The sequence below is a fragment of the Tympanuchus pallidicinctus genome, unplaced genomic scaffold (assembly GCF_026119805.1).
Source record: "Tympanuchus pallidicinctus isolate F22 unplaced genomic scaffold, pur_lepc_1.0 scaffold48, whole genome shotgun sequence".
Lineage (NCBI taxonomy): Eukaryota > Metazoa > Chordata > Aves > Galliformes > Phasianidae > Tympanuchus > Tympanuchus pallidicinctus.
The window spans coordinates 578,348-718,262 of NW_026294767.1; the positions used below are offsets into that span (position 1 = coordinate 578,348).

At 48.2% G+C, this 139,915-nt stretch overlaps 18 protein-coding genes and 1 long non-coding RNA gene across 26 annotated transcripts in view; 8 read left to right on the top strand and 11 right to left on the bottom strand.

Annotated features, from left to right (window-relative positions):
- Nucleotides 1-2,724: 2,724 nt before the first annotated feature.
- On the bottom strand, nt 2,725-75,833 carry LOC128090633 (feather keratin 4). Of its 7 annotated transcripts, XR_008210983.1 has the most exons (4): nt 75,637-75,833; nt 60,615-60,661; nt 57,451-57,575; nt 54,826-54,911 (listed from the first exon to the last, which is right to left on the bottom strand). XR_008210983.1 is itself a non-coding variant. In XM_052703063.1 (3 exons), exons 1-3 carry the CDS (start codon nt 75,646-75,648, stop codon nt 48,410-48,412), a joined length of 324 nt encoding a protein of 107 aa, XP_052559023.1. In that variant the 5' UTR covers nt 75,649-75,833; the 3' UTR covers nt 48,365-48,409. The 7 variants fall into 7 exon arrangements, 5 of the variants coding, with proteins under 5 accessions (XP_052559020.1, XP_052559022.1, XP_052559023.1 ...); XM_052703063.1 differs by lacking the exons at nt 54,826-54,911; nt 57,451-57,575; nt 60,615-60,661 and adding exons at nt 48,365-48,422; nt 51,810-52,108; XM_052703058.1 differs by lacking the exons at nt 57,451-57,575; nt 60,615-60,661 and adding an exon at nt 51,374-51,809 and having other exon boundaries at nt 54,610-54,911.
- LOC128090634 (feather keratin 2) lies at nt 9,232-54,696 on the bottom strand. The gene is made up of 2 exons (XM_052703064.1): nt 54,674-54,696; nt 9,232-9,580 (listed from the first exon to the last, which is right to left on the bottom strand). Exon 2 carries the CDS (start codon nt 9,557-9,559, stop codon nt 9,263-9,265), a length of 297 nt encoding a protein of 98 aa, XP_052559024.1. The 5' UTR covers nt 9,560-9,580; nt 54,674-54,696; the 3' UTR covers nt 9,232-9,262.
- Nucleotides 73,606-76,223, top strand: LOC128090635 (uncharacterized). The gene is made up of 2 exons (XR_008210984.1): nt 73,606-73,774; nt 75,339-76,223. It is a non-coding gene; the product is annotated as an uncharacterized LOC128090635 (long non-coding RNA).
- A 1,734-nt stretch (nt 76,224-77,957) lies between these two features.
- LOC128090618 (claw keratin) lies at nt 77,958-78,347 on the bottom strand. The gene has a single exon (XM_052703029.1). It carries the CDS (start codon nt 78,345-78,347, stop codon nt 77,958-77,960), a length of 390 nt encoding a protein of 129 aa, XP_052558989.1.
- Nucleotides 78,348-79,750: 1,403 nt separating this feature from the next.
- On the top strand, nt 79,751-84,702 carry LOC128090639 (claw keratin-like). The gene is made up of 2 exons (XM_052703068.1): nt 79,751-79,839; nt 84,274-84,702. The coding sequence occupies exon 2, from the start codon at nt 84,295-84,297 to the stop codon at nt 84,700-84,702; it is 408 nt and encodes a 135-aa protein (XP_052559028.1). The 5' UTR covers nt 79,751-79,839; nt 84,274-84,294.
- Nucleotides 79,958-80,347, top strand: LOC128090601 (claw keratin-like). The gene has a single exon (XM_052703000.1). It carries the CDS (start codon nt 79,958-79,960, stop codon nt 80,345-80,347), a length of 390 nt encoding a protein of 129 aa, XP_052558960.1.
- LOC128090643 (claw keratin-like) lies at nt 82,628-83,035 on the bottom strand. Its single transcript, XM_052703073.1, has one exon. The coding sequence runs from the start codon at nt 83,033-83,035 to the stop codon at nt 82,628-82,630; it is 408 nt and encodes a 135-aa protein (XP_052559033.1).
- Nucleotides 84,703-87,061: 2,359 nt separating the features above from the next.
- LOC128090642 (claw keratin-like) lies at nt 87,062-87,469 on the bottom strand. The gene has a single exon (XM_052703072.1). The coding sequence runs from the start codon at nt 87,467-87,469 to the stop codon at nt 87,062-87,064; it is 408 nt and encodes a 135-aa protein (XP_052559032.1).
- A 1,357-nt stretch (nt 87,470-88,826) lies between these two features.
- On the top strand, nt 88,827-93,829 carry LOC128090641 (claw keratin-like). The gene is made up of 2 exons (XM_052703071.1): nt 88,827-88,896; nt 93,401-93,829. The coding sequence occupies exon 2, from the start codon at nt 93,422-93,424 to the stop codon at nt 93,827-93,829; it is 408 nt and encodes a 135-aa protein (XP_052559031.1). The 5' UTR covers nt 88,827-88,896; nt 93,401-93,421.
- LOC128090645 (claw keratin-like) lies at nt 89,015-89,404 on the top strand. The gene has a single exon (XM_052703075.1). It carries the CDS (start codon nt 89,015-89,017, stop codon nt 89,402-89,404), a length of 390 nt encoding a protein of 129 aa, XP_052559035.1.
- On the bottom strand, nt 91,754-92,177 carry LOC128090640 (claw keratin-like). Its single transcript, XM_052703070.1, has one exon. It carries the CDS (start codon nt 92,159-92,161, stop codon nt 91,754-91,756), a length of 408 nt encoding a protein of 135 aa, XP_052559030.1. The 5' UTR covers nt 92,162-92,177.
- A 2,249-nt stretch (nt 93,830-96,078) lies between the features above and the next one.
- Nucleotides 96,079-96,468, bottom strand: LOC128090647 (claw keratin-like). Its single transcript, XM_052703078.1, has one exon. The coding sequence runs from the start codon at nt 96,466-96,468 to the stop codon at nt 96,079-96,081; it is 390 nt and encodes a 129-aa protein (XP_052559038.1).
- Nucleotides 96,469-98,761: 2,293 nt separating this feature from the next.
- On the top strand, nt 98,762-99,151 carry LOC128090646 (claw keratin-like). The gene has a single exon (XM_052703076.1). It carries the CDS (start codon nt 98,762-98,764, stop codon nt 99,149-99,151), a length of 390 nt encoding a protein of 129 aa, XP_052559036.1.
- A 2,136-nt stretch (nt 99,152-101,287) lies between these two features.
- LOC128090636 (claw keratin-like) lies at nt 101,288-101,973 on the bottom strand. Its single transcript, XM_052703065.1, has 2 exons — nt 101,906-101,973; nt 101,288-101,810 (listed from the first exon to the last, which is right to left on the bottom strand). The coding sequence occupies exon 2, from the start codon at nt 101,787-101,789 to the stop codon at nt 101,373-101,375; it is 417 nt and encodes a 138-aa protein (XP_052559025.1). The 5' UTR covers nt 101,790-101,810; nt 101,906-101,973; the 3' UTR covers nt 101,288-101,372.
- A 771-nt stretch (nt 101,974-102,744) lies between these two features.
- LOC128090644 (claw keratin-like) lies at nt 102,745-103,483 on the top strand. The gene is made up of 2 exons (XM_052703074.1): nt 102,745-102,827; nt 103,017-103,483. Exon 2 carries the CDS (start codon nt 103,038-103,040, stop codon nt 103,425-103,427), a length of 390 nt encoding a protein of 129 aa, XP_052559034.1. The 5' UTR covers nt 102,745-102,827; nt 103,017-103,037; the 3' UTR covers nt 103,428-103,483.
- A 1,496-nt stretch (nt 103,484-104,979) lies between these two features.
- On the bottom strand, nt 104,980-106,505 carry LOC128090638 (claw keratin-like). Of its 2 annotated transcripts, none has more exons than XM_052703067.1 (2): nt 106,386-106,505; nt 104,980-106,197 (listed from the first exon to the last, which is right to left on the bottom strand). In XM_052703067.1, exon 2 carries the CDS (start codon nt 106,174-106,176, stop codon nt 105,769-105,771), a length of 408 nt encoding a protein of 135 aa, XP_052559027.1. In that variant the 5' UTR covers nt 106,177-106,197; nt 106,386-106,505; the 3' UTR covers nt 104,980-105,768. The 2 variants fall into 2 exon arrangements, with proteins under 2 accessions (XP_052559027.1, XP_052559026.1); XM_052703066.1 differs by having other exon boundaries at nt 104,983-106,197; nt 106,290-106,499.
- Nucleotides 106,506-107,442: 937 nt separating this feature from the next.
- LOC128090619 (claw keratin-like) lies at nt 107,443-107,850 on the top strand. Its single transcript, XM_052703031.1, has one exon. The coding sequence runs from the start codon at nt 107,443-107,445 to the stop codon at nt 107,848-107,850; it is 408 nt and encodes a 135-aa protein (XP_052558991.1).
- Nucleotides 107,851-123,406: 15,556 nt separating this feature from the next.
- Nucleotides 123,407-123,989, bottom strand: LOC128090617 (probable peroxisomal membrane protein PEX13). Its single transcript, XM_052703028.1, has one exon. It carries the CDS (start codon nt 123,971-123,973, stop codon nt 123,653-123,655), a length of 321 nt encoding a protein of 106 aa, XP_052558988.1. The 5' UTR covers nt 123,974-123,989; the 3' UTR covers nt 123,407-123,652.
- A 6,709-nt stretch (nt 123,990-130,698) lies between these two features.
- LOC128090616 (feather keratin B-4-like) overlaps nt 130,699-139,915 on the bottom strand; it is a 10,375-nt gene continuing 1,158 nt past the window's right edge. Inside the window, exon 2 of the mRNA XM_052703027.1 lies at nt 130,699-131,594. Within this exon, the coding sequence (XP_052558987.1) occupies nt 131,255-131,594 (340 nt within the window). The 3' untranslated portion in view covers nt 130,699-131,254. The remainder of the gene's footprint in view (nt 131,595-139,915) is intronic.

The following is a 139,915-nucleotide window of genomic DNA, read 5'->3' on the forward strand; positions in this document are numbered from 1 at the left end:
TGGAAAAAAAAATTACCTGTTTGCCATCACATTTATTCCCCTTGCAGCAAACTTCACTGTAGCAGTGATTATACTCCAGACTGGTGCAAGTTCATTGCAAAATTGGAATACATATTTACAATTTTAGTGATTTTTTTGTTGTTTTTTGCTTTATTTACTTATTTGTTTGTTTATTTCTTTACTTATTTATTAGCTATAGTACTGTAGAGATATTCTGCACAGTTACTCCTTTATCCACTGCACAAGATGCAAGGTTTGAACCTCTCCTTGGAGAAGTTACTGAATATTTTGTGTGAGAACTCAGTGATACCTGAGAAATAGAATTCATTTGGTCTTATGTTACTGAAGAACCTAAAGAAGAAAGGGCTCAGAATCTTTTGCTATTTCCATTAACAATGTGCATATTCATGTAATTAAGTTATCAATTGCTCATGATGTACAATGAAGTTTGAACGCTCTCATGGTCCATTTAATAGGATATCTTTAAAACCTCCTATCCAAGATCATCTTTTGCCATCTCGGTTTATATAGTGTAGAAATTTGTAATTTAGTAGACTCTATGGAAACTATCTCTGAACTATTGAAGAGAAATCAACTTTTTTACAAATTTTAAACAGTTTTTCCTTTCCTATTTTAGTAACATTATCTAAAGTGACCCGCATACACACTTAAGTAGTTCCCTCTCTTCCCAGACCTAAATAATGATACCAATTCATAAATAAATATGTTGCACCCATGCTTTTGAAACACAAGTTCTCTGCAGCACCAGGTATTTATTGGCAACATGAATAATTAATTTTCCCATAAAGCATGCAACGACGTCCATAGATGTTGCTTTCAACACTTCTGTTCTTCTTCCTTTTATTAATACAAGAGCTTCAATTTAGTATACTAACTCATTTCAAAACCCAACACTAAGATCACAGCAGTATTTTCAAAAAGACTCCAGAATTGTCTTCTGGTGGTGAACTGACTCCAGACTGGTTTGGTTGGCTCTAAGAAATCATCCAAGAGGCTTGGAACCCGCCTTGGAATTATATGTATTTTTTAAAGAATGGTGAACAAATTAGATGGCAATTGTACTTAACTAGGTCAGACAGAACCACACACAAAGAGCTTTAATAAATGTCTTGGATTCAATCTTAGATTGTACTTCCAAGACACCTGCAAGGTAACAAATTGCTGAGGAACAGGAAAGAATGCTTCATTAGACTGAGCTTTGACTCATTTCATACTGACACTAATGGAAGTATCAGAAATAAAAAGAATCCATAAACTGTGAAGATGAAAGGGTTTTAAATGGGTAGAGTATGTTTCTCACGCAACGCCAAGACAAACCTAGACTGGAAAACTAAAAGCAGAATAATTTCATTATCAAGAAAAGACTCAATTTGAAAAAACATACATGAAAACTAATTGGTTCATGCAATTAAGGATGCCTCACTAGTCTCAAATAGGCTGAGAAGTTTATAAAATTCCATAATCATACTTAAAACATCCATTTCTCCAATCTTAACATGCAGAGGGGAGGTGGATTTCAAGCTGACATTCACACTCTTCAAGAGCTATCTAATGAAATGTTTAATAAAGGCTTTAACGTCTTGCATAAACACTCCTTAGGGCCATAGCATCCAAAGGTGGATTCATTCCAGGGGATATATTTATTTAAATATAACAACCAGTGTTAAAAATAACAACCAGTGTTAATAAACAGACTTAAAGAAATAAGACGAAGAGCTTCTCCAAGCTCCTTCATTCACAGAATCATACAATCATAAAATCACAAGAACTGGAAAAGACCTCCAAGATCATCTAGCCCAACCATCTACCTCCCACCAGTATTTCCCCACTAAACCATGTCCCTTAGTTCCACATCAAGACAGCACCACAAAACAGACCACTCAGGATACGCCACTGTAGGACACAGGCCTCTTGCCCAGGCTTCTCATTCTTCTAAAGCACATTTGTATATTTTTAATGCTACATGTCTATCACAGAAGACACCTCCATGCCACCAAGAACAAAAGCATTCCTGGATGTATATCAATATGATCAGTGATTCTTCACAAATCTGAGTGAATACCTAATTTCTTCAATCATACCAATTTTGTCAACAGGGTGACATAGATTCAAGTACACATCCTACTCAGTATGACTATTCCTAATCAGACAATTCCCTTACTCAGGTGAGAATTTATGGTTTGATTACTGCAGATTATTTTTTTCATGAAATGGTATATTTCACCATAAAGAAAGAGAAACAAGGACTGAAAAAAAAAGACAAACATAAAACAACTTAAGATGCAACATCAGTTTAATGAAAAAGTTATAAAGTACTCTACAATAAAAAGCAAAATATAAGTTTACATGAAGGAAGGAAACCATTTAAGCCATTCTAAATGAAGAACAGAAAGCAAGATTGATTTCCTACACATTAATTAAGAACCCTAAACTGATAATTTATAAGCAGAGCAAAAAATAAAACCAATCAGAAACCAAAATTTAAATGCATGAAAAAATGAACCACAAGAAAATTTTTGAAAATGAAATATCCATCATTATTCCAATCAGAACAGGATGGTAATTTATCTTCCATCTCTGCTTTGCAGGAGGGCATAAAGATGCTCAGCCCATCTGGAAACTTCGGCCAGCAGCACCGTCCTCAGTCCGGTGCCTGACTTTGGGCTTCCTCAGGGATAAGCTCATGGGAAATGAGTGTTGCCTTTAATAGGGCAGGCATCTCCTGCCAGAGAAGCGGCTGCCCAGGCCAGAGATGCCAAAGCCACCGGAGGAGATGGGCACGCCCTCCTCACTCAGGATGCTGCCAACAGCAGCAGATGCTGAAGATCCCACAGCGGTGTTCTGGGGGAAGGAGCTGAGGATGGGTCCGGGCAGGGTGACCACAACGGGAGAGGGCTGGATCACCACCCGCGAGTCCTGGCACTGGCGCACACAGGGCTCGTTGCAGCTGTTGGCCAGCGGGGTCGGGCCACAGGGACGGCACAGATCGTAGCAGGACATGGCTGTGGGATGGAGGTGGACCTGGAGAGGGGACAGCAAAACAGTGTGAGGAACAGCCTGATGGTCTGCTCACAAGGGAGGAGGCACAGACTGGGTGGCAGGGACATGTAGAGCTGGGAGAAATAGACTCTTAGCAGCCCAGATCCCCAGGAAACCCATCAGAGTCAGCCTGAAGCCTTATCCCACCTCCTCGGACATTGGCAAGCAGAACAGAGTTGCTGAGAGCCCCGTCAAAGAGTAACGCTCACACCAAAGCTTGCATAGAGGAAAAGGCACATTGGAAAACAGAAGAGCAAGAGGAGAAGCAGAGAATGAGGAGGGTGAGAAGAAAGCCACTGCAGCTCACCTTGTTCACCAGGGAGGAGAAGGCAAGAGAAGTGGATGAGGGAGCCTGGTGCTGGACTGGCTTTTATACCAATCTGGACCGCCCCAGGCCCAGAGGCAACCATGCATATGCAGCTGTAGTAGGGCAAGCTCATTTGGATGCAAAACAACACAATTATAGAAATTCATGCCTTATTCCTCCTCCCTACAAAGCTACTTCTCCGTTTTCATTTCCCAGTTAATGCAAGTCCATTTTGCCACACAAGCTCCTTTCAAGTGATAGAATTAGAGGCCTAAGCATTTCTGAGGAAGGAACTCAAAAGCACAGGGAGAAGATGAAGGCAAGGGGAGGGAGATGGCCAACGCTGTCAGCGGGTGACAGCCTCTCATTTCCCTGCAATTTGCTTTGATGCTTAGCCCCAGTGAGTGGGGCCTCATTTCCTTGCAAGCACAGCATTAAAGGTCAAACTTCCAACAAGGCTCATATGCAAAGACCAACACGGCCTTTGCTTCACCCATCTACGTGCTCAGGCTGCCTCAGCTGGAAGCAGTCCAAGGATGGATGCTCTGCTTTCTGGTTCTGGCCATTCTACAACATCATGCACTGCTCTCAGGAGAACTAAGCCTCACTTATTCCTCTCCCCTCTGTCAGCAGCTGAGAGAGGACTTGACACCAGGAAAGAGGTGTTTCACAAAAAAGGACATTGCACTCTCACAACTAAACATAAGTTGACCACTCCCCGTAAACTTCCATGCCTGCCACAATCAAACACAAAAATTGCCTGGTTCCTCACCACACCCATGTCCATGTTTTGCATCCTACTTTGCACATACATCCTGACACAACAGTGCACACCAACAAACAGACAACAACATTTCCAGGCTGTAAACACACTTGCCCAGAAACAATGGAGGTCTGGGGGTGCCAGCATGGGCAACCGGGGCAGCAGCAGGAGTCAGGGTTGTTCCAAACACATGTGACAAAGGTGGACATGAAGCTCTATGCAGTGTTGGCCTGAGGTGACAAGTGTCCTAAGGGAGTGTCTGCCCAACAGGCGACACCCAACATACTCACCTCAGGCTCCAGCCAGGCCACATCCCAGTGCACTGACAAAATGCCTCCGTAATTACGCTGGGACTCCACCAGCCACTGGTAAATCTCTCATCATGGAGACACAACCAAATGTCTCACTTAGGAAGATGAAGAGAATGGAAACCAGGAGACACAGCACCAGTGGAACTCATTACACAATGGCTGAGCAAGGCAGATGCAGAAATGCCCAACAGGTCCACCAAAGACCAGCTCAACAGTCAGGTTTGCAGTGCTACGGCAGCAGTGAGGCCAGGCCAGGGAGCCTGGGCATAGCTCAGGTTCCGATTTTCTGACTATGGGCCAACATGGGCCAACACTCCTGAGCAGTGCCAGAATAATACAGATACACCCAAGAGGGAGCTGGGAATGCATCGGGCAACTGTGCATCCAGTCCAAGGGGATCATTGCGAAGCATAAACCTCCCTATCCAAGAACAACAGAACCAGATTGATATCCCTGAGCTGGAGACAAGGCTGAGGGCTGATGGCAGAGATGAAATACAGGTCCTGGATCAATGGGTCTGAGTTGGAAACTCAAGGTGAGCATGAGGGCTCATGGGCCTTTGTCATCTCTCAGAACACTGATGTGCCTGTAGAAGACATCTCCCATGCATCTGGGACACAGGATGCCACCTTCATCTGCCACAGAAAAGGAAGGGAGGATTTCCTTTGTCCTCAAAGGAAGCTTTTGTTAATTTCTATTTCTATATAATTTTATTAATTCATATTTTTGAAAAATATGTCCTTGTTTCTGTCCGATCTTCCTGAAGTCTTTCTGGTGCCCTACAGCACATTGCCACCCATGACCATGAGGTGCACATGTTGCCTGCCATTCCAGATACCGTATTTTATGTACATTTTCCTCCTACTCTCTACTCACAGTGGCTTCACAATTGGTGAAAGGCATCGCAGGGCTTTCCACAGCCCATGGCACAGCTGGAGAGCTGCCATTCACTCTGCCTCCAACAGCACACGGAGGCACAACTGTCTCATGTAAGGTGGGCTAGAGCATATATGAAATAGAGCTCTGTACCTTATTTTCCCCTGAACTCCCTGTGGCAAGAGCAATCATCACATCTGCTGAAGTGAGACAAAGTAGCAAAGGCCACTCCACAGTCAAACCACCCCTATCCCTCTGTGATGCTGGTGGCGTAGCACATGTGCAGCAACAGGCCAGATGGCACAATGCCTGCAACCAGGAGAATTTGTCCTCCTTGTGTTCACACTGGTGAGCCAATGACTTGTGAAATACTTTTAATTCAGAGACGTTGATCAAGAGTCCTACTAAAACAGATTAAGTTCTGTGAGTAAAACTAAGATTCACAAACCAAGAGATCCCACTTCTCTTTTTTAAATGTCATTACGCATCTTAACAAGGAAGGAACAGAAAGAGATGGATATTACAATGCAACATAACATTTATTGAGTTTGAAGATAGAAACAGAGCATTGCATGGTAGAAGGAGTGTGTTTTAGGTTGCTATGAGGGCTGCACGAACTCTGACTGACCTTCAACACAATGGGATGCATGTCTTCCTCCCTCACATGGTGAGAGGGAGAAGAAGCAGGGCCATCTCAACTTGCCTCAGGATGAGCCCACGGCACAGGACAGCAGGAGACAACAGGGATGTGTGATAGTGACAAGCCAGTGGGAGAAGAAGACAGCTAGTGTCTGTGTTTCCAGACATTACAGGCTGGCAATCTCACATTCCTCTCTGCTTTGCAGAAGGTCACAGAGATGCTCAACCCATCTGGAAATTCTGGCCAGCAGCTTCATCTTCAGTCTGGCGCCTGACTTTGGGCTTCCTGGGCAATGGGCTCAAGCGATGCCCTCTTCATTCTTAGACCAGGCACCTCCTGCCAGAGAAGCGGCTGCCCAGGCCAGAGATGCCAAAGCCACCGGAGGAGATGGGCACGCCCTCCTCACTCAGGATGCTGCCAACAGCAGCGGAGGTGCTGGAGCCCACAGCGGTGTTCTGGGGGAAGGAGCTGAGGATGGGTCCGGGCAGGGTGACCACAACGGGAGAGGGCTGGATCACCACCCGCGAGTCCTGGCACTGGCGCACACAGGGCTCGTTGCAGCTGTTGGCCAGCGGGGTCGGGCCACAGGGACGGCACAGATCGTAGCAGGACATGGCTGTGGGATGGAGGTGGACCTGGAGAGGGGACAGTAAAACACACACAGCATGAGCAGCAGACTGATGGTCTTCTCACCTAGAGAAGAGGCACAGGCTGGTAAGCAGGGATAGGCATTGTATGGCCTGAGAGAGGCTTGGCAGACCCGATCCTCAAGAGCCTACACAGTGTCAGCCCCAGGTCTTATCCCACCTCCCCCTCACATTGGCATGCAGAAGAAAGAAGGTGGGAGCACTATCAAGGAGCAAGACTCATATCAAGGTCCACATATAGAGAAAGACTTGGTGGATGCCAGAAGAGAAAGAGAAAGTGAAAAGACCACCATGGCTGCTCACCTTGTTCACCAAAGAGGAGAAGACAAGAGAAGTGGATGAGGAAGCCTGGTGCTGGACTGGCTTTTATACTGTTCTAATCTGCCCCAGGCTTAGAGCAGCACCCTTTGCAAAAGTGTTGTGTTTACCAAAAGCTAATCTTGCATGCAAATCATCACAATTATTAAAACCAGTGTCTTGCTTATTTTCCTTGTGATGCTTCCTTTTATTTCCCTGATCTGCACATACTATTCAACTGTGCAGACTGCTTTCAAGTGCAAGCATTAGAGGCCAAATTTCCAGAGGTAAGAACACATCATCACAAGAATGATGCATCCAGTGATGAAGAGTGTCTCAGCACTCCAGGGGATGTCTACCATTTATACTCTCTGGGGCACTGCACTAACATTTGTCCTGATGATTGGGGTTCTTCTTCTCCTAAACCTGAAGCTTCAGGCTGGACATCCATAGGTAAGGAGAGGCCACATCAATCAACCTCCATAACAGTATGCTTACGCACATTCTTTTAAAAATCACCTTTCCAGTCAGGGCACTTGTGCTCTTGGATTTGGGAATATCTCTCAAAGTAATTATTGCTCTTGGCAGCAATGGGCCTGGCTCTGCTTTTGCAATCTTATTTCTTCATACCTCCATGCCTTAAGTAGCATTCTTCTAAGAATTGCAAATGTAGGCTATTGCCCTCCAATGACACCTTGCTGGACACCTCTGGTAAGCTAGGAGGAATCCCAACGACAAAAGCACACATGGGCAATTGATACCTGTCCCTCCATCTGCCCATGTCTTTGACACAAGTCGTGCTTTGGCCATTGAGACTGCCAGCCCAATGGGAACAACCAAACACTTGGTAGCATTTTCACTGATTAGACACGCCACCCTGTTCAGGAGCACTGAAAGTGCTCACAATGGCAGGTGGATGATCAACAGCACCAGAGGTTCCCCTGGTACCACTGGTGGCAGGAACAGAGTGGCAGGAGCAAAGCAGAGGCTGAGGAGGACGGGAGTGTGGGAAGGAGGACTGAGAGCAAAGTTGGTGGTGTACCACTCCCTCAGCCTCCCCAGCTTGAGGAGTGTATGGGGGACACAACTGAGCCTGGTTTGGGACCTCCCCAAGCTCAGTCTGCTCAGCAGCTGAATGGGAATTTTGGATGAGTCCTGCGGGGCTGCTCCAGACCCACTTGCCCTCAAGACGCAATGATGAGCTTTTAAGGACTTCACGATAACTTATGCATCAGACCACAGGATTGTTCCACCATCCTGGAAAGACCATCCTGCTCCCTTCCTGCACTCTGCAGTGGTTTCAGGAGATGTCACAGATGCTGCCTAGTTCCTCACTGCCAGAAGATAGCCTCTGCATTTCCAGCTTGCACTCATTACCATTATACACACCTAAGCTCCACACATACATGTGGTATCAAATCAAAGTAGGGCTTGTGTTTCAGCAGTGTTGGCCTCATTTTGACTTCTTTGGGACTCTCTCCAGTTTGAGGATTTGGAGAAGAGATGTACTGAAGAATGCTTTTGAAGCAGTCAGCATTGTAATACCTTCTGGCAATCCAGTGTCTTTCTTTATCATAGAATATTAGAATATCCTGAGTTGGAAAGGGTCCATAAAGATTGTTAAGTCCAACTCCTGTGTCCAGCTATCCAAATTATTCCATCGCATCAAATGAAAAACAATTTCTAACATCACCCATTGAACTCATTCCCATAAGAAGGGGGTCCTGGACCCTCATGTGTGAATATACTGGTCAATAACAGTCCTCTGTGGCTCTCTCAAATACCATCTCCCTTGAGAGTGCTCAAATCCCATGAGGAAGATGAAGGTAAATGCCAGGATGTTATACAACACTCAAACTCCAAGACAAAGCATTTTCCCCTGAATTGCTTTCCTATGAATACCAACTGGAAAGAAACCAGAGGAGACTGAGATTACAATGCAGCATAAATTTTATTGAGTTTAAAGACAGAAACAAAGCATAGTTTAAAGCTGCAATAAAGGCAGTTGATTAACAGATTGGCAATTTGCTGGCAAACTTCATAAAAACGAGATATACTCTCCTCACAAGGAGAGAGGGGAAAGATCAGGGCCATTGCAACTTGCTTCAGGGCACACCCATGGCACAGGACAGCAGGAGACAACAGGGATGTGTCATGATGAGAAAAAAGTGGGAGAAGAAGACTTCTGCTGGCCATGCTTCCAGACAGTATAAGCTGGCAACCTGGCATCCCTCTCTGCTTTGCATAAGGTCACAAAGATGCTCAGCCCATCTGGAAATTCTGGCCAGCAGCTCTGTTCTCAGTCCTGCGTCTGGCTGCGTTCCTCCTGAGCAATGCTTTCATGGGAATTCCACCTCATCCTTAGCAGGGCAGGTACCTCCTGCTAGAGAAGCGGCTGCCCAGGCCAGAGATGCCAAAGCCACCGGAGGAGATGGGAACTCCCTCCTGGCTCAGGATGCTGCCAACAGCAGCGGAGGTGCTGGAGCCCACAGCGGTGTTCTGGGGGAAGGAGCTGAGGATGGGTCCGGGCAGGGTGACCACAACGGGAGAGGGCTGGATCACCACCCGCGAGTCCTGGCACTGGCGCACACAGGGCTCGTTGCAGCTGTTGGCCAGCGGGGTCGGGCCACAGGGACGGCACAGATCGTAGCAGGACATGGCTGTGGGATGGAGGTGGACCTGGAGAGGGGACAGTAAAACACACACAGCATGAGCAGCAGACTGATGGTCTGCTCAGCTAGAGAAGAGGCACAGGCTGGTAACAGGGAGAGGCACAGCAGGGACATAGAAAGTCTTAGCAGCCAAGAGCCCCAGCAGAGTCAGCCCAGGACCTTCTCCCACCACCCCCCACATTGGCAAGCAGAGCAGAGCTGGTGGGAGTACCATTAAGGAGCAAGGCTCACACCAAAGTCTGCACAGACTCAGGCTCAGTGGTGGCAAAAAGAGGGAGAGGAGAAGTAGGGAAAGAGAAGAGGAAAGCAAAGGCTACTACAGCTCACCTTGTTCACCAAGGAGGAGAAGGCGAGAGAAGTAGATGAGGGAGCCTAGTGTTGGACTGGCTTTTATACTGGTCAGGACTACCCACAGAGGCATCCTTTATACGTACACTGTATGTATCAGCAAGCTCATCTTGTATGCAAAACACCACAATTAAAGAAAATAGTGTCTTTTTTTTCTGTTCCCTGCAACGCTCCCTTTTCATTTCCCTGTTTGTGACATGTCCCTTACACCACTAATTCTCCTTTCAAGTGGCAGAATTAGAGGCCAAAATATTTTTTGGAGACATGACACGTCAGCACAAGCAGGTGATGCAAGCCAGTGATGAGCAGTGGGTAACCTCAGGTGAGAAGAGCAGCCTCCTACCCTTTGGGCCTTCCTTCAACTCTCATCCTGGAGCAGGTTTCCTCCTAACCTTGAATCTTCACTTCCAAATGGGAGGTCCAGCATCATCAAGTGCTCTCCCTGATACTATGTTAAAACTTATATTTTAGAATGACTTAGTTTGGAAAGCACCTTTAAATATCATCTAGTCCAAACACCTGACATGACTTGAGACATATTCCTGTAGATCTGGTTATTCATAATCCAGCTAACTTACTTTGAATGTTTCCTATGCTGGGGCATCCACAACTTCTCTGCACAGTCTGTTCTAGTGTCTAATAAACCCACCTCACTCTACTCTCTTTCACATTAAAACTATTTTCCCTTGTCTTGTCACTGCTGTACCTGGTATATATTCTCTCTGTCCTTCTTATAAGCCACCTTTCTATTGAAAGGCTGCATGGAGCCTTTTCTTCAGGCACAACAACACCAACTCAATCAGCCCTTCTTCACAGGAGTACTACTCCAGACCTCTGATCATCTTTGTGGCCTTCTCTGGACCTGTTCTAGCAAATCCATATCGTCCTTGTACTGGGGACCCAGAGGTGAATGCAGTACACCAGGGAGGGCCTTATGAAAGCAGAGTAGATGAGGAGAATTACCTCCCTTGGCCTTCTTGCCACACTTCTTTTCATGCACCCCAGAATATGATTGGTTTCTGAGTAACAAGCACACAGTATCAGGTATGGTTATCCATCAACAATTATGCCCAGCCCCTCCTCTGGAAGGCTGACCTCAGCTGTCTAAATTCATTTCCCCACCTATACTGAAGCTGGGGTTTTCTCCAGCACAGAGGCAGGACCTTGCACTTGTCTATGTTCGACTTCATGAGGTTCACATAGCCCCAGTCTTCACATCTGTCTGAGTCTCTCCTAATGAAATCCTATCTACTAGAGTATCAAATACATCAGTCAGATTAGTGAATTCCATAAACTTAGTGTCACCCGTGAACACCAACCCACTCAGGCTTTCTTAAGCATTGCCTTTCCAGGCAGGGCACCTCTGCTCTTGGGTTTTAGACAGTCTCTGTCAGGTTAACTATTCCCCTAGGGAGGACTCAGATCTCAGTTCACACTGTTGTCCCAGCTGCCACCAGTTCTTTTGACTCCTTTGGGACCCTCTCCAATTCAGATTTAGCAGGTGTGCTTGAAGAATGGGCGAGAAGAAGAAAACATTTAGAATTCTAACATTCAAAAACAACTTCAACCAGCTGAGCTCTGGCAGGTCCAGAAATGCCTTCAAGCAATCCAATGTCTTGTCTTATTATCTGAAAGTTGAAAAATATTCAACTTTGCTCATTCCTGATATGTCACTTCAGGATGCTCATAAACACTAGTATAATACTATGCCAACACTATATACCCATCCAGCTACACGTCTCTCTTGTAATTATAAGAGTTTTTTGAGGAAATTCAGCACCTTAGCAGAGCAAGAAGACTCACACTAGGAGGATACTACACAAACCTCCATTCCAGTAAAAAACTTCTCACCCTGAACATATTAACTGAGTATTCAAACATGGAATGAATGTGAGGGAATAAACACGAGCAGACTGAGATTACAGTGCAGCATAAATTTTTATTGTGCTCAAAGAAGGAATGAGAACAGTGAAAAGTTTAAGGCTGCTACAAATACAGCTGACAAACACATTGGCCACAAGGAGGGAAACTACAGGAAGGTGGGATGCATGTCTTCCCCATCACAAGGCAAATGAAAGAGCAAACAGGGCCATCTCAACATCCTTCAGAATGAACTCATGGCACAGGAACAAAGGAGACAACAAGGACACCTGAACATGAAAAGAAAGCAGGAAAAAAAGAAATCATCTGCTGGCTATGTCCACAGGCAGCACAGGCTGACACCTTGACTTCCCTTTGCAGCAAAGCAGGAGGCTGCACAGCACAACCTGGCCAGCAGTTCTGTCCTCAGTCTGGCACCAAGTTTTGGGTTTCCTGAAGGATGTGATCATGCGATGACCTCTTAATCCTTAGAGCAGGCACCTCCTGCCAGAGAAGCGGCTGCCCAGGCCAGAGATGCCAAAGCCACCGGAGGAGATGGGCACGCCCTCCTCACTCAGGATGCTGCCAACAGCAGCGGAGGTGCTGGAGCCCACAGCGGTGTTCTGGGGGAAGGAGCTGAGGATGGGTCCGGGCAGGGTGACCACAACGGGAGAGGGCTGGATCACCACCCGCGAGTCCTGGCACTGGCGCACACAGGGCTCGTTGCAGCTGTTGGCCAGCGGGGTCGGGCCACAGGGACGGCACAGATCGTAGCAGGACATGGCTGTGGGATGGAGGTGGACCTGGAGAAGGGACAGCAAAAGAAGTCAGTGCAAGCAGCAGCCTGGTGGCCTGCACTCAAAGGAAGCAGGGAGTGTTAATGCGAGGTGAGAGAGTATCTTAGCAGCCCAGATCCCCAATAACTCCATCACAGTCAGCCCCAGTCCTTATCCCACTGGCATGCAGAACAGAGTTGGTGGGAGCCCCATCAAGGAGTAAGGCTCACACCAAGGCTTGCATAGAGGGAAAGGCAAATTGGAAAACAGATGTGAATGAGGAGTGGCAGAGAAGGAGGAGGGTGAGAAGAAAGCCACTGCAGCTCACCTTGTTCACCAGGGAGGAGAAGGCAAGAGAAGTGGATGAGGGAGCCTGGTGCTGGACTGGCTTTTATACCAATCTGGACCGCCCCAGGCCCAGAGGCAACCCATGTGTAAGTAGCTGTAGTGGGGCAAGCCCATTTGGATGCAAAACAATACAATTATAGAAATTGATGGATTAATTCTCTTCCCTACAAAGCTACTTCTCCATTCTCATTTCCCAGTTCATGACAAGTCCATTTTGCCACACAAGCTCCTTTCAAGCAACAGAATTAGAGGCCTAAGCATTTCTGAGGAAGGAACTCAAAAGCACAGGGAGAAGATGAAGGTGTGGGGATGGAGATGGACAACGGCGTCAGCGGGAGACAGCTTCTCATTCCCGTGCAGATGGCTTTGATGCTTTGCCCCAGTGTGTGGGGCCTCATTTCCTTGCAAGCACAGCAGTAAAGGTCAAGCTTCTTGCAGGGCTCATATGCAAAGACCAACACAGCCTTTGCTTCACCCATCTACGTGCTCAGGCTGCCTCAGCTGGAAGCAGTCCAAGGATGCATGCTCTGCTTTCTGGTTCTAGCTATTCTACGACATCATGCACTGCTCGCAGGACACCTAAGTCTCACTACTATTCCTTTCCCTTCTGTTTCCAGCTGGGGGATATCCACCAACACCAGAAAAGGCTTGTTTCACTGAAAAGGACATTGCTCGCTCATAATCAGACATTAGCTGATCATCATCACAAATTGTGATGTCCTCCGCAGTCAAACAAAAAGACTGGGCAAAAATTGCCTGGTTCCCCACCACCCCCATGTCCATGTTTTGTATCCTACTTTGCCCTTACATCCTGACACAACAGCACATACCAACAAACACACTACATTTCCAGGTTACACTGGAAGCACACTTGCCCAGCAGCATGTGTAATATGGGAGTGCCATCACGGGCAGCTGGGACAGCAGCAGGAGTCAGGGCTGTTCCAAACACATATGCCAAAGGAGGACATCAAACTCTATGCAGCGCTGGCCAGAGGCAGCAGGCACCCAAGGGGAATTGACAGCCCAACGGGTGACACCCAACATACACACCTCAGGCTCCAGCCAGGCCAGACCACATCCCAGTGCCCCAGTGACAAAATGCCTCCGCAATTATGCTGGGACTCCACCAGCCACTGGTAAATCTCTCATCATGGAGACACAACCAAATGTCTCACTTAGGAAGATGAAGAGAATGGAAACCAGGAGACACAGCACCAGTAGAACTCATTACACAATGGCTGAGCAAGGCAGATGCAGAAATGCCCAACAGGTCCACCAAAGACCAGCTCAACAATCAGGTTTGCAGTGCTATGGCAGCAGTGAGGCCAGGCCAGGGAGCCAGGGCACAGCTCAGGTTGCGATGCTGTGACAGTAACATGGGCCAACACTCCTGAGATGTGCCAGAATAATACAGATACACCCAAGAGGGAGCTGGGAATGCACCAGGCAACACTGCATCTAGTGCAAGGGGACAATTATCAAGCATAAACTGACCTGTCCGAGAACAGCAGAACCAGACTGATGTCCCTGAGCTGGAGACAAGGCTGAGGGCTGATGGCAGAGGTGTGATAGAGGCCCTGGGTGAATTGGCCTGAGTATGTGGGTATGGTGGGAGACCGCATGTGTGAGTGTGAGCAGCACCCATAGGCCTCTGGCAGACCTAGAGCACTGATGTGCCTGAAGAGAACATCTCCCATGACCCTGGAAATGGGACACCATCTTCATCTGCCACAGAAAAGGAAGGGAGGACTTCCTCTAGGTACAAATGTCATCACTTGTGGTAGTATAGGGCACAGTGCAACAAGCCAGCCATACACACGACACGTTACTTCTCTCTCTGATCCTCGTGATCTTCCAGATTGCTGCAAAAGACCCAAAATGTACAGTGCTCATAGCCACAATAATTTATATATTTATTTGTTTCTTCCTCATGATGCTATTGTCACACACTGACTCGCTAAACGTCCATGCTTGCAGCATGATGGATCAGCACACGTACAAGCAGTGTCTCTGCACTGGTCTTGTATTCCTCAATATTTCAGAAATAGAACAGTAGGCATAGAGGGAAGGTGTGGGAGCACAAATCCTGCAGCAGTGGGAGTGTCAGTGTGCTGGAAATAGCTGCCCAGACAGCTGCTGCTCTGCCCTTTGCTGAACATAGTCCAGACCCACCTGGATGCTTTCTGTGCTGACAGTTCCAGGGAACCTGCTTTAGCAGGGGTGTTGCAAGGACTAGAAGGCCCCCGGAGGTCCCTTAACGACCCCATTTTTTTCGTTTCTGTGATTCCACAAAATGATCTTTACACTCCAAGATATCCCATTTCCCACCAGTGATTGGGCATCCCAGCAAGGAAGGAACACCAAAAGACTGAGATTACAATGCAGCATAAAATTTATTGAGACAACAGAAGAAATCAAAGCAGTGCATGAGAGAAGTGATCTTGCCCATGCTTCTATGAAGGAAGCGAGGACTCAGACACCTCACCATCACGGTGGGATTCAGGAGGTTCTCCCTTAGAATACGAAAGAGAGAAGAAGCAGGGTCATCTCCACTTGCTTCAGGGCAAATCCAAGGCACAGGACAGCAGGAGACAATATGGACTCATGATGATGAGTAGAAAGTGGGAGAAGAAGAGGACATCAGGAGGCAGCATTTCCAGACTGTCAAGGTGGCATGCAGGATACACGCTCTGCTTTCCCGTAGAGTGCAAGGGTGCTCAGTCCATGTGGAAACACTGACTAGCAGCTCTGTCCTCTGTCCTGAGCCTGGCTTTGGGCTTCCTGGGCAAGGGGCTCAAGCGATGCCCTCTTCATTCTTAGACCAGGCACCTCCTGCCAGAGAAGCGGCTGCCCAGGCCAGAGATGCCAAAGCCACCGGAGGAGATGGGCACGCCCTCCTCACTCAGGATGCTGCCAACAGCAGCGGAGGTGCTGGAGCCCACAGCGGTGTTCTGGGGGAAGGAGCTGAGGATGGGTCCGGGCAGGGTGACCACAACGGGAGAGGGCTGGATCACCACCCGCGAGTCCTGGCACTGGCGCACACAGGGCTCGTTGCAGCTGTTGGCCAGCGGGGTCGGGCCACAGGGACGGCACAGATCGTAGCAGGACATGGCTGTGGGATGGAGGTGGACCTGGAGAGGGGACAGCAAAAGAAGTCAGTGCAAGCAGCAGCCTGGTGGCCTGCTCTCAAAAGAAGCAGGGACTGGTAATGGGAGGTGAGAGAGTATCTTAGCAGCCCCGATTCCCAAGAACCCCATCAGAGTCTGCACAAATCCTTCCTCCACGAGCCGGAATTCCTCCACCAGAACAGAGTTGGTGGGAGCCCCATCAAGGAGTAACGCTCACACCAAAGCTTGCATAGAGGAAAAGGCACATTGGAAAACAGAAGAGCAAGAGGCAAAGCAGAGAATGAGGAGGGTGAGAAGAAAGCCACTGCAGCTCACCTTGTTCACCAGGGAGGAGAAGGCAAGAGAAGTGGATGAGGGAGCCTGGTGCTGGACTGGCTTTTATACCAATCTGGACCGCCCCAGGCCCAGAGGCAACCCATGTGTAAGTAGCTGTAGTGGGGCAAGCCCATTTGGGTGCAAAACAATACAATTATCAAAATTGATGGATTAATTCTCTTCCCTACAAAGCTACTTCTCCGTTCTCATTTCCCAGTTCATGACAAGTCCATTTTGCCACACAAGCTCCTTTCAAGCAACAGAATTAGAGGGCTAAACATTTCTGAGGAAGGAACTCAAAAGCACAGGGAGAAGATGAAGGTGTGGGGATGGAAATGGACAACATTGTCAGCGGGAGACAGCTTCTCATTCCCGTGCAGATGGCTTTGATGCTTTGCCCCAGTGTGTGGGGCCTCATTTCCTTGCAAGCACAGCAGTAAAGGTCAAGCTTCTTGCAGGGCTCATATGCAAAGACCAACACGGCCTTTGCTTCACCCATCTACGTGCTCAGGCTGCCTCAGCTGGAAGCAGTCCAAGGATGCATGCTCTGCTTTCTGGTTCTAGCTATTCTACGACATCATGCACTGCTCGCAGGACACCTAAGTCTCACTACTATTCCTTTCCCTTCTGTTTCCAGCTGGGGGATATCCACCAACACCAGAAAAGGCTTGTTTCACTGAAAAGGACATTGCTCGCTCATAATCAGACATTAGCTGATCATCATCACAAATTGTGATGTCCTCTGCAGTCAAACAAAAAGACTGGGCAAAAATTGCCTGGTTCCCCACCACCCCCATGTCCATGTTTTGTATCCTACTTTGCCCTTACATCCTGACACAACAGCACATACCAACAAACACACTACATTTCCAGGTTACACTGGAAGCACACTTGCCCAGCAGCATGTGTAATATGGGAGTGCCATCACGGGCAGCTGGGACAGCAGCAGGAGTCAGGGCTGTTCCAAACACATATGCCAAAGGAGGACATCAAACTCTATGCAGCGCTGGCCAGAGGCAGCAGGCACCCAAGGGGAATTGACAGCCCAACGGGTGACACCCAACATACTCACCTCAGGCTCTGGCCAGACCACATCCCAGTGCTGACAAAATGCCTCCGCAATTATGCTGGGACTCCACCAGCCACTGGTAAATCTCTCATCATGGAGACACAACCAAATGTCTCACTTAGGAAGATGAAGAGAATGGAAACCAGGAGACACACCACCAGTAGAACTCATTACACAATGGCTGAGCAAGGCAGATGCAGAAATGCCCAACAGGTCCACCAAAGACCAGCTCAACAATCAGGTTTGCAGTGCTACGGCAGCATTGAGGCCACGCCAGGGAGTCTGGGCACAGCTCAGGTTGCGATGCTGTGACAGTAACATGGGCCAACACTCCTGAGATGTGCCAGAATAATACAGATACACTCTAAGGGCTCGCCGGGCAACGTACATCTAGTGCAAGGGGTCAATTATCAAGCATAAATGACCTGTCCGAGAACAGCAGAACCAGACTGATGTCCCTGAGCTGGAGACAAGGCTGAGGGCTGATGGCAGAGGTGTGATAGAGGCCCTGGGTGAATTGGCCTGAGTATGTGGGTATGGTGGGAGACCGCATGTGTGAGTGTGAGCAGCACCCATAGGCCTCTGGCAGACCTAGAGCACTGATGTGCCTGAAGAGAACATCTCCCATGACCCTGGAAATGGGACACCATCTTCATCTGCCACAGAAAAGGAAGGGAGGACTTCCTCTAGGTACAAATGTCATCACTTGTGGTAGTGTGGGGCACAATGCAACAAGCCAGCCATACACACGACATGTTACTTCTCTCTCTGATCCTCGTGATCTTCCAGATTGCTGCAAAAGACCCAAAATGTACAGTGCTCACAGCCACAACAACTTATATATTTATTTGTTTCTTCCTCATGATGCTATTGTCACACACTGACTCGCTAAACGTCCATGCTTGCAGCATGATGGATCAGCACACATACAAGCAGTGTCTCTGCACTGGTCTTGTATTCCTCAATATTTCAGAAATAGAACAGTAGGCATAGAGGGAAGGTGTGGGAGCAGAACTCCTGCAGCAGTGGGATTGTCAGTGTGCTGGAAATAGCTGCCCAGACAGCTGCTGCTCTGCCCTTTGCTGAACATAGTCCAGACCCACCTGGATGCTTTCTGTGCTGACAGTTCCAGGGAACCTGCTTTAGCAGGGGTGTTGCAAGGACTAGAAGGCCCCCTGAGGTCTCTTACATCCCCATTTTTTTCGTTTCTGTGATTCCACAAAATGATCTTTACACTCCAAGATATCCCATTTCCCACCAGTGATTGGGCATCCCAGCAAGGAAGGAACACCAAAAGACTGAGATTACAATGCAGCATAAAATTTATTGAGACAACAGAAGAAATCAAAGCAGTGCATGAGAGAAGTGATCTTGCCCATGCTTCTATGAAGGAAGCGAGGACTCAGACACCTCATCACCACGGTGGGATTCAGGAGGTTCTCCCTTAGAATACGAAAGAGAGAAGAAGCAGGGTCATCTCCACTTGCTTCAGGGCAAACCCAAGGCACAGGACAGCAGGAGACAATATGGACTCATGATGATGAGTGGAAAGTGGGAGAAGAAGAGGACATCAGGAGGCAGCATTTCCAGACTGTCAAGGTGGCATGCAGGATACACGCTCTGCTTTCCCGTAGAGTGCAAGGGTGCTCAGTCCATGTGGAAACACTGACTAGCAGCTCTGTCCTCTGTCCTGTGCCTGGCTTTGGGCTTCCTGGGCAATGGGCTCAAGCGATGCCCTCTTCATTCTTAGACCAGGCACCTCCTGCCAGAGAAGCGGCTGCCCAGGCCAGAGATGCCAAAGCCACCGGAGGAGATGGGCACGCCCTCCTCACTCAGGATGCTGCCAACAGCAGCGGAGGTGCTGGAGCCCACAGCGGTGTTCTGGGGGAAGGAGCTGAGGATGGGTCCGGGCAGGGTGACCACAACGGGAGAGGGCTGGATCACCACCCGGGAGTCCTGGCACTGGCGCACACAGGGCTCGTTGCAGCTGTTGGCCAGCGGGGTCGGGCCACAGGGACGGCACAGATCGTAGCAGGACATGGCTGTGGGATGGAGGTGGACCTGGAGAGGGGACAGCAAAAGAAGTCAGTGCAAGCAGCAGCCTGGTGGCCTGCTCTCAAAGGAAGCAGGGAGTGTTAATGCGAGGTGAGAGAGTATCTTAGCAGCCCAGATCCCCAATAACTCCATCACAGTCAGCCCCAGTCCTTATCCCACTGGCATGCAGAACAGAGTTGGTGGGAGCCCCATCAAGGAGTAAGGCTCACACCAAGGCTTGCATAGAGGGAAAGACACATTGGAAAACAGATGTGAATGAGGAGAGGCAGAGAAGGAGGAGGGTGAGAAGAAAGCCACTGCAGCTCACCTTGTTCACCAGGGAGGAGAAGGCAAGAGAAGTGGATGAGGGAGCCTGGTGCTGGACTGGCTTTTATACCAATCTGGACCGCCCCAGGCCCAGAGGCAACCCATGTGTAAGTAGCTGTAGTGGGGCAAGCCCATTTGGATGCAAAACAATACAATTATCAAAATTGATGGATTAATTCTCTTCCCTACAAAGCTACTTCTCCGTTCTCATTTCCCAGTTCATGACAAGTCCATTTTGCCACACAAGCTCCTTTCAAGCAACAGAATTAGAGGCCTAAACATTTCTGAGGAAGGAACTCAAAAGCACAGGGAGAAGATGAAGGTGTGGGGATGGAAATGGACAACGGCGTCAGCGGGAGACAGCTTCTCATTCCCGTGCAGCTGGCTTTGATGCTTTGCCCCAGTGTGTGGGGCCTCATTTCCTTGCAAGCACAGCAGTAAAGGTCAAGCTTCTTGCAGGGCTCATATGCAAAGACCAACACGGCCTTTGCTTCACCCATCTACGTGCTCAGGCTGCCTCAGCTGGAAGCAGTCCAAGGATGCATGCTCTGCTTTCTGGTTCTAGCTATTCTACGACATCATGCACTGCTCACAGGACACCTAAGTCTCACTACTATTCCTTTCCCTTCTGTTTCCAGCTGGGGGATATCCACCAACACCAGAAAAGGCTTGTTTCACTGAAAAGGACATTGCTCGCTCATAATCAGACATCAGCTGATCATCATCACAAATTGTGATGTCCTCCGCAGTCAAACAAAAAGACTGGGCAAAAATTGCCTGGTTCCCCACCACCCCCATGTCCATGTTTTGTATCCTACTTTGCACATACATCCTGACACAACAGCACATACCAACAAACACACAACATTTCCAGGTTACACTAGAAGCACACTTGCCCAGCAGCATGTGTAATATGGGAGTGCCATCACAGGCAGCTGGGACAGCAGCAGGAGTCAGGGCTGTTCCAAACACATATGCCAAAGGAGGACATCAAACTCTATGCAGCGCTGGCCAGAGGCAGCAGGCACCCAGGGGGAATTGACAGCCCAACGGGTGACACCCAACATACTCACCTCAGGCTCCGGCCAGGCCACATCCCAGTGCACTGACAAAATGCCTCCGCAATTATGCTGGGACTCCACCAGCCACTGGTAAATCTCTCATCATGGAGACACAACCAAATGTCTCACTTAGGAAGATGAAGAGAATGGAAACCAGGAGACACACCACCAGTGGAACTCATTACACAATGCCAGAGCAAGGTAGATACAGAAATGCCCAATAGGTCCACCAAAGACCAGCTCAACAGTCAGGTTTGCAGTGCTATGGCAGCAGTGAGGCCACGCCAGGGAGCCAGGGCACAGCTCAGGTTGCGATGCTGTGACAGTAACATGGGCCAACACTCCTGAGCAGTGCCAGAATAATACAGATACACCCAAGAGGGAGCTGGGAATGCACCAGGCAACTGTACATCTAGTGCAAGGGGACAATTATCAAGCATAAACTGACCTGTCCGAGAACAGCAGAACCAGACTGATGTCCCTGAGCTGGAGACAAGGCTGAGGGCTGATGGCAGAGGTGTGATACAGGCCCTGGGTGAATTGGCCTGAGTATGTGGGTATGGTGGGAGACCGCATGTGTGAGTGTGAGCAGCACCCATAGGCCTCTGGAAGACCTAGAGCACTGATGTGCCTGAAGAGAACATCTCCCATGACCCTGGAAATGGGACACCATCTTCATCTGCCACAGAAAAGGAAGGGAGGACTTCCTCTAGGTACAAATGTCATCACTTGTGGTAGTGTGGGGCACAGTGCAACAAGCCAGCCATACACACGACACGTTACTTCTCTCTCTGATCCTTGTGATCTTCCAGATTGCTGCAAAAGACCCAAAATGTACAGTGCTCACAGCCACAATAATTTATATATTTATTTGTTTCTTTCTCATGATGCTATTGTCATATACTGACCAGCTAAACGTTCATGCTTGCAGCATGATGGATCTGCACACATACAAGCAGTGTCTCTGCACTGGTCTTGTATTCCTCAATATTTCAGAAATAGAACAGTAGGCATAGAGGGAAGGTGTGGGAGCAGAACTCCTGCAGCAGTGGGAGTGTCAGTGTGCTGGAAATAGCTGCCCAGACAGCTGCTGCTCTGCCCTTTGCTGAACATAGTCCAGACCCACCTGGATGCTTTCTGTGCTGACAGTTCCAGGGAACCTGCTTTAGCAGGGGTGTTGCAAGGACTAGAAGGCCCCCGGAGGTCCCTTACGACCCCAATTTTTTCGTTTCTGTGATTCCACAAAATGATCTTTACACTCCAAGATATCCCATTTCCCACCAGTGATTGGGCATCCCAGCAAGGAAGGAACACCAAAAGACTGAGATTACAATGCAGCATAAAATTTATTGAGACAACAGAAGAAATCAAAGCAGTGCATGAGAGAAGTGATCTTGCCCATGCTTCTATGAAGGAAGCGAGGACTCAGACACCTCATCACCACGGTGGGATTCAGGAGGTTCTCCCTTAGAATATGAAAGAGAGAAGAAGCAGGGTCATCTCCACTTGCTTCAGGGCAAATCCAAGGCACAGGACAGCAGGAGACAATATGGACTCATGATGATGAGTAGAAAGTGGGAGAAGAAGAGGACATCAGGAGGCAGCATTTCCAGACTGTCAAGGTGGCATGCAGGATACACGCTCTGCTTTCCCGTAGAGTGCAAGGGTGCTCAGTCCATGTGGAAACACTGACTAGCAGCTCTGTCCTCTGTCCTGTGCCTGGCTTTGGGCTTCCTGGGCAATGGGCTCAAGCGATGCCCTCTTCATTCTTAGACCAGGCACCTCCTGCCAGAGAAGCGGCTGCCCAGGCCAGAGATGCCAAAGCCACCGGAGGAGATGGGCACGCCCTCCTCACTCAGGATGCTGCCAACAGCAGCGGAGGTGCTGGAGCCCACAGCGGTGTTCTGGGGGAAGGAGCTGAGGATGGGTCCGGGCAGGGTGACCACAACGGGAGAGGGCTGGATCACCACCCGCGAGTCCTGGCACTGGCGCACACAGGGCTCGTTGCAGCTGTTGGCCAGCGGGGTCGGGCCACAGGGACGGCACAGATCGTAGCAGGACATGGCTGTGGGATGGAGGTGGACCTGGAGAGGGGACAGAAAAACATAGGCAGCATCAGCAGCAGCCTGGTGGCATGTTTGCCATGAGATGAGGAACAGGCTGGGAAGCAGGCACAAGTAGTGCAGAGACATAGACAGGCTTGGCAGCCCACATCCCCAGGAGCCCCAGCACAGTCAGCCCAAGGCCTTTTCCCACCTCCCCTGGCACTGGAAAGCACAACCAGGTCGGTGAGAGCACTGTCAAAGAGCAAAGCCCATACCTAAGATTGCAAGGGTGCACCAAGTAAGCAGAGGCTAAGAGTAAGAGGTGAAGCAGAGAAAGGAGAGACTGGGGAGAAGGCCACTGCAGCTCACCTTGTTCACCAAGGAGGAGAAGGCAAGAGAAGTGGATGAAGCAGCCTGGTGCTGGACTGGCTTTTATACTGGCCTTGTCCGCCCCAGGCACAAAGCATGCTTTGGATGCAAATGTCTACAAATAGCTCATCTTGCATGCAAAACACTGACCATGACAGAAAATAGTGTCTTTTTCAACTTGTACTGATGCTACCATTTTGTTTCCCATTTCTAGTCGCACCCATCCTATCATTCACATTCCTTTCAAGTGACTGTATTGCTGTTCAAAATCTTGCCAGAGAAATGGACACGTAGGCACAACCTGGTGAGACAGCCTGTGATGATGAGTTTCTCACCACTCCAGGGGATGTCAGCCTGTGACTCTGGGGCCTTGCTTTAACACAGTCCTGATGACTGGGATTCTTCTCCTTGCAGTCAAACTGTAGGCTGCACTTCAGTGTCTCAAGGCCCGCATCATCACTCTAACTCTATGCTTGTGCACCTTCTTTGAAGGATCACCTTTCCAGTCAGGGCACTTGTGCTCTTGGATTTGGGAATATCTCTCAAAGTAATTATTGCTCTTGGCAGCAATGGGCCTGGCTCTGCTTTTGCAATCTAACTTCTCTCCTTCATACCTCCGTGCCTTAAGTAGCATTCTCCGAAGAATAGCAAATGTATTGCTATTGCCCTCCAATGACACCTTGCTGGACACCTCTGGTAAGCGAGGAGGAATTCCAAGGACAAAAGCACACATGGGCAATTGATATCTGTCCCTCCACCTGCCCATGTCTTTGACACAAGTCGTGCTTTGGCCATCCAGACTGCCAGCCCAATGGGAACAACCAAATACTTGGTGGCATTTTCACTGATTAGACGCGCCACCCTGTTCAGGAGCACTGAAAGTGCTCACAATGGCAGGTGGATGATCAACAGCACCAGAGGTTCCCCTGGTACCACTGGTGGCAGGAACAGAGTGGCAGGAGCAAAGCAGAGGCTGAGGAGGATGGGAGTGTGGGAAGGAGGACTGAGAGCAAAGTTGGTGGTGTACCACTCCCTCAGTCTCCCCAGCTTGAAGCCTGTGTGGAGGACACAACTGAGCCTGGTTTGGGACCTCCCCAAGCTCAATCTGCTCAGCAGCTGAATGGGAATTTTGAACGAGTTCTGCGGGGCTGCCCCAGACCCACTTGCCCTCAGGATGCAATGATGAGCTTGTAAGGACTTCACGATAACTATGCATTAGACCACAGAATTGCTCCACCATCCTGGAAAGACCATCCTGCTCCCTTCCTGCACTCTGCAGCGGTTTCAGGAGATGTCACAGATGTTGCCCAGTTCCTCACATGCCAGAAGATAGCCTCTGCATTTCCAGCTTGCACTCATCACCATTATACACACCCATGCTCAATACATGCATTCAGTTACAAATCAAAGGAGGGCTTGGGTTTCAGCAGTGTTGGCCTCACTTTGACATCTCTGGGATTCTTTCCACTTTCAGAGTTTGGAGATGTGCTTGGAGGAGGGACAGGCAGAAGAAGCAGAAGAATACTCTGAGTGGTAACATCCAGTCAGAGCTTTGCATCTTTGAGCACCAGCTCACAAAAAATACAATCCGACAGTTAAAATGTTTGCTTCATCAAATGAAATTAACAATCAAAACCTGAGCTCCTTATGTATATCTATCAATTTGAGAGAGCAAATGGGTACTCTGGCATACCTTCTCTAACTATATACTCATTCACCTGAACTCCAATAAGTATAATCTGCCTTGAGGGTAACCTACCTCACTGTGTGGAAAGGAGGTCTAATTAAGACAATCAGTACCCACTCTTTTCCAACCCAACACATCACGTCCACCCCTAGACAGAGGATCCAGTCATGCCAACGTGGAAGGAACACAAGGAGACTGAGATTACAATGCAGCATAAACTTTATTGAGTCTAAAGATAGAAACGAAGCAATGCATGATGGAATGGATCTGGTCCAGGCTGCTATGGGGGCAGCTGGCTCTCAGACACACTTCAATCTGAATGGGATGCTGGCCTTCCTCATTCATATGTCTAGAGGGAGAAGAAGCAGGGCCATCTCCACTTGCCTCAGAATGAACCCAAGGCACAGGAGAGCAGGACACAAGATGAACGTGTGATGTTGGAAAGAAAGCAGAAGAAGAAGACGTCTGCTGGTTGTATTCCCTAGCAGTAATAGCTGACAAGGTTGCTCAGTCCATGTGGAAACACTGACTAGCAGCTCTGTCCTCTGTCCTGTGCCTGGCTTTGGGCTTCCTGGGCAATGGGCTCAAGCGATGCCCTCTTCATTCTTAGACCAGGCACCTCCTGCCAGAGAAGCGGCTGCCCAGGCCAGAGATGCCAAAGCCACCGGAGGAGATGGGCACGCCCTCCTCACTCAGGATGCTGCCAACAGCAGCGGAGGTGCTGGAGCCCACAGCGGTGTTCTGGGGGAAGGAGCTGAGGATGGGTCCGGGCAGGGTGACCACAACGGGAGAGGGCTGGATCACCACCCGCGAGTCCTGGCACTGGCGCACACAGGGCTCGTTGCAGCTGTTGGCCAGCGGGGTCGGGCCACAGGGACGGCACAGATCGTAGCAGGACATGGCTGTGGGATGGAGGTGGACCTGGAGAGGGGACAGCAAAAGAAGTCAGTGCAAGCAGCAGCCTGGTGGCCTGCTCTCAAAGGGAGCAGGGACTGGTAATGCGAGGTGAGAGAGTATCTTAGCAGCCCCGATCCCCAAGAACCCCATCACAGTCAGCCCAAGGCTTGATCCCACTGGCATACAGAAGAACAGGATTGGTGGGAGCCCCATCAAGGATTAAGGCTCACACCAAGGCTTGCATAGAGAGAAAGGCACATTGGAAAACAGATGTGAAAGAGAGCAGAGAAGGAGGTGGATGAGGAGAAGGCCACTGCAGCTCACCTTGTTCACCGAGGAGGAGAAGGCAAGAGAAGTGGATGAGGGAGCCTGGTGCTGGACTGGCTTTTATACCAATCTGGACCGCCCCAGGCCCAGAGGCAACCCATGTGTAAGTAGCTGTAGTGGGGCAAGCCCATTTGTAAGCAAAACAACACAATTATAGAAATTGATGCCTTACTCCTCCTCCCTACAAAGCTACTTCTCCGTTCTCATTTCCCAGTTCATGACAAGTCCATTTTGCCGCACAAGCTTCTTTCAAGTGACAGAATTAGAGGCCCAAGCATTTCAGAGGAAGGACCTCAAAAGCACAGGGAGAAGATGAAGGTGTGGGGATGGAGATGGCCAAAGTCCTCTCAGCTGGTGGCAGCTTCTCATTTCTCTGCAAATTGCTTTAAAATTTTGATTTAACGTGTAGAGCCTCATTTCCTTGCAAGCACAGCATGAAAGGTCAAGCTTCTTGCAGGGCTCATATGCAAAGACCAACACGGCCTTTGCTTCACCCATCTACGTGCTCAGGCTGCCTCAGCTGGAAGCAGTCCAAGGATGCATGCTCTGCTTTCTGGTTCTAGCTGATCTACAACATCATGCACTGCTCTCAGGAGACCTGAGAGTTAGGGGAGTGCAGTTAGGTTGCACCTGGACTAATTGATCTTGAAGGTCTTTTCCAACCAGAGCACTTCCATGAATCGATGACTGTAAGCTTCACTGTTTTTCCTCTCTCCTCGGTCAGCAGCTAAGAGAGGCTCCCTGATATCACACTAGGAATGTTTCATTGTCAAGGACACTGCACTCTCTCAAACATATATTGGTCAACCACTCCTTGTAAACTGTGATGTCTGCCACAATCAAACAACAAGACTGGGCAAAAAATGAGAGTCTCACCACCACCCCGATGTTCGCGTGTTGAATTCTACTTTGCCCTTACATCCTGACAAAACAGTGTGCACCAACAAACAGACAACAACATTTCCAGAATGAAAGCATACTTCTCCAGAAACAATGGAAGTTCTGGGAGTGCCAGCAAGGGCAGCTGGGACAGCAGCAGCAGCCAGGACCTCCATGAGGACGTGCACCAAGCTCTATGCAGTGTTGGCCTGAGGCAGTAGGCGCCCAGGGGGAATGACTGCCCAACAGGGGACGCCCAATATACTCACCTCAGGCTCCTGCCAGGCCACATCCCAGTGCACTGACAAAATGCCTCCGCAATTATGCTGGGACTCCACCAGCCACTGGTAAATCTCTCATCAAGGAGACACAACCAAATGTCTCACTTAGGAAGATGAAGAGAATGGAAACCAGGAGACACACCACCAGTAGAACTCATTACACAATGCCTGAGCAAGGCAGATGCAGAAATGCCCAACAGGTCCACCAAAGACCAGCTCAACAATCAGGTTTGCAGTGCCATGGCAGCAGTGAGGCCAGGCCAGGGAGCCAGGGCACAGCTCAGGTTGCGATGCTGTGACAGTAACATGGGCCAACACTCCTGAGATGTGCCAGAATAATACAGATACACTCTAAGGGCTCACCTGGCAACTGTACATCTAGTGCAAGGGGACAACTATCAAGCATAAATGACCTGTTCGAGAACAGCAGAACCAGACTGATGTCCTTGACCTGGAGACAAGGCTGAGGGCTGATGGCAGAGGTCTGATAGAGGCCCTGGGTGAATTGGCCTGAGTATGTGGGTATGGTGGGAGACCGCATGTTTGAGTGTGAGCAGCACCCATAGGCCTCTGGCAGACCTAGAGCACTGATGTACCTGAAGAGAACATCTCCCATGACCCTGGAAATGGGACACCATCTTCATCTGCCACAGAAAAGGAAGGGAGGACTTCCTCTAGGTACAAATGTCATCACTTGTGGTAGTGTAGGGCACAGTGCAACAAGCCAGCCATACACAAGACACGATCTGATCCTCGTGATCTTCCAGATTGCTGCAAAAGACCCAAAATGTACAGTGCTCACAGCCACAACAACTTATATATTTATTTGTTTCTTGCTCATGATGCTATTGTCACACACTGACTTGCAAAACGTCCATGCTTGCAGCATGATGGATCTGCACACATACAAGCAGTGTCTCTGCACTGGTCTTGTATTCCTCAATATTTCAGAAATAGAACAGTAGGCATAGAGGAAAGGTGTGGGAGCACAAATCCTGCAGTAGTGGGAGTGTCAGTGTGCTGGAAATAGCTGCCCAGACAGCTGCTGCTCTGCCCTTTGCTGAACATAGTCCAGACCCACCTGGATGCTTTCTGTGCTGACAGTTCCAGGGAACCTGCTTTAGCAGGGGTGTTGCAAGGACTAGAAGGGCCCCGGAGGTCCCTTACGACCCCAATTTTTTCGTTTCTGTGATTCCACAAAATGATCTTTACACTCCAAGATATCCCATTTCCCACCAGTGATTGGGCATCCCAGCAAGGAAGGAACACCAAAAGACTGAGATTACAATGCAGCATAAAATTTATTGAGACAACAGAAGAAATCAAAGCAGTGCATGAGAGAAGTGATCTTGCCCATGCTTCTATGAAGGAAGCGAGGACTCAGACACCTCATCACCACGGTGGGATTCAGGAGGTTCTCCCTTAGAATACGAAAGAGAGAAGAAGCAGGGTCATCTCCACTTGCTTCAGGGCAAACCCAAGGCACAGGACAGCAGGAGACAATATGGACTCATGATGATGAGTAGAAAGTGGGAGAAGAAGAGGACATCAGGAGGCAGCATTTCCAGACTGTCAAGGTGGCATGCAGGATACACGCTCTGCTTTCCCGTAGAGTGCAAGGGTGCTCAGTCCATGTGGAAACACTGACTAGCAGCTCTGTCCTCTGTCCTGTGCCTGGCTTTGGACTTCCTGGGCAATGGGCTCAAGCGATGCCCTCTTCATTCTTAGACCAGGCACCTCCTGCCAGAGAAGCGGCTGCCCAGGCCAGAGATGCCAAAGCCACCGGAGGAGATGGGCACGCCCTCCTCACTCAGGATGCTGCCAACAGCAGCGGAGGTGCTGGAGCCCACAGCGGTGTTCTGGGGGAAGGAGCTGAGGATGGGTCCGGGCAGGGTGACCACAACGGGAGAGGGCTGGATCACCACCCGGGAGTCCTGGCACTGGCGCACACAGGGCTCGTTGCAGCTGTTGGCCAGCGGGGTCGGGCCACAGGGACGGCACAGATCGTAGCAGGACATGGCTGTGGGATGGAGGTGGACCTGGAGAGGGGACAGCAAAAGAAGTCACTGCAAGCAGCAGCCTGGTGGCCTGCTCTCAAAGGGAGCAGGGACTGGTAATGCGAGGTGAGAGAGTATCTTAGCAGCCCCAATCCCCAAGAACCCCATCACAGTCAGCCCAAGGCTTGATCCCACTGGCATACAGAAGAACAGGATTGGTGGGAGCCCCATCAAGGAGTAAGGCACACTCCAAGGCTTGCGTAGAGAGAAAGGCACATTGGAAAACAGAAGTGAAAGAGAGGCAGAGAAGGAGGTGAATGAGGAGAAGGCCACTGCAGCTCACCTTGTTCACCAGGGAGGAGAAGGCAAGAGAAGTGGATGAGGGAGCCTGGTGCTGGACTGGCTTTTATACCAATCTGGACCGCCCCAGGCCCAGAGGCAACCCATGTGTAAGTAGCTGTAGTAGGGCAAGCCCATTTGTAAGCAAAACAACACAATTATAGAAATTGATGCCTTACTCCTCCTCCCTACAAAGCTACTTCTCCGTTCTCATTTCCCAGTTCATGACAAGTCCATTTTGCCACACAAGCTTCTTTCAAGTGACAGAATTAGAGGCCCAAGCATTTCTGAGGAAGGACCTCAAAAGCACAGGGAGAAGATGAAGGTGTGGGGATGGAGATGGCCAAAGTCCTCCCAGCTGGTGGCAGCTTCTCATTTCTCTGCAAATTGCTTTAAAATTTTGATTTAACGTGTAGAGCCTCATTTCCTTGCAAGCACAGCATGAAAGGTCAAGCTTCTTGCAGGGCTCATATGCAAAGACCAACACGGCCTTTGCTTCACCCATCTACGTGCTCAGGCTGCCTCAGCTGGAAGCAGTCCAAGGATGGATGCTCTGCTTTCTGGCTCTAGCTGATCTACAACATCATGCACTGCTCTCAGGAGACCTGAGAGTTAGGGGAGTGCAGTTAGGTTGCACCTGGACTAATTGATCTTGAAGGTCTTTTCCAACCAGAGCACTTCCATGAATCGATGACTGTAAGCTTCACTGTTTTTCCTCTCTCCTCGGTCAGCAGCTAAGAGAGGCTCCCTGATACCGCAGTAGGAACTTTTCTCTGTCTAGGACACTGCACTCTCTCAAACATATATTGGTCAACCACTCCTTGTAAACTGTGATGTCTGCCACAATCAAACAACAAGACTGGGCAAAAAATGAGAATCTCACCACCACCCCAATGTCCGCGTGTTGAATTCTACTTTGCCCTTACATCCTGACAAAACAGTGTGCACCAACAAACAGACAACAACATTTCCGGGCTAGAAATACACTTGCCCAGAAACGATGGAAGTTCTGGGAGTGCCAGCAAGGGCAGCTGGGACAGCAGCAGCAGCCAGGGCCTCCATGAGGACGTGCACCAAGCTCTATGCAATGTTGGCCTGAGGCAGTAGGCGCCCAGGGGGAATTGACAGCCCAACAGGGGACGCCCAACATACACACCTCAGGCTCCTGCCAGACCACATCCCAGTGCACTGACAAAATGCCTCCGCAATTATGCTGGGACTCCACCAGCCACTGGTAAATCTCTCATCAAGGAGACACAACCAAATGTCTCACTTAGGAAGATGAAGAGAATGGAAACCAGGAGACACACCACCAGTAGGAGTCATTAAACAATACCTGAGCAAGGCAGATGCAGAAATGCCCAACAGGTCCACCAAAGACCAGCTCAACAATCAGGTATGCAGTGCTATGGCAGCAGTGAGGCCAGGCCAGGGAGCCAGGGCACAGCTCAGGTTGCGATGCTGTGACAGTAACATGGGCCAACACTCCTGAGATGTGCCAGAATAATACAGATACACTCTAAGGGCTCACCTGGCAACTGTACATCTAGTGCAAGGGGTCAATTATCAAGCATAAATGACCTGTTCGAGAACAGCAGAACCAGACCGATGTCCTTGAGCTGGAGACAAGGCTGAGGGCTGATGGCAGAGGTGTGATAGAGGCCCTGGGTGAATTGGCCTGAGTATGAGGGTATGGTGGGAGACCGCATGTGTGAGTGTGAGGAACACCGATAGGCCTCTGGCAGACCTAGAACACTGATGTGCCTGAAGAGAACATCTCCCATGACCCTGGAAATGGGACACCATCTTCATCTGCCACAGAAAAGGAAGGGAGGACTTCCTCTAGGTACAAATGTCATCACTTGTGGTAGTGTAGGGCACAGTGCAACAAGCCAGCCATACACACGACACGATCTGATCCTTGTGATCTTCCAGATTGCTGCAAAAGACCCAAAATGTACAGTGCTCACAGCCACAACAACTTATATATTTATTTGTTTCTTCCTCATGATGCTATTGTCACACACTGACTCGCTAAACGTCCATGCTTGCAGCATGATGGATCTGCACACATACAAGCAGCGTCTCTGCACTGGTCTTGTATTCCTCAATATTTCAGAAATAGAACAGTAGGCATAGAGGGAAGGTGTGGGAGCAGAACTCCTGCAGCAGTGGGAGTGTCAGTGTGCTGGAAATAGCTGCCCAGAAAGCTGCTGCTCTGCCCTTTGCTGAACATAGTCCAGGATCCACCTGGATGCTTACTGTGCTGACAGTTCCAGGGAACCTGCTTTAGCAGGGGTGTTGCAAGGACTAGAAGGCCCCCAGAGGTCCCTTACGACCCCAATTTTTTCGTTTCAGTGATTCCACAAAATGATCTCTACACTCCAAGATATCCCATTTCCCACCAGTGATTGGGCATCCCAGCAAGGAAGGAACACCAAAAGACTGAGATTACAATGCAGCATAAAATTTATTGAGACAACAGAAGAAATCAAAGCAGTGCATGAGAGAAGTGATCTTGCCCATGCTTCTATGAAGGAAGCGAGGACTCAGACACCTCATCACCACGGTGGGATTCAGGAGGTTCTCCCTTAGAATATGAAAGAGAGAAGAAGCAGGGTCATCTCCACTTGCTTCAGGGCAAACCCAAGGCACAGGACAGCAGGAGACAATATGGACTCATGATGATGAGTAGAAAGTGGGAGAAGAAGAGGACATCAGGAGGCAGCATTTCCAGACTGTCAAGGTGGCATGCAGGATACACGCTCTGCTTTCCCGTAGAGTGCAAGGGTGCTCAGTCCATGTGGAAACACTGACTAGCAGCTCTGTCCTCTGTCCTGTGCCTGGCTTTGGACTTCCTGGGCAATGGGCTCAAGCGATGCCCTCTTCATTCTTAGACCAGGCACCTCCTGCCAGAGAAGCGGCTGCCCAGGCCAGAGATGCCAAAGCCACCGGAGGAGATGGGCACGCCCTCCTCACTCAGGATGCTGCCAACAGCAGCGGAGGTGCTGGAGCCCACAGCGGTGTTCTGGGGGAAGGAGCTGAGGATGGGTCCGGGCAGGGTGACCACAACGGGAGAGGGCTGGATCACCACCCGGGAGTCCTGGCACTGGCGCACACAGGGCTCGTTGCAGCTGTTGGCCAGCGGGGTCGGGCCACAGGGACGGCACAGATCGTAGCAGGACATGGCTGTGGGATGGAGGTGGACCTGGAGAGGGGACAGAAAAACATAGGCAGCATCAGCAGCAGCCTGGTGGCATGTTTGCCATGAGATGAGGAACAGGCTGGGAAGCAGGCACAAGTAGTGCAGAGACATAGACAGGCTTGGCAGCCCACATCCCCAGGAGCCCCAGCACAGTCAGCCCAAGGCCTTTTCCCACCTCCCCTGGCACTGGAAAGCACAACCAGGTCGGTGAGAGCACTGCCAAAGAGCAAAGCCCATACCTAAGATTGCAAGGGTGCACCAAGAAAGCGGAGGCTAAGAGTAAGAGGTGAAGCAGAGAAAGGAGAGACTGGGGAGAAGGCCATAGCAGCTCACCTTGTTCACCAAGTGGAGAAGGCAAGAGAAGTGGATGAAGCAGCCTGGTGCTGGACTGGCTTTTATACTGGCCTTGTCCGCCCCAGGCACAAAGCATGCTTTGGATGCAAATGTCCACAAACAGCTCATCTTGCATGCAAAACACTGACCATGACAGAAAATAGTGTCTTTTTCAACTTGTACTGATGCTACCATTTTGTTTCCCATTTCTAGTCGCACCCATCCTATCATTCACATTCCTTTCAAGTGACTGTAGTGCTGTTCAAAATCTTGCCAGAGAAATGGACACGTAGGCACAACCTGGTGAGACAGCCTGTGATGATGAGTTTCTCACCACTCCAGGGGATGTCAGCCTGTGACTCTGGGGCCTTGCTTTAACACAGTCCTGATGACTGGGATTCTTCTCCTTGCAATCAAACTGTAGGCTGCACTTCAGTGTCTCAAGGCCCGCATCATCACTCTAACTCTATGCTTGTGCACCTTCTTTGAAGGATCTCCTTTCCAGTCAGGGCACTTGTGCTCTTGGATTTGGGAATATCTCTCAAAGTAATTATTGCTCTTGGCAGCAATGGGCCTGGCTCTGCTTTTGCAGTCTAACTTCTCTCCTTCATACCTCCGTGCCTTAAGTAGCATTCTCCGAAGAATAGCAAATGTATTGCTATTGCCCTCCAATGACACCTTGCTGGACACCTCTGGTAAGCGAGGAGGAATTCCAAGGACAAAAGCACACATGGGCAATTGATATCTGTCCCTCCACCTGCCCATGTCTTTGACACAAGTCGTGCTTTGGCCATCCAGACTGCCAGCCCAATGGGAACAACCAAATACTTGGTAGCATTTTCACTGATTAGACACGCCACCCTGTTCAGGAGCACTGAGAGTGCTCACAATGGCAGGTGGATGATCAACAGCACCAGAGGTTCCCCTGGTACCACTGGTGGCAGGAACAGAGTGGCAGGAGCAAAGCAGAGGCTGAGGAGGACGGGAGTGTGGGAAGGAGGACTGAGAGCAAAGTTGGTGGTGTACCACTCCCTCAGTCTCCCCAGCTTGAAGCCTGTGTGGAGGACACAACTGAGCCTGGTTTGGGACCTCCCCAAGCTCAATCTGCTCAGCAGCTGAATGGGAATTTTGGATGAGTCCTGCGGGGCTGCTCCAGACCCACTTGCCCTCAGAACACAATGATGAGCTTTTAAGGACTTCACGATAACTATGCATTAGACCACAGAATTGCTCCACCATCCTGGAAAGACCATCCTGCTCCCTTCCTGCACTCTGCAGCGGTTTCAGGAGATGTCACAGATGTTGCCCAGTTCCTCACATGCCAGAAGATAGCCTCCGCGTTTCCAGCTTGCACTCATTACCATTATACACACCCATGCTCAATACATGCATTCAGTTACAAATCAAAGTAGGGCTTGGGTTTCAGCAATGTTGGCCTCACTTTGACATCTCTTGGATTCTTTCCACTTTGAGAGTTTGGAGATGTGCTTGGAGGAGGGACAGGCAGAAGAAGCAGAAGAATACTCTGAGTGGTAACATCCAGTCAGAGCTTTGCATCTTTGAGCACCTGCTCACAAAAAATACAATCCGACAATTAAAATGTTTGCTTCATCAAATGAAATTAACAATCAAAACCTGAGCTCCTTATGTATATCTATCAATTTGAGAGAGCACCTGGGTACTCTGGCATACCTTCTCTAACTATATACTCATTCACCTGAACTCCAATAAGTATAATCTGCCTTGAGGGTAACCTACCACACTGTGTGGAAAGGAGGTCTAATTAAGACAATCAGTACCCACTCTTTTCCAACCCAACACATCATGTCCACCCCTAGACAGAGGATCCAGTCATGCCAACGTGGAAGGAACACAAGGAGACTGAGATTACAATGCAGCATAAAATTTATTGAGACAACAGAAGAAATCAAAGCAGTGCATGAGAGAAGTGATCTTGCCCATGCTTCTATGAAGGAAGCGAGGACTCAGACACCTCATCACCACGGTGGGATTCAGGAGGTTCTCCCTTAGAATACGAAAGAGAGAAGAAGCAGGGTCATCTCCACTTGCTTCAGGGCAAACCCAAGGCACAGGACAGCAGGAGACAATATGGACTCATGATGATGAGTAGAAAGTGGGAGAAGAAGAGGACATCAGGAGGCAGCATTTCCAGACTGTCAAGGTGGCATGCAGGATACACGCTCTGCTTTCCCGTAGAGTGCAAGGGTGCTCAGTCCATGTGGAAACACTGACTAGCAGCTCTGTCCTCTGTCCTGTGCCTGGCTTTGGACTTCCTGGGCAATGGGCTCAAGCGATGCCCTCTTCATTCTTAGACCAGGCACCTCCTGCCAGAGAAGCGGCTGCCCAGGCCAGAGATGCCAAAGCCACCGGAGGAGATGGGCACGCCCTCCTCACTCAGGATGCTGCCAACAGCAGCGGAGGTGCTGGAGCCCACAGCGGTGTTCTGGGGGAAGGAGCTGAGGATGGGTCCGGGCAGGGTGACCACAACGGGAGAGGGCTGGATCACCACCCGCGAGTCCTGGCACTGGCGCACACAGGGCTCGTTGCAGCTGTTGGCCAGCGGGGTCGGGCCACAGGGACGGCACAGATCGTAGCAGGACATGGCTGTGGGATGGAGGTGGACCTGGAGAGGGGACAGCAAAAGAAGTCACTGCAAGCAGCAGCCTGGTGGCCTGCTCTCAAAGGGAGCAGGGACTGGTAATGCGAGGTGAGAGAGTATCTTAGCAGCCCCGATCCCCAAGAACCCCATCACAGTCAGCCCAAGGCTTGATCCCACTGGCATACAGAAGAACAGGATTGGTGGGAGCCCCATCAAGGAGTAAGGCGCACTCCAAGGCTTGCGTAGAGAGAAAGGCACATTGGAAAACAGATGTGAAAGAGAGCAGAGAAGGAGGTGGATGAGGAGAAGGCCACTGCAGCTCACCTTGTTCACCGAGGAGGAGAAGGCAAGAGAAGTGGATGAGGGAGCCTGGTGCTGGACTGGCTTTTATACTAATCTGGACCGCCCCAGGCCCAGAGGCAACCCATGTGTAAGTAGCTGTAGTGGGGCAAGCCCATTTGTAAGCAAAACAACACAATTATAGAAATTGATGCCTTACTCCTCCTCCCTACAAAGCTACTTCTCCGTTTTCATTTCCCAGTTCATGACAAGTCCATTTTGCCGCACAAGCTTCTTTCAAGTGACAGAATTAGAGGCCCAAGCATTTCTGAGGAAGGACCTCAAAAGCACAGGGAGAAGATGAAGGTGTGGGGATGGAGATGGCCAAAGTCCTCTCAGCTGGTGGCAGCTTCTCATTTCTCTGCAAATTGCTTTAAAATTTTGATTTAACGTGTAGAGCCTCATTTCCTTGCAAGCACAGCATGAAAGGTCAAGCTTCTTGCAGGGCTCATATGCAAAGACCAACACGGCCTTTGCTTCACCCATCTACGTGCTCAGGCTGCCTCAGCTGGAAGCAGTCCAAGGATGGATGCTCTGCTTTCTGGTTCTAGCTGATCTACAACATCATGCACTGCTCTCAGGAGACCTGAGAGTTAGGGGAGTGCAGTTAGGTTGCACCTGGACTAATTGATCTTGAAGGTCTTTTCCAACCAGAGCACTTCCATGAATCGATGACTGTAAGCTTCACTGTTTTTCCTCTCTCCTCGGTCAGCAGCTAAGAGAGGCTCCCTGATACCGCAGTAGGAACTTTTCTCTGTCTAGGACACTGCACTCTCTCAAACATATATTGGTCAACCACTCCTTGTAAACTGTGATGTCTGCCACAATCAAACAACAAGACTGGGCAAAAAATGAGAGTCTCACCACCACCCCGATGTTCGCGTGTTGAATTCTACTTTGCCCTTACATCCTGACAAAACAGTGTGCACCAACAAACAGACAACAACATTTCCAGAATGAAAGCACACTTCTCCAGAAACAATGGAAGTTCTGGGAGTGCCAGCAAGGGCAGCTGGGACAGCAGCAGCAGCCAGGGCCTCCATGAGGACGTGCACCAAGCTCTATGCAGCACTGGCCTGAGGCAGTAGGCGCCCAGGGGGAATTGACAGCCCAACAGGGGACGCCCAACATACCCACCTCAGGCTCCTGCCAGACCACATCCCAGTGCACTGACAAAATGCCTCCGCAATTATGCTGGGACTCCACCAGCCACTGGTAAATCTCTCATCAAGGAGACACAACCAAATGTCTCACTTAGGAAGATGAAGAGAATGGAAACCAGGAGACACACCACCAGTAGAACTCATTACACAATGCCTGAGCAAGGCAGATGCAGAAATGCCCAACAGGTCCACCAAAGACCAGCTCAACAATCAGGTTTGCAGTGCTATGGCAGCAGTGAGGCCAGGCCAGGGAGCCAGGGCACAGCTCAGGTTGCGATGCTGTGACAGTAACATGGGCCAACACTCCCGAGATGTGCCAGAATAATACAGATACACTCTAAGGGCTCACCAGGCAACTGCACATCTAGTGCAAGGGGTCAATTACCAAGCATAAATGACCTGTCCGAGAACAGCAGAACCAGACTGATGTCCCTGAGCTGGAGACAAGGCTGAGGGCTGATGGCAGAGGTGTGATAGAGGCCCTGGGTGAATTGGCCTGAGTATGAGGGTATGGTGGGAGACCGCATGTGTGAGTGTGAGCAGCACCCATAGGCCTCTGGCAGACCTAGAGCACTGATGTGCCTGAAGAGAACATCTCCCATGACCCTGGAAATGGGACACCATCTTCATCTGCCACAGAAAAGGAAGGGAGGACTTCCTCTAGGTACAAATGTCATCACTTGTGGTAGTGTGGGGCACAGTGCAACAAGCCAGCCATACACACGACACGTTACTTCTCTCTCTGATCCTCGTGATCTTCCAGATTGCTGCAAAGGACCCAAAATGTACAGTGCTCACAGCCACAACAACTTATATATTTATTTGTTTCTTCCTCATGATGCTATTGTCACACACTGACTCGCTAAACGTCCATGCTTGCAGCATGATGGATCTGCACACATACAAGCAGTGTCTCTGCACTGGTCTTGTATTCCTCAATATTTCAGAAATAGAACAGTAGGCATAGAGGGAAGGTGTGGGAGCAGAACTCCTGCAGCAGTGGGAGTGTCAGTGTGCTGGAAATAGCTGCCCAGACAGCTGCTGCTCTGCCCTTTGCTGAACATAGTCCAGACCCACCTGGATGCTTTCTGTGCTGACAGTTCCAGGGAACCTGCTTTAGCAGGGGTGTTGCAAGGACTAGAAGGCCCCCGGAGGTCCCTTACGACCCCATTTTTTTCGTTTCTGTGATTCCACAAAATGATCTTTACACTCCAAGATATCCCATTTCCCACCAGTGATTGGGCATCCCAGCAAGGAAGGAACACCAAAAGACTGAGATTACAATGCAGCATAAAATTTATTGAGACAACAGAAGAAATCAAAGCAGTGCATGAGAGAAGTGATCTTGCCCATGCTTCTATGAAGGAAGCGAGGACTCAGACACCTCATCACCACGGTGGGATTCAGGAGGTTCTCCCTTAGAATACGAAAGAGAGAAGAAGCAGGGTCATCTCCACTTGCTTCAGGGCAAACCCAAGGCACAGGACAGCAGGAGACAATATGGACTCATGATGATGAGTGGAAAGTGGTAGAAGAAGAGGACATCAGGAGGCAGCATTTCCAGACTGTCAAGGTGGCATGCAGGATACACGCTCTGCTTTCCCGTAGAGTGCAAGGGTGCTCAGTCCATGTGGAAACACTGACTAGCAGCTCTGTCCTCTGTCCTGTGCCTGGCTTTGGGCTTCCTGGGCAATGGGCTCAAGCGATGCCCTCTTCATTCTTAGACCAGGCACCTCCTGCCAGAGAAGCGGCTGCCCAGGCCAGAGATGCCAAAGCCACCGGAGGAGATGGGCACGCCCTCCTCACTCAGGATGCTGCCAACAGCAGCGGAGGTGCTGGAGCCCACAGCGGTGTTCTGGGGGAAGGAGCTGAGGATGGGTCCGGGCAGGGTGACCACAACGGGAGAGGGCTGGATCACCACCCGGGAGTCCTGGCACTGGCGCACACAGGGCTCGTTGCAGCTGTTGGCCAGCGGGGTCGGGCCACAGGGACGGCACAGATCGTAGCAGGACATGGCTGTGGGATGGAGGTGGACCTGGAGAGGGGACAGAAAAACATAGGCAGCATCAGCAGCAGCCTGGTGGCATGTTTGCCATGAGATGAGGAACAGGCTGGGAAGCAGGCACAAGTAGTGCAGAGACATAGACAGGCTTGGCAGCCCACATCCCCAGGAGCCCCAGCACAGTCAGCCCAAGGCCTTTTCCCACCTCCCCTGGCACTGGAAAGCACAACCATATCGGTGGGAGCACTGTCAAAGAGCAAAGCCCATACCTAAGATTGCAAGGGCGCACCAAGAAAGCGGAGGCTAAGAGTAAGAGGTGAAGCAGAGAAAGGAGAGACTGGGGAGAAGGCCATAGCAGCTCACCTTGTTCACCAAGAGGAGAAGGCAAGACAAGTGGATGAAGCAGCCTGGTGCTGGACTGGCTTTTATACTGGCCTTGTCCGCCCCAGGCACAAAGCATGCTTTGGATGCAAATGTCTACAAATAGCTCATCTTGCATGCAAAACACTGACCATGACAGAAAATAGTGTCTTTTTCAACTTGTACTGATGCTACCATTTTGTTTCCCATTTCTAGTCGCACCCATCCTATCATTCACATTCCTTTCAAGTGACTGTAGTGCTGTTCAAAATCTTGCCAGAGAAATGGACACGTAGGCACAACCTGGTGAGACAGCCTGTGATGATGAGTTTCTCACCACTCCAGGGGATGTCAGCCTGTGACTCTGGGGCCTTGCTTTAACACAGTCCTGATGACTGGGATTCTTCTCCTTGCAATCAAACTGTAGGCTGCACTTCAGTGTCTCAAGGCCCGCATCATCACTCTAACTCTATGCTTGTGCACCTTCTTTGAAGGATCTCCTTTCCAGTCAGGGCACTTGTGCTCTTGGATTTGGGAATATCTCTCAAAGTAATTATTGCTCTTGGCAGCAATGGGCCTGGCTCTGCTTTTGCAGTCTAACTTCTCTCCTTCATACCTCCGTGCCTTAAGTAGCATTCTCCGAAGAATAGCAAATGTAGGCTACTGCCCTCCAATGACACCTTGCTGGACACCTCTGGTAAGCGAGGAGGAATCCCAACGACAAAAGCACACGTGGGCAATTGATACCTGTCCCTCCACCTGCCCATGTCTTTGACACAAGTCGTGCTTTGGCCATCCAGACTGCCAGCCCAATGGGAACAACCAAATACTTGGTAGCATTTTCACTGATTAGACGCGCCACCCTGTTCAGGAGCACTGAAAGTGCTCACAATGGCAGGTGGATGATCAACAGCACCAGAGGTTCCCCTGGTACCACTGGTGGCAGGAACAGAGTGGCAGGAGCAAAGCAGAGGCTGAGGAGGACGGGAGTGTGGGAAGGAGGACTGAGAGCAAAGTTGGTGGTGTACCACTCCCTCAGTCTCCCCAGCTTGAAGCCTGTGTGGAGGACACAACTGAGCCTGGTTTGGGACCTCCCCAAGCACAGTCTGCTCAGCAGCTGAATGGGAATTTTGGATGAGTCCTGCAGGGTTGCTCCAGACCCACTTGCCCTCAGAACACAATGATGAGCTTGTAAGGACTTCACGATAACTATGCATTAGACCACAGAATTGCTCCACCATCCTGGAAAGACCATCCTGCTCCCTTCCTGCACTCTGCAGCGGTTTCAGGAGATGTCACAGATGTTGCCCAGTTCCTCACTTGCCAGAAGATAGCCTCTGCATTTCCAGCTTGCACTCATCACCACTATACACACCCATGCTCAATACATTCATTCAGTTACAAATCAAAGGAGGGCTTGGGTTTCAGCAGTGTTGGCCTCACTTTGACATCTCTGGGACTCTCTCCAATTTTAGAGTTTGGCGATGTTCTTGGAGGTGGGATGGGCAGAAGAATACTCTCTGTGTCATAACATCCAGTCAGAGTTTTGCATCTTTGAGCACTAGCTCACAAAAAATACAATCCGACAATTAAAATGTTTGCTTCATCAAATGAAATTAACAATCAAAACCTGAGCTCCTTATGTATATCTATCAATTTGAGAGAGCACCTGGGTACTCTGGGCATACCTTCTCTAACCATACACCCATTCACATGTACAGTTCTCCAATAAGTATAATCTGCCTTGCGGGTAACCTACCACACTGTGTGGAAAGGAGGTCTAATTAAGACGATCAGTACCCACTCTTTTCCTACCCAACACATCACGTCAACCCCTAGACAGAGGATCCAGTCATGCCAACGTGGAAGGAACACAAGGAGACTGAGATTACAATGCAGCATAAACTTTATTGAGTCTAAAGATAGAAACGAAGCAGTGCATGATGGAATGGATCTGGTCCAGGCTGCTATGGGGGCAGCTGGCTCTCAGACACACTTCAAGCTGAACGGGATGCTGGCCTTCCTCATTCATATGTCTGGAGGGAGAAGAAGCAGGGCCATCTCCACTTGCTTCAGGGCAAACCCAAGGCACAGGAGAGCAGGACACAAGATGAACGTGTGATGTTGGAAAGAAAGCAGAAGAAGAAGAGGTCTGCTGGTTGTATTACCTAACATTAACAACCAGCAACGGTGCTCAGCCCATCTGGAATCATTGGCCAGCAGTCGTGTCCTCAGTTGAGTGCCTGGCTTTGGGCTTCCTGGGCAATGGGCTCAAGCGATGCCCTCTTCATTCTCAGAGCAGGCACCTCCTGCCAGAGAAGCGGCTGCCCAGGCCAGAGATGCCAAAGCCACCGGAGGAGATGGGCACGCCCTCCTCACTCAGGATGCTGCCAACAGCAGCGGAGGTGCTGGAGCCCACAGCGGTGTTCTGGGGGAAGGAGCTGAGGATGGGTCCGGGCAGGGTGACCACAACGGGAGAGGGCTGGATCACCACCCGCGAGTCCTGGCACTGGCGCACACAGGGCTCGTTGCAGCTGTTGGCCAGCGGGGTCGGGCCACAGGGACGGCACAGATCGTAGCAGGACATGGCTGTGGGATGGAGGTGGACCTGGAGAGGGGACAGCAAAAGAAGTCAGTGCAAGCAGCAGCCTGGTGGCCTGCTCTCAAAGGGAGCAGGGACTGGTAATGCGAGGTGAGAGAGTATCTTAGCAGCCCCGATCCCCATGAACCCCATCACAGTCAGCCCAAGGCTTGATCCCACTGGCATACAGAAGAACAGAATTGGTGGGAGCCCCATCAAGGAGTAAGGCGCACTCCAAGGCTTGCATAGAGAGGAAGGCACATTGGAAAACAGAAGTAAAAGAGAGGCAGAGAAGGAGGAGGATGAGGAGAAGGCCACTGCAGCTCACCTTGTTCACCAGGGAGGAGAAGGCAAGAGAAGTGGATGAGGGAGCCTGGTGCTGGACTGGCTTTTATACTAATCTGGACCGCCCCAGGCCCAGAGGCAACCCATGTGTAAGTAGCTGTAGTAGGGCAAGCCCATTTGGATGCAAAACAACACAATTATAGAAATTGATGCCTTACTCCTCCTCCCTACAAAGCTACTTCTCCGTTTTCATTTCCCAGTTCATGACAAGTCCATTTTGCCGCACAAGCTTCTTTCAAGTGACAGAATTAGAGGCCGAAGCATGTCTGAGGAAGGACCTCAAAAGCACAGGGAGAAGATGAAGGTGCTGGGATGGAGATGGCCAAAGTCCTCCCAGCTGGTGGCAGCTTCTCATTTCTCTGCAAATTGCTTTAAAATTTTGATTTAACGTGTAGAGCCTCATTTCCTCGCAAGCACAGCATGAAAGGTCAAGCTTCTTGCAGGGCTCATATGCAAAGACCAACACGGCCTTTGCTTCACCCATCTACGTGCTCAGGCTGCCTCAGCTGGAAGCAGTCCAAGGATGGATGCTCTGCTTTCTGGTTCTAGCTGATCTACAACATCATGCACTGCTCTCAGGAGACCTGAGAGTTAGGGGAGTGCAGTTAGGTTGCACCTGGACTAATTGATCTTGAAGGTCTTTTCCAACCAGAGCACTTCCATGAATCGATGACTGTAAGCTTCACTGTTTTTCCTCTCTCCTCGGTCAGCAGCTAAGAGAGGCTCCCTGATATCACACTAGGAATGTTTCATTGTCAAGGACACTGCACTCTCTCAAACATATATTGGTCAACCACTCCTTGTAAACTGTGATGTCTGCCACAATCAAACAACAAGACTGGGCAAAAAATGAGAGTCTCACCACCACCCCAATGTCCGCGTGTTGAATTCTGCATTGCCTTTACATCCTGACAAAACAGTGTGCACCAACAAACAGACAACAACATTTCCAGAATGAAAGCACACTTCTCCAGAAACAATGGAAGTCTGGGAGTGCCAGCAAGGGCAGCTGGGACAGCAGCAGCAGCCAGGGCCTCCATGAGGACGTGCACCAAGCTCTGTGCAGCACTGGCCTGAGGCAGTAGGCGCCCAGGGGGAATGACTGCCCAACAGGCGACACCCAACATACTCACCTCAGGCTCCGGCCAGACCACATCCCAGTGCACTGACAAAATGCCTCCGCAATTATGCTGGGACTCCACCAGCCACTGGTAAATCTCTCATCATGGAGACACAACCAAATGTCTCACTTAGGAAGATGAAGAGAATGGAAACCAGGAGACACACCACCAGTAGAACTCATTACACAATGCCTGAGCAAGGCAGATGCAGAAATGCCCAACAGGTCCACCAAAGACCAGCTCAACAATCAGGTTTGCAGTGCTATGGCAGCAGTGAGGCCAGGCCAGGGAGCCAGGGCACAGCTCAGGTTGCGATGCTGTGACAGTAACATGGGCCAACACTCCTGAGATGTGCCAGAATAATACAGATAAACTCTAAGGGCTCACCAGGCAACTGCACATCTAGTGCAAGGGGTCAATTACCAAGCATAAATGACCTGTCCGAGAACAGCAGAACCAGACTGATGTCCCTGAGCTGAAGACAAGGCTGAGGGCTGATGGCAGAGGTGTGATAGAGGCCCTGGGTGAATTGGCCTGAGTATGTGGGTATGGTGGGAGACCGCATGTATGAGTGTGAGCAGCACCCATAGGCCTCTGGCAGACCTAGAGCACTGATGTGCCTGAAGAGAACATCTCCCATGACCCTGGAAATGGGACACCATCTTCATCTGCCACAGAAAAGGAAGGGAGGACTTCCTCTAGGTACAAATGTCATCACTTGTGGTAGTGTGGGGCACAGTGCAACAAGCCAGCCATACACACGACACGTTACTTCTCTCTCTGATCCTCGTGATCTTCCAGATTGCTGCAAAAGACCCAAAATGTACAGTGCTCACAGCCACAACAACTTATATATTTATTTGTTTCTTCCTCATGATGCTATTGTCACACACTGACTCGCTAAACGTCCATGCTTGCAGCATGATGGATCTGCACACATACAAGCAGTGTCTCTGCACTGGTCTTGTATTCCTCAATATTTCAGAAATAGAACAGTAGGCATAGAGGGAAGGTGTGGGAGCACAAATCCTGCAGCAGTGGGAGTGTCAGTGTGCTGGAAATAGCTGCCCAGACAGCTGCTGCTCTGCCCTTTGCTGAACATAGTCCAGACCCACCTGGATGCTTTCTGTGCTGACAGTTCCAGGGAACCTGCTTTAGCAGGGGTGTTGCAAGGACTAGAAGGCCCCCGGAGGTCCCTTACGACCCCAATTTTTTCGTTTCAGTGATTCCACAAAATGATCTTTACACTCCAAGATATCCCATTTCCCACCAGTGATTGGGCATCCCAGCAAGGAAGGAACACCAAAAGACTGAGATTACAATGCAGCATAAAATTTATTGAGACAACAGAAGAAATCAAAGCAGTGCATGAGAGAAGTGATCTTGCCCATGCTTCTATGAAGGAAGCGAGGACTCAGACACCTCATCACCACGGTGGGATTCAGGAGGTTCTCCCTTAGAATACGAAAGAGAGAAGAAGCAGGGTCATCTCCACTTGCTTCAGGGCAAACCCAAGGCACAGGACAGCAGGAGACAATATGGACTCATGATGATGAGTAGAAAGTGGGAGAAGAAGAGGACATCAGGAGGCAGCATTTCCAGACTGTCAAGGTGGCATGCAGGATACACGCTCTGCTTTCCCGTAGAGTGCAAGGGTGCTCAGTCCATGTGGAAACACTGACTAGCAGCTCTGTCCTCTGTCCTGTGCCTGGCTTTGGACTTCCTGGGCAATGGGCTCAAGCGATGCCCTCTTCATTCTTAGACCAGGCACCTCCTGCCAGAGAAGCGGCTGCCCAGGCCAGAGATGCCAAAGCCACCGGAGGAGATGGGCACGCCCTCCTCACTCAGGATGCTGCCAACAGCAGCGGAGGTGCTGGAGCCCACAGCGGTGTTCTGGGGGAAGGAGCTGAGGATGGGTCCGGGCAGGGTGACCACAACGGGAGAGGGCTGGATCACCACCCGCGAGTCCTGGCACTGGCGCACACAGGGCTCGTTGCAGCTGTTGGCCAGCGGGGTCGGGCCACAGGGACGGCACAGATCGTAGCAGGACATGGCTGTGGGATGGAGGTGGACCTGGAGAGGGGACAGAAAAACATAGGCAGCATCAGCAGCAGCCTGGTGGCATATCTGCCATGAGAGGAGGAACAGGCTGGGAAGTAGTGCAGAGACATAGACAGGCTTGGCAGCCCACATCCCCAGGAGCCCCAGCACAGTCAGCCCAAGGCCTTTTCCCATTTCCCCTGGCACTGGAAAGCACAACCATATCGGTGAGAGCACTGTCAAAGAGCAAAGCTCACACCAAAGACACCGCACCAGGAAAGCGGAGGCTAAGAGTAAGAGGTGAAGCAGAGAAAGGAGAGACTGGGGAGAAGGCCATAGCAGCTCACCTTGTTCACCAAGTGGAGAAGGCAAGAGAAGTGGATGAGGCAGCCTGGTGCTGGACTGGCTTTTATACTGGCCTTGTCCGCCCCAGGCACAAAGCATGCTTTGGATGCAAATGTCTACAAACAGCTCATCTTGCATGCAAAACACTGACCATGACAGAAAATAGTGTCTTTTTCAACTTGTACTGATGCTACCATTTTGTTTCCCATTTCTAGTCGCACCCATCCTATCACTCACATTCCTTTCAAGTGACTGTAGTGCTGTTCAAAATCTTGCCAGAGAAATGGACACGTAGGCACAACCTGGTGAGACAGCCTGTGATGATGAGTTTCTCACCACTCCAGGGGATGTCAGCCTGTGACTCTGGGGCCTTGCTTTAACACAGTCCTGATGACTGGGATTCTTCTCCTTGCAATCAAACTGTAGGCTGCACTTCAGTGTCTCAAGGCCCGCATCATCACTCTAACTCTATGCTTGTGCACCTTCTTTGAAGGATCTCCTTTCCAGTCAGGGCACTTGTGCTCTTGGATTTGGGAATATCTCTCAAAGTAATTATTGCTCTTGGCAGCAATGGGCCTGGCTCTGCTTTTGCAATCTAACTTCTCTCCTTCATACCTCCGTGCCTTAAGTAGCATTCTCCGAAGAATAGCAAATGTAGGCTACTGCCCTCCAATGACACCTTGCTGGACACCTCTGGTAAGCGAGGAGGAATCCCAACGACAAAAGCACACATGGGCAATTGATACCTGTCCCTCCACCTGCCCATGTCTTTGACACAAGTCGTGCTTTGGCCATCCAGACTGCCAGCCCAATGGGAACAACCAAATACTTGGTAGCATTTTCACTGATTAGACGCGCCACCCTGTTCAGGAGCACTGAAAGTGCTCACAATGGCAGGTGGATGATCAACAGCACCAGAGGTTCCCCTGGTACCACTGGTGGCAGGAACAGAGTGGCAGGAGCAAAGCAGAGGCTGAGGAGGACGGGAGTGTGGGAAGGAGGACTGAGAGCAAAGTTGGTGGTGTACCACTCCCTCAGTCTCCCCAGCTTGAAGCCTGTGTGGAGGACACAACTGAGCCTGGTTTGGGACCTCCCCAAGCTCAATCTGCTCAGCAGCTGAATGGGAATTTTGGATGAGTCCTGCAGGGTTGCTCCAGACCCACTTGCCCTCAGGATGCAATGATGAGCTTGTAAGGACTTCACGATAACTATGCATTAGACCACAGGATTGCTCCACCATCCTGGAAAGACCATCCTGCTCCCTTCCTGCACTCTGCAGCGGTTTCAGGAGATGTCACAGATGTTGTCCAGTTCCTCACATGCCAGAAGATAGCCTCCGCATTTCCAGCTTGCACTCATCACCACTATACACACCCATGCTCAATACATGCATTCAGTTACAAATCAAAGGAGGGCTTGGGTTTCAGCAGTGTTGGCCTCACTTTGACATCTCTGGGACTCTTTCCACATTGAGAGTTTGGAGATGTGCTTGGAGGAGGGACAGGCAGAAGACGCAGAAGAATACTCTGAGTGGTAACATCCAGTCAGAGCTTTGCATCTTTGAGCACTAGCTCACAAAAAATACAATCCGACAATTAAAATGTTTGCTTCATCAAATGAAATTAACAATCAAAACCTGAGCTCCTTATGTATATCTTTCAATTTGAGAGAGCAAATGGGTACTCTGGCATACCTTCTCTAACTATATACTCATTCACCTGAACTCCAATAAGTATAATCTGCCTTGAGGGTAACCTACCACACTGTGTGGAAAGGAGGTCCAATTAAGACAATCAGTACCCATTCTTTTCCAACCCAACACATCACGTCCACCCCTAGACAGAGGATCCAGTCATGCCAACGTGGAAGGAACACAAGGAGACTGAGATTACAATGCAGCATAAACTTTATTGAGTCTAAAGATAGAAACGAAGCAATGCATGATGGAATGGATCTGGTCCAGGCTGCTATGGGGGCAGCTGGCTCTCAGACACACTTCAAGCTGAACGGGATGCTGGCCTTCCTCATTCATATGTCTGGAGGGAGAAGAAGCAGGGCCATCTCCACTTGCTTCAGGATGAACCCAAGGCACAGGAGAGCAGGACACAAAATGAACGTGTGATGTTGGGAAGAAACTAGAAGCAGAAGACGTCTGCTGGTTGTATCACCTAACATTAACAACCAGCAATGGTGCTCAGCCCATCTGGAATCATTGGCCAGCAGTCGTGTCCTCAGTTGAGTGCCTGGCTTTGGGCTTCCTGGGCAATGGGCTCAAGCGATGCCCTCTTCATCCTTAGAGCAGGCACCTCCTGCCAGAGAAGCGGCTGCCCAGGCCAGAGATGCCAAAGCCACCGGAGGAGATGGGCACGCCCTCCTCACTCAGGATGCTGCCAACAGCAGCGGAGGTGCTGGAGCCCACAGCGGTGTTCTGGGGGAAGGAGCTGAGGATGGGTCCGGGCAGGGTGACCACAACGGGAGAGGGCTGGATCACCACCCGCGAGTCCTGGCACTGGCGCACACAGGGCTCGTTGCAGCTGTTGGCCAGCGGGGTCGGGCCACAGGGACGGCACAGATCGTAGCAGGACATGGCTGTGGGATGGAGGTGGACCTGGAAAGAGGACAGCAAAACACACACAGCATGAGCAGTAAGCTGGTTGTATACTCACCAAGAGAGGAAGCTCAGGCTGAGAAGTTGTACAAGCAGTGTTTGTATAGAGAGTGTCCTGATCCCCAGGATCTCCAGCAGAGTCAGCCCATTGCCTTCTCCCTCCTCCCCCCACACTTCCAAGCAGAAAAGTGCAGGTGGGAGCACCACCAAAGAGCAAGGCTCACATCAAGGTCTGCATGAAGGCAACGACTCACTGGAAGCCAGAAGAGCAAGAACAGAAGCAGAGAATGAAGAGAGTGAGTAGAAGACTATTGCAGCTCACCTTGTTCACCAAAGTGGAAAAGGCAAGAGAAGTGGATGAGGGAGCCTGGTGCTGGACTGGCTTTTATACTGGTAAGGACTGCCCTAGGCAGTGAGGTACAATTTGCACTTGTAATGTGTTTACCAACAAGGTCATATTTTATGTTTAGCATTCCAATTACATAAATAGTTAGATTGTTTATTTTCCCTGCAATGCTTCCTTTTTATTTCCATTTTCATTACTTGCCCATTCCTTCATGCAGTTTCCATTCATGGTACAATACTATAGGCCACTATTTCCATTGGTAATCATGCTAAATTCAGGCCCTTGTTTTTCAAGTTAGAATGTTGCCATGTTTTCAGGTGACATCAGCATTTTTCCCTTCTGAGGTATGTCTTTATGCTTTGTTGTTATGAATGTGTTTGTGTTTTTGTTCTTTTTTCATTATAAACATATGATTAAAGAGCAAAGCTTCTTCATCCAAGGACTGGTCAAACCTATTGCACTCAGTGCCTCCAAGGACTTTTAAGCTTTCCTCGGCATCATTTCTACAGCAGGGAGAATGTGCTGTCAGGTATTTCAAACTCTTTATGTGATATGTCACTGCACTCAATCAAGCTAGCCTGTCCACTTTGCCTTTTTAGCTCCTTCAGCATTGCCTGCTGATCCCCAAACACCAGACAATGTATATATCAGAAAAGAACGATGTTACTCTTCCAAAGTCAGTATTAGCTAGATTCTACTGCTATCTTACAGAAAGCAAACCTTAACAAAACCATTTCGTTTCTTCAAAACTCTTCCTTCTTCATTCCCTATGTCCCCACGCCTTGGATCCTTTTTTGCCCCTATGTCCTGACACGGTACACGCTGACAAACACACAGCAACATTTCCAGGCTGTGCATACATCCACCCAGAAACAAATGAGGTCTGGGAGAGCCACCAAGGGCAGCTGGGACAGCAGCAGGAGTCAGGTCCACCCCAAGGACATGTGCCATAGGAGGACACCAAGCTCTATGCAGTGTTGGCCTGAGGCAGCACATGCCCAGGGGGAGAAACTGCCCGGCAAACTCACCGACCTACACACCTCAGGCCATTTCCAGGCCCTCATCCCACAGTGTGGACAAAATGCCTTCCACAATTACAGTGGGACTTTATCAGACACAGGAAACTCTGTAATCACAGAGGCACAACCAAATTTCTCATTCAGGAAGATGAAAGGAGCTTCTAGGGTGACAAGATATGTTCATTTAAGCAACTCTCTACTCAGAATAAGTCCTCAGTGTGATTGCAATAGAGCATCTCTGCATGAAGAAAAAGGATTTTATTCATACTTTAACGAATCTTAGTCATCCTCAAACTTTATGGAACATTGGTGTCCCATCCATGCTTCTTTCATTCAAAAACCCTCAACAAGCAAAACACTGCATGCAAAAAAGTGTTTTTCTACCATCTCTCTATACTCCCAACTCAGATCCCCTTGCTGAGGGTATACATAAGACTCCAAATATTTTACAACACCCTGCTTTCTCAGACTTCATACTAAGGATGTTGTCTTCTGTGTCTGGGTGTATATTTTGACATGACATGTATTGAGTAAAAGGCACAGAATGCCATAAAGCACAAAGCAAAGTGGATTTTTACTGATTCTCTCAAGCAGACATGGCCTTTTGAATTCTTGCTGAATGTAAGTTAGAATAGTAGCCATCAAATACAATAGTATCCATCTGGCATAGAAATATACATTTGTCAAGAGGATACAACACGGGAGTGGACTCTCACTTTACTTTAACCTGGACTACAGGGCCAGGAGGCAAGGATTGCCCATGAAGCAGTAGAGAAGAGGATGGTAGGTTCCGAGAAGAGAACTGAAAATCGGAGCCAAAATCTGCCATTAGAAAGATGGAGTAGATGCCAGATTATCTCTTTGACTCTTTCTGGACTCTGTACTTCGAGGGTTTGCCAGGTGCTCATGGAGGAATGGGAAGAAAAAATATGCTCAGAATGGTAATACTGCATCAGAGCTTCAACCAGTTGGTCACTAGCCTCAAAACCATACAATTCAACAATTCAGATGTTTGCATCAACAACTGAAAGACAAAATCAAAACCTTGCTCATTCTTTAAATGAAATTTGAAGGAGCATACAGAAACACTTGGCAGAACAAGAATGTTCTGGCTCTCAACAGGTTCAGAATGTCATCTCCAATGTCCATCTCCAATACTCAAAGCAGGAAGGAGATATAATTAGGACAATAGCCATCAACCATTTTCAACATCAAGGCATTACGTTTTCCCCTAGACAGCTAGAGTGAAGATCCCAACAGGAAAGAAACAAGAGGAGACTGAGATAACAATGCAGCATAAATTTATTGAGTCTGAAGGTAGAAAATAAAGCAATGCATGGGGTAAGGGATCTGGTCCAGGCTGCTACAAGAGCAGCTGGTATTCAGACATCCCTTCACCAGAACGGGATGCACATCTTCCTTCCTCACATGGTGAGAGGGAGAAAAAGCAGGAGCATCTAAACTTGCTTCAGGATGAACCCATTGTACAGAACAGCAGGAGATACTATGGACTCATGACGATGAGAAGAAAGTGGAAAAAGAAAATGACATCACAGGGCCATGTTTTCAGACAACACAGGCTTTGCAGCAGGGCATGAGAGTGTTCAGCCCATCTGAAAACGCAGGCCAGCAGCTTCATCCTCAGTCCGGCATCTGGCTTCAAGCTTCCCTGGGCAATGGGCTTATGGGACATCCATTTCATCCTTAGTAGGGCAGGCACCTCCTGCTAGAGAAGCGGCTGCCCAGGCCGGAGAAGCCAAAGCCACCAGAGATGGGCACTCCCTCCTCACTCAGGATGCTGCCAACAGCAGCGGAGGTGCTGGAGCCCACAGCGGTGTTCTGGGGGAAGGAGCTGAGGATGGGTCCGGGCAGGGTGACCACCACAGGAGATGGTTCAATCACCACCCGGGAGTCCTGGCACTGGCGCACACAGGGCTCGTTGCAGCTGTTGGCCAGCGGGGTCGGGCCACAGGGACGGCACAGATCGTAGCAGGACATGGCTGTGGGATGGAGGTGGACCTGGAGAGGGAACAGAAAAACACTCAGAGCAAGAGCAGCAGGCTGGCAGCCTGCTCACCAAGGGAGGATACACAGGATGGTGACCAGGGATAGATAGCGCTAGGGCAGGGAGAGTCTATAGCAGTCCGGATGCCCAGGAACCCCATCAGAGTCAGCCCAAGGCCTTCTCCCACCTACCCCCACTCTGGCAAGCAGAACAGAGCCGGTGGGAGCCTCATCAAGGAGCAAGGCTCACATCAAGGCTTGCATAGAGGGAAAGGCATGTTGGAAAACAGAAGAGCAAGAGGAGAAGCAGAGAAAGAGGAGGGTGAGAAGAAGGCCACTGCAGCTCACCTTGTTCACCAGGGAGGAGAAGGCAAGAGAAGTGGATGAGGGAGCCTGGTGCTGGACTGGCTTTTATACCAATCTGGACCGCCCCAGGCCTAGAGCTACCATTACTGTGAGATACCCAAGCTCATTGTGTATGCAAAACTTGGGAATTAAGTAAATAGGGACACTGATTTTTCTTCCCAGCAATTCTCCCTTTTCATTTAACTTTTCATGACATACGCATTTTGCCACACAAGTTCCTTTTAAGTGACAGGATTAGAGACCAAAATTTTTCCATTGGAAATGATACATCAGCACAAGCAAATGATGCATCCAGCAGTGTGCAGTATTCAACTACAGCATTTTATGCCAACCATGTACCCTCAGGGGCTTTGCTTTGAAGATTTAAAAAATGCATGCCTCATGTTGCCTTCCAATCCTAAAATACAAGTCTTAAAAACATTTTCCTATGAGAGGAGTAGCTGCCACCATTGCTTCATGTCTCACCTAACTCTGCCAAAATTAAGTATGAGCCTTCCCAGGCAGGTTGGATATATCCTGTTGTGTTTTAGACTATCCAAAATTTAACATCAGGAGACATTCACATGTTCTTTGACCTTCTCTCCTCCACCTGTGAAGTTTCCTGTAGCCCCTACTGACTGCAGATGGCTTTTAGAGGAGAGATGCTTCTCAACACACCACCAAAGGCCGTTCCTGTGGACTCAGGACTGTTCCTTTTTTCTCTTCAAGGCTTTCAACAAATTCTGCTTTGAAACTCCATGCTAATTCAATAGACATCACTAAAAAAGTTTGGAAACTTTAGCATCCCATAGGACACCTAAAGTCACCACCAGCTGCTTTTGACCAAGAACATAAGCAAGACGCCTGTGGATGCAAGTAGATGTCAAGATCTCCATATGTATCTCATCACTGTCATACAATTTTCCACGTGGAAATCCTACATTCATTGCTCACAGTTGTGGTCTGCCCAAAGGCCCTGGTGCCCTGCAGCACCCTGCTCCCCTCACCATGTACTGCAGATGTTGCCTTCCCTCCCCTGTTACAGCTTTTCAGCACACTTTGCTCCAGCTCAAAGCTCACAGTGACTCATGACTGTTGGCAAAGAGTACATTTCCTGAGGGGCTTCTTGCACAGTCAGGCTCAGGACTTTTTTTCACAAAAGCTACTTGTTATGGAAGACAAGGCCTTTACCTACAGTGAAGGACATTGCAGGGCTTCCCACAGCATTTGGCACAGCAGGAGAGCCACCCCTCATTGCCTCAAACAGGACTGGGAGGCACAGACAGAAGCATCACTAGAGCATATGGGAAGAACTACATAGCTTCTTTCTCCCTGCACTCCCTTAGGCAGAAGCAATCATCACATGTGGTAAAGTGAAACGCAATTAATATAGGCCACACCACGCATGGGCTAGGTTGTGTCCCTCCCTAATATTGGTGGTCTGGTAGTTCGGGGCAGAAGGGCTAAAAGATGCAATGACTGCCATCAAGAAAATTTCTCTTTTCCTCATGTGTGCAAGGGTCAAACACTGAATTCCCAAACACCTTCAATTCATAGTTGCAGCTCAGTGGTCCTACAAACACAGGCAGTGACTGTGTAGCAGTCTTATCATTGCTGAGGAATCAAAAAGTGGGGAGTAGAAGTAGAGGGAAGATCTGGGAGCAGAACTGAACTTGGCAGTCCAGAACATCACATTTCACCTTGGAGAGCATGGTTGGGCATTGCAACAGTGAAGAAACACAAATAAATTGAGATTATAATGCAGCACAAATTTTATTGAATCTGAAGATAGAAAAAAAAAACAGTGCATGGTAAAGGGATCTTACACCCCTTCACCAAAATGAGATGCATATCTTTCTCCCTCATATGGTGAGAGAAAGAAGAAGCAGAGCCATCTCAGCTGGCTTCAGGACAAACCCATGGCACAGGACAGCATGAGACAATATGAACTCATGATGATGAGAAGAAAGCAGGAGAAGACATCTGCTGGCCGTGTTTCCAGACACATAAGCTGGCACCCTGGCTTCCCTCTCTTTACAGGAGGGCATGAGGGTGCTCAGCCCATCTGGAAACACTGGCCAACAGCTCTATCCTCAATCTGGCATCTGGCTTCGGTCTTCCTGGGCAATGGGCTCACGGGAAATTCACGGCATCCTTAGTAGGGCAGGCACCTCCTGCCAGAGAAACGGCTGCCCAGGCCAGAGATGCCAAAGCCACCGGAGGAGATGGGCACACCTTCAGCACTCAGGATGTTGCCAACAGCAGCAGATGCTGAGGAGCCCACAGCGGTGTTCTGGGGGAAGGAGCTGAGGATGGGTCCGGGCAGGGTGACCACCACAGGAGATGGTTCAATCACCACCCGCGAGTCCTGGCACTGGCGCACACAGGGCTCGTTGCAGCTGTTGGCCAGCGGGGTCGGGCCACAGGGACGGCACAGATCGTAGCAGGACATGGCTGTGGGATGGAGGTGGACCTGGAGAGGGGACAGCAAAACACAGCATGAGATGCAGCCTGGCAGCCTTCTTGCCAAATAAAGAGGCACAAGCTGGGGAAAGGGACCAGTAGTGCAGGGACATAGAGAGGCCTGGCAATCCAGATCCTCTAGAGCCCCAGCAGAGTCAGCCCAAGGCCTTCTCCCACCTCCCCCCACACTGGAAAGCGGAAGAGAGCAATGGGAGCACCATCAAGGAGCAAGGCCTGCACACAGGCAAAGAGTCAGTGGAAGCCAGAAGAGCAAGAGGAAAAGCAGAGAAAGAAAAGAGTGAGGAGAAAGCCACTGCAGCTCACCTTGTTCACCAAGGAGGAGAAGGCAAGAGAAGTGGATGAGGGAGCTTGGTGCTGGACTGGCTTTTATACTGATCTGGACCGCCCCAGGCCTATAGTTCCTGTTTCTCTTGTAATTTGTGTACCAGCAACATGCTCACTTTGCATGCAAATCATTCCCCACTAGAGACACAGTTTTAGCATTGATCCTTGCAATGCTCCCCTTTCATTTCCTTGCTTATGGGATGCCCATTCCTCCTCTGATCCTTTCATTTTATCTTCACTAATGTTGCAAACGATGTCTCAAGCAGAGTACTGTTTATTCTCATAATTTGTACATTAATGGTACTCTGCTTGGAAAGTAATGCATTCTTTCTTCACTCTGTGTCACTTTACCATTGGCTTGTCTTTCATGGGGCCATTTAGAAATCAGAATAATGGCAGACATCCTAAATTAGTACATGACCAGAAAAAAATGCACCAAGCATTTTTCCCTAAGAATTGTCACACACCTCGCATCTTTGAAATAAATTTTACATTGAAACCAAGTCACATCCCTCCATAATGCAGACCTTTCATTTGCTCCTTTTAAGAAATGCTGGCTCAGGAATTCAGTACAACAAACAAACAGTTTTTTAAAGCAAGTCAAAATTATTTTACAAAGCACTTCTCTATGGAAAAGATACTTCTCACTATCCAGTGCTGGATATTATTGGGTATGGGCTATTGACCTCGTTATTTCCCATGTCTAATTAGAGGTGTATTATGCTAAGGTTTTATGTACAGGAGTAACAATTTCGTGCCCAGAATCTCCACTTATGTTATTCAGACACCTCTTTTATAGGAAAGAAATTAAACCAATTTACTTCACATGGGAAGATGGCATCCACGTAATTGCTTGGACACATCATTTGTTGATTTATTACCATACCATAACACAGGAAAAACAAATGCTTCATTGAGGTGGTGTACCAGACAATCACTTCTATTAGACTCAAATAATTTGTGTTGGTAATTTTAGCTTAAGCAAATGAAGGAAAATGAAGAATGTCTGAAGCAAACATTTCTGAGTTTCATTTCATTTATGAAAATGGTGCCTAATTCATCACATCTGCAGTAAAACAAGAATTGAACTGACTATGAAGGAATCAAAATTAATTTTTTAACAGTGTTACTACAAAATACCACATCCCGTGATGTTATTTGGTGATTATTACTCTAAGAGTTTAGCATTTATTTTTCTGTATTCAGTAGTCAAGCTCACTCTCATTCTCAAAAGATTTTACAACCATAAAACAAGAAGAAATTCTCGAGAATGCAGCCCATGACTGTCACTGAGGTGAAATACATGATCCTATGCCTGAAGGCGTTCAGGGCCAGGTTGGATGGAGCCCTGGGCAGACTGGTCTAGTATTTGGTATGGAGGTTGGCAGCCCTGACTGTGGCAGTGGGTTTGGAGCTGGATGATCCTTGGGCTCCCTTCCAATCCAAGTCATTTTATGATTCTATGATCAGTTCTACGAAACGTTTGTACAAAATATTATTTACTTCTGGAAGGGTATACTTGGCTTAAGCTAAAGTTTTCTATCTCTACCTTAAGTTTCTACCAATATCACCATCGCCATCTCTCATTTACTTCCATTATACCTTTAGAAGCCACCAAGGTGTGTCTGTCTGCAGATCCCTGGGGCTGTACAACAATACTGAAGCTTCTTCCTCGGCTTCTTTAAAGAATCAAGCTTCAAAGTTAGTCCCAAATATTCATTAATGGTTGAGACATAAAGTACATATACTATGTAAATATTCCAAGTATATGACAAAGTTTAAACAGCTATGTCACTTGGATAATAACTTCACTTTAAATTTGAGAGTCATGGCTCCTCCCTAAGCAGACAATATTTAATAACCAGCGTTATTAAATTTTTCATTAAAAAGTCGTTTTGTGGGTCATAATGGCAGCATTTAAATACTTCTGGGGCAGATCTTCAGCTGCTCCGAATTTTTCTATGTAAGGCAGCAGCATCAGGCAGCAAAACAAAGTTGGAATGTGCTTTTTTGGGGACTGTCAACACAAACCGACCAATTTCCCAAGAACCAGCCTGCTGCTGTACCTGTTGCCATTTCAAAAATACGTGTTTTATACAAATTCTGCCACTTTTTGCTTCTCTCCCTTTGTGTTTCACCAGCACATCTCAGTGAAGAGTAATTTCCTTCTGTCTGCTGAGAGGAGACAGACTGAAGTCATTTACCTGCAGAGCTGGAGCCAAATGTCTGCTCCAGGTTTACAGCCCGAGATCACGCCCAGTGATCCCACAGCAGGTGGGCTCCTTCTGCTCTCAGAAGGAAGGGTTACAGATTTTCCTTCCATTGAAGTCTGAAATAAAAGCAATTATAACGTACCGATGTGCTGTCTAGACAACTTAGATTATTATTTTAGAAAATGGCCTTTCTAACCTTCCTCACCTTTTCTGATGGGTAAAGCATCACTCTTCAAGCTCTGGTTAGCCCCCAGGATGCTCACCTGGGCAGTGACCCTCATTAAGGGGTCTGTCAGCAAGAATCAGGGTGAAAAGCTGCAGCCACCACTGATGACAGCATTTTTTCCTGCCCCCTTGTGTAGCTCATCTTTGTGGCAGAAGCTGCATTTGACAGTCCACAGGAGGAGCTCATCAGGGAAAGTGCTTCATGTACCCTGAGATCTGCCCTCCAGATTTCCCCACCTGGGATTGTTTACCTGCTGCTTGTTTGCTTCTCTCATAGAATGGTAATTTTTTTTTTTCTGCAAATCTCTTCTAAATTATAAGGTGTGTTGGATGGATGCCTGGGGCAGTAACTCTTATCAGGAAGCTCCATGGCCTCCTTAGATCAAATGTCATATCACAGGTATTCATTAATGATTTATATATGCAGAGTGCAGTGCTATTATACTTAAAATATGGTTCTGGCTTCAGACACCCATGAGTTGTGCAACAGCATCCCTTCAAGATAAACAGATCACAGTCACGCATGTCATTCCTCTCATCAGCTCTTAATCAGGTCATGATTTCTTGCCTCATAATGCAATTTTTTCCCAACATTGTGTTCACACTAAAACCCAATCACACCTTAAACAGTCTCAGGTTACCCCAATAGATGTAGGTCAACTCCATTCCATGGATATCCATCATTACAATGATTTTTACCACCAAGAGTAGAAGTCATGGTAACCATATTTTGGATAAAAGTCTTATCCATGATGGATTATTTTCCTTTCTTATAAGTATATTTCAGTAATAATTCCTTTGGGATCTAAATGTAGAGCCCCTCAGATGTCTTGTTTTCAAGGCAAATGTTTTCTAAGAAATCAGTATTGTTTAAAGCACTCTGGCTTAATCAGGAGCGATTTGGGCAATGTTCTCATTCTGACTTCCCAGACAGACTGGGACAGTCTTCACTTACAGCTTTCACCTGGCTCCAAAGAGGCTCACGGGGATCTCAGAGGAAAGGTGATAGGGAATCACTGGGCTCTGCATGAAGCAATACTGAAGATACTGCCATAAAAGAAGGACAGTCCCCTCTGCCACTGGCGATGCCCGAGGACCCTACATGCTTAGGGGGAGTAAGCACATATGATCTGCTATATAGGGGAAAGGATTTTATATTTTCTTTGTTCCCTCATTTTAGCTCTCCTCCATACCAGGAGATCTTCATTCTGCCCTGGAGACCTGCGGCATAATCTGGAGGCAGACAATCATAGCAGTCAGCTGTTTGGACAAAGCTGATGAGCCAGGATGACTCTTTCTCTCTCATAATGCCAGGATTACATTTGTAGCTGGGTGTGAAAAACTCCTGGCAGGTTTGATTTACCAACTCCTGAACTATGCGAGTCAGTCTCTTTGGACAAGGTGCAGAAGGTAAGGTGGCTGGGAATCTCTCTTGTGAGAGACAGGGAGACTCTAGCATAAAAATTAATTGTGCTCCACCATCTTTCTCTAAAAAACATTTAATTTCCTTAATTGCTGGTATTCTCTTTCTTTTTTCTTTTTTATTTTTTTTTAGTATAACTAATTCAATCCCTTATTCTCATCTTCTGAATTATTCCTGTGATGTAGATGCCTTTGTAAAGATCCCAGAGCAATGACAGCCATTGGAAACAGCTGACAGAAGTTTCTGATTAAAGGATTTCTATGCACTTTGCAAGCCTTCATTAATGATTTATACATGCAAAATGCTTATTACCGTATTTTAAGTATCCAGCACGATTGCAGCATTTTAAAGCAAAGTTACAAAGTCACCCTGAAATAGGTGTCAAGGTTATTAATATACATTCTCTAGTTATGTGTTAAGGTGCTTGCATCACATGCTCTCTTTTTTTGGCTTTTGATTGGAGTAGCTTTGCAATGTTGGCAGGCATCTCAAAAATAGGCAGCCTGAAATCACATTGTAGAGCAAGACTGAACCTTTTCATACAAAACCATCCTCTCAAAAGCCACTTGAATGAAAACCTATTTGCTCACTGTCTATGTATGTCTAAACAGGGAAGAACATTTGTGTATGAATGAACGATCTGCTCATCTTTCATTTCATTTGCGTTTTGGGAAGGGGGCTTAGAAAGACCTTTAGCATTCATATGCTCGTGTTGAAAAAGGAGCAACGAAAGGAATATTCTTCCATTCCAGAGGCTGTTTCCAGAGTCAGGAGAATGACTCAAGAGATGGCTTAGGGTCTTCTACATTTCCAAGGAAAGAAACCCGCAGGCAGAATATGAATCTGTGTTCTTTTGTGTGCAGCCCGGCACAGATGAGCAGGTGGAAGTAGAAACCTGCATGGATAAAGAGGACCTCAAGCACAAAAACATCTTTCATCCTTCAGTCAGTTTAAGAACATTTCCACAATATAAGCTTCTCACTCCTCTCCTTATTCTTTCCTTTGTTTCTCTCTAACTATTCTCTTCAGAAAAGCACATAAATTCACAGTGAGACAATTCTTTCTCTTTTAACCAACTATCACCTAAAGGATGACTCCCAGTGTAGATTTTTATTAAGGGGATTTCTTTTCATTAAAGATCATTATCCCATAGTCATTAACTCCTAGGCATCGGTAATTGCAGTTTTCTTAAATGGCAGCTCAGGTTTCAAAAAAAAAAAAACATAAAAGCCAACATAGATTTTAACTGGAGATCATATCCTAAATCCTTCAGGGAGCTTTGAAAGGCTTGGCACCTTTTTCTGTTCTATGAAGGAAAAAAAAGAAAAAAAATAAAAGAAAAAAATAATAATAAAAATAATAATAAGCACATAAATAATAAAATAATAAAAAGCACAGATAGAGTCTCCAGCCATATTGAAATATTATGCTTTGGTCTGAACAAGTTAACCTTCACAGCAGCATTACCTTCACACAGGCAGCATTTATAATCCTCTTGGATACTTACCATAGAAGCATAGAATGACCTGGGTTGAAAAGGACCTTAAAGATCACCTCGTTTCAACCCCCTGATGTGTGCAGGGTCACCAACCAGCAGACCAGGCCGTTCAGAGCCACATCCAACCTGGTCTTGAATGCTTCCAGGGAGTGGGAATCCACAGCCTCCTTGGGCAACCTGTTCCTATGCATCACCACACTCTGTGTGAAAAACTTCCTCCTAATATCTAACCTAAACCTCCCTGCCTTAGTTTAAAATCATCCATAGAATCATAGAATTGCTCAGGTTGGAAAAAACCTCGAAGATCATCAAGTCCAACTGCAACCCAACCATACTACCCTGACTCTTGTCCTATCACTATCAACCCATATAAACCCTCATTCCCCCTCCTGTTTATACATTCCCTCCGAGTACTGGAATGCCACAGTGAGGCCGCTTATTCCTTCAGATTCAATTTCAGAGCTCTTTTTCTAGAAACAAATATCCCAGAGAGAACGATGTGCTGTTACCCAAACCACTGGATTAGTCATGGTCACACACATTGCAGACAACTTTGGGACTGAGTTTTTTGCACCAAATCTTCAGTTTTATCATGGAAACAGCACAGGACAATACCGCTCTGATGGCTACTCTTGGAGCTCTGTCATTTATTGAAACATGGTTTGTGTTTACTTCCTGACTGCCACACATTTCCTATGTTAACATTGGTGAAGTCATTTCAGGACGTGTCAAAAATTGCTCACTGTGCTTTCCTGTGCTGACAGCCCCTCCCTTAATCCTCGTGCATTATAGTTGCATTTGTAAAAGAGATAATAATCCCCTTCTCCTTTGTTTCTCAGGTCTAATCAGTTCCAGTGTTTGTTGTTCAGTGCAAGGACTTGTCCTTTATTGGCCCAGTGCAATGCAATCTCAGTTAAAGCTTCAAACAGTTGCTGGAATTCCAATTATAAATATGATAAACGCCGAAGAGGAAAGCCTGTTTTACTCCAGACTGTTCCATTCACTCACCAAGTGACCTCTGGTGATGCATTTAGCCTCTGTGCTTCACTTTATTAAACCTAGATAATAGCTAGAATTAAAATTGGCTCAAGGCAATGAAAAACTTAGCTGCAAGGGAAGTGTTGGGTACTATTTAACACAGTGCCCCAAACTGCAAAGAAACTAAAAGTCCCGTGGATCCCCACGATGCATTGTGACACAAAGCACTGACCCACCCTGGGGCATTCCAGGAGACAGCGAGAAGATGTGGAAGAGTGGTGGTGACATTAGAGATGAGTATGGTTGGCAGCTAAGGGTTTTGTGCCATTATCTCCCTGTGCTGTTACCCAGGTCCGTATCCATTTGCCTGAAGCAATGGCAGCAAAGCCTCTACGGGGCATCACACTGCTTCAGGTGGTGCCCAAAGCAACTCAATGCTTTGGGAAAGAAACTCCTCCACACCAACCTCATGGGCTCTCCCACCAGCAGGATCTACACCTGCACCACCAACACAGGTGGTGCTCTTCTTTGCCAATAAAATTAACAAATGAGCACTTGCTGTTATTAAAGGACCTTTAGCATATAATAGCTCCCCCTGCTAGGAACAGCACCAGTGCTGTGTTACAGTTGGCTAAAAAATGCCTTTTACCACAGGTAAGTTTTCCAGGTTTATCTCTACTTGGATTGTGAGCAGCACACGGTGTATTAGTATAACACACACGTGTATTATCACATCTTGCATCAATACAACCAATCTCTCCCTCTGTGGTCAAACTGCAACAGTGAAAATCATAATGAGCGAATTATTCTGAATGAGTCCACTAAATAAATGTATATGGATCACCAAATATGTGTGTGATTCTATACCTGCAGCACTCCAGCTGGATGAATTCCAACGCGTGGCTGTGATGTTACGCAGTCCCTCTTTGGCAAAGCAGTGCTTAGGCAGATAAATGATACAGGTAGATTTTTAGGATATCCCCAGTTACCTTTATTCCCCTCTTACTTGTTCAGAAATCCTACTTCTAATTAGAAATCAATTTTTCCCCATCCATTTCTTACTATGGCCCTAAAACATATTCTGGGTAGGAGATGATTAAAAAAAAAAAAAAGGTTGGGAAAAAAAGCCAATACAGAAATGAGATTAAACAGAAATCCACTTTTCCTCCAAACTTGCCACCTTCTGGCAGAAGAGAAGTGTCACTGCATGCATAATATTCCTCCACAGATGTCTATTCACAGTCAGGAGCAACACAAGAGACAATCAAGAAACAGAGCTCTTAATCTGCACGATATTTGCCTTCTGTGAATAGAAGCAATATCTCACCTGTGTTACACAGGAGGAACAGGTAACCTTTTTTCACCCCATAGCCTCAAGCAGACATTTGGTGTTGAAATACGCTGGATGAATGATGGCAAATGCTCCAGTAACCTCAAGACCCTTCTGTCAATGCAATCACTTCCCTTTGTATTCCAAGCAAAGTCAAGCCATCCTCATGGGCAATGACATGCTTGCCCTTCTTGCCTTGCAAACTAGGAGGGATGATTCTTTTGTTTGTAACTATTTCCTAAAGCTTTCCTTCACGTCAAACTATCTGTAGCTTGATAAGTTGTTCAAAGGGTCCTAAGGCTGAAATATTTACATGGACTCCTGAACCAGCACAAAAGATTGAGTGGTTCTCAGTCATTTGTGCAGATAAATCATTGTGAGTGCAAGTTAATGCAACACACTGAGTTCTATTCTGCTGAAGTGTTCCTCAGCATGTAAATGAACCATGCCCTCGCAATAAGATCTTAATTAAGAATACCTTTGATGTAATTTTATTTGGAAAAAAACCAAAACAATACTAAACTGTTTCTGATTTATGAGCTGCTGTGTCAGTGAATGACATCAAAAACACTCCCATCCACACTACCTTCTCCGGAAGTCATAGAAAGCAAACAAAGGCTGGATGGAAAGACCAGTTTCAGCGTGCAGTGCAATCTCTTGCAATCTTCCTTTCCGGTAGTACTGCCCTTTTCAACCCAGTCCATAAACTATTAAAACAAAAAAAAAATAACAAAACAAAGCAAAAAAAACCTCACAGTCCCATGATTCTCCTTGACTTCACTTTGAGTCAGTGACAAAAAACGTGGGTGACATCTGCCTTCCTTTAATTGCAACATGGCCAAAGCAAATCTGCATGCTCCACTTCAGACCCATGCAACTTCTGTTTGTAAGGACTGAAGTGGGTGTTAAATAACAGAGGTTTCTCCCCAGAAATCAGTTCTGCACTGAGATGGTCAGTCCCATGGGGAAATGGCTACAAATGTTAGCTCTTCCCTTTAGCATGTATATTCACATAACAGCTTCGTGTCACACTGTAACACATTTCAGAGGTAAACTTTCCCCTCTTCTATGCTGCACAGGAGCGCAAATTCACTAAAAGAAAATAAAATGCTTTTCCCTGACAGCAAGTGCTACTGCTGATGCTCCATTCAATTCCTTTCAGATTGAAGTGTATAAATGAATGCTTAATCAAGTCATAATATAACTGAAATGTGGTTAATGGAGACTATCTAGTTCTTTTTGACCCATGAGATGTTGAAGTGAATCCTGCCTGCAGGGTGTAGCAGCACGTTAGCACACTGTGTGAAGATCCAATAGCCAGCAAACAAACAGCAAGCAAAACAGTTTCATTACTTGCAGAAGTTATGCATGCAGCAAACTTTGTTTTGCAACTAATTAAGACTTCATGCAAAAAGGGTGTCACATCCTCCAGGCAATTTGACTAAGTGTATAAAAGCATTTGCTACGTAGAACTCTCCTAATCACTTTTCTTAAACTCTTCTCCTTGGTGATCCGGGTAAGTCAATTTCGAATCAATTACTTATTGCTATCTAAATATTAATCAAACAATAGGTTAAACTTAAGAAGTGGTAAGGGGCTGCTCTTCCAGAAATATACTTTCTGTTGTACTTTAAGTCAATTGAAGTTTTACACTTCAGAGGCAAACACTGGCATTTGCAAACGACGTTAGCATTCAGGCCAACAGTTCATTTAGGCTGGGAAGGGAATATAGGATTCCCTCAGAACTCTAGGAAGTCTCAATTTCATACTGACAAGCATTTCTTTTTTAATACTACGAGAATTGACACATTAAACAATTCAACTTGAAATATTTGTTTGATGCTCTCACCTTCAGCTGTTTCACAGACAGTAATGCCTTTTGTCTTTGAACAGTCAAAGAATGTGCTCTAAATATTTACAAAAGCCTATGGGGACTGAGGAGCTCAGATATTCTTGTTGAAAAGCCACTTTGCTGTTTTTGTTTAAGATGTGTTTTAGACAGTGCAGATTCTAGGAGGAACATAGAAATGTTCTCTCTCCAGCTCTATGTGGGTGCTAGGATGGGCTGCATTGAGGATTGCTGCCTTCAGACTGATATGTGGCAGCAGGTCTTCCCCCTGCCCAAGGGGAACCTAAACACTTAAACCCAGCTGCCAATACCTTCTGTCATTGCCTTCTCCTTACCTTCAAGTCAGGCACTGGGGCAATTGGCAAAAGCTGAAGACGCAGCCCTGAGGATGGGAGAAGACAACAAAGACACATAGCTAAAACAAGACGTTTGGATGGAGAAAACTCAGGGAGATTTCTTGTCTTTCTCTTGCAAACTCCAGGGGTAAATGTTGGGATTCATGTGGACCCTCCTGCCATCCCTTAATCTCTTCCATATCAGTTTCGTGCTGATAAAGTGAAGGAAATTATTGCTTCTCCCTCACTCTGTTTGCATCGCCTAATTAGTGTGGGCACAATTCAGGGCAAGGACTGCTTGTCAATCTATAATTAATCAATGCCCAAGAAAATCTGTCCTTGATATCAGGTATGGTTTTAAAGAGCTGTGTGGTTTCTGAGATAAGATACTCTAATGTGAATGATAAACAATGGGACTAATAAAAGATGGGTGTATCTCCATCCCAGTTCTGACCCACTTCTAACCACATGAGATAAGGTAACTCACTTCATCCCGTGCTTCAGTTTTGGCAGGGTTAAAATTGGAGTCCTAACATGGATTTGAGTTTAGGTTACAGCTTTCAGCGAGGTTCAACAGGCTGTGGGAGGGAATCAGCAGTGCAACAAGTTAAGAATGCTGATAAGTAGTAACCATTTTAGGCTGAGAACAGCCATGATCTAGAAAGTATCATTAGATATTGAAACAATTAAATTAAAAAGGGCTACTTATGGAGAAGACAGAAACCAGCGCTTCTCATAGAATCACAGAACGGTTTGGATTGGAAGGGACCTCAAGGATCATCAAGATCTAGCCCCCCTGCCTCTATATCCAGTACTAGACCATCAATTACCTAGAACATCTGCGCCTCACAATTCTCCCTTTTGCCAGCACTCACAGTATCCAGCCCACAACTCTTTCACCCTAAAATCCTGACATCCAACACTACAGCTCCCCACTGGACTGACCACTTCCTCCTCCCTCCTCTTTTCTCCTGTGTTTCAGGTCTGGATCCATCCCATGTCGCCCTTTGACGAGTGCTGCCTGCCGCCGGGGGTGGCATGCCCCGAGCCCTTTGCCATCACCTCCAATGAGACCTGTGTCATAAAGTACCCCGACACGATAGTGGACATAGTGGAGCCCGACTCGCCACCATATTCTGTGATCTATCCAGGCCCAACACTCACCACTTTCCCTCAGCAAACCATAGTGGGAACTACTGCGCTCTTTGATATCAGCAACTTGCTTGGTTCCAGGGGATCTCTTGGGTTCAGGGGCATGTGTGGTTCTGGGACAGCATGTAACTCAGAATTATCACTTTTTGATTCAGGAAGCGGTAATCCTTTGTCTCCTCACTTCTCCAAACCATTGTGTCTTAGAACTTGTAGGCCTGCCTAAGTCTGTGGATATCCATGCTGGAATAAGTTAACAAACAAACAAACAAACAGAACTGGAAAAAGACAGATCACGACTAAGTTTATGGATGATGGATTGTAGAAGTGCTGAGCTCCCACAGTTCCCAGTGGAGTCAATAAGGGAATGGCTTCCTGGCATTAAACCTGCATGAGGACAAGAATTTCCAAACAAGAAATTGAGAATTGGTTATTGGTCTTATTCAAAATTCGGATGAAAAAGAATTCTCCGAGAAACAAGATTTTCAAAAATAAATTTCCTGATTTGATAAACCTGTGTTTCTAAATAAATTCAAGTTTTTATGCCAACACTGATGTTGATTATCAATTCCTCTTGAAAAACAAACAAACAAACAAAAAAGTAAAATAACTTCTTAAAATTATACAAATCTGAAAATCTTGGGTTCCAAAATGAAATTTTTAACCGAAATTGACATTCACTTGTGTTCTTTGCTGAACCAGGATTTACCATCAATAATAATAATAATAATCAGCTCTTAGGCATTTATAAGTCTTTACTTTACGCTTTACTTCTGCTTAGAACCATAATGCATAATGTAATGATTTAACAGCTTATTTCTCTACTTAGATGAGCTTATATCTCATTTGATGCAAACCAGGGCAAAGCAAAATGAAAAACCCAGCAAATTCAAGCAATTGTAGTAGCAGATTTCATTGTAAAATGCTTACGATTAAAGAAAAAAAAAGAACAACCTATGCAGTGCCATGTAACTGGAGATTCATTGTAGACCCTCATGAAGCCCTGGAATTCTTCTGCTTATATCCTATCCATCTCATTTTGCACATGTAGCACATGTATACTCAGCTTCTTGTTTGCATTAAACATTATCATGCAGCATGCACTTTTCAGTTTTCCTTTCTTTTCTTTTCTTTTTTTTTTAACCTTCTCTACATTTTATTTTCGAACCCTCCTGAGTGCCACCACTGATGGTGTCACCTGCCTGAGGCACAGCTCCCACACCAGCACCAACTTGATCACCCCCCAACATTTATCGAACTTCCTATTTTTTAGAGCATCCATCCCAACTGTATTTTTGAACGGAAGAATGATGCTCTGCGATCTACAATGAGTGCTGTGCACTGAGCAGCATCAAAGCAGATCACAAAAGCCCACCCAGCCCTACACCATCCTTCGCAGGCTATCAGGAGCATAGGCACATGCACAACAGATGCGGATTTTCTGATTCTTAACTGGAGCACTACAGTGAGTTTCTCAGGCAGCTTTCAAGTCTGTTCCCAAGAAAACAGGATAAAATCCTCAGCTGAGCACTCAGATGTGGCAGCAGCACTGTGACATTCTCTCCAGGTCACTCTGTTGGGACAGCTTGTGCAAAAGAAGCCTGAAACGTGGATATGTGCAACTTAATGGTGCAAAGCAAACAGGAGTTGGCCAACACTCAATAACAGCTAGAACTAATGAGCTATTAGCCTAAGCATTAGGGCACTGAAGAGGCCAGGCAGGGGTGTGATTCTGTCTTTAATTGGCTACACTGTGTGAGTACCAAGGATTAACACCTTCCCCCTTCCCGTGCTTCCAAAATATTCAAGAAAACAGGACAGATATAAAGGGATGACTTGAAACCTGCGGGCATAAATCCATGAAAAATGACATAAAAATGCACATCCTGAAGTCTGAGACAAATGCTGCTGCCTCATAAGATTTTCAAGTGGACATCTTTTCCCTCAGTGTAATTTCCAACAGCCTTCCCTGTACTCATCCATTCAAGTTCTTGGAGTCTGCTAATTAAACCTGCAGCTTTAACTTCCATCAATTAGAGCAACTGCTGATTGATCCTTTCAGTAATAGCACATCTTCCTGAAGTCCCCAGTATTTCACAAACATTAATTATGTTTGTACACAGGCAGAGTTGTGAAACTCAGCATATGCCCTCGCATTTTGACATCCAGATGTTGAGAAACAAACCACACATTAGAAATGAATGCAAGGACTGCAAGCAGGATTTTGCAGGTGAAAAGCTGCAAAATAATGATCTCACATTTCGTTTTAACCAACTTTTCTCTCACATACCCAGAAGCTTTTTCAAGAGCATGGGACAAACCCCAAGACGTTGGCATCCATACATCTGTCTTGCTCTCCCTCCCCTTCAACAGTCCAGGATGCATTATGCTCAGTATAAATTGGGCACAAACACAAAATTTTCATGTGTTTGGAATATCACTGCCCTGTAGCAGTCCAGTCCAACAAACCCATCTCCTTTCAAAGGGTCCCAGAGGCAAAACCATTCTCTGGGAAACCACCAGTCGCCCTCAGGGAAAGAGTTTCAAAGTACTTCTCAAGTGCTTCTGTGTTTATTTACATAGGCAAAGCTCCTACTATAAAATCAATATCATTTAACTCAACTTAGATGTCCCAAAACCAGATCTTTACGACTGCCTTTACTACTTATCCGGATCAGACAAAACCAATCTTAAACTTTGAATGTGCAAAATGATTTTATTCATCGTACCAAGCCTTGCCATGAGGCAGAATCCACGTTCCTGATTCTCTCCAACTTTTTCTTCTGCCTGTATCCTATCTCAGAGTATTTCGATGAGCAGGAAGACATAATTTTGCCATCTTCTTTTCCTCAATTCATCACCTTCTCCAATCCTTATCCCTAGTTTCTGGGCTGCCCTCTAAAGGAGCCGTTAAGCAATAGCATCTACCTGTGCCTGTTTTAATAGACAAAACTTCAAAATTATTATCTCAAACTCATTTTTAGGTGGGTTTTTTACTTTTCCATAAAACATGGCCACAAACCAGATGGAACCACGTCACAGACAACTCAAATATCAAATACTAACATCATGTTAAAACCTGCACTTCATTTATGACACTTTGCCAATGTAGCTGTCATTTCCAACCCCTGAGCTTTGAGTACTTTGACTTCCATTAGCAGCCAAGCTCCCTTCTCCCCCCCCCACAGACAAGTATGAGGGACACTGGGACCAGAGGTCCATTACTGGGCAGCATTTCTCACCCCATAACCATCTCAACTCTGAAGTCTTCCATGGAGGACATGAAATGACTCTCACTGGATTAAGCTGCTACGCCCACAGATTGCTAAAAGTACCTTCTTCATTCTCCTGTATAATTTGTTTACATTCCTGTGGTTTGATCCTGATTAAATGACTTTAGGTTTCCATGCCATAAACTGTTCTTAAATTCTGAGGTGAATGTGTGGGATCCCCCTGAGGGAAAGATTCACTTGTTAAATATATCCTGCTGAATGCAGAGAGCAAATACTTTCATAAAATTTTATGAAGGCTCTGCAATACCTTCTGAAAGTACCACACTGCAGTACTGCAAACAATCACATTTCAGTGAGCTGTGATACCGTAGGACTGAAAAACATCCATTTCTTAAAAAATACACCAAAATCAATTCCCTATGATCTCTATTTGTTTTGCTTCCGTTGAGAAACAACTGCTTTAAAGAAAATGCTTCAGATCTGCCCATCACATCTGGGAAAACATGACTCAAAATGGCAGAGAAATGTTGAGCCAATGGATCTCACCTGATCAGCATCTGACTGAAGATTTTCTTTGGTTTCTTGGTCAACTCCTTCACAGGAAGGATTTTTCATTTTTTTTCCCCTCTCCTTATGTCAATGTGAACATGTTCCATTTCAGTTCTATTGCTCCTCTTTCACGTGCAATGCACCTCTACAAGGGCCTGACTCCAACTTCTCCCTAACTCTCACTCATCAAGGAGGTTTCAGCCTTCTACATTTGTGAACTGCTCTTCTGTAGTGATGGTAAGCAGTGAGAATAACTCCTTCCACACCTTTTGGCAAGCCAGACTGATGATTTCAGATATGGCCCCATTCAGAGACTGTCTCTGACGTTGCTATTTTATAGTCAATGCAATGCTAGCTTCACTTTGAATCTAACATTACAGGTAATAAATATCAGATATACACCACTAGAACTTAACCTGGCCTGCTCCTTATCCAAATCTAGGAAATCAACCAGCAACTTCAGCACCCATATTTATATTTGTGTTGAAAATAGATAATTGGATACCTAAGAATAAGGCTGTGCACATGGCATGTGGCAGAAGAAAAGCAGTTTGCTACTTATGTACTGGATACCATCTGTGCTGCTGCTTAGGTGTGAGAGCTAAAGAAAATTCAAGACAAAGGGAAACTGAGGCAGGTTATGCAATGCCACACTAGGCAGCTAGAGGGAGCTGTAGAGGCTAAGTAACCCAGGGTTAACTCTGGATTTTAGTCTTGGTTGTATGGCTTTGGTTTCTGTATACAAACAAACAAAAAAAAGCTACACAACACAGGGCTAGCAGGAAGAAAACATAAAACCTGTGGAAAGGCCAAGGACAACATGCAGCCTTAGGTACACTCCAAAACTCGCATTTTACATCATTAAAGTGACTTTTTTTTTTTTCAGCTTTCCTACACCCAACAAGCCACCATTTGGACTTCCTTGTGTTACAACATATTTCAGTACTGCTCTGGTCATCCCATGGTGAGCTGTGTGCCTCTCATCTGTTCTGCTCCCTTCATTCTCTTTCCCTCCTGTGCTTTTTCAGCACTTCCTTCTTCCAAACTTCTCACACAAACTTTGAGTATGTATAAATCAGTTCTTCTCCTACCCTGTCTGCTAGGTTGTTAATACCTAGAAGTGAACTGGTAAAGATGTGGAACAGCCATGGAGCCCTAGCCCCACAACATCAGTTCTGACAAGCCTGGAAAACCAAGATCCCAGCCAGCAAGTGCACAAACCACCAGATCATCAGCAAGACAACATTCCCCTTTTTGATCCACCAATGTCATTGGAAGACCTTCAGTAAAGGGCCTGCTCAGTTGAACTGGAATGCATTCTTCAAGAAAGCCTTCCATAACCCTGTTTGACACCTAGCTTGGATGGATTTATTTTATTTTTTCCAGTAGCTGTGCAGCTTTGTTCAATTGTACGCCTTCTTGCCATGCATTAGGATTTACGAGGTGTTTCTGGAAACACCCTGTGTAATTAAATGCCATGGGAATGCTGAGGACTGCAAATGTTTCACAAACATTAATATGTGGCCTATGCAAATTGCTGTATAATGACAATAGCTGTAGGTGACTCCTAGCGTTGGGTAAGAGTATCATATTAAAGGAGATGATCAAGGTCACTTCTGGTATTGTCCTAATTAGACTGCAATGTGCTGCCTCAGATTTTGAATTGTTTAACTTTCACTTTAGTTTGTATAAAATCAGAAAGCCAGAGTTTCTGCTAGTGTAAGAAATCATGGAGCTCTGTGTTAAATACATAAGTGATTAACTTTTGTTCTCAATCTGGACTTGCATTTCAATTTATAATTGCCTAATGGGCAGAATTTGTGCTGATATAATGTATTTGCAGATGAGGTAAGCATATAGAGGTTCTTTGAAGTTCAGAGAGTGAATGTTGCAGATCTACATCAGCAGAGCATCCATTCCTAAGTATTTCCCTTTGATTATTCCTTCATTAGCAAGCATTCCTGACTCAGCTTTACAAACAAGTCTTCTGCGCTATGAAGTTGAACAGAACTGGTTTGGCCATAGAGATCATATTTTAGCTAGACAAGAGCCATTATTAATGCTGTCCCTGCCTTGCACAAGGGTATAATTATCTAAAATGATTTAAAGTTAATAGGTGCTCACAATATTAACATTGTACATTGTGGTATATGCAGCCTACTTTACTCTTAGCGCTCTTCTGCCTTTATTAGTCACTCCAGAGTACAATATAAAAACTAGTGTGGGGAAAAAAAATCTATTTTAGCAATACTGCATAGGAGGAAATTCAGAAGAATTCATTCTCTCATTGCTAGCTAAGGGAATGCATCTTAACACGACAGTCAGGATTCAGTTCCTGCCTATGTCAGGGATTTCCCAAGTGCCATGAAGACGAAACAAGAATCCACTGTCCTAAGCTAGAATTGTTTTACAGAGGTGAATTCCATTCTTGCTGCATGTGTTCTAAACACCATGCTTTGAAATGGCAATTCCCAAGAGCAACAGTCTTCTGGACAGATGTTATGTTAAATTAGAACCACAAGATCTTGGTAAAAAAAAAATAAAATAGCCAAGAACAACACAATTATATTTGCAGTTGAATTACGAGTTTCCTCCATGCGTGCAATATTTGTACCACCTCACTGGGAGCAAAACCTCTGCCATGGCATAGACCCACAGCCCAAACGCAGCCTCAGGCTGCCCCAATCCCCTTAACTCTGCCCCCAGGTGTGCAGAGGAGCAGTGCATGATGGGAGGCTCCTGAACACAGGAAGGCTCCCCCTGGTGGCAGAAGACCAGCAGGAGGACTTCAGTGATAGATACATGGGGGACGTCCATTCTCAATAAATCAGTTCACTGCACTCCATCGTCCCTCTGGAGGGAGGCTTTGTGCATAAAGACACCAAGCACGCTTAGATAAATTAAATCCACTGTCTTGATGTTTGTGTCATGAATTACTTGTATTTAGTGAGGCAGCCCTGAACATCCCCCAGGCTGCAGAGGAATATTCTGGAGACACTGGGAAACAAGAATTCAAAGTACTTCACAAACATGTCAGTATATCATACTTGGAAATCATTTTATGTTAATAGTAAAAGATATCTTAGTGGATTTATACTTCTCTGACCTCACACGGAATAAAAAATGTAAAGCATTTGTTTAATCAGCTCCTTCTTTTAGGTTTCAGAATTGGAGATGATTTCATCTTTATTTAAAAGCTAGTTTTGCTGTCAAGTTTTTGCACCAGATACTTCCTCTGAGTTCGTTAACAGCACTTCCATCAACTCCATTAACATTATATCAGATGAGAAGGAAGCCCTGTGCCTCTAGAGATTTATCTAGGTGTGGATGTCAGCCTGTATTTCCAACAAGGAAAGAGTTCTTTCATGCACTGACTCACCGTGATACTGACATCTCCGAGTCTCTGTGCACTCATGTTTTTAGCAAAGATAAGTCACAAAAAACAGCCATGTATTTTTAATTCCTAACAAAATCAGCAGAGCAAAACCAGGAAACTTCAAGATTAAAGGCACTGGCAGCTTACAGTCTGCATTTTGAGTCATTACTCAGCTTCAGATAACCATAAACAGAAAGCAAAACAATTAAAGGAGTAATACATGCAACAAAGTTTGCTTCATAAGTAATTAAGGTGCTTTACACAAAGGGTGGCTCAGATCCTCCAGGCAATCTGAGGAAGGATATAAACGCTCTTTTCACACACAGCTTTTCTCACTACTTCTCTTGGTTTGTTCTCTGCGGTACACTGAGTAAGTCTGATTTGACAACTATGAATTTGATGTTATTTTAGCGTAAATCTTGTTAAAAACTGGGACTAAATCCTGCATGAAAGCGCTATCAGTGGGATTAGTAAACACCTTGCTGTAGATTCTTTTTTTCTCTGCAGGATAAAGGCTGTAAAATAAAAATCAAGGGTTTCTCGAGACTCTGCGCTGCTAATTTGATAGGAGATGCAGGACGTTAAATCTCTTCTCTTGGAAAACTTCGCAGAAGAGCAGCATGTTTTTAGCTCTGTTTTTGCTTATTTGCCATGCAAGGGGGATTTGGCAGTTGCTGGGGGGGGGGGGATGTAGAGGGGGTGGCATTCTGTAGATGGCCGTTTAAGTAAAACTTCATTGCTTTAAATAGCTTTGCTCCGCTATAGAGATGCAGACTGCTTTTATTTGTTATTAGTTTACTTGGAGTCCTAACAAGCTACACCAGCTGATGATTACATACTCTTACTTCATATAACTTTGAAAATAAGCTCTCACTTCTAACTATTAGCACGTGGCTTTGCTGGCATTTTCATGTCTTTACAGAGGATGAATTACACAATTTTTTCAGGTCAATGCTGAGTTCAAACCTAAGGGTATTTGAGGAATAAACGCTATGCATGCTTTCCCCCTGCCCCCACCCTCTGCAGAATGAGGTGTTTGGAGATAGTTTTCTGTTCCCCTGGCTACCGCTGAGAGAAGAAAATAGACCAGAGAGCTCGCGAGCTTGCTCCTTCCCTCTGCCAGCCCCTGGTACAAGGCAGCACTGAGCTCCTGAAGTCAGGGAAAGCAGCTTCGGACACTCCATGCTTTGCAATATAATTGTTTATTCATTAGAAAGCATATCTGGCTACCTATTTTATGACACCGTATACCACTTTTCCGTTGATAAAACAATTGACCAACCACTCATCTACAATATGAATGCTGTAAGCAACGCATTTTATTTATTAAATCTATATTTGAAAACCCCTGTTTATTCTCTGCCTTGAATTTTTCCGTGTCTTAATGGAACAATGCCTGTTTATAGCAGGAATTTACATGGAAAATAATAGAAGAAATAAAGTAGGTTCATAAACAGATAATTCGATATTCAGAAGCGTGGAAAACCCGGATCCCCCAGCTTGCACCCCATCCATACAGCACATAGAGTGGGTGCAGCCCTGGAGGCTGTGGGTGGGAGGAGAGGAGACGCTGTGGGAACAGGCTGCTGCTTGTCTGCAGGAAGCACTGCCAAGGGCAGGGAGGAGTGAGAGCAGAGTTAGCTTGGGGGGATGGGAAACACAGGGAAAGGGGATGATTTGGGCTTTGGGAGGAAGGGAGGGGAACAAGCTTAAAGGAGCAAACCAGAAAGAGAGAAATAGATTAAGGAAAAGGCTATAGAGATGGGGAGAGGGTTAAACAGTTTCTCTTCTCCAGGTTATCTCTCTGAAGTTCCCTTAGAGCCAAGCTTAGAAGCATCAATTACTGAGCACGCAGGAAAAAAAATAAAAAGCAATGACAACCAAGACTTTTTTTTCTTTCCTTTCCCCTGTCTAATTTTACAATTAACTTGCAGGAAACCTGTGCCACAGCCGGGTGATGGCTACCAACCAGCTGGCTTGCTCCAATCCCTGCGAGGCCAAATGCCCCCAGCCGCTGGCCAGCAGTAGCAACGAGCCCTGCGTGGTGACCTGCGGTGACTCCCGGGTCATCATTTACCCACCACCTGTGGTCGTCACCTTCCCAGGGCCCATCCTCACCACCTACCCACAGCAAACCGTGGTGGGGTCCTCAGAGTCTGCAGAATTGACCCAGGCTGAGCCCCCCGCCGCGGTAGCCCTACCTGCAGAGGCGCCACCAGTTGAGAAACTCACCCCACAAGTCATCACCCGTCCTGAGCCGCGCTGTGCTCCCAAGTACTCCTACACCTATTCTTCCCAATGGACACATCCATGCAACTCATATCGCTCCGGAAAGCGGTGGGCATACTGAATACTCATGGAACAATCTGAAGAAGTCAAGGGAACTCTAGAAGAAAATTAAGGGTGGAGCTAATGGGATCAGCTCAAATCACCCCCAGGGCTGGGCTCCAGCTGGAGAGAATGAGAGCTGTGAGAGCTCAGCCCTTGTGGAAGGCAGGCTTGTGTGTGCATTTCCTCATTTTGCCTTTAGGTTAGGTCTGTTATCCTCTGGCTTCCCCGTTTAGTCATCTGCTTACATTATGCTTTGTTTCAGTTATGTTATTAACACTGATTTTAGAGAGGTGACTTAGGACGCTAGAAATTGCACGCAGGAAATGCACTAAAAGGGAAATACATAAATTGATTGCATTACTTGGATGCTGGTGATCAGCGAAAGCCCTACTGGACCCCCAGAAAGATGTACTTTATATTCTGGACAACTTATACTTTGTACAATTGTAGAAAAGCTGTCTCCTTCCAAATAAATTTTCTATACCAAACTATGTCTTTTGGTTTTCATTGCCATGTAATCACTGCCTTCTCCTTTCATTCCTTTGTTGAATCTGTAGTGTGGGAATCAACTCTTGTTTCTGCATTAGAGTAAGATAAGAATGTTTTATTTCATGGTCTCTGCTGCCAAAAATTTTTGGGGGGTCTTTGTACTTTACTGGGGAGGTTCTCTGATAGTTTTCGTCATTTATCATCTAGATGAACCTCTCCCAGTAATGCATGCTTAATATATATGTGAATAAATTTATAGTCACAGAGATTATGTAGATGGAGTAGATTATAGGCACAAAGACTGCAGCTTGCTTCTGTCCAGCCTTCTGCAATACTAATATTTGGTGCTGGACAAACAAGACCTGAGTAATAGAGAACTTAAGGAGGAAAAGTTAAATAATTAGCAATATACATGTATAGCTAGCAACATAGTCAGTTAGTGAATATAGTCAGGGTGAATATATATGTAATTTTTTCATTGTACACATTGCAAGAATATCCTGCACGAGACTGACCAAACCAGAGAACAAGTCGTGATGTGCCCAAAGAAGAGCTTGAAGAAGCATCAGGAAGGCCTCAAACCAGGTCCCCTGCAGGTTTCATTTCTCAGGGAATGATCTCCATCAAACTTCCTGTGTCCTTCTCAGGGCAGGGCAATTTCCCAGCACTTGACCCAAAGCCCAAAACAGGAGGTGACTTCATTGGGTTCAGCCCTCAAGGTGGAGAATCCCAAGGCCCAGACAAAGCCCAGGGGCTCCTGCAGAGGGAGGCAAAGCTGTATGGGCACTCTGGTGTGCACCTGTGAAGCACCACAATAGCATCACACCTGATGGGTTGTGACGGGGAGCAGAGGGATCTGGTTTAAAGAGCTGAAGAAAGATCACTTTGGATCCCACTGAAAATTTCCCTTCCTTCTTTCCATCTAGGGGGAAGGAAAAGCACGTTCATTTCATCTGTATTTTCTTGTTTTCAGTGTAAAAACGTATAAGTTTTCCCAGGGTCTGAATGAGAACAAAATATGGCACTAGTCCAGCATTTGTTCCTCTATAGAACACACAAAACAGTATCTCACCTGTGAATCTGCACACAGTAACAAAGCATATCTTTCTGTAGTCATTTGTCTACAGTTTATTTTAAAAGTGATCTCTGAGAGAAAATCGGAGATATGATAAAACTTTTCACCAAACCTGTGAGCTGTTGGATATTTCACATCATTGCTTTGTTATAAACAAGTTTCATAGCGAGGGGAGGACCAAACTCAGACAAAAGGAAACTCAGACAAAAAGGAATTGTTGATGCAATACAGATTCTTTAATGCAAATGGAGAAGGCAATACAGAAAAAAGCACAACACAGAAATAATGAATTGCAATCGTGCAAACCACAAGGCTGTAGCAAGTCTCAATCCAGGGCTTCACCCCAGAGATTCCTTTTCTTAGCATCGTTCAGGAGGCTCAGAGCTGGTCAGAGTAGGGAGAGCTTCGCCCAACGATGAGCACTGCTTTGCTGTACACAAGTAGAGGGAAACTTCTGGAGGCACTGTTGGAAACCCTGAGCCCTAAACTGCAGATTTCAGAGGCTGAACTGAGCAAAAAGCAAGGAGTAATGATTTAAAGCAACTAATTTGGAACAGCCATAAGAGGGATGGAAAGCTACATCTGGTGGTAGAAGAGAAGAGGAGGTATTTGTGAAGACTCAGCAGATGCAGCACTGTAGTGTGTGGATATTTGGGGTTTAGCAGGGCCCACAGCTGCCCCCAAGGGACCTGTAGCCTCGGCCCCAGCTGCCATATCCACAGCTGCCAAAGCCTCCATAGCCCCCAAAGCCCCCAAGGCCATAAGAGCCTCCATAGCCTCCCAGGCCTCCATAGCCCCCAAAGCCAGCACTACGTCCAAAGGTGCCACCCAAGCCCGATCCAACGGCAGGGACTCCTGCTGAGCCAACCACAGCGTTCTGTGGGAAGGAGCTGAGGATGGGCCCGGGGAAGGTGACCACGGTGGCCGGGGGTTGGATCACCACGGTGGAGTCGGGGCACTGGCGCACGCAGGGCTCATTGCAGCTGTCAGCCAGAGGGGTTGGAGCGGCCACACCGCAGGCAGGGGCACACAGGCTGGAGCAGGACATCCTTTGGTTCAGGAGATGAAGCTGTGAGAATAGGCAGAGACATATTCAGGATAGAAATGGAACACGAATCCTTCATGCCTTTCTTGCATTTGGAGCATGTACCGAGGAAATGCTCTGCACCATATCTGTCAGTCAGAGCAAAAGTACAATATTCACTTGAAATGCTGGTGTAAACAACCTGATCTTCCTGCATGAGGCTATGTCCCAGCAGAGCCAGAAGGTGGAGTAAAACTCCCTCACAGAAAGCAGTGAGAAAATCATGGAGAGCTCAGAAGATAAAAGTGCATTGGTAAGCTCAGGACACGGTGTCTAAAAGTTTAAATATCCATTATTTCCTTATTTCTGAAAAAAAATATGATCACATCCAGACTTATCAGGCACTAAGAAAAAAGTGTTAGAACCCACAGCAATGAAGCACTTGACAAAAGTACTGCTAAGAAACTGAGGAGATACATAAGGAATAGACTTACCACTCTGAGATGGAGAGTCAAGTGGAGGAAGGTGGATAGTGGACTGCAAAGCCCTCAGCACTTTTATACCTGTCCCAGCCATCCCCAAGCATTGACTTGAGGGTGGTAGTGGCAGAAGCCCCAGATAATCATGACATAAAGCCAGCACTCTTCATGACACACAAGGAGTGATGCGGAGTAATTATATCCCTCATCATTGGTACCCTAAGTAACAAACATGCCCTGGAGAAGAAGAATGTGTTGGGAGGGTCAAACACTGATGCAACATCACATGAAGGACCACGTGCTGATGAATCTGACCTCACAACACCAACAAACCCCAAAGTGTTCCTAATCCCAAACTTCATCTGTGTTGAAGAGTCAGAGGCATCCTGCAGATGAAACATTTTACAGAGCAGCACGCTGCCAGCACGCCTCTCATTACCTCCACTTTATAGGCTGGTAAACAGAGATGGTGGAACTGGGGGCAAAAAATGAAGCCATCCCACCCACCAGGGACCACTCCCAGTTGTCCACCATCATCCTACACCAGTAAGAACTGGGAGGCAATTGGGGTGTGAGTTCTAGAGCATCTGTAAACATTACTTCTGTGAGATATGGGGCATTTCCTTTTCAGTAGCTTCCTAAAGATGCTGAAAAAATGTGGAGCTATGCTGGATTTTACAGGTGAAGATGCAATTGCACAAAGGATAAGGAAAATATTAGGGTTGATTAGTTCTATTTAATGAGGACCAGTAGCATCCAGAATTTCACATAACTGCATGTTGCCATCAAACTATTCCATCTTCTTGTTCTCCACAACCAGTTTGTGCCTCAAAATCCACAAAGGGTAGAGATACAATTGTGTCACTTTACTGGTTGTGTGTCATAAAGCCTATTGGCTTTATTTCATGATTATTGGGAGCTTCTGACACCACCGCCCTCCCATCTACGCCCTGGGCTCTCTGGGATAGGTATAAAAGAGCTGAGCACTTTGCAGTCCTCTATCCAGCTTCCTCCACTTGACTCCCTTCAGCTCCTGGGTAAGTGCAGCTCTCTGAGGCTCCTCAGGGCTCTCTCCCTGCCTCTCCATCCATATGGCTCTCCCCATCCCTTTCCTCACTGTAGGTCCCTTTGCAGGACTGCTTGACTGTGTGGAAGATGTCCTGCTCCAGCCTGTGTGCTCCTGCCTGCGGTGTGGCAGCCCCAGCCCCACTGGCTGACAGCTGCAATGAGCCCTGCGTGCGCCAGTGCCCCGACTCCACCGTGGTGATCCAACCCCCAGCCACCGTGGTCACCTTCCCCGGGCCCATCCTCAGCTCCTTCCCACAGAGCTCCGTGGTTGGCTCAGCAGGAGTCCCTGCCGTTGGATCGGGCTTGGGTGGCACCTTTGGACGTAGTGCCGGCTTTGGGGGCTATGGAGGCCTGGGAGGCTATGGAGGCTCTTATGGCCTTGGGGGCTTTGGGGGCTATGGAGGCTTTGGCAGCTGTGGATATGGTGGCTGGCGTCGAGGCCACAGGTACCTCAGCAGCAGCTGCGGGCCCTGCTAAGCACAGCACTGCCTCTGTCCACGATTGAAGGAGAGCTCGGAAGAATCCCCTGAAGAAGCATGTCCCCATCTGATGCCATGAGGAAGGACTCCCCTTTGGCGCTGCTGGGCTCTGGTGCTTGGACATCTCGTACTCGCACAGAGACCAGCTCTTTCTTCCACTGCTGCATTTGATCTTTGCTTCAGGACTCGCTGCCCTGTGATGATGCAGCCCAGTGCTGACTGCCTGCTTCTGTCCTTCTGCCTTCTGCAAGGAGATGGGGACGGCCTCTGGCCAGCGGCTGTAATTCTGTCACCTCCCACCCCCCCCCTCGACCCTGTAATAAAGGCTCTCTTGCATCACAGTTTTCTTCTCTGAGTTTTCCTTCACCCCTCCTGTTGTGCCCAGTTCCCACAGCATCTGCACAGGCTCTATGCAGCCACAATCTCTCAGCTGGGCCTTCTCAGGAGCCTTGCGGGCACTGCTCCCTGCCCTCTTACCTGCCCTTGGCTCTATGGCTCCAGCTGGAGCTCACCCCATCCAGATCCCATACAGTGCCTTCAACAGTTGCTCCTGCCTCAGAGCTCTCTCCCTTTCCTCTGCCCCTGGTTCCTGCCTGCTGCAGCCCAAGGAGTGCTCGTGGATAACAGTGAGCTCAGTATCCACTCTTGAGTGTCCCTGTAGGTGGCTTTTTGGGCTGTGTGGTCCATGGACAGCAGTGCAGCCTCCCAATGGGCAAAGGCCATGTCAGAGCATCCTGTGAGGCCATGGTGCAAAGAAAGGAGGCTAAGATTCCCTCAGCAGCCTTGTCTCTTGCCTCTCAAGATTATCTCCTACACCTCTTCTACCCAGAGCTCCATACACCACTACCATAGGCAGTTCTTACTCACCTTTGGCTGACAAGAAATTCCACAGCAGCTTGGGCCACATGGCTCTGCCTGAGTAGGACAAGCAATGCTGAGCCCTCTGCTGCCCTTCATCTCATACAACGCTCTGGGACTCTAGGCCCCGCAAAGCACCTGGCCACATCAAAGCAATGGGGACCAGCCACTACCTCCCACCAATGGGCCTGCAACCATCCCATGGGACAGCACAGGAGGCAAAACATGGGGTTTGGCTGAGCTCCATCACACAGGAGCCAGCAGAGGTGAGGAAGGAGGGCAGAAATAAAGATGTAAACAAGGTTAATGGAGGAAGGACAATTTTCCATTCAACCAGTGCAGGAAACCTATGCTTCTAGTTGATGGCATGTGTTCTTCTGAGATCTGCAGCAGTGACCAATCTGCTGCTTCACTAGCCAACTTGTCATTCCTGACAGGAATCACCTCTGTGCAAGAGCAGCGCGCAGTGCTTGGATCATGGGACCAGAAGATGTATGGGGAGGAAAAGGACACCAGACAAAGAGGAACTCCAAACTGCAGCTCAAAACCTTTCTGCTCCCTGGGTGAGAATGGCCATGCTCCATTCACGTCTGAGAGTGGAACCATGGGAACATGGGGATGTACCTCATTTACCCACTCCAATGCCCCCTCCAAGTTATGAACTTAGGGCCACTATTAGCAGGTGGCAGGATCCCTGTCCATGCACTTCCTGTCTTCCCATTTCCTCTCATCTCCATGTGTGATTACTGGACTGTCAAGAAAGGATGTGAAAGAAGGCATGGTCAGTCCTTAGTGGACAGAGGATGTGGAAGAGACTCTGTGGGACATCCAGTGAGTGTAAACATACTGAAGTGAGGTTTGTTTATGAGGTGTCATTATACCAATTGCAAGAAGAGAGGAGGCTCAGTGGGATATGTTCTGCAGGACCTCTATACACTGTGATCCTCAGCAGTAATGCACAGCCCCACTTGGCAAATGTCCCAGAGGCAATGCTGTGGGAGCAGGTAGCAGCACAGAATCAGAGACCGTGAGATGTGGGGGAAGTAGGGAAGGAGAAGGAAAATAAAAACACCAAGCTCAAGATTACGGTGCAAGAGAGAGCTTTTATTGTAGGAATACGGGAGGAGGAGGAAGATGTAAAATGGGCAGCCCCTGGCCAGAGGCTGTTCCCATCAACTTGGAGATGCAGAGGATAGAAGCAAACAATCAGTGTTGGGCTGTGCCATCACGGGGATGCCAGTCCTGAAGTAAAGATCATACAGAGCAAAGAGAAATAGAGCCACGCTCTGTACAGGTACAAGTCGTCCAGGCTCCAGAGACCAGCAGTGCCAAAAGGGAGCCCTTCCTCACGGCATCAGGTGGGGATGTACTAGGACTTCTCTGGAGCTCTCCTTGACCGTGGGCAGAGGCAGTGCTGTGCTTAGCAGGGCCCACAGCTGCCACTGAGGTAACCAAGACCACGGCGAAAGCCACCGTATCCACAGCTGCCAAAGCCTCCATAGCCCCCAAAGCCCCCAAGGCCATAAGAGCCTCCATAGCCTCCCAGGCCTCCATAGCCATAAGAGCCTCCATAGCCCCCAAAGCCAGCACTACGTCCAAAGGTGCCACCCAAGCCCAATCCAATGGCGGGGACTCCTGCTGAGCCGACCACAGCATTCTGTGGGAAGGAGCTGAGGATGGGCCCGGGGAAGGTGACCACGGTGGCCGGGGGTTGGATCACCACGGTGGAGTCGGGGCACTGGCGCACGCAGGGCTCATTGCAGCTGTCAGCCAGTGGGGCTGGGGCAGCCACACCGCAGGCAGGAGCACACAGGTTGGAGCAGGACATCTTCCACACAGTCAAGGAGTCCTGCAAAGGGACCCACAGTAAGAAAAGTGTTGGGGAGACCTGTATGGATGGAGAGGCAGGGAGAGAGTCCTGAGAAACCTCAGAGAGCTGCACTTACCCAGGAGCTGAAGGGAGTCAAGTGGAGGAAGCTGGATAGAGGACTGCAGAAGCCCTCAGCTCTTTTATACCCATCCCAGACAGCCTGAGGCATACATGAGAGGGTAGTGGTGGCAGAAGCTCCCAATAATCATGAAATAAACCAAATACGCATCATGACTCACAGGAAAAGATACAGAGCAATTATTTCCTTTCCCATTGGGTACACTGAGACAAAAACATGCCTTGGAGAACAGCAAGGGGATGAGAAGGTGACATGGCTATACACAATTACTTCAAAGAGAAGGTGTTGCTCTTGCTGATGTGTTTTGAACAAATTACCCCCAGTGTGTTCCTAATGCCTTGGCAGATTAGCATTCACAAACAAAGACATCATAGCTATAGACGTAGCCTTGGCTGGCAAGTCAGAAAAGCCCCACGCTCCACTGGGCAGGGAACTGCCAACAATCAGAGATGCACTGACTTCCCAACCCAATTGCATCCCACTGTTTGCCACTGAAGGGTGGTGGCAGTTGTTTGGGAGCTGTCCCAGGAAGGTGGGATCATTTCTTCGCTTTGTCCAAAGTTTACCAGCCCATAAAACAGCGGTAATGAAGGTAATGATAGACATTGTGTCTGTGAGCAGGATTGCAAAGTGCTTTGTCTGTAGGATACCTGTGAGTCTTTCTCATAGATGAAGTTTGGGATTAAGAACAAATTGGGATTTATAGGTGTTGTGAGGTCAGCATCAGATGCGCGTGGTCTGTCTTTCCTGTAATTGCTTGTAATCACCTGTCCCTCATCAGCTTCTTGTTCTCCAAAGCATGCTTACATCCCAATATCTCCATTGATGAAGGATTTAATTGCTTTGCCTCACTCCATGATTCTCATGAAACATTGTTGCTTTATTTAAAGATTATCTGGGACTTCTGCCACCAATGACCTCCCATCTGTGCCCCGGGCCGTCTGGGATGGGTATAAAAGAGCTGTGCACTTTGCAGTCCTCTATCCAGCTTCTTCCACTAGATTCCCTCCCTTCAGCTCCTGGGTAAGTGCAGCTCTCAGAGGCTTCTCAGGACTCTCCCTGCCTCCATCCATACAGATCTCCCCAACACTTTCCTTACTGTGAGTTCCCTTTGCAGGACTCCTTGACTGTGTGGAAGATGTCCTGCTCCAGCCTGTGTGCTCCTGCCTGCGGTGTGGCCGCCCCAGCCCCACTGGCTGACAGCTACAATGAGCCCTGCGTGCGCCAGTGCCCCGACTCCACCGTGGTGATCCAACCCCCGGCCACCGTGGTCACCTTCCCCGGGCCCATCCTCAGCTCCTTCCCACAGAACGCTGTGGTTGGCTCAGCAGGAGTCCCTGCCATTGGATCGGGCTTGGGTGGCACCTTTGGACGTAGTGCCGGCTTTGGGGGCTATGGAGGCTTTGGGGGCTATGGAGGCCTGGGAGGCTATGGAGGCTCTTATGGCCTTGGGGGCTTTGGGGGCTATGGAGGCTTTGGCAGCTGTGGATACGGTGGCTTTCGCCGTGGTCTTGGTTACCTCAGCGGCAGCTGCGGGCCCTGCTAAGCACAGCACTGCCTCTGCCCATGGTCGAAGGAGAGCTCTGCACAAGCCCCAGCACATCCTCACTTGACGCCGGGAGAAAGGCTTTCCCTTCGCCATTGCTGGGCACTGGTGCTCAGTCTTCCCGTCCCTGCACAGCGACTCTGTGCTCTATCTTCCTTTGCTGTGCTTGTACTTCAGCTTCAGGTCTGGACACGCCGTGACGTCACAGCCCAGAAGTGGGTGCCTGCTCCTTTCCCTCTGTCCTGTGCAAGAGACTGGGGACATCCTCCTGCTAGGGGCTGCTCTTCCACCAACTCTCTCAAACATGGAACCTGCAATAAAATCTGTCTTGCATCACAGTTTCCATCTCTGAGTTTTCCTTCACATCTCCTCAATCCCGAGTTCCCACTGAAGTCACAAAGGCTCTTTGGGGCCACCAATTCCAGCTCACAGCTGAGCCTTCTCAGGATCTCGGTGGGCTCTGCCCCGTCCCCTCTCACCTGCCCTGAGCAGCAAAAGATTCAACAGCAGCTGCCCCAGGCAGGCTCCAAACTGCACCTTCAGTACTTGCTCCTCCCTCACAGCTCTCCCCCACTTCTCTGACCCTGGCTCTACCTGCTGCAGCTCAAGAAGAGTTCTTGGCTCCATACAGAGCTCAGTGTCTGCTCTTGAGTGTCCCTGTAGTTGGCCTTTGTGATGTGGGGTCTGCGGACAGGCATGCAGCCTTCTGAAGGGCAAAACCAGTTCCAGAGACTCCTGTGATGCCCTGAGGCAAAGGAAGGAAGGTGAGAGCCCATGAGCAACCTTGTCCACAGCCTCTCAAGATTCTTTCCTGCTCCGCTTCTTTCCAGAGCTCCACATAGCATTGAGGATGCTGATTTTCCCCACCACTGCTCAGAAACAATTTCACAGCAGCTGTGAAAAATTGCTCTGACAGGGCAGCACAGCCGTGCTTCACTCTGCCCCATGTAGTGAATGCAGTGCTGGGCCCTTGGCTGCCCTTCATCTCATACAATCCTCCTGGACTCAGGCCACCCAAATAACCCCCCACCTCAGCGGGATGGGGCCCAGCCAGCACCTCCCACCAATGGGCCCTCACCCAGCCCACATGGGTCACCACAGGAGGCAAAACATGGCGTTTGGCTGAGCACGCTCACACAGCAGCCAGCAGACACGTGGGGAAGGAAGGGACAAACTGAGCTGTAGCCAAAGGCAAGGGAGGAAGGACAATTTTCTGCTCATCCCGTGTAGGAAACCCATGGCTGTTCCTGATATTTGCTGCCTTTTCACCCTTCCCTGTCTTCCAGTTGCTGATGAGTGTGTTCTCCTGAGGTCCCCAGCAGTGACCAACCTGCTGCTCCACTGCCCACCTTGATTTCTCTGGCGGGCGACTCCTCTGCACAAGACGAGTGCACAGTGCTGGGATTGTGGAAATAGAAGATGTCTGGGGCACAAAAGGATGTAAGGAGAGGAGGGACTCCAAACTCTGACTCAAGACCTTGGTGCCTCTCTGGGTCAGGATGGCTGTGCTCCATTCATGGCTGTGAGGGCTACCTTGGGAATTCCCTTACCTTGGGGTGGTAATTCCCTTCCCCTCTCCAGTGTCCCCCTCCAGGATCTGAACACAGGGACACTGTTAGCAGCTGGCAGCAGCCCTGTGAATACTCTGCTTGTCTCCCCATTTCCCCTTGCCGCTATGTGTTATCACTGGCATAACAAGAAAAGGAAGAGAAAGCAGGCATGTAGAGGCCAGGTTGTGCAGATCTCATGGAAGAGGTTCTGTGGGACATCCATTGAGTGTTAACATACTGAAGTGAGGTTTGTTTCAGAGGTGTCATTGGACCGGTTGTAGAAGAGAGGAGGCTCAGAGGGATGTGCTCTGCAGGACCCTCTATGCACTGTGATCCTCAGCAGTAATGCACAGCCCCAACTGCCAAATGTCCCAGAGCCAGTGCTGTGGGAGCAGCTAGCAGCCCAGACTCAGAGTCTCTGAGATAAAGGGCATTTAGAAAAGGACAAGGAAAACAAAATACGGGGGTCAAGAGTGCAGTGTAAGAGAGCTTTTATTGCAGGTCCAGGGGAGGAGGAGGGAGGAGGCAGAAGGGCAGCCCCTGGCCCGAGGCTGTCCTAGTCTTCTTGCAGACAGCAGAGGACAGGAGCAGGCAGCCGAAGTTGGGCCATGCTATCATGGGTAAGCCGGTGTAGAAGCAAAGGTCAGGCAGAACAAAGACAGACAGAGGTGGTCCCCATGCAGGAAAGTGGCATTCAAGTTTTGCAGTCCAGCGATGCTGAAGGGAAGCCCATCGTCACGGCATCAGGTGGGGATGTGCTGGGTCTTGTGCAGAGCTCTCCTTCATTTTTTCTGGAGGCAGTGCTGTGCTTAGCAGGGCCCGCAGCTGCCACTGAGGTACCTGTGGCCTCGACGCCAGCCACCATATCCACAGCTACCAAAGCCTCCATAGCCCCCAAAGCCCCCAAGGCCATAAGAGCCTCCATAACCTCCCAGGCCTCCATAGCCCCCAAAGCCTCCATAGCCCCCAAAGCCGGCACTACGTCCAAAGGTGCCACCCAAGCCCGATCCAATGGCGGGGACTCCTGCTGAGCCAACCACAGCGTTCTGTGGGAAGGAGCTGAGGATGGGCCCGGGGAAGGTGACCACGGTGGCCGGGGGTTGGATCACCACGGTGGAGTCGGGGCACTGGCGCACGCAGGGCTCATTGCAGCTGTCAGCCAGTGGGGCTGGGGCGGCCACACCGCAGGCAGGGGCACACAGGCTGGAGCAGGACATCTTCCACACAGTCCAGGAGTCCTGCAAAGGGACCCACAGTGAGGAAATGGTTGGGGAGAGCCATACGGATGGAGAGGCAGGGAGAGAGCCCTGAGAAGCCTCTGAGAGCTGCACTTACCGAGGAGCTGAGGGGAGTCAAGTGGAGGAAGCTGGATAGAGGACTGCAGAGTGCACAGCTCTTTTATACCCATCCCAGACTGCCCAAGGCATACATGGGAGGGCGGTGGTGGCAGAAGTCCTAGATAATCTTTAAGTAAAGCCAACACATTTCATGACACACAAGGAGTGATGCTGATTAATTATATCATCATCGGATACATGGAGTAGTAAGTGTTCCATGTCATAGAGGGACATGGTGGGTAGGACCAAATTTCAAATGACATTACATTCTATTCTAGGCACTGCAGAATCTGAACTAATAACCCTCATATACCTAGGCTGTTCTTCATTGCATTCTTATCGATTTGAATAGTCTTGGGCATTTTGCAGTATATGCTTTTTGTGACTGAGCTTACCACCAGCACACCTGTCACTGTATCTCTTTTGCTGGATGGAAAGCTGAAGTTTTAAAGGATTGATGAAAAACCCCCTCTGTCATTGTAGGTCTCAGTCCTGCCATCTCCTTATGCCAGTGAGAGATGCAGGTGCTGTCCGGGCGATGTTCATGAGCCCACTCCAAGCTCACTCCAAGAAAGTCTTTTGCTGCAGGTTTTAAGTATTCAGGGATGCCTAATCCACTTCATGGCACTGAAAAATCAGGAGCAACAAATTCAAGCTTGACAAAGTTTGGGGATCAGTAGGATCTGATATGGAGACATACGAGGTGGAGGATGGTAGAGCATACAAAGGTAAGAGGACATGGTTTAGGTCATGTTCAGCCTTCTCAGTTGAGGAGGCTACAAGGAGCAAGGGAAGACAATACAAGTTTGGGGTCTGACTCAAGTGGGTTGTTCACTTCATCTCTGTCCTCAAACTTCCACCACCTCTGTTTTTCAGCCCATAAAAGGGCGGTAATGAAAGTCATTTCACTTATAAGCAGGATTGCAAAGTGCATCCTTCACAAGATTTGTGTGATTCTTACACTTTGGGATTAGGAACACATCAGTGATTATTGGTTCCAGAAAGACAGCATCAGCAGTACCTGGTCTTTAATATAATTGCATATAGACATCTGAAGAGAACATCACATCCTTATTCCTCAGGGGATGTTTGCTCCTCAGTCTATAAGACGGGGAGGGAGATAATTGCTCAGCATCACTCCTTGAGTGTTACGAAACATGCTGCTTTTTTTTTTCGCAATTCCCTGGGTCTTCTGCCACCACCACCCTCCCATCTACGCCCTGGGCTGTCTGGGATGGGTATAAAAGAGCTGAGCACTTTGCAGTCCTCTATCCAGCTTCCACTACTTGACTCCCTTCAGCTCCTGGGTAAGTGCAGCTCTCTGAGGCTTCTCAGGGCTCTCTCCCTGCTTCTCCATCCATACAGGTCTCCCCAACACTTCCCTTACTTTGGGTTCCTTTGCAGGACTCCTTAACTGTGTGGAAGATGTCCTGCTCCAGCCTGTGTGCTCCTGCCTGCGGTGTGGCCGCCCCAGCCCCACTGGCTAACAGCTGTAATGAGCCCTGTGTGCGCCAGTGCCCCGACTCCACCGTGGTGATCCAACCCCCGGCCACCGTGGTCACCTTCCCCGGGCCCATCCTCAGCTCCTTCCCACAGAACGCTGTGGTCGGCTCAGCAGGAGTCCCTGCCATTGGATCGGGCTTGGGTGGCACCTTTGGACGTAGTGCCGGCTTTGGGGGCTATGGAGGCTTTGGGGGCTATGGAGGCTCTTATGGCCTTGGGGGCTTTGGGGGCTATGGAGGCTTTGGTAGCTGCGGATATGGTGGCTGGCGTCGAGGCCACAGGTACCTCAGCGGCAGCTGCGGGCCCTGCTAAGCACAGCACTGCCTCTAGAAAAAATGAAGGAGAGCTCTGCACAAGACCCAGCACATCCCCACCTGATGCCGTGACGATGGGCTTCCCTTCAGCATCGCTGGACTGCAAACCTTGGACACCGCATGCCTGCATGGGGACCACCTCTGTCTGTCTTTGTTCTCCCTGACCTTTGCTTCTACACCGGATTACCCATGATAGCATGGCCCAGCTTCGGCTGCCTGCTCCTGTCCTCCGCTCTCTGCAAGAAGACTAGGACAGCCTCGGGCCAGGGGCTGCCCTTCTGCCACCTCCCTCCTCCTCCCCTGGACCTGCAATAAAAGCTCTCTTACACTGCACTCTTGACCCCCGTATTTTGTCTTCCTTGTCCTTCCCCAAATGCCCTTTATCTCAGAGACTCTGATTCTGGGCTGCTAGCTGCTCCCACAGCACTGGCTCTGGGACTTTGGCAGTTGGGGCTATGCATTACTGCTGAGGATCACAGTGCATAGAGGGTCCTGCAGAGCACATCCCTCTGAGCCTCCTCTCTTCTACAACCGGTCCAATGACACCTCTGAAACAAACCTCACTTCAGTATGTTAACACTCAATGGGTGTCCCGCAGAACCTCTTCCATGAGATCTGCATAACCTGGCCTCTACATGCCTGCTTTCTCCTCCTTTTCTTGTTATGCCAGTGATAACAAGTAGAGGCAAGGGGAAATGGGGAGACAAGCAGATCATTCACAGGGCTGCTGCCAGCTGCTAACAGTGTCCCTGTGTTCAGATCCTGGAGGGGGACACTGGAGAGGGGAAGGGAATTACCACCCCACGTTCCCAACGTAGCCCTCACAGCCATGAATGGAGCACAGCCATCCTGACCCAGAGAGGCACCAAGGTCTTGAGTCAGAGTTTGGAGTCCCTCCTCTCCTTACATCCTTTTGTGCCCCAGACATCTTCTATTTCCACAATCCCAGCACTGTGCACTCGTCTTGTGCAGAGGAGTCGCCCGCCAGAGAAATCAAGGTGGGCAGTGGAGCAGCAGGTTGGTCACTGCTGGGGACCTCAGGAGAACACTCTCATCAGCAACTGGAAGACAGGGAAGGGTGAAAAGGCAGCAAATATCAGGAACAGCCATGGGTTTCCTACACGGGATGAGCAGAAAATTGTCCTTCCTCCCTTGCCTTTGGCCACAGCTCAGTTTGTCCCTTCCTTCCCCACCTGTCTGCTGGCTGCTGTGTGAGCGTGCTCAGCCAAACGCCATGTTTTGCCTCCTGTGGTGACCCATGTGGGCTGGGTGAGGGCCCATTGGTGGGAGGTGCTGGCTGGGCCCCATCCCGCTGAGGTGGGGAGTTATTTGGGTGGCCTGAGTCCAGGAGGATTGTATGAGATGAAGGACAGCCAAGGGCCCAGCACTGCATTCACTACATGGGGCAGAGTGAAGCACGGCTGTGCTGCCCTGTCAGAGCAATTTTTCACAGCTGCTGTGAAATTGTTTCTGAGCAGTGGTGGGGAAAATCAGCATCCTCGATGCTATGTGGAATTCTGGAAAGAAGCGGAGCAGGAAAGAATCTTGAGAGGCTGTGGACAAGGTTGCTCATATGCTGTCACCTTCCTTCCTTTGCCTCAGGGCATCACAGGAGTCTCTGGAACTGGTTTTGCCCTTCAGAAGGCTGCACGCCTGTCCACAGACCCCACATCACAAAGGCCAACTACGGGGACACTCAAGAGCAGACACTGAGCTCTGTATGGAGCCAAGAACTCTTCTTGAGCTGCAGCAGGTAGAGCCAGGGTCAGAGAAGTGGGGGATCGCTGTGAGGGAGGAGCAAGTACTGAAGGTGCAGTATGGAGCCTGCCTGGGGCAGCTGCTGTTGAATCTTTTGCTGCTCAGGGCAGGTGAGAGGGGACGGGGCAGAGCCCACCGAGATCCTGAGAAGGCTCAGCTGTAAGCTGGAAGTGGTGGCCCCAAAGAGCCTTTGTGACTTCAGTGGGAACTCGGGATTGAGGAGATGTGAAGGAAAACTCAGAGATGGAAACTGTGATGCAAGACAGATTTTATTGCAGGTTCCATGTTTGAGAGAGTTGGTGGAAGAGCAGCCCCTGGCAGGAGGATGTCCCCAATCTCTTGCACAGGACAGAGGGAGAGGAGCAGGCACCCACTTCTGGGCTGTGACGTCACGGCGTGTCCAGACCTGAAGCTGAAGTACAAGCACAGCAAAGGAAGATAGAGCACAGAGTCGCTGTGCAGGGACGGGAAGACTGAGCACCAGTGCCCAGCAATGGCGAAGGGAAAGCCTTTCTCCCGGCGTCAAGTGAGGATGTGCTGGGGCTTGTGCAGAGCTCTCCTTCGACCATGGGCAGAGGCAGTGCTGTGCTTAGCAGGGCCCGCAGCTGCCACTGAGGTAACCAAGACCACGGCGAAAGCCACCGTATCCACAGCTGCCAAAGCCTCCATAGCCCCCAAAGCCCCCAAGGCCATAAGAGCCTCCATAGCCTCCCAGGCCTCCATAGCCCCCAAAGCCTCCATAGCCCCCAAAGCCGGCACTACGTCCAAAGGTGCCACCCAAGCCCGATCCAATGGCGGGGACTCCTGCTGAGCCAACCACAGCGTTCTGTGGGAAGGAGCTGAGGATGGGCCCGGGGAAGGTGACCACGGTGGCCGGGGGTTGGATCACCACGGTGGAGTCGGGGCACTGGCGCACGCAGGGCTCATTGCAGCTGTCAGCCAGTGGGGCCGGGGCGGCCACACCGCAGGCAGGGGCACACAGGCTGGAGCAGGACATCTTTCACACAATCAAGGAGTCCTGCAAAGGGAACCCAAAGTAAGGGAAGTGTTGGGGAGACCTGTATGGATGGAGAAGCAGGGAGAGAGCCCTGAGAAGCCTCAGAGAGCTGCACTTACCCAGGAGCTGAAGGGAGTCAGTTGGAGGAAGCTGGATAGAGGACTGCAAAGTGCTCAGCTCTTTTATACCCATCCCAGACAGCCTGAGGCATACATGAGAGGGTAGTGGTGGCAGAAGGTCCCAATAATCATGAAATAAACCAAATACGCATCATGACTCACAGGAAAAGATGCAGAGCAATTATTTCCTTTCCCATTGGGTACACTGAGACAAAAACATGCCTTGGAGAACAGCAAGGGGATGAGATGGTGACATGGCTATACACAATAACTTCAAAGAGAAGGTGTTGCTCTTGCTGATGTGTTTTGAACAAATTACCCCCCAATGGGTTCCTAATGCCTTGGCAGATTAGCATTCACAAACAAAGACATCATAGCTATAGACGTACCCTTGGCTGGCAAGTCAGAAATGCCCTATGCTCCACTGGGCAGGGAACTGCCCATAAATCAGAGATGCACTGACTTCCCAACCCAATTGCATCCCACTGTTTGCCACTGAAGGGTGGTGGCAGTTGTTTGGGAGCTGTCCCAGGAAGGTGGGATCATTTCATCGCTTTGTCCAAAGTTTACCAGCCCATAAAACAGTGGTAATGAAGGTAATGATAGACATTGTGTCTGTGAGCAGGATTGCAAAGTGCTTTGTCTGCAGGATACCTGTGAGTCTTTCTCATAGATGAAGTTTGGGATTAAGAACACATTGGGATTTATAGGTGTTGTGAGGTCAGCATCAGCTGCGCGTGGTCTGTCTTTCATGTAATTGCTTGTAATCACCTGTCCATCTCATCAGCTTCTTCTTCTCCAGGGCATCCTTACAACCCAATATCTCCGTTGAAGAAGGACTTAATTGCTCTGCCTCATTCCTCAAGTGTCATGAAGCGTGTTAACTTTATCTAAAGATTTTCTGGGACTTCTGCCACCAATGACATCCCATCTATGCCCCAGGCTGTCTGGGATAGGTATAAAAGAGCTGAGGGCTTCTGCAGTCCTCTATCCAGCTTCCTCCAACTGACTCCCTTCAGCTCCTGGTAAGTGCAGCTCTTGGAAGCTTCTCAGGGCTCTCTCCCTGCCTCCATTCATATGGGTCTCCCCAACACTTTCCTTTCTGTGGGTCCCTTTGCAGGACTCCTTGACTGTGTGGAAGATGTCCTGCTCCAGCCTGTGTGCTCCTGCCTGCGGTGTGGCCGCCCCGGCCCCACTGGCTGACAGCTGCAATGAGCCCTGCGTGCGCCAGTGCCCCGACTCCACCGTGGTGATCCAACCCCCGGCCACCGTGGTCACCTTCCCCGGGCCCATCCTCAGCTCCTTCCCACAGAACGCTGTGGTTGGCTCAGCAGGAGTCCCTGCCATTGGATCGGGCTTGGGTGGCACCTTTGGACGTAGTGCCGGCTTTGGGGGCTATGGAGGCCTGGGAGGCTATGGAGGCTTTGGGGGCTATGGAGGCTCTTATGGCCTTGGAGGCTTTGGGGGCTATGGAGGCTTTGGCAGCTGCGGATATGGTGGCTTTCGCCGTGGTCTTGGTTACCTCAGCAGCAGCTGCGGGCCCTGCTAAGCACAGCGCTGCCTCTGCCTATGGTCGAAGGAGAGCTCTGCACAAGACCCAGCACATCCCCACCTGATGCCGTGAGAAAGGGCTCCCCTTTGGAATTACAGGTCTCTGTTGATTGGACATCTCATGCCTGCTTGGGGAACACCTCCGTCTTCCTCTGCTGTATTTGATCTTTGCTTCAAGACCCACTCTCATATCATGACACAGCCCAGCACCGGCTGCCTGCTCCTGTCCTTCTGGCCTCTGCACGGAGACAAGAGCAGCCTCTGGCCAGATGCTGCCCTTCTGCCATCTCCCTCCTCCTCCCCTGGACCTGCAATAAAACCTCTCTTACACTGCATTTTTGACCCCAATGTTTTTATTGTCCTTGTCCTTCCCTAATTGCCTTATATCCCAGAGATTCTGAGTCTGGGCTGCTAGCTGCTCTCATCACATTGCCTCTGGGACATTTGGCAGTTGTGGCAATACATTACTGCTGAGGATCACAGTTGACAGAGAGTCCTTCAGAGCACATCCCACTGAGTCTCCTCCCTTCTCACATGTTATAGTTGTAAGCACAATCCTCTTGAGTGTGTTAGCATTCACTGGATGTCCCATGAAGCTTCCTCCACCCGTTTTGGCCATCCAGTGCTCTCCATGCCTTATTTCTCTTCCTTTTCTCATCCAGCCAGTAATCACACATGCAGGTCATAGGAAGTGGGGAGACATGCATGGTTAGGGCTGCTGCCACCTGTTAATAGTGCCCCTGTGTTCAAATCCTGGAGGGGACCCTAGAGGGGGTAAGGGAGGCACCAATCCATGTTCCCAAGGATCCACTCTCAGCGATGAATGGAGCACAGCTGTCCTGATCCAAAGGGCACAAAGGTCTTGAGTCAGATTTTGAAGTCCCTCCTCTCCTTATGTCTCGCTCTTCCCCAAACATTTTCTGGTCCCATAATCCCAGCACTGTGCACTAGTCTTGTGCAGAAGTGATTCCTGCCAGGGAAGTAAAGGTGGGTAGCTGAGCAAAAGGTTGGTCACTGCTGGGGACCTCAGGAGAACACACTCATCAGCAACGGGAAGACAGGGAAGGGTGAAAAGGCAGCAAATATCAGGAACAGCCATGGGTTTCCTACACGGGATGAGCAGAAAATTGTCCTTCCTCCCTTGCCTTTGGCTACAGCTCAGTTTCTCCCTTCCTTCCCCACGTGTCTGCTGGCTGCTGTGTGAGCGTGCTCAGCCAAACGCCATGTTTTGCCTCCTGTGGTGACCCATGTGGGCTGGGTGAGGGCCCATTGGTGGGAGGTGCTGGCTGGGCCCCATCCCGCTGAGGTGGGGGGTTATTTGGGTGGCCTGAGTCCAGGAGGTTTGTATGAGATGAAGGGCAGCCAAGGGCCCAGCATTGCATTCACTGCAGAGGACTGAGTAAAGTACGTTTGCCTTGGCAGGCCGAGCAGTGTGTCACAGCTACTGCGGATTTTACCTGGCATCTGCAGGGAAGAACAAACCATATTGCTATGTGAAGCTCTGGGTAAACAAGGAGCAAGAATAAATCTTGAGAGGATGGAGACAAGGTTGCTGAGTGGCTTTCAGCATCCTACCTCTACCCCATGAAGCTCTGATGTGGCCTTTTCACTTTGGGAGGCTGCACCTGTGTCTATGGACCCCACAGCAGGAAGTCCATCTATAGGGACGCTCAGCAGCAGACAGTGAAATCACTGGTAGGCCACAAGCACACCTTGAGCTTCAGCAGACATTAAGCAGGTGCATAGACGAGTGTGAGAGTTCTGAGGGTGCAGCAGGTTCTGTAGGCACTGTATGGGGTCCAGAAGGGGTGAGCTCCTGCTGGAGCCGTGTGGCCTGCAGCAGATGAGAGAGGAGGGGGCAGTGCCCCTCAGGGGACAGAGGAGGTGTGAAGGAAAACCCAGAGATGGAAACTGTGATGCAAGACAGATTTTATTGCATGTCCAGGGGGAGAGGATGGAGGTGGCAGAAGGGCAGGCCTTGGCCAGAGGCTATCCCCATCTCCTTCCAGAGGACAGAGGGAAAGGAGCAGGGAGCCAGTGATGGGCTGCGTAATCATGGGGCAGAGAATCTTGAAGCGAAGATCAAGGGGAGCAGAGGAAGAAAGAGCTGGTCCCTGTGCAGGCATGGAGAATCCAATCCCGGACTCAGCAATGCCGAAGGGGAGCCCTTCCTCACGCCATCAGGTGGGGATGTGCTGAGGCTTCTCCAGAGCTCTCCTTCGACCAGGGCCATAGGCGGTGTTGTACTTAGCAGGGCCCGCAGCTGCCGCTGAGGTAACCAAGACCTCGGCGAAAGCCACCGTATCCACAGCTGCCAAAGCCTCCATAGCCCCCAAAGCCTCCAAGGCCATAAGAGCCTCCATAGCCTCCCAGGCCTCCATAGCCCCCAAAGCCAGCACTACGTCCAAAGGTGCCACCCAAGCCTGATCCAACAGCAGGGACTCCTGCTGAGCCAACCACGGAGCTCTGTGGGAAGGAGCTGAGGATGGGCCCGGGGAAGGTGACCACGGTGGCCGGGGGTTGGATCACCACGGTGGAGTCGGGGCACTGGCGCACGCAGGGCTCATTGCAGCTGTCAGCCAGTGGGGCTGGGGCGGCCACACCGCAGGCAGGAGCACACAGGTTGGAGCAGGACATCTTCCACACAGTTAAGGAGTCCTGCAAAGGGAACTCACAGTAAGGAAAGAGTTTAGGAAAGCCATATGGATGGAGGCAGGGAGAGAGCCCTGAGAAGCCTCAGAGAGCTGCACTTACCAGGAGCTGAAGGGAGTCAAGTGGAGGAAGCTGGATAGAGGACTGCAAAGTGCTCAGCTCTTTTATACCCATCCCAGACTGCCCAAGGCATACATGGGAGGGCGGTGGTGGCAGAAGCTCCAGATAATCGTTAAATAAAGCAACAATGCTTAATGACACACAGTGAGAGATGCAGAGCAATTATTTCCCTTCCCACTGTGTACACAGAGGTGAAAAGGCACCCTGGAGAACAGCAAGGGTATGAGAAAGTCACATGGCTATACACAATTACTTCAAAGGCAAAGTGATGCCATGTCTTGGGTAGGCACACTCTTGGCTTCATAAGGAACTGGCTGGCGGGACGGGCCCAGGGAGTGGCGGTGAATGGAGTTAAATCCAGCTGGTGACCCATCATAACTGGTGTTCCTCAGAGGTCAGTGCTGGTGCCTGTCCTCTTCAATATCTTTATTGATTACCTGGCTGAGTGCATTGAGTGCAGCCTCAATAAGTTTGGCTGGAAGAGTTGATCTGCCTGGGGGTTGTGAGGCCCTACAGAGGGATCTGGACAGTCTGTATTGCTGGGCTGAAGCCAATGAGATGAGGTTCAACAAGACCAAATGCTGGGTCCAGTACTTTAGCCAGAACAACCCCAGGCAACGCTACAGGCTTGGGGCTGAGTGTCTGGAAGACTGTGTAGAGGAAATGGACCTGGGGATACTGATTAATGCTCAAGTGAACATGAGCCAGCATTGTGTCCAAGTCACCAAGAGTGCTAATGGCATCCTGGCTTGGATCAGAAATAGTGTTGCTTCCAGGAACATAGAAGTAATTGTCCCCCTGTACTCAGCTGTGGTGAGGCCACAACTTGAGTACTGTGTCCAGTTATGGGCCCCTCACTGCAGGAAAGACATTGAAGCTCTAGAGCTTGTTCAAAGAGGGGCAACACAGCTGGTGAGGAGGCTGGACCTCAGGCCATATGAGGAGCAGCTGAGGGAGCTGGGATTGTTTAGTTTAGAGAAGAGGAGGGTCAGGGGAGATTTACCGCTCTCTATAACTACCTGAAGGGAGGTTGTGGTGAGCTGGGTGTCTGCCTCTTCTCTCTAATGATAGGACTAGAGTGAATGGCTTCAAGCTGCTGCAGGGGAGATTAAGGTTGGACATTAGGAAATACTAATTCTCTAAAATAGTTGTCAGGCAATGGAGTGGGCTGCCCAGGGAGGTGGTGGAGTCACCAACCATGGAGTTGTTCAAGTAACATTCGGGCATTGTGCTGAAAGACATGATTTAGTGACAAGTAGTGGTGATGGGTGCATGGTTGGACAGGATGATCAGGTGTGTCTTTTCCAACCTTGGCAGTTTCATGATTCTATGAGAATAAACCCCATTGTGCTCCACGTGCTTTGTGACGTTAATGTTCACACACAAAGAAATCAGTTGTAGATGTAGTCCTGGCTGGCAAGTCAGAAATGCCCCATGCTCCACTGGGCAGGGAGCTGCCCATAAATCAGAGATGCTCTGACTTCCCAACCCAATTGCATCCCACAGTTTGCCACTGAGGGGTAGTAGCAGTTGTTTGGGAGCTGGCCCAGGAAGGCGGGATCATTTCATCGCTTTGTCCAAAGTTTACCAGCCCATAAAACAGTGGTAATGAAGGTAATGATAGACATTGTGTCTGTGAGCAGGATTGCAAAGTGCTTTGTCTGCAGGATACCTGTGAGTCTTTCTCATAGACAAAATTTGGGATTAAGAACAAATTGGGGTTTATAGGTGTTGTGAGGTCAGCATCAGCAGCGCGTGGTCTGTCTTTCATGTAATTGCTTGTAATCACCTGTCCCTCTCATCAGCCACTTGTTCTCCAGAGCATTCTTACACCCCAATATCTCCATTGATAAAGGACTTAATTGCTCTGCCTCACTCCTCAAGTGTTATGAAACGTGTTGGCTTTATTTAAAGACTAACTGGAACTTCTGCCAAGCCACTCTCAGGTCAGTGCCTTAGGCTGTCTGGGATGGGTATAAAAGAGCTGAGCACTTTGCAGTCCTCTATCCAGCTTCCTCCAACTGACTCCCTTCAGCTCCTGGTATGTGCAGCTCTTGGAAGCTTCTCAGGGCTCTCTCCCTGCCTCCATCCATATGGCTTTCCTAAACTCTTTCCTTACTGTGAGTTCCCTTTGCAGGACTCCTTGACTGTGTGGAAGATGTCCTGCTCCAACCTGTGTGCTCCTGCCTGCGGTGTGGCCGCCCCAGCCCCACTGGCTGACAGCTGCAATGAGCCCTGCGTGCGCCAGTGCCCCGACTCCACCGTGGTGATCCAACCCCCGGCCACCGTGGTCACCTTCCCTGGTCCCATCCTCAGCTCCTTCCCACAGAGCTCCGTGGTTGGCTCAGCAGGAGTCCCTGCTGTTGGATCGGGCTTGGGTGGCACCTTTGGACGTAGTGCCGGCTTTGGGGGCTATGGAGGCTTTGGGGGCTATGGAGGCTCTTATGGCCTTGGAGGCTTTGGGGGCTATGGAGGCTTTGGCAGCTGTGGATATGGTGGCTGGCGTCGAGGCCACAGGTACCTCAGTGGCAGCTGCGGGCCCTGCTAAGCACAGCACTGCCTCTGTCCACGATTGAAGGAGAGCTCTGAAAAAGGCCCTGAAGAAGCATGTCCCCACCTGATGCCATGAGGAAGGACTCCCTTTTGGCGCTGCTGGGCTCTGGTGCTTGGACACCTCGTACTCGCACAGAGACCAGCTCTTTCTTCCACTGCTGCATTTGATCTTTGCTTCAGGACTCGCTGCTCTGTGATGATGCAGCCCAGTGCTGACTGCCTGCTTCTGTCCTTCTGCCTTCTGCAAGGAGATGGGGACGGCCTCTGGCCAGCGGCTGTAATTCTGTCACCTCCCACCACCCCCCCTCGACCCTGTAATAAAGGCTCTCTTGCATCACAGTTTTCTTCTCTGAGTTTTCCTTCACCCCTCCTGTTGTGCCCAGTTCCCACAGCATCTGCACAGGCTCTATGCAGCCACAATCTCTCAGCTGGGCCTTCTCAGGAGCCTTGCGGGCACTGCTCCCTGCCCTCTTACCTGCCCTTGGCTCTATGGCTCCAGCTGGAGCTCACCCCATCCAGATCCCATACAGTGCCTTCAACAGTTGCTCCTGCCTCAGAGCTCTCTCCCTTTCCTCTGCCCCTGGTTCCTGCCTGCTGCAGCCCAAGGAGAGCTCGTGGATAACAGTGAGCTCAGTATCCACTCTTGAGTGTCCCTGTAGGTGGCTTTTTGGGCTGTGTGGTCCATGGACAGCAGTGCAGCCTCCCAATGGGCAAAGGCCATGTCAGAGCATCCTGCGAGGCCATGGTGCAAAGAAAGGAGGCTAAGATTCCCTCAGCAGCCTTGTCTCTTGCCTCTCAAGATTATCTCCTACACCTCTTCTACCCAGAGCTCCATACACCACTACCATAGGCAGTTCTTACTCACCTTTGGCTGACAAGAAATTCCACAGCAGCTTGGGCCACATGGCTCTGCCTGAGTAGGACAAGCAATGCTGAGCCCTCTGCTGCCCTTCATCTCATACAACGCTCTGGGACTCTAGGCCCCGCAAAGCACCTGGCCACATCAAAGCAATGGGGACCAGCCACCACCTCCCACCAATGGGCCTGTAGTCACCCCTTGGGACAGCACAGGAGGCAAAACATGGGGTTTGGCTGAGCTCCATCACACAGGAGCCAGCAGAGGTGAGGAAGGAGGGCAGAAATAAAGATGTAAACAAGGTTAATGGAGGAAGGACAATTTTCCATTCAACCAGTGCAGGAAACCTATGCTTCTTGTTGATGGCATGTGTTCTTCTGACATCTGCAGCAGTGACCAATCTGCTGCTCCACTACCCAACTTGACATTCCTGACAGGAATCACCTCTGTGCAAGAGCAGCACGCAGTGGGGCCAGAGGACGTATGGGTTAGAAAATGACACCAGACAAAGAGGAACTCCAAACTGCAACTCAAGATCTTTGTGTTCTCCAGGACAGGATGGCTGCGCTCCATTCATGTCTGGGCCCCACTGTCCCCTCTAGGAGCTGGGCATGGGGGCACAGTCATCAGATTGCAGCAACACTGTCCATGCACTGCTTGTTTCCCCATTTCGTCTGACCTCTACATATGAACACTGCCATGGCAGGAAAAGAAGGTGATCAAGGCATGGAGAGCCCTGGATGATCAGAGGGTGTAGAAGAGGTTCTGTGGGACATCCAGTGAGTGTTAACATACTGAAGTGAGGTTTGTTTATGAGACGTCATTACAGCCATTGCGAGAAGGGAGGAGACTCCTTGGAATGGGCTCTGCAGGACCATCTGTGCACTGGTGATCCTCAGCTGTAATAGAATGACCCAACAGCCTAATGTGACAACAGCTATACTGTGGGAGCAGCTCACAGCCCACACCTGCAGCCTCTGAGATGTGGGGAAAGGAGAAGGAAAATAAAAACACTAAGGTCAAGAATGCAGTGTAAGGGAGCTTTTATTACAGGTCCAAGCATGAGGATAAACATAGAAGTAGGGCAGCCCCTGGCCCGAGGCTGTCCCCATCTCCTTCCAGAGGGCAGAGAGAAAGTAGCAGGCAGCCAGCACAGGGCTGCATAATCGTGGGTCAGAGAACACTGAAGTGAAGATCAAAGGGAGCAGAAGAAAGCTGAGCTGGTTCCCGTACAAGCATGAGGAATCCAATCCCGGACTCAGCAAAGCTGAAGGGGAGCCCTTCCTCACAGCATCAGGTGGGGATGTGCTGGGGCTTCTCCAGAGCTCTCCTTCATTTTTGTCCAGAGGCAGTGCTGTGCTTAGCAGGGCCCACAGCTGCCACTGAGGTACCTGTGGCCTCGACGCCAGCCACCATATCCACAGCTGCCAAAGCCTCCATAGCCCCCAAAGCCCCCAAGGCCATAAGAGCCTCCATAACCTCCCAGGCCTCCATAGCCCCCATAGCCTCCATAGCCTCCATAGCTCCCAAAGCCAGCACTACGTCCAAAGGTGCCACCCAAGCCTGATCCAACAGCAGGGACTCCTGCTGAGCCAACCACGGAGCTCTGTGGGAAGGAGCTGAGGATGGGCCCGGGGAAGGTGACCACGGTGGCCGGGGGTTGGATCACCACGGTGGAGTCGGGGCACTGGCGCACGCAAGGCTCATTGCAGCTGTCAGCCAGTGGGGCTGGGGTGGCCACACCGCAGGCAGGAGCACACAGGCTGGAGCAGGACATCTTCCACACAGTCAAGGAGTCCTGCAAAGGCACTCACAATGAGGAAGATCTTTGGGAAAGCCATATGGATGGAGGCAGGGAGAGAGCCCTGAGAAGCCTCAGAGAGCTGCACTTACCCAGGAGCTGAAGGGAGTCAAGTGGAGGAAGCTGGATAGAGGACTGCAAAGTGCTCAGCTCTTTTATATCTGTTACAGACAGCCTAGGGCTTAGATTGGAGGGCGGTGGTGTCAGAAGCTTCCAATAATCATGAAATAAAACAAGTACTCATCATGACACACAAGAAGAGATGCAATTATTTCAGTTCCCATTGGGTACAGTGAGGGATAATCATGCCTTGGGGAATATGAAGCAGATGGTATGGTCACATATTTATACATAGATAATTCAAAGATAAGGCGCTGCTTTTGCTGATGTGTTATGAATCAATTATTCCCAATGCGTTCCAAGTGTCTTGGCAGCTAAACATTTACACACATTGAAATCATAGCCAAAGATGTACCCTTGGATGGCAAGTCAGAAATGCCCCATGCTGCACTGGACACATAGCTGCCATAAATCAGAGATGCTCTGACTTCCCAACCCAATTGCATCCCACTGTTTGCCACTGAAGGGTGGTGGCAGTTGTTTGGGAGCTGTCCCAGGAAGGTGGGATCATTTCATCGCTTTATCCAAAGTTTACCAGCCCATAAAACAGTGGTAATGAAGGTAATGATAGACACTGTGTCTGTGAGCAGGATTGCAAAGTGCTTTGTCTGCAGGATACCTGTGAGTCTTTCTCATAGATGAAGTCTGGGATTAAGAACACATTGGGATTTATAGGTGTTGTGAGTTCAGCATCAGCTGCGCGTGGTCTGTCTTTCATGTAATTGCTTGTAATCACCTGTCCCTCTCATCAGCTTCTTGTTCTCCAGAGCATTCTTACACCCCAATATCTCTGCTGATGAAGGACTTAATTGCTCTGCCTCACTCCTCAAGTGTCATGAAGCGTGTTGGCTTTATTTAAAGACTATCTGGAGCTTCTGCCAATGCCACTCTCAGGTCAGTGCCTCAGGCTGTCTGGGATGGGTATAAAAGAGCTGAGCACTTTGCAGTCCTCTATCCAGCTTCCTCCACTTGACTCCCTTCAGCTCCTGGGTAAGTGCAGCTCTCAGAGACTTCTCAGGGCTCTCTCCCTGCTTCCATCCATACGGGTTTCCCAAAGTTTCCTCACTGTGGGTCCCTTTGCAGAACTCCTTGATTGTGTGGAAGATGTCCTGCTCCAGCCTGTGTGCCCCTGCCTGCGGTGTGGCCGCCCCAGCCCCACTGGCTGACAGCTGCAATGAGCCCTGCGTGCGCCAGTGCCCCGACTCCACCGTGGTGATCCAACCCCCGGCCACCGTGGTCACCTTCCCCGGGCCCATCCTCAGCTCCTTCCCACAGAGCTCCATGGTCGGCTCAGCAGGAGTCCCTGCTGTTGGATCGGGCTTGGGTGGCACCTTTGGACGTAGTGCCGGCTTTGGGGGCTATGGAGGCTTTGGGGGCTATGGAGGCTCTTATGGCCTTGGGGGCTTTGGGGGCTATGGAGGCTTTGGCAGCTGTGGATATGGTGGCTGGCGTCGAGGCCACAGGTACCTCAGCGGCAGCTGCGGGCCCTGCTAAGCACAGCACTGTCTCAGGACAGTGAAGGAGAGCTCTGAACAAGACCCAGCACATCCCCACCTGATGCCGTGACGATGGGATTCCCTTCGGCATTGCTGGACTGCAAACCTTGTATACCGCATGCCTGCATGGGGACCACCTCTGTCTGTCTTTGTTCTCCCCGACCTTTGCTTCTACACCGGCTTACCCATGATAGCATGGCCCAACTTCGGCTGCCTGCTCCTGTCCTCTGCTCTCTGCAAGAAGACTAGGACAGCCTCGGGCCAGGGGCTGCCCTTCTGCCACCTCCCTCCTCCTCTCCTGGACCTGCAATAAAAGCTCTCTTACACTGCACTCTTGACCCCCGTATTTTGTTTTCCTTGTCCTTCCCCAAATGCCCTTTATCTCAGAGACTCTGAGTCTGGGCTGCTAGCTGCTCCCACAGCACTGGCTCTGGGACATTTGGCAGTTAGGGCTGTGCATTACTGCTGAGGATCACAGTGCATAGAGGGTCCTGCAGAGCACATCCCTCTGAGCCTCCTCTCTTCTACAACCGGTCCAATGACACCTCTGAAACAAACCTCACTTCAGTATGTTAACACTCAATGGGTGTCCCGCAGAACTTCTTCCATGACATCTGCACAACCTGGCCTCTACATGCCTGCTTTCTCTTCCTTTTCTTGTTATGCCAGTGATAACACATAGAGGCAAGGGGAAATGGGGAGACAAGCAGATCGTTCACAGGGCTGCTGCCAGCTGCTAACAGTGTCCCTGTGTTCAGATCCTGGAGGGGACACTGGAGAGGGGAAGGGAATTACCACCATACGTTCCCAAGGTAGCCCTCACAGCCATGAATGGAGTACAGCCGTCCTGACCCAGAGAGCACCAAGGTCTTGAGTCAGAGTTTGGAGTCCCTCCTCTCCTTACATCCTTTTGTGCCCCAGACATCTTCTATTTCCACAATCCCAGCACTGTGCACTCGTCTTGTGCAGAGGCATCACCGCCAGAGAAATCAAGGTGGGCAGTGGAGCAGCAGGTTGGTCACTGCTGGGGACCTCAGGAGAACACACTCATCAGCAACTGGAAGACAGGGAAGGATGAAAAGGCAGCAAATATCAGGAACAACCATGGGTTTCCTACACTGGATGAGCAGAAAATTGTCCTTCCTCCCTTGCCTTTGGCTACAGCTCAGTTTGTCCCTTCCTTCCCCACATGTCTGCTGGCTGCTGTGTGAGCGTGCTCAGCCAAACGCCATGTTTTGCCTCCTGTGGTGACCCATGTGGGCTGGGTGAGGGCCCATTGGTGGGAGGTGCTGGCTGGGCCCCATCCCGCTGAGGTGGGGGGTTATTTGGGTGGCCTGAGTCCAGGAGGATTGTATGAGATGAAGAACAGCCAAGGGCCCAGCACTGCATTCACTACATGGGGCAGAGTGAAGCACGGCTGTGCTGCCCTGTCAGAGCAATTTTTCACAGCTGCTGTGAAATTGTTTCTGAGCAATGGTGGGGAAAATCAGCATCCTCGATGCTATGTGGAGCTCTGGAAAGAAGCGGAGCAGGAAAGAATCTTGAGAGGCTGTGGACAAGGTTGCTCATAGGCTGTCACCTTCCTTCCTTTGCCTCAGGGCATCACAGGAGTCTCTGGAACTGTTTTTGCCCTTCAGAAGGCTGCACGCCTGTCCACAGGCCCCACATCACAAAGGCCAACTACGGGGACACTCAAGAGCAGACACTGAGCTCTGTATGGAGCCAAGAACTCTTCTTGAGCTGCAGCAGGTAGAGCCAGGGTCAGAGAAGTGGGGGAGAGCTGTGAGGGAGGAGCAAGTACTGAAGGTGCAGTTTGGAGCCTGCCTGGGGCAGCTGCTGCTGAATCTTTTGCTGCTCAGGGCAGGTGAGAGGGGACGGGGCAGAGCCCACCGAGATCCTGAGAAGGCTCAGCTGTAAGCTGGAAGTGGTGGCCCCAAAGAGCCTTTGTGACTTCAGTGGGAACTCGGGATCGAGGAGATGTGAAGGAAAACTCAGAGATGGAAACTGTGATGCAAGACAGATTTTATTGCAGGTTCCAGGTTTGAGAGAGTTGGTGGAAGAGCAGCCCCTGGCCAGAGGATGTCCCCAATCTCTTGAACAGGACAAAGGTAAAGGAGCAGGCAGCCAGCACATGACAGTGTCATCACAGAGCTGCGAGTCTTAAAGCGAAGCTATTGTGGAGTAGAGGAAGATAGTGCTGGTCCCCATGCAGGTACAAGGTGTCCAGGCGCCAGAGCCCAGCAGTGCCGAAGGCAAACGCTTTTTCATGGCATCTGGAGGGGAAGCACTAGGACTTCTCCAGAGCTTCCCTTCGACCAGGGCAGGAGGCCGTGCTGTGCTTAGCAGGGCCCGCAGCTGCCGCTGAGGTACCCAAGACCTCGGCCCCAGCTGCCATATCCGCAGCTGCCAAAGCCTCCATAGCCCCCAAAGCCTCCAAGGCCATAAGAGCCTCCATAGCCCCCAAAGCCTCCATAGCCCCCAAAGCCTCCATAGCCCCCAAAGCCGGCACTACGTCCAAAGGTGCCACCCAAGCCCGATCCAATGGCAGGGACTCCTGCTGAGCCAACCACAGCGTTCTGTGGGAAGGAGCTGAGGATGGGCCCGGGGAAGGTGACCACGGTGGCCGGGGGTTGGATCACCACGGTGGAGTCGGGGCACTGGCGCACGCAGGGCTCATTGCAGCTGTCAGCCAGTGGGGCTGGGGCGGCCACACCGCAGGCAGGGGCACACAGGCTGGAGCAGGACATCTTCCACACAGTCAAGGAGTCCTGCAAAGGGAACTCACAGTAAGGAAAGAGTTTAGGAAAGCCATATGGAGGCAGAGAGAGAGTCCTGAGAAGCCTCAGAGAGCTGCACTTACCCAGGAGCTGAAGGGAGTCAAGTGGAGGAAGCTGGATAGAGGACTGCAAAGTGCTCAGCTCTTTTATACCCATCCCAGACAGCCTGAGGCATTGACCTGAGAGTGGCTTGGCAGAAGTTCCAGATAATCTTTAAATAAAGCCAACACGCTTCATGACACTTGAGGAGTGAGGCAGAGCAATTAAGTCCTTCATCAATGGAGATATTGGGATGTAAGCATGCTCTGGAGAACAAGTGGCTGATGAGAGGGACAGGTGATTACAAGCAATTACATGAAAGACAGACCACGCGCTGCTGATGCTGAACTCACAACACCTGTAAACCCCAATGTGTTCTTAATCCCAAATTTTGTCTATGAGAAAGACTCACAGGTATCCTGCAGACAAAGCACTTTGCAATCCTGCTCACAGACACAATGTCTATCATTACCTTCATTACCACTGTTTTATGGGCTGGTAAACTTTGGACAAAGCGATGAAATGATCCCACCCTCCTGGGACAGCTCCCAAACAACTGCCACCACCCTTCAGTGGCAAACAGTGGGATGCAATTGGGTTGGGAAGTCAGAGCATCTCTGATGGCAGCTATGTGTCCAGTGCAGCATGGGTCATTTTGACTTACCAGCTAAGGGTACATCTACAACTGTGATTTCTCTGTGTGTGAGCTTTAACGTGACAAGGCATTAGGAACACATTAGGGGTTATTGGTTCATAACACGTCAGCAAGAGCAGCACCTTTTATTTCAAGTAATTGTGTATAGCCATGTGACCTTCTCATCCCCTTGCTGTTCTCCAAGGCACGTTTTTGTCTCAGTGTGCCCAATGGGAAGTGAAATAATTGCTCTGCATCTTTCCTGTGAGTCATGATGTGTATTTGGTTTATTTCATGATTATTGGGAGCTTCTGCCACCACTGCCCTCGAGTGCATGCCTCAGGCTGTCTGGGGTGGGTATAAAAGTGCTGAACACTTTGCAGTCCTCTATCCAGCTTCCTCCACTTGACTCCCTTCAGCTCCTGGTAAGTGCAGCTCTCTGAGGCTTCTCAGGGCTCTCAGCACATCCTCCAAATAGAAGAGAGGCATGAAGGATTCGTGTTCCATTTCTATTCTGACTATGGCTCTGCCTACTCTCACAGCTTCATCTCCTGAACTGAAGGATGTCCTGCTCCAGCCTGTGTGCCCCTGCCTGCGGTGTGGCCGCCCCAGCCCCACTGGCTGACAGCTGCAATGAGCCCTGCGTGCGCCAGTGCCCCGACTCCACCGTGGTGATCCAACCCCCGGCCACCGTGGTCACCTTCCCCGGGCCCATCCTCAGCTCCTTCCCACAGAACGCTGCAGTTGGCTCAGCTGGAGTCCCTGCCATTGGATCGGGCTTGGGTGGCACCTTTGGACGTAGTGCTGGCTTTGGGGGCTATGGAGGCTTTGGGGGCTATGGAGGCCTGGGAGGCTATGGAGGCTGTTATGGCCTTGGGGGCTTTGGGGGCTATGGAGGCTTTGGCAGCTGTGGATATGGCAGCTGGGGCCGAGGCTACAGGTCCCTTGGGGGCAGCTGTGGGCCCTGCTAAATCCCAAATATCCACACACTACAGTGCTGCATCTGCTGAGTCTTCACAAATACCTCCTCTTCTCTTCTACCACCAGATGTAGCTTTCCATCCCTCTTATGGCTGTTCCAAATTAGTTACTTTAAATCATTACTCCTTGCTTTTTGCTCAGTTCAGCCTCTGAAATCTGCAGTTTAGGGCTCAGGGTTTCCAACAGTGCCTCCAGAAGTTTCCCTCTACTTGTGTACAGCAAAGCAGTGCTCATCGTTGGGTGAAGCTCTCCCTACTCTGACCAGCTCTGAGCCTCCTGAACAGAGCTAAGAAGAGGAATCTCTGGGGTTGAGACTTGCAACAGCCTTGTGGTTTGCACGATTGCAATTCATTATTTCTATGTTGTGGTTTTTCTGTATCACTGCCTACTGCCTTCTCCATTTGCATTAAAGAATCTTTATTCCATCTGCAACTTGGCTTTTGGTTGACTTGTCCATATCTGCTCTTCTGATGTTCTACATTGGCTCAAAAGTTTTTGGTAATGAATCTCAAGTCACGTTATTAGAGATCAGGAAGCTGTTTGTGAAGATTCAACACCTTGTTTTTTGTACCCTTGAGCTGTAGCATGCAGTAGATGCTAACAAGGTATTAACCTCATTAATATCAAGTGAGATTTTGCATAAACATTATCACTGAATGTATTTGTTACCAGAGATCGTTTTGTTAACCAGAAATGTGCAACGACTCCAGATTTCTGATTTCTTCATGCTACACAGTCTGAGGAGTTCAAAGCATTTCTCATTCGCTTTGTGCTCTCAGAGTGTGTTATTACTGTATTAAATGCATACTGCACTCATTAGGCACTTCATTACTGAATAAGAGTCACTTCAAACATGTATACTGAGGCATTTCAATACATGCTTCATTTGGAATGGGGCTTTAAAGCCTTCCCTTTTTTCATTAAAATGTGGCTCTCTACAAACACAACCAGGATTGATCCTACGATTATTGGCTTTGTCCTTCCAATCATAGAAATTCAGATTCCTTTCTAGCCCTACCTTAAGACTTTTGAGAGGTAAAGAAAGGTAGCTAAATGCATTGATTCTGAGGAATCTTCAACCGTTTTTTAACCATATTCACAGTTAAGCCCTGTAGAACAACCAAGACTCTGTGATAGTGATTATTTCCAGCCAACATCTCCTCTTACTTCATCACTGACACTGAGTACTTTCCAGATTTTATTTAGCATCATAACAGGAACCCTCCAGATTTTATTTCGTAGTTTTAGACATTGAAGCATTGAGATCATGACCAGCTAGTGCAAAATAGATTCACCTCAATGACAAGTTGAGGAGCAATCTGTACTGTGCTCCAGAATTAAATGTGTCAGGCATCAAAGCCAGTGCCTTCCCAGAAATAAGCTGCTCAGAAGCCATGAGGAACTCCGTTCCCAACTGTGCTGAAAGCATAACCCGAGGCTCTTCTTGTGAAGGTGTTTGATGACGTTCTCACTCCTGTGCATGGGTTACCATAGCGCAATAGAGATCCATCCCTCTTTTTCTACTGCCTTCAAAGTGCCTGTGCGTGCCTTCAAAGAAAGGCAATTACGTTCACAATAAAGGTCCGAGGATTTAATAGGCATTTCAAAGCGCTTTGCCTGCTGCTCTCAGCCCAGACTGTTACAGCATCGTACTATTAAGAGGTTACTGCTGCTGCCAGTTAGGTACTTCTGTCATGAATAATAGTCATTTGGGGCTTGCTCAGAGGGATCCCGCCTTAATAACATCTGTGTGATGGTGCAGCCTGGGAACTTCGTGCCAATTCATTGTCATTCAAATGGAGCCTCGCAGTAACACTTGCAAACCCTTGTCTTTATGAGGGCTTAATGAGGTGAATGGAAAGTGTGCAATTCTCTGTAACAAATCACGTCTCTAAATGCAGAAAGTGGCTCAGACACTGCCAGCACAAAATCAGCCGAGAAAAGGGGATTTTCTTCCTAATTTCTGGCTTTCCCACCTGTCAAAATGGGTTTGCTTGCATTTGTAAATCACTGAGATGCGGTGCCGGTGGTTTTACCCCTAGTGCCTGTGCATGTGCTGTGATGCTAAGGAAAACTGAAGGGGATTTTTCCAAGCCTTCCGTAGGAAATTCCCTAGAAAGAGACACTGAGTCTCTTCATTTGCTGAGGTACTACTGGGTCATTAATCTGCAAAGTGTTTGCTCATGTGAAAAGATACTTAAAAGCTACAGGGTTCGGTAAATCCCAGGAAAGCTTATCACAATATACTGAGCTGGAAACAAAACTGCGTACATGTGAATCAGAAAGCAAAAAACAACGAGGTGCTATAATGCTATAACATTTTAATATGAAGAAAGCTCACAATCACAATCAAGCATGACAGAGAAGGTAGAAGCAGAAGGAATAAATACAGAGATGAATTTGTGCTGAAAATCACCTTGTTTTGCTGGAGCCATTGGCTGTCATTTTCAAACTGTTCCACTTTGTTGAGTTCAGTGAATCAAATCAGATTGGATGACTCACTTTCTCTTTGGTATAGCTTAAAAAGCAGTGAGTTGAGAGACACATCTAGAGGAAGAGTAGGGCACAGCACTCCAGATTTCATTAATGGAAGAGCTATAAATGAGTTGTCCACCCTTGTGTCTTGCCCTGCTTCCCTTATACCACCAGACCCCCACAAAGCAAAGGAGATAACAGAGAAGGAAAAAGACAAAACAGAATTTCAGAAGAACATTGAAGAAATTTACAGTAACACTAAGCTCCCCAAAACAGCTTTGCATCGCCATTCTGGACTCGGAGCTTCCGCAAGCACAGTCCATGGATCCAGTCATCAATTCCCAGTCCTCATTTGCCACGAAATCCTTCTGTGTTTAACAGTTATAGTAGGGGTAGCAGCTTCCAAAGCTGTACCGGCGGGTGTAGCGCGTGGAACAGGGGGAGTAGCAGCGGGAGCTGTAGGAAGGGTAGCAGTCCCGGTAGCCACTCAGCCCCCACGAGCCGCGGTAAGTGCAGGGGCTCCCGCAGTCGTAGGTGCGGTAAGTGCAGGGGCTCCCGCAGTCGTAGGTGCGGTAGCTGTACACGCTGCCGTAGCTGCACGGGGAGTAGCAGGAATCGTCCCACTGGTTCTGGTAGTAGAAAGTCATCTTGGGGCGGTGCAGGGAGGCGAGCCTGCAACAGCAGAAGGACAAAGCCTGTAAGACGATGCTCCTAATAGAATCCCAAGGGAACACTGCAAACGTGCAGCGAGGGAGAGAAAGGCACAAAACCCTGGCACGCTGTCTGAACCTCCCTCTCCTTGCTTGCTTATTGTTCAGCCCCGCATTTTAATGATGCCTTCCCCATAGCACTCCATCCTGCACAGCTGTCTGAGCTCTCTCACTCAGCCCCACTCCTGCCTGCACTGAATGGGAACCATCAGGGGATAAACTGGAACGTCCTTCAGAGCTGCACTGAGGTAGAGACTTTAAGGGAAAAGAGAGCTGTGCACAGGGCTGAAACATTCAAATATTCCCCCAAACACAGGGAAGAAAGAATATCTTAAGTATAAACAACACTCGTAAAATCACAGTCCTCCCAGTTCATTAATCTATAGCACCTGCAGCTCAGTGATGAGAAGGGATGGGAGGAGAAGAGGGGAGAGAAAAAGCATTAAACGCCTCTCTCCATTTCCTACTAGCTTTCCTAAACCCATTCTGACTTACCCACTTCTGCAAGGAGGTAAGGCGGAAGAAGTGAATGCAGAGCTGTCAGCAGCGCGGGCTTTTATAGAGCTGCTGTCCCGCCCAGTGCGTGGCCATGCCCCAGATCAGCTCCAATTACCAAACTCATTTTTCTTCCCGCATGACTCCTCTCATTGATATACCAGTTCTCCCCAAGGTTTCTGATTATTGTCCCAGTGCTTTGACATGCAGGATACACCCTTCCACTTGCTTTCATCTCAAAACTGCAACGATTAAGTTTTGGTATCATCACGCTACGTTCACTTGTTTAGCACAGCAATAAACTAAAAGATAGGCTAAGACATCCGGATTGCCAAATAACTTATTTTCAGATGTCAAACTTCCAAAATACATTTTAGCCCATACACTTTTCTTCGCTTTTTTTCTTCTTTTTTTTTTTTTTTCCCAGAGATTCCTGTGGAAGAAGCAATCCTTCAATTTCAGGTATTTCATAACTTTAATCACAAGCAGAGCAGCGCATTCCTACCAAACCCTTCCGACATTTCCTGTGACTAGCAAATTGGAGAGGCCCTCTCTGTGATCTTTTGGAATAGGTTCCCCATGGAGGTGGTTGAGCCAACATCTCTGAATGTGCTTAAAAACCTCTTGGATGCGGTGCTCAGGGTCGTGATTGAGCGGTAGGTTGGTAGAGTTGGATAGCAGCATGTTTGAGTTGAGGTTGGACTTGGAGATCTTGAAGGCCTTTTTCAAGCTGAGCCATTCTATGATTCTATAACACCGTCACACAACAGGATATTGCTGGACTGATTGATTCAGCCAGAAAATTGGCCTATAAACTTCAGAACGGTATGTGAGTGACGTATTTTTAGGAAAAAAATATTTCAGAGACCCAATTCCAAAGCTATGAGTTGCAGCTGTAATAAAGCCCAGAACTGGGTAACCCGATAGACATTTTTAGTAACTGCGTTACATAATATTGGGGCGTTCTCCGGTAACGTGGCATTAATATTTAAATAACAAATCTCTTTGTACACAGAAATGTTAATAAGTATTAATGAAGGCTTTGATATTCAAAATTTAGAGAAAGGCCTTGAACATCTGTCACGCCTGTCATTATCCTGCCTTCGGATGCATGTAAACAGCCACGTTTAGAGGTGAAGGTCACCGGGAAGGCTGGGATGTTGCAGCTCACCAGGACAAGTTGTGCTCACAGCACTCAGTGTTATTCACTATCATTAGCAGCATGAAGCTCAACACCTTGCCAACACTACAAAGATGCTGCGTTCAACAGTCTTTGGCATCTGGAGGGCTTCTCTGGAATAGTGCAGTTGTTACAGAGATACATTCTGGTTTGATTTATTTGATCCTTTTATTGCATGAATCGTTTTTTCTCATTGAGGTGTAAGCAATAACGAAGCAGATATTTGGGATCCAATAAGCACACCTTGCTTGTGCAAGCTCTGCAGAAGGCTGAGTGCGAGCATTTCAAACCTGGGAAACTCCAAATGTTGGTATCTCAGCTTGAAAGCCTGTAGATTTATTATTCATTTCAATGTGCCTTCATTTTTCTCTTCCCCAAAAGTCTCTTCTTCATCCTCCTATATTGCTCAAAACCATTTCCACTGCTCTCCTATCAAAAGGGATCCCAGCTTCCCCAGTCTCATTCTGCTTCATCTTATAAGGTGGCTCTTCAAGTTTGTTAACAGCAGCTGAAGGAGAACAGCAAAGCAAATAGGATTTCCAAAAGAATAACCATAACCTTCTCGTAGCTGATCACAATAGCAATTAACGCATTTGTCAATATCAGATTGCAGCGAGGTGACAACAGGCATCCCCACCACTGAAAATGCCTTTCTTGCACTTCTCTTTTTGAGAATTCAAATGAATAATAATAAATAATGTAAATATTCTGGCCTAAAATTGAGATTTTGAAACAAAAGTCAAGAAAAAGAAATGCTTTTATGGGCTGTTATTTCTGAAGAAAATGAAACTGATGTTCTTTCTTCTCTAAACATTCCGGAGTCATTGCGTCCTTCGTTTACTGAGATTTATCCATTCCTCCAAAACTGGGGTTGTTAATGTCAATCAGTTCTGCTCTTCGTGTCCTTCCTTCCTTTTCCTGTTATAGCTCAGATTTCACCACACCAATTCCACAAACATAATTGTCCCAGGAAGTCTGAACATGAAAGAAAACTGCAATGCAATGTCATGCTTTTGGAAGCCAAGAACTGACTAATAATCACAAACCAAGACAAACAATTACATCAACTGAAGGCTGACGCACGTCAGAAAATTTGTTTTGTGATGAATGCAAGTTTAAAGCACAGTAGGTTTGGTCAGATAGGTATATAAAAGCAGGAGAAATTCAGGGCTCTCTACTCGCACCTTCTGGCTTACGTTCTCTTTGAGCTCGGTAAGTGGGACTTACTGCAGTGCTTTTGTTGCTGTCTGAGTGCTGTCTTTTTGCTATACTGCTGTAAAGAGAGGAGTCAGACTTTAAAAGAGAAGGCTGTGATTTCACAGCCATGCAAGTGCAATTCTTGCTTTCAAAAGTGGGACATTGGAATAGTGGCATAAGCTTAGAAATGTTCACCTCCAGCAATGCACTGTAAGAAATTTCCTTTTTTATACACCACGTGGAAGTGTCTTGGGTGTTTTTATTTTGCCATGGGAAGGCATACCATTATTTCAGTTATTTCAGGCAAAATGTTAGCATTTTTCAGGGGGTAATTAAGGAGACTAAACAAACTAAAAGTTGTTTGTATCTGAGTGCTGCCAGCGTGCACAAAGGGAGGATTCCCTTCCTGATGCGCACTCAGCAGTGTCTGAGTTTATTCTTGAACCACTGTCTGTTTCTTCTGGACTTCATGGAAAGATCAGATGCTGGTTTGGGTGAAGAGAGATGAATCCTTGCAGAGAACCAAATCCTCCCACTGTGCTCTGTACAGCACTGTTTCAAATTGGGCTGCTGATTCCAAGCAATGACAACAGAAAAAAGCAATAAGAGTAGGGTTTGGTTTGGTTGAGGTTGGACTTGATGATCTTGAAGGTCTTTTCCAACCTGAGCAGTCCTACTATTCTATCATTCTAAATGTTTTTAAGTAGAAAAAGAAGGCACGTACTCACAAAGCAGTGAGCTGGGGAGGAAGGAGCCAGGGCACAGCCTTGAGTGCATGTATTTGGTTGGTTGCTGTGCTCCCCTTCCTCTCCTCTCTCCCTTTTTCACACTTCCACGGAGTTTGCTGGAACTACTGAGTAATCTCAGAGACCTCAAATTCTTCTTCCCTCCTGCTGCTTCAGGCTCACCATCCTCCAGGCATTTGAAACTTTTTCTCTCCCCTCTTCTCCTCCCATCCCTTCTCATCACTGAGCTGCAGGTGCTATAGATTAATGAACTGGGAGGACTGTGATTTTACGAGTGTTGTTTATACTTTAGATATTCTTTCTTCCCTGTGTTTGGGGGAATATTTGAATGTTTCAGCCCCGTGCACAGCTCTCTTTTCCCTTAAAGTCTCTACCTCAGTGCAGCTCTGAAGGACGTGCCAATTTCTCCCTGATGGTTCCCATTCAGTGCAGGCAGGAGTGGGGCTGAGTGAGAGAGCTCAGACAGCTGTGCAGGATGGAGTGCTATGGGGAAGGCATCATTAAAATGCAGGGCTGAACAATAGGCAAGCAAGGAGAGGGAGGTTCAGACAGCATGCCAGGGTTTTGTGCCTTTCTCTCCCTCGCTGCACGTTTGCAGCGTTCCCTTGGGATTCTATTAGGAGCATCGGCTTACAGGCTTTGTCCTTCTGCTGTTGCAGGCTCGCCTCCCTGCACCGCCCCAAGATGACTTTCTACTACCAGAACCAGTGGGACGATTCCTGCTACTCCCCGTGCAGCTACGGCAGCGTGTACAGCTACCGCACCTACGACTGCGGGAGCCCCTGCACTTACCGCACCTACGACTGCGGGAGCCCCTGCACTTACCGCGGCTCGTGGGGGCTGAGTGGCTACCGGGACTGCTACCCTTCCTACAGCTCCCGCTGCTACTCCCCCTGTTCCACGCGCTACACCCGCCGGTACAGCTTTGGAAGCTGCTACCCCTACTATAACTGCTAAAGGTGAAATAGCGATGCATGGCTAGATGAGAATTTGAGCTCCTGGGACACTGACTGCGGTCAGGAATAGCACTAGAGCGCTTTCACCTCTCTCCAACCTCTTCAAGCAATACTGAATAACTTGCATTAGGATCAGCCCTTCCTTCGTAGCTTTTCATTGTGCACATGCTGCATGTTTTGATGCAGAGCTTTGCGCCAGGAGGTACAGAGCTCGGCCCCAAAGCAAAGCACTTGGTGCGAAGTGTGGAAACTGCACTTACAGAATGTAATCATCTCGGGATGGTCCTCCTTTTCTGCTTATCTGTACTTGCTGTATACATTGCTGCTTCTTCTCATTAAAAGATCTTGCATCACAGCATTGCTTTCTGTGTTTTTTTAATGTTCTGGTTTTCTTCTACTCTTGGTATTATTAATGATATACCGAAGATTTAGTCAAAAGGAGCCCCTAGCTTTTCAGATCTGCAGGTTTAAGTATCTGTGGAGTCCGAGCTGACAGAGGATATATCAGACAACCCAACTTTGTCTTCTTCAGGGCAGTCCTGAAGCTCACATCCATCTTATCTCAACCTATTTTGCGAAAGACACCAGAATGCCTTTTTTATCCAAAAAACTAACTCAGAAATGTGAAGACTTAAGGTAATTAGATCAGCAGTTCTTGATTGCTTCCAGCTCAAGTTATGCTACATTTGAGGATCCAAAATGCAACCAGAGGGGTGCACAGTGCCAAACTTTTTGCATTTTGCAGCTCTGAAAGTAGATACAGGAGGACATGGGAGCCCACATCATCTGCTCCCACTGCACAAGGTTTGTATATTGCTGTTTCTCCACCAGAAGGGCTTTGCGTGCCCAATGCTGCTTGTGCAAGCCATGAGACAGCACCTTGCCCTGCCAGTGCTCCTGTTGGGCACAGTCCTTCCCACCCAGTCCATTGGGAAGAACTATTTTACACGACAGAATAAAGAGAAGAAGGCAGATGCTTGCAGTAAGATGAGGCTACGATGGGAAGTCATCCATCCCCATAATTAACAGCAGGGTGCATGACAGGGAAGGAGAAGAGCTGCTGCAGGTAAAATTGATGGTCAGCACGATGACAAAGGGATGAACCTACCAGGATGGTTCCCAGGCTGCAGCGATTGGTAACCACAAGGAGGCTGAGTTGTGCCAGAGATTTCCAACAGGAGATGTTTTTCATCCCCATCTGCAAGAGTTTCAGCCCTGCAGCGTGAGCTGGGAGGTGGAATTAGGGGCTCTGGGTGGTGTTTCTATGTGGGTGGGCATTTGGAAAGGGATAGCTGCAGGCTTCCCTGCCTCATCCTACAATGCATCGGGTGCAACTGATCCCAGCAGAGCAAAGAAGTGAGACACGAGCTACATGTTTAGCCAACAGCTTGCTCAGGAGGTTGGCAGAGCACACAGGAAAGGAGGAACAGGAAGAAAACGAATCCATGAGCCCAGGGTAAAGAATTTCCCCATGTGGTCTCCAGGGAACACGGGGTAACTTCAGGAAAATGGTTTCAGGCGAATAACCTGCTGACAAAGGCTGGCTGCAATCAACGTGCTGAACTGCTTTATCAACTCCCTTTTAATGAAAATCGCTCTGAAAACACAAATTGAGGGCATGTTTCCCCCACGTGGTCATGGGCTGAAATTCAGAACGTGAACATATTTGGTCTTCATTTGAAAGCACCTCTGTTTTGTGCAGAAATCGAATTTGAAACCTGAAGTTACCGGTTCATTTAATGCTTTGTGTTGTATTCCAGATTAATGCGAAGACAATAGGAACGGATTTTCTTTCATTTCTTATTCATAGGATCCACCAGGGTTGGAACAGACCTCTGAGATCATCCAATCCAACTGTCCATCCATCAGCAATATTTCCCACTAAATCACTTTGCTCCCAGTGTTCAAGTTCAGATTTTATATGCAATGCAAAGAATAATAAAAAATATTTAAAATTATATGAAATGACATCATGTGGGGTTTTTTTTTTTAGTGAAATCATTAGATTTTTCACTTAATATCATACAGCCAGGTCTGTTTTTCGTTGGTCCTTTGCATACATTAGTTCTGATATAAACTGCTACAGCACTGCTTGGAACCATGCTCCAAATGAAGGAAAAACACCAGAAATGTCAGCTGTCTGAGAAATGAAGATGACAAAAAGCAATTTAAATCTTATGGGGATTAAAAGCCTCAAACATGCAATGGTGTCATGAATCAGAGCTCTCAGCTGCTACGTATAAACACACACATATATCCAAATATATGTATAGAAAGGAAATAGGAAAATGAATCATGTAGTCTACATTGCACCGTTGCACCTGCTCGTACCACGAAGAAAATCACCCAGAATATCATCAGATGATGCAAATGTAAACCAAGTTTTGTTGCAGTCGTAATAGCAACGGGTTTAGACATCAAAAATGGTAATATTATGTTACAGAAAATCTCACTGATGCTGTGTTTTGCTTCACCCAACACCGCCCTCCCCGAGGAGGCAGAGCACAGCATACAAAGACAAGAGCCTCTTTTTTTCCCTCATCAAATACCTCCTTGGATGACCTTCAACGCAGTGAGCCATGCCTAATTTGCATATTAAATGAGGATAATAACAGGCATTCTGGAAATGCTGAGCCTCATCAGAATTCATGGTATCAATGCTCTTCCAAAACAGTCATTAAATCCTTAATTTAGCTGTGTTTGTATGATTTAATTTTCACTGGTTGGTCAGGAGCTGCGATGTTGTGTAACAATCAGCAGAATGAGGATGGGACCTCCTGGGCTGAGCATCCCACAGGGCAGCACCACCACAAATCTCTCAACACTGATTTCTCCCCCTCCAGCTTAGCAGAACCCCCATTGCCATGGGGAACTGCAGCACCTCAGCTGCCTTTTTGCACCACTGTAGCTTGTTGCAAAGGCACAGACTGGTTGGGCACCTCATTGCAAGCACAGCCTCCTCCCTCCTTCCCCAGCAACCACTTCCCACCTGCAGGGAAGAACAATTTCCATCCTGCCAATATTCCTGGCCCTCCTAAGGGATCTTTCTCCCTCTTTTCCCAACTGCATTCCCAATAGAAGGCTGGTAGGAAGCCCGGCTGCGTTCTGCACCACCACGTTCTGCAGTAAGGCTTGCCCCAGTCAATGCTGGGACACCAGGAGATGTGGATTTGTGCAAGATTTTCTAAGGATTTCTTAGGAATTCAAAACGAAAAAAGACTTAAAAAAAAAATAAAATAAAAAGACATTAAGCCTTGAATACATTGCTCAGATGCTCATTTAATTGATCCCGTTCTCCTCATAGCGCATATGCCAAATTATAGGCAGGAGAAGAACCTGAAGGAATTAATGGAACGCCTGTCATTAATTGTGACGTAAACGAATCAAACCACTTGGCAAAGGCTCTAAGCACATGCTATAATGTCTTTTTCCATCTCGGGTGTTTCTAGACACCTTACAATGTGTGGTATTTGCCTCCCTTGTAGGGGCATGATGTGAAATACATTGACGGGTTCCCCACATCCATGGGCAGCGCAGCTCTGCGTATCTTCCATCTCACTCCTCCCGTGTCCATTCCCAGAAAGCTGTTTGTCCTTGAAAGTTGGGAGATGAAAGAACCCCACGCACTGTAATCACAATTCCTTACCTGAGGAATTTGAAAAATGTCCTAAACGTCGAGGAAAACAATTATAGCAATTGAACTGGTGATCTGCTTCTGATATTTGTTCCATGACTACCGGGCAATGGAAGCATGCAGAGAACCGCACTGATTTCTGTGGGTCCTAGAAACCATATATAAGTGCTCCCAACCCTGAGCTCCTCACACCACTTCTCTTGGTTTACTCTCCTCGGTGAACTTGGTGAGTGCAGACCCAATTCATTCACTTGGAGTCTCCATTAACATAGAAATTATTGTTACTAACATGCTCTGATTTGTAACAAGGGTAGAAATATTGTGTCCTGTACTTTTCTAAGCTGTTACAGTAAAAATAAGAGGGTGTTGATGAGAAAAAAACTAAGAAAAAGGGATTTGGGTATCATCGATTCAGCCTTGAAAGGAGTTTTACCTCTATGTATTAGGAAGAAACGGCTCTATTCCATTTAAACAGACAGAGAAAAAATATTTCTGTTTCTTTTGACTTGGTGACAATCAGCACTGGTTGAAATGTTTGATAATGGGCAGAACTGTGCATTAGGCAAAGTAGAAACTGCTGTTTATGGAAAGATGTTGCAATGATGAATGCAGGCACGTGACGTGAATTGCTCTGCTTGTATCCTCACTAGAACTGGCACACGCAGGGTGCATGAACCAAAGTCAGAAATCTGTGTCAGACAGAACAAGGAATAGTTTTTGAGATGAAAAGAAGACAAGGAGATTTTTGTGCTCCAAAGAAATCTGCCAGCAGGTCCATCTGGCTGTGGTGATGGGCACCCTGCTCTGGGTGGCTCTCCTGGAGCAGAGATGGGACGGAACCAGGAGCACCGTGCATGAATTTTTCTGAAATACATTCTGAAAACACAGTGTGGGATTCCTATCAGCCATTAGGACACCTTCATGCGCACACCCTGAGCTGCAGCAGGGACTGACCTCAGCTGCCCATCCTGGGAGCTCAGACACCAAGCGCTCTCAAACACCTGCATTTGGGTGTCTGCATCTGCAGGCTGCATCTCCTGTAGCCTAAGTCCAAAAATACAAGATGCTGCGTTCACATTTTAAGAATAGAGCCTATAGAATAGAAACTGTCTCAGAGTTGAACCTAATGAGGGCATACAGGAATGGGCTGGATAAAAACGGATGTCAAAAGCACATCCCAAGGCTGAGAGGTTTTTTCATCACCTCTCAAATCCCCCATCCTCACACCCCCAAGCCACTGCTGCTCCCTACAAGATAAGCTCCCCCCTTCACCTCTTGTTGTTTGCAGGTTTACCTCCCACCTCCTCCCCCAAGATGTCCTGCTACTACCTGTGCTGCTCCCCGAGCTACAGGACCGTCAGGACCACCCGCCGTACCTACAGCTACTGCCGGCCCTGCTACACCTCCTGCTGCAGCCCCTGCTATTCCTCCTGCTACAGACCCTGCTACACCTCCTGCTACAGACCCTGCTACACCTCCCGCTACACCTCCTACTGCAGCCCCTGCTACACCTCCTACTGCAGCCCCTGCAGCTACCGCAGCTGCTACACCCGCTACTGCTACCCCTCCTACCGCATCTACAGCTCCGGGTGCTGCTACTGATAAACCCAACCCGACGTGGCTCATCTCGGTTCAGCAGTGCTGAGCCCCTCCTGCAGCAGCTGAAGTTACTAACAATGGGGAGCTTGGCTGCTTTCTAGGATCTCTCAGCACTTCTGTATTACTTGCTCTCTTTCCTTCTTCCTGCATTTCTCAGCTATGAGCTCTCTCAATAGTCGCCTGCATTTTAGACCCCTTTGGCAGCGGTGAGAACAACTTGCAGTTCTTTTGGAGCTTCTTCCAGTTGCCTCAGCATTGTTAAAGAACTTCTGCAGCCAGCAAAACTAACGCAAGTCATCTGCATTTTCACTAAGCGCTTCCAACAAGGTGCTGCAGCACTGCGTAATGGAGAAACATTCTGGCTATGCCTCCTTTGATCTGGATTTACAAGTGCCTTAAGAAAAGCAACACAGCTTCAACAAAAAAGAATGTTCTGTACAGCGTAGCATGGTGACTCATCGACTCCAGCATGCCAAAACTATAATCTTTCTGTATCTGTGTCAACTTTTCTTCTTACTGCATTAAAATTCTCTACGTGAGAAAAAAAATCCAAGTTCCAGTCCTCTTTTGTCAGTCCCTTGGTTATGTGGATATGGGGAGGGCAGTGGCGTTCAGAAGGGAAATTCTGCCCCAGAATGCATACAGAACGGCTGGCCGAAGGAAATGTGCTGTATTTCTCACTCTAAACCTCAGAAATTTGAGGAATTACACAATTTCTCCTTTGTCTTTATTAAATCTATTCCAGATTGAAGGTTCATATATTTTAGCATAACAGGGCTGTGAATGTCTTCATTGTATTTAAAATAGAAGACTGTGTACCAGACCTCTATAGAGAATAGATAAAAAATGTTCAGATGAGTTGAGTAGGCACATTCCTACAAACCAAATTCAGGTTTTAAACTGGAAGAGGGGAGATTTAGACTAGATATTAGGAAGAAATTCTTTACTGAGAGAGTGGTGCGACACTGGAACTGGTTGCCCAGAGAAGTTATAGATGCTCTCTCCCTGGAAGCATTGAAGGTCAGGTTGGATGGGGCTGTGAGCTACCTGGTCTATTGGGAGGTGTCCCTGCCTATAGCAGGGGGTTGAAATTAGATGATCTTAAACGTCCCTTCCAACTCAAACCATTCTATGAGTCTGTGATATGATTCTATGAAATGTTCTTCATGCAGAACAGTTCCCAACCCTATTACCATCCATAAGACAAATTGCATTAGCAGCTGGTGGAGTTTAATATATATATATATACACCAACTAAATCCAGGGACTAAGAATTAGGAGAGAGAGAACAAAAAAAAAATGGAAAAAAAGGAGGCAGCTTTTGAAACAAAACAATACACAGCTCTCATCATCCCTATGGCATTTTGGCAGCTCTTCGAGGCCATAGCCGCTGGTCAGGGAAGTGGTGAGGAAAGCACCATCATCATCCTCACCACACAGCCACAGTCATTCATTTAAGCCAACCCTCTGCCCATAAAGGCCAATGAAAAGAAAAAAAAAGTTAGGAAAAGCCAGTCATGATCCAACTGTCTTCCACACTGTGGGATCTGAGCTCTTTCCCATGACCCTGCAGACAAAAATGCCTTGCTGTTTTCCCTTTGGAAGCACTGGGCATCCATTTCTTCTAACAAAACATTCACCTCCTACCTCTCTACTGGAGAACCCCTAATAGATAAAACATGATCTTCCAAAATTAAATCAGGATTACCCATTAAGTACAGGAGTTTGCAATCACCTGCATGACCTCTTCAAAATCGCAGAATGGGACAGGTTGAAAGGAGCCTTAAGAAGATCACCAGGTCCAACTTCCATGGGAAAAGGGAGCATGGATGGGACGGGTTGAAAGGAGCCTTAAGAAGATCACCAGGTCCAACTTCCATGGGAAAAGGGAGCATGGATGGGAGAGGTTGAAAGGAGCCTTACAAAGATCACCAGGTCCAACTTCCATGGGAAAAGGGAGCATGGATGGGGCAGGTTGAAAGGAGCCTTAAAAAGATCACCAGGTCCAACTTCCATGGGAAAAGGAGCGTGATGTGGCTCCAACGGACCTGGTGTCACAGGTCACAGCTGCTGAGGAGTCCTGTCCTAATCACATCCCATTAGCCCAACAGGAGCACCCACGTGTTTTTAAATGAACCAAGGTTTGAAGTACACAAAGCAGGAGCCTGGTGCTGCTGAAAAATGCAGAGATGCAGTTGAACTTTGTTGCAGCTGCACATAGTTGTGTTTCCCAGTGCCAGGAGGATAAGGATCTGTGACAGAATCCAGGAGTGCACAAAGGTAAGGATAACTTTCAGACATCACATCTGTGATGCTCTTGAAATGGAAGTGAAAACTTTAAAACAAAAAAAATACCCAAAAACACAGAAATACAGTATTGATGAAGCACAGATTTTAATATGAAAGGCAGATATATTCCAGAACAGAAAGACTACATTCCCCAAGGCATGGTACACCATGCCTGTAACTATTCATTCAGAATACATTTTGTACACCACTGCAACAAACACAAAAGCCAGACACTCCAGCAGCATTTCTGGAGTTTGTACAGAATGGGTGTTGAGGAGAAGCAAGCTTTTGCTCCTGCAGTGGATGAAGAGGAGAGTTTGGGAGGCGAGACAGCAAACAGAGCAGGAAAAGATCATTCATTTTGAGCGCTTGGGCAGCAGAGCAGAGCCTCAGTGCCTCCGCAGAGGGAAGCTGCTGTCACTGGGCTCTGTGCATCGGGAAGACGCAGCCGAGATTCGTCATCATTCCAGACTGGGGTTGATCCTCACATATCAGCACCACTGCTGCTGGGTTTAGCAGCCCCCATAGCCGTAGCGTTGACCGTATCGTGAACCGAAGTGGTGACCGTAGCGGCTGCTGTACCAGCCGGGGTAGCTATAGCAGTCCCCATACAGGCCCCTGTAGCCACCATTCAGACCTCCAAAGCCATAGTGGTCCCTAGAGCCATAGAAGCCCCAGTGACCATACAGACCATCATGGCCATAGCGGTCCCCAAAGTCGTAGAGGCCACCAAAGCCCCTGTAGTTGTAGGGGCTGCTGTAGTCATAGCCCCGGTAGCTGTGGAAGCCCCTGTAACTGTTGGGGAAGTAGCAGTCATCGTGGAGGAAAGTCATCTTTCTGCACTGAGGGCAAACCTGGAACACAGCAGCACAAAGAAGAGCCAAAGTGAGAAACGCTTCACAGTCACAGCTCAGAGCCCAAAGCCCTCTTGAGTGGTCCCATGGGGCCAAGGACAGATGCAATTTCTTTGTTACACCTCTTCTCCCATTTCCCTTCTCTCAACTTTACCCATCTACCATCATCAGATTTTTTTCCCAATTAACCAAATATTTTAAACCATTTCATTTCCTTTCTTGCTCACCAACTGTGGAACAGACCTGCCACAACTCCGAGCTAACCTACCCTGCTTCAGGATTATTTTTAGTGAATATGGTGAGGAGTTATCAATCCTAAATTTCCTTTAGGATGTCATCTTTGTGTAAAGCTCTGCATTCCTGAATTTGTCAAGACAGCCTTCAGGAGAGTTAAAAAGAAAGAGCTTTAAGGTTAAGTAAAGCTTGAATCATCTGGTGTTTGCCAAAATGACTCACCACAGCTGCTGGATCCACAGCTTCAGTCCACACTGATTTCAGAATGGGATCTGCAAATGCTAACCCACCCAAGAAGCTACAGAATCACTAACACACATCAGAACATCTAAAGCAGCACCAAAGCATTGAACCTGCCCACTCTGCAAAGCTGTAAGCGCGGATACGAGACAGCAAAACCTCAAAATTCAGGAAGCTGCAATAATCCTAACAAATTATGAAGCCAGTATTTCTAATTCTCATGAAGGCTTACCGAGTTCACCAGGAGGAGGAAGGCAAGAGAGCTGATAGAGAGCGTGGAGCTCAGAGCCCTTTTTATACTGTTTCTTTGCCCTGGTGGCTTATCTAAGCCGCCTTGCATATTCAAAAGGTTTGTAGCCTTATTGGTTGGAAAATAAATTTGCCTGTACTCATCATATCTTCAATTAATATAATTTTCTTCATTGTTTGGGATTATTAGTGTGTTCTCAGCCTCACTTATGTCACACATATTACAGGTTTCTTTCATCTTACAATGTTCTAGGTCAACTACATTCCTGATACCATTTTATTGTCTTCGCTGTCAAAACTTGAGTTTATTTAAATGTAATATAAAGGCATCTGTAAGCTCCCAAAGCCATTAGAGAGAGAAGAAATTTCCTTACAGCATAAAATCTTCCTACATTTGGATCATCAGAAAATCTGATGCACTGTGGCAGGGTCTTCCTATGGAATTTTCTGTTACACTACTGAGCCACTGCAGCAAAGAGAACCAGCACAGCCAACAAATAAATCCTAATTGCATTCCTCCGAAATGTTGATTGTGAATAAAAGTCACGCTGCTGCGTAAGCAGAAATAATGTCTTCAACAAGAATGGAACGACTGCATCGTCTACACCTTAATTCATTGGAGGACGTGATCGTGAGCTCAGCGGAATGCAATGAAGAAAACAAGCACAAACTAGGACTGGAAAATAATAAATAATAAGGATTTGTGGAGATTTTGCTAAATGCTGCTTCCCAAGACAGTGATTTAATATTTTCTTAGTGAAGAATCAACCTCATGTATCAAATATAGTACAATCATGAAGAATACTGGAGTTTTCTGTAGAACTCCTTGCATGACCTTCACCTAATTTCCTCCGTTAATTTGAATATAAAGTAAGGATAATAATGAGCAAGCAGAATGTTGAGGCATCCTCAGAATTTTGAATACCAAAGCTCTTCATAAACACTCATTAATGTTTTCAGTTTGCAAAGTGTTGCATTATTTTAATATTAATGGTTTGTCACCAAAAGACACCACGAGATTTAATAATATGGTCAGTTACAACATAGAAGCTCTCTAGTTTCTGTGTCCTAATAAGGTGATGCACTGTATGATCTATGCAAGTCAAAAGCTAAAAATCCGTTTCCAAAATAGGAAGAAATACATGGGAATATCCTGAGAGTAGAAATGGAGAAGTTTCTTGAAAATCAGAGCTACGGAATGAGGAACAAAACCAGCACTTCTGGCAAGAGAACCCCACCAATATCACCAGGCACGAAGCACAGGTCACAGCATTGCTGAACAGAGTGTCTACAGAACACTGCCTCTCAACACAGCAGAAAAAGCCTCCTCTTCTCCCCTCCACATTATACCACAAATTAAAATCCCAAGTGAATGGTGCATCTACACACAGATTGCGCAACCGGTAATGGCCTAAACATACCATCCACCCAACTACAAAGAATTCCATGCAATTTTACTAAAAATGTGCTGAGCCCATTTCTTCCTGTTTTAAGATGAAAGAAATTCTGGAGGTATTACAGGTGTGTCATCACATCGAATTTGAAAAATATGAAAATCACTGACTCTGATTACATCAGTTGGAGCAATAATGCACGCAATAAGATCCATCGTGGAGCTAACTCCGGAGTTCGAGAGGGTATATATACAGACCTTGAACTCCAGAGCTTCATTCGCTTCTCTCGAGTTCCTCTCCTCGGTGAACCGGGTAAGTCCACACTGCCTCTACTCTACTCTTCTTGATATGTCTTTGTGCGTATGTATGTGTATGCGTGCTGTAAAAATACGTGTGTGTGTCAGTTCTCAGCTGGTGTTTTCTAACTACTGTCAGCAGAGTGTTTTCTAACTACTCTCGGACGCTGTGTTTTGCCCAGGGAGGCTGTGGATGCCCCATCACTGGAGGTGTTCAAAGGCAGGTTGGATGGAGCACTGGCCAACTTGGGCTTGTAGCAGATCTGGATGTTGGTGGCCCTGCCTGTGGCAAAGGGGGTTGGAACTGGATGATCCTTGGGGGTCCCTTCCAACCCAATTCATTCTATGATTCCATATGAGGAAAAAAGTTTGGGGGGATTCAGAAGGTTAAACAGACAAATGAGGTGGCTAAGAAGTGAAAAGTCTTTTGGTGAGGACATGGACTCACTCTGTTCCCTGCTGTGTGTTTCAGGTTTCCCTCCAACAACCAGCAATGACTTTCCACAGGGAATTCTACAACAACGAGCACTACTCACCCTTCTGCCAGGAAGACCTGCATGGTTTCCTGGGCCTGAATGACCACCGATTCAGGCACCCGTATGGCCTCCACTGGGGCCACCACCATGACTACAACCAACACTGGAGCCCTTATGGCTACAACAGAAGCCTTGGAAGCCTGTATGGGAACAGGAGCTTGAATGTTCATGGGGGTTATTATGGGCATGGAGACTTCTTTGATTATGGGCACCGCCACCCCTTCTTTTCTCAGCTTGGCCACAGATACTGGTATTGAAGCTGCTATCCATGCTAAAGCAGCAGAAAGGCAGTCAAGAAATGAGACAGATCCTTTGCTAAGTTTATGATGCTGAGAAATGCTGGGTACCCACACCTCTGGCTGTGTTCAGTGAGACATGTGGGTGCCAGACTGCATTAACCCTACCCTATATGTAACCCTCTAATATTTCTATCTCTTCTGCTATCACTCTAAAGGGCAATTTGAATTAGAGCAAGTATTGAGGCACCTGTAAAGTATTGAGGCAGCTGTAAAGCTTGCTGAAAGTCTTGCTTTACTCCACTAGGTGGGCAAGAAAATTTCCTTTTAAATTAATTTACAGCCACTTTGTGTTGCTATATATGGTTCTTTGTCACTGAGAATCAGACTTTAACTGCTATGAAGAAGCCCACTTTGTTCAATTACGAACTTCTCCGAAGACAACATGGAAAGAAGCTCCTGTTACGTAGCCACACTGTGCCTCATATGGTGGTGATCAGAATTTATGAGCAACTCTGAGCAAGAAACATGCCTGGACTGACAAATTCCACGAAGAGAAATCATCATCTGGCATCAGACCCACTCTACTTGCTGAAGACCCTTTTGTAAAGCTGCAAACTTATTATTTCTGTAACTTCTCACTCTTTATTCATTAAAATGACTCTGCATAGTAACATCAGCTGTCTAGTCTTCTCTTTTTGTCTTTGCTGACACACCAGCAGAAAGGGACCAGAAGCAGTTCTACTGACAAAACATATACTAAGATGGAGGTGTAGACTCCAGGTGCCAGGGAGCATTGTCACATCTCCATCTGACATATTCCAGCCCCAGCTTGCTTCCCAAATTAGGAAGAAGTTCTACCATTTTTAATTAACCCGTGACCCTGAATTTATTCAACACTTCTCCAGAAAATCACCCCAGTTGTCTGTCTGTAAATGCTACATGTGCACTCCTGGATCAAACTGTGTTTTGTGCTTGACAAATGACTTCCAAAGGAAATATTATTGAGTGGAACTTACATTCAGGTGGTCTGCCAAGGAAAGATAGCAATGCTGCTTAGGGTTAGAGAAGGACACCCAAGAGAAAAGACCAAAGGCAACCAAGTTATGACCTATGGAGAAGTCCTCTGCTTTGCAAACTGAGCAGCCAGGCTGTTCAAGCAGTTCCTGTCTGCCTATACTATGTTCCCCTGGAACACTGAGCAGCCTTGATTTAGATTTAAAATAGTAAAGATTATAATCTGGCACAAAATGAGGTGGTTCAACAAGCACACCCTAGACACAGCTGCATGGAGCCCATGCAAGCCCACTTGCACATCAAAGACATCACCAAGAGTCAAAAAGGCTGTTGTAGATGTGACTTTGAGGGGGCACCTCCGGGCTGATTTCTGAGAGATACCCTACATACTCTTTCTCTCATGGCACCCACCCTCATCAGCATTTTCTCAGCAGAGAGTGCTGAAGCTGTGTCCATAGGCAGAAAAATGATGATAGCTGGCAAAGACTCCCTTGTGCTGTAGACGCTCTTCCTTCTGTTGAGCCCATTTCTTCATATCCTTGGTACTTTTGTGCAAAGAATTTGACCTTGGACTGAAGCACAGGAGAGGACAAGGCCCACAGACCCAATTCTTCATCTGAGAAGAAGCAGCCTCAGGCAGGAAATGGGCCAGGCTCAGACCTCACCACTTTTTGCCCTACTTCAAACAAGATGGGGTCAGATAAGGACACCCTGGTGAGATGGTAAGGTTAGCACCCTCCTCCACCCTCACCTCCTAGCAGGACACAGGCAGCAGATCAGTACAACGCTTTGAAACAAGCAAAAACTGTTGTGACGCTCTGTATAATCCTGCTGCCAGCTGCAGTCAGCAGCAGGAAGGGCTGGGTTCCCCAGGGAAAACCTTGAATAAGGTTCGAGGCTCCCACCACAATAACTTCAGCTCGTCTCCCTTGGGTGCCTTTAATTACCAGGCAGCTCTGTACCTATGAAGAACATCAGGCTGATCATAGCAGACCCAAATCATAGAACTGCAGCTCAAACCATCTCTTTACCCCTCTGTGCATCAGCCAGTAGCACTGATGCTCTCCTCCCATGGATTAATCCCAAGGTCTCCCTTAGTTTCTCATACACCTGTCACAACAGTGCACTTCCCCGTTTTGTAGGACTTTTTGCCCTAAGGCTTAAGAACAGTGGGATGATTAGAGGAACTCTGTCTGCCTGAGAGAACCACAGGGGATGGCTGGCTAATTTAGTTAACAGAAAACGAACTCCTGTAATTTCCCCTAAACTTCCGAATGGCAGACTGCAGCAGGATGTATTTACTGCATGCATGTGGGAAACTGCCAATTTAAATGCACCTTGTGAGCAGCCCACATGAGGCACACTGCAGGATAATGCCTTCAGCACAGAGATGCACAGCCAGAGCAAGAAGCTCTTTTAAAGGGCTAGCCTATCCCAGATGAGACGTTGAGTCCCTTTGTGAATGCCTCTGGATGATTTCTTAGAGTACAGCATCACAGAGAGGACGGCAAAGTGGTACAGGAATCTGCTTTATCAGAAGCAGAAATGAGAATCATTTCAAATCTTAGTTCTCTTTAGATGAATATCCCAATCTCATAATGCAAATAATCAACCTAAGAGGTATGAACAATTCTTCTACTACCTTACAAACCACACCAGGGTCCTCTTCAGGTGCTTAATATCTAAAAGAATAAAAGATGCACTGCAAATAGCTCCATAGAAATCCACCAGCAAAACTTCTCCCTTTTACTAACGACTCGATGCTTTGTGGTGACTGAAAGTCTCAGCCTATTACACAGAAAGGGTAAATTTACACTCCAGTTTATTACCGAGTTTTATTTCCAAATATGCCACGAGCAAAGTAATAAAGATCCCTTCGTCTGGCTGTTGAGGCTTAGGGGATTTCTTTTGTAGGGAAGGATTTATGTGGTTGAAGCTGGTTGAACCATCTCATCCAGCCACCAATTACGCACCATTATGGTGCCCGCCTGCTCTGTTTTCCTTACATGAGGATACGTCTCCCAAGAGCAACTACTCCCAAGTAATGTAACATTCTAGCATTATTATGCTTTATTACTATCTATAAATTCCTGAGGAAATCTGAAGTTCCATAAATGGACCCAACCAGAATTCCAGAGTTCTGTAGCAAAGCAGCAAAGCCTGACACAAAGCTAATGGCATTGGTTTCATCCTAGAAACACAAAATGCCATGCACCACCAATGCTCTTAACACTGCCATAGGGAGGTTAAGCCTGATGAAACCTGGCAATGAAAACACACTGAAAATAAAAGCCAGCTTTGATTCACATAGCCAGGAATAGAAGCAGAGCTGTGAGCAGTAGTTTTTGCTAAGGGACAGCAATGGCAGGGAGGTGCACACAACAGAATTCCCAGATCTCTTCAGGCTATCACCATCCCAAAGCAGGGCGATAGGATCAGCTCAGTGCTGCAGGGCAGAGACAAACCAGGAGCAGAGGAATACACACACGCAGAGCCCAGGAACATATTGCAAGGTCGTGTTTAATGAGAAAGAAGCAGATCATACAGAGGCAGAATTATATGGTGCAGATTACAAATTGCTTGCAACCTGTGATTTGATGCGAGGTGATTCATATAATGACTGGTGCTGTTTCCTTATTGCAGAGACAGACCTAAAGCACAGAGCATGGGCTGGTTGATTCCAAGACCCTTTCTTACACCTCATTACCCACAGAAAGCACTGACAAAGCAAGCTAAAATGGGATCGTTGCCTGATCCCTACGCACTGTCACAATGATACCTACAGGCGTCCTACTGGATTACAAACTCAGTCCACTGCACTGAGAACAAAGCACTTAGGAAGATGGGAAAGCATTGGGAAAGCAAAAGAAAGCAAAGGGTCATATGAGGAGGACGTGAATGGATTCTTGTTCTTCAGAAGATTGGAACATCCGCGGATTAACTTCACTGACAGCCTCAAAGATTCTTTAGTTCTTCCAAACGCTGGAGCTTTAGCTACAGGTCTACATTCTGCTCAGCATCTCCTGGATGTTCCTCTTCCAGCAGCTCCTCGCCAGGTTCAGCACGGTTTGCAGCTCCCAACCGGGTACCCCCGAGCCCACCGGGCACCCCCAGAGACGTGCAGACCCCCAGGAGCTGGGGCACCACTGAAGCCACTTCCAACTTCAGGGGCTCCCACGGACCCCACGGTGCTCTGCTGCGGGAAGGTGCTGAGGATCGGTCCAGGGATGGTGACAACCACTGGCGGAGGGTAGATGACCACCGTCGAGTCGGGGCACTGCACCACGCAGGGCTCGTTGCAGCTGTTGGCCACGGGCTGTGGCACAGCCACCCCACAAAGTGAGGGACTGCCATCAGTGCACGGGCTTAAGGAGTGCGTCATTTGGGAGACGGTTGATCTGAGGTGCAAGGGAACAATATAGGAAGAAGGATAAATTCTTACAAGCTCTACGATCAAATGTTAGAATAGAGAGCTACCAACAGGTTAGAGGGAAAGGCAGAGTTTTTCATAGCTGGGTTCTTGGAAAACATCACCTATAAGGCTTATATCAAACATCAGATGTGGAAATGAGACTTCATGAATAAGTAATAGGAGCTAATCATCCTGACAGCATTGGAAGATCAGCATTTACCACAGCCAAGAGCCTAACAGCCACAATATGATGTATTTACATCAAGAAAACTTGAGCTTGATACCACAGAACATTTGCATAGGATTAACCCTGACTTAAAACAGGAAAACAAAAAAGGTTTCTTTAGAAAGAAGAATTCAAATCAAGCTTACCTACTGCGCAACAGAAATAAGAGAAATGGTCGGACACGGCCTGATGCTGAGTGCTTTTATACTGGCTTTTAGACTGCCCAGAGCACCTGAGTCACCTGCATGCATAGCATCCCAATCAATTACTAAACACTTTTCTTTCAAGACTTAACGTCGTTAATGAATGTCAATTGTTTTTAATAAATCACCCTTCGTAATTATTAGCTTGCCCTTCCACCTCTTGTCTATTTCAGAAGTTGACATGGAGGGGATATTCTGCGTGTCAGAGAAAAAAACTAAAAGGACCACACTGTTCATATTCAATGTCTCCTCCATGAGAGGATTCAGCAGCCAACAGCCAAATGTCTGCTTGGAAGAAGAGGTCTTTGACTCAGCCTAGGTAGAGTTGCAAAAGTGAGGGATACGCTGCGTTCTTGGCATGGGGAAGCTGTGTTCACAATTTGGTGATGAAATCAGGCTGATGCAAAGCCTGCTCAAAGCCAGGGCATTCTGTAGGCTTCTTCAGGTTGAATTCTGGAGCAGTATACCCAAATCAGTCAGCGCAGCTCTTCCAATTAGACATGAGGCACACATGTCTTTAAAAATGCAAGCTTTGATCAGAAAAAATAAATAAATAAAATGGGAAGAAAAAACTAAGACTATATCTTATATAAAATTAAGCATCCTCTGCTGCAAAGCTGTAAATTATGACCTGATAAAGGACATGACAAAAAGGCTATAGATAGGGTGTGGCTCATGCAAGACTTTGACAGCTCATTTTTGCCAGCAAATCATTTGTTCAATAAAAGGGCGCCTAAATCCATGGTAATAACACATTACATACCCAGAACATCGAGTTCCTTTTGCTGATGAATCGTGACTGCTGGTATGGGGTTACCATCAGCATTAAACACACTGATGGACGCTGAGGTTCACCAACACTCAGCAGCAGAGTCAGCAACAGATGCAATGGGCCGTGCCATACAGATGCTCCCCATATCCAGCTTGTCCATTCTGATTTACATTTTGCTGCTCTTGTGACAGTAGAGAGGACTTGCTGGGGCTGCCCTGTTACAGGACATCTCAAAGCCTTCCCTCTCTGAACAGCAGCACAGTATCAAGGAAAAGACATGGAAAAAACTGCGGAATACTTTCTGCCTACCAACAGATCTCAAAGGGAACCTCGTATCAGACTGGTAGAAAAAAGTCTTGGAAGGACAACACCAGATCCCACTACCTTATGCGTTAACTGGGGGTTAGAAACCCCCAAGATTTTCACATTCCTTTAATTGCAAACTGAGATTTATCTTCACGCAATCCTTGATCATTATGATCCTGAGACGCTTGTCATTCCTTTGGGGAATTAGCCCTGCCTTTCCTATAATAGAAGATAACCATGCAAATTGCAACATACACCTTTGCCTCAGCCGAAATCAGAGAGCAAAGTAACCCCAACCCAAGTCCTTAAGAAGGGTGGAATTCAAAAATCAAATCATCGCTTTCAAGTTAGACAACAGAAGACAGAAGAGCTGAATTTTCTTTTTAAAACGTGTTAATAACATTGTGTTGAAGAAAAGGAGAGAGCCACTCTGCCTACGCTCAGCATCACTGCAGGGCCCACGTGCAGCACACAAAGGCTAACACCAGCATTAGGTGCCCAGGCGCCTTCTGAAAGCATTCCCAAGCACATCGTAAAAGCTCATTAATGTTCTACACAGCTGATGATGTCACATGGATGTTTTAACAAGAGCATTACAGCTCAAGCACCACCAGTGGACAAAGAAAGCAGTGATGCATCATCAACTGCTGAACCTCAGCCAAGTGTCACCACCTAAAGCAGCCAGAAGCAAATAAAGCAGGACAACAGCACATGCATCAACTCAACAGCTTGAAAATTACATTTCAGCACCTGAAGAAGCAAAGGTTTAAATGTAAATATGGAAATAGTCTACCTCGTGTCAAGAAATAAACAGAGAGCTATCAATACCTCCAGGTACTCAGGTGCTGATAGAGCATGGAGTTACTCAGCATTTATCTGAACCAGTGGGATTCTTCAGTCATCAGCTGTGCACCGTATTTGCAAGTTCCATACTATCATGAAAATAAACCACTAAGATAATAGAATCATAGAATGCTTGGAGTTGGAAGGGACCTTTAGATTCATCCAATTCCAACCCTTCTGCTATAGGCAGGGATACCTCCCAATAGACCAGGTGGCTCAGAGCCCCATCCAGCCTGGCCTCCAATGCTTTTAGGGAGGGGGCATTCACAGCCTCACTAGGCAATCTATTCCAGTGTCTCACCATCCTCACAGTGAAGAATTTCTTCCTGATATCCAGTCTAAATCTCCCCTCTTCCAGTTTAAAATCATTTCCTGTCACTACCTGCCCTTATGAAAAGTTATAAAAATCAGCCAGCAGTTTCCTAAGGAGATGCTCTGAGATGGAAAAAGGGGAAGAAATGGCAAAAAGAGCGAATTTCGGTCGAACTGCCATCACAAATCATACCACAACCTGTATCAGTGCCCATACATCATAGCTCAGCTTTGCTCTATTGGTAATCCCAGGTACCACACCCATACAGGCCTACATTTACCCACACATAGAACAGAATAGCACTGACAGAGGCTCTGAAACAACATCTTCATCAGCGAACCTCTCATTAAAATTGTACAAGAGCAAAGGTCTCCAAGCTGGTCTCCATCACAGCAATCACGGGCAGCAATTTGAAGGATGCACATTGGGGCAGCACGGGGCAATGCCCACTCCATCCTTTAACCCCATTTCCAGCTGTAAGAGCACCAGACACGAAGCCTCATAAAGTCAGGGAGGGACCCGTAACCTTTAAAAAGCATCGCATCAGACACACAATGAATGCCAGGCGTTGGGAGCATCCCTCCCAGCCCTGCTCATCCCATAAAGATTCAGCATTGAAAGAACCCAGCAGGGTGTGAGGTGCATTTCATGCTATTTGGGGATCATGGTGCACTAATAATCCCCAGCGAGTAAAATAATTACAACCAATGAAAGCTGCTCCTGAACAAATTTCCCCCATATTAGAATTTGATCCACAATGGCTCAGGTTTTCCAGGCAGTGTCAGAGACCGTATAAAAACACATATCTGCACACCTCCAATCCAGTTCTTACTCTCCTCTCCGAGCTCGGTAAGTTTTTTTGCCTGCTTTTATTTCTAATTAGCTAAATGTTCTCTTGTTGACGCTTTCGGTTTGCACCCGAATCTCCAGAAATGCTGCAATGAGAAATAAGTTGGCTGCTTCCTCTGAAAAATTTTAGCTCTTTCCTGTTTGTAGGCATAGATTAGAGGCATTTAAAGCTAAACCTGAGATTTACAGAAGCTCTCTCTGTTTGGGATGTGGTGATCTGGCAATGTTAGTATCTTTAATTTGCTTTGAAAATCCTGAATTCTACACTTCTGCTGTAACAGAGAGCAGTGATTTCAGTAATTTGAGCAACTCTGCGGGCAGCTGACCTCTACCATAGTAACCAATCTGGTTTAGGTGATCTCTACAGTGCCACAGAGGCTTTGCTGTTCTATTTGTTTTACAAACTCAGGGAGTACCTGCTCTCAGATTGCAGCAGGAAGATGCTGACCCAGCTTCCTGCAGCCTCCCAGCTCTGCTGATCCCTCTGCAAACAAATTGCACCGGTGGGACCTGACCCTCAGAGCTTTGTTCTCAGGGCAGCCCTGTCTGGTTGCAAACACAGCTGCCACCACCTTGCAACACACAGACGCCCGAGTATCATTTGCTAGCGCTGAGCAAAGCTGATTTGCAGTCAGATTTTGAGTTTTAATTAGGAAATCTGAGGCCTCAGCAGTTTCCCCCTGCGTTTGGACACCTCATACCTTCCAGGTGTGACAGAAGCAGGTCTGATGGCCCACATTAGGCAGTGCCTCTACCCCCAGGAACTGAGTAGGGCAGCACTGGGTGCTCCACAGCTATGAGCAGACCTTCGTGATTCCTGCAGCCCTTTGGTCCCCAGCTCCTACTGAGCAAACTCAGGAGAGAAAGAGCAGGAGATAGAAGAGCTGGGAGGGCAACCACACAACTGCATCCTGAGATGGAGTTATATTTGACTTTTTAGTTATCTGAACATGGGCAGCTTGAGCCAGGTTTCAAAAGTTGCTTTTTCCCTAATGAACAGGCACCTAAAAAGAGCTCCTACGACATCACTCTGATGATCTTCCAAGCTGCAATTCAAATTAGTCAAGCAAATAGTTCGGCTTTACCTAGTACTAGCAGAAAGCAATTCTGGCTTCATCTGAAGCAGCTGGAAAGCAAATAGCCTTCACTACATGAGATGAGAACCTCAGCACCAACCCTAGCTATGCTGTTGCTTCAGTAGCAAAAATATGCAGGTCACTTGGCAGCTGAGCCCCAGACTGCCCTTCCAGCAATAATAGCTGCCTACTTCATCTGTTGCTATTAAATAACATGATTTAAATGCCAGCATGCGTGGTTTCTGCTACAGAATGAGGGCTGAGAATCAGAGCAGCAAGCTCCAACAGCATAAAAGAGCTCTTCAGACAGAAGCAGCAATCTGCAGGGAATTAATCTGCCTTTATCTCCTGCTGTGCTTTTTAGATTCATCTCCAGTCCAGGACTATGTCCTACTGGTACCAATACAAGCAGCAGTGCTTCATCCCTGGTGGAGCAAAGAACATCACACCAGCATTCACGCAGTGCCACAGCCCTGGCGTGGTGAAGTCAGTGCCATGCGCATCTTGTGCTTCCAGGGATGCCAAGCAGTGCACTACCAGGAGGATGGTGCAGAGCAGCCCCAAGTGCCCCACACCGTGCACGTCCAGCTGCATGGAGAAGCACGTGGTGGAGGGCCACTCTTCCTCCTACAGCCACCAGTCTGCTGATGGGTGCAACGTGATGTTCTCCCAGCCCCACGGGCAGCACCTGTGCATGCCACACTGCAGGCAGGTGGGTGTTATTACAGAACGCCCTCAGGTGTGTGCTCCTGTCCACGTGGGTCAGCAAAGCTCATACCCTTGTTCATACCAGTGGTCTGACAGCTACCACTACCGCTGTGGGCAGAGCTAAGCTCCAGAGGTGCCCACGCCATCATTTAAGAGCAAGATGGATGAAGAGCAAGACGCAGACCCACATCAAAGCTCAGCACTGATTCCAGGGGTGCAGCCATCTCTTGCTGCATCCACTGGCTTTGTGGATAGTCCCAGACCCTCACAACCACCCCACTCCATGTTATACTCTCAAAGCTTTGTATCTACAGCCTCCTACCACCTCCAACGCATCCACATCTCGACTTTCCTGCATTTGCTGCTGTAAAGGATACGTGAGCTTCACTCCAGGCATTGTCACTCACACAAATGGCAGTGCATCCTCAGAGCAGCACCAGCTATAGCCTAATGCCAATACCAACCAGGTCCTTCTGTTCTAGCATTGGCAAATGAACGTTTCTTCCTGCTTTCAACTCTGCTCCACAGGAGATGTTGTAAAAGAGAAACTGCACGTAAGTGCTGTGCTTTGTTATGTATGCAACAAGCAAAAATACAACTCATCAACTAATGAAAAACAGGATTCTGCTTTCAAGCCAAGGGGATGCACTGCGTGTAACAACTCACTCCTGAAGCACTGCCTGCTTAAACATCCATCTCCAGTGTAACACCTCAGTAAATGGAAGTTCTTGCCTTATTTTCTATTATACATATGCAATGCATAATAAAGTCTTTACTGCATCAAACTGCCCACTCTATTTTTACTCCCCCCCACCTCTAACTCAGCTGCCTCCAAACAGGCAACCCCCCATCTGTACTGCAGTGCTGGGGGGATGAGCACTGCTTCCACCTGTGCTGGTAACACTGAGATCATAGTAAAAGCTGACTCAGCTGTACGATGACTAACAGTGAATCAATTCAACCAGCAGCAAATGCTGAGATTAAGCCCAAGAGTCACATGTCAGGGCTCTGCTCTGAACCCTGGGCCATGTGTTTGATGCGGTGTGAAATGAAGCTATTTGCAAATCGAGGTCACTTGACACCAAATACCAATAATTCCATTTAGATTTGCCCCCCAACCATTACTTCTGCATTTGGAAATGAACTCCAGAAGTTCACATTCCATCATTCGTAGAACGTTTAGGGAACACAGATGCAAACTCCATCACAGCTTAGTAGCCAAAAGGTCAGCACAAAACACAGCAAGGATGCATCTTTAAAGAGGAAACGGCTTGAAGAAATAAAGGCAGGGTGATTGTCTTGGAGCTGAAAACTCAGAAAGAGCAGTTCTAAAGCAGCACAACTTTCCCAGAGTCAGCAGAGCTGAGGATGACTTCAGCCTTCTCCAAATCTGCCGACCAGGAGAGCAATAACAACAAAGCTGCACTCCCCACCAAGCAGCCCAGGGGCATCTCTCTAATGTGGTGCATTCAAAGGAGGGCAAAGAGCAGAGGTGGTACTCAGAGAAGAGAGAGCTCTCTCCTGGTCACGAAAGCAGCACATCAGCACACTAAGCACAGAACAGAGGACTCCTTCTGCACCCCCCTACCACAGCACAGAGCATCTCCTGCACGGCTTTTCACCCCCCACTGCAGCCAGGTTTTAGGGGGCTACAGCACAGCACTCATCTGAAGAGATTCTTCGTTTAGGAGCTTGCTGCTCATCACGTTCTCTCCACCTCTTGCATGGAAATTCAGATGCTTCCCATCCCCAATCTCTGAGCCCCACCACTTCTGGAGCACAGCACTGCACTGGAAGCACACGCAGTTTGTATTTAAATGCTCCTAAGCAATACAGCTGTCTGCTCTTTCAATAAGCTGGGTGGCAACCACCATGGGTTTTTTTTAATTATTTCTTATTAAAAGCCAAAGGCGTGAGAAATTAGGAAGGCATTGAAGTTGTCTCTGCCATTCAGGAATGGACATCTACAAATGAACAATCTACAGAGGCAGACAGACCCATCACGCTGGTTAAGCCCACGTTGGGTTAAGTCCAACATACCTGACGGTCCCAGCCCAAGGACAACCACAGGTATGGAGTCACAGACAGCTGACCCAAACTGTCCATGGGATGAGGAGGGACAGAGGGACAATCCCAGACAGGCAGCTCCCTGCACACCCCCAGAGCCACAGTCATATCATATCATAGATTGGCCTCGATTGAAAAGAACCACAATGGCCATCAGTTCCAACCCCTTGCTGTGTGCAGGTCTCCAACCAGCAGCCCAGGCTGCCCAGAGCCACATCCAGCCTGGCCTCAAATGCCTGCAGGGCTGGGGCATCCACAACCTCCTTGGGCAACCTGTGCCAGTGCGTCACCATCCTCTAGGTGAAAAACTTCCTCCTCATGTCCAACCTAAACCTCCCCTGTCCCAGTTTCAAACCATTCCCCCTTGTCCACCCTCACTCCAGACCTGCTCTCACCTCTGCCAGCACCTGAACCAAACCAGCCAGCACCGACAGCCCAAAACCCTTCATTTAGCACGGTCCTAAGCATGGCATTCAACATTTATTTCTATTTTTCAAACACTTCCAAGTAATCTTTGGGCTCCATTAGCTAACAAGGTACAGCAGCTGCATGCTTTGCTTTCATGACAGGAGCAGCCCCAATGCAATCCCAGCTGTGCCCTCCTGTGGGCACCGCCAGCCTCTGCAGCTCCCGCAGCTCTTCCAGCAGTGACAAAGCCACGAGCTGCTCATTTGCAATTAGCCGAATTGCACTTTGAGAGGATGCTGCAACTCGAGGCTTTAAAACACTTTGGGATGCCACAAAAGTAATGAGAAAATATTATCTAGGAAATTGCAGTACATAGAGGCTGTAAGGCTGCTCCAGCTGGACATTGCAGCAGCAAAATCCTTCATAGCAGTGCACAACACAGTTTAGAGCCATCCAAACCTATTTCCCGAAGCAAGAACTTTGTAGCATACCCACAGTTGTCCCACAGTGGAGCTGCAGGGCACAGCTGCCTCTTG

Excerpts from the sequence above, each read along its gene's own strand:
- LOC128090634 (XM_052703064.1), bottom strand. The coding sequence starts at position 9,559 with ATGTCCTGCTACGATCTGTGCCGTCCCTGTGGCCCGACCCCGCTGGCC.
- LOC128090618 (XM_052703029.1), bottom strand. The coding sequence starts at position 78,347 with ATGTCCTGCTCCAGCCTGTGTGCCCCTGCCTGCGGTGTGGCCGCTCCA.
- LOC128090601 (XM_052703000.1), top strand. The coding sequence starts at position 79,958 with ATGTCCTGCTCCAGCCTGTGTGCTCCTGCCTGCGGTGTGGCAGCCCCA.
- LOC128090643 (XM_052703073.1), bottom strand. The coding sequence starts at position 83,035 with ATGTCCTGCTCCAACCTGTGTGCTCCTGCCTGCGGTGTGGCTGCCCCA.
- LOC128090639 (XM_052703068.1), top strand. The coding sequence starts at position 84,295 with ATGTCCTGCTCCAGCCTGTGTGCTCCTGCCTGCGGTGTGGCCGCCCCA.
- LOC128090642 (XM_052703072.1), bottom strand. The coding sequence starts at position 87,469 with ATGTCCTGCTCCAGCCTGTGTGCCCCTGCCTGCGGTGTGGCCGCCCCA.
- LOC128090645 (XM_052703075.1), top strand. The coding sequence starts at position 89,015 with ATGTCCTGCTCCAGCCTGTGTGCTCCTGCCTGCGGTGTGGCCGCCCCA.
- LOC128090640 (XM_052703070.1), bottom strand. The coding sequence starts at position 92,161 with ATGTCCTGCTCCAGCCTGTGTGCCCCTGCCTGCGGTGTGGCCGCCCCG.
- LOC128090641 (XM_052703071.1), top strand. The coding sequence starts at position 93,422 with ATGTCCTGCTCCAGCCTGTGTGCTCCTGCCTGCGGTGTGGCCGCCCCG.
- LOC128090647 (XM_052703078.1), bottom strand. The coding sequence starts at position 96,468 with ATGTCCTGCTCCAACCTGTGTGCTCCTGCCTGCGGTGTGGCCGCCCCA.
- LOC128090646 (XM_052703076.1), top strand. The coding sequence starts at position 98,762 with ATGTCCTGCTCCAACCTGTGTGCTCCTGCCTGCGGTGTGGCCGCCCCA.
- LOC128090636 (XM_052703065.1), bottom strand. The coding sequence starts at position 101,789 with ATGTCCTGCTCCAGCCTGTGTGCTCCTGCCTGCGGTGTGGCCACCCCA.
- LOC128090644 (XM_052703074.1), top strand. The coding sequence starts at position 103,038 with ATGTCCTGCTCCAGCCTGTGTGCCCCTGCCTGCGGTGTGGCCGCCCCA.
- LOC128090638 (XM_052703067.1), bottom strand. The coding sequence starts at position 106,176 with ATGTCCTGCTCCAGCCTGTGTGCCCCTGCCTGCGGTGTGGCCGCCCCA.
- LOC128090619 (XM_052703031.1), top strand. The coding sequence starts at position 107,443 with ATGTCCTGCTCCAGCCTGTGTGCCCCTGCCTGCGGTGTGGCCGCCCCA.
- LOC128090617 (XM_052703028.1), bottom strand. The coding sequence starts at position 123,973 with ATGACTTTCCTCCACGATGACTGCTACTTCCCCAACAGTTACAGGGGC.